Genomic DNA, 117812 nt, shown 5'->3' with positions numbered 1-117812 from the left:
AATATGTTTACTTAACAAAGCTCCATACCATCATTTAACTTAAAGAAACAAATCCAAGTTGGAGCTGTACACTAAAGTATATGTCTCAGCCCTTGAAGCATTATCTAAGTGCACTGAGTTTGATGAAAAGCACAAACAGCTTTTAATGGACATTAGTTTTTATGTTAAAAAAAAAACAAAAAAACCCTTAAGTGTACTCTGTGTTTGTTGCATATTTCTACCGTGTTACATTTATTATGTTGAAATAAAATTATATAATTATGATGGATGTTGTGTGTGTGGGTATAAAATTCATTAACATTAAAATTCAAAGATGGTCTAACTAAAAGAAAACACAATGACAACTTCTCTTCCAATTTTCAGATTATGTAATCATGTCCATATTCCTTTATTTTCTTTTAAAGTTGATAAGTTCCTATTCTTCTGATGAGTTAAGGGCGGAATAAATTCAAAAATTGATATAATAATTACATGAATGATTTTGTGCTATGAAACAGGTGCTGTCAAGAATTGAACATTTTAATATTCTTAAAAAAATAAGTGGTAAGATGGACAATATCTTGGAATATAGACCTTTTGTGATTTATTTGTATATGCTCTGTAGTTACATTGAGCTTCATAAATTAAAGGATTGATAAAAATGAAAGTTAAAATATGACTGAATAAGCATATTTTTCCCATAAACACACACACACACACACATTATCTCTATATAAATAAAATGAACTCATTTTTTCCCGTCGGATTTTGACATTAATAGGATTAAAAATCAAGATATTTCATACAAATATAATATGCACAAACGGCAGAACAATATCTGAGGTGTGTTATAGGCTTATTATTTCTCAAATTCCTCGATAATCTTAGATTTCTATACTTTTTCTGCTGAGAAGTCACGGCCAAAATCGGTTAAGATCAATGGAAGTGGTAAAATATTTTCTCTCTAATAAATTCCTCCTCCCCCTGCCACCACTTAACACCGTTTGGGGATCGTTCACAAGGAACAGTTGAGAAGAGAACACCGGTTTGGCTTCGTAGTTCTTTCATGTGAAGTTATTTAAAATCACTAAACTAAGTTGCAGTGCTCTGTGGCGTAGTGGTTAGCGTGCTGGACAATTCACATTATATTTTCACGTTCGCGCCGACCTACCGTAGTCGTTTTTTTTTGTTTTTTTTCCCTAAACAACTGGAATGGACTTTTCTTGGTGGCCGAACTGTTAACGTTGCAGATGTTTTTTTGTTTTTTTTTTTTCACACTTTATTTTCCTACTTTTACTCATGACTCCGGGTTTGATCCTTCCTACTTACCTACCATAACATTTTTTAAAACTCCCCCCCCCCCCCCCCGTCCCGGAAACAAACACTCGGGCAACGCCGGGTACCCCCGCTAGTATATATATATATAGTAACTTCCTTCAGTCTTGACAGTAACAGTGTCTGCATGTGGAATTTTTGTGGCAAGGGTTGCACAACCACCAACTACACCTCTCCTGAGTCAGTGTTGTTAAATACCAGTAGCAAGTGGAGGTTTAGGACAACTGAAAACAATGCCGAGATAAGCAGAGAGCACATACATCACCTAGAATACCCAAATGGCCACCCATCTGGTACTAGTCAGACTCAATGTTGCTTAACTTCGGTGATCTGACATTATATATATATATATATATATATATATATATATATATTATGTTATGTTAGTCTAGCGGCACTGATGAGTTGTGAAACAACGAAACAGGTCTGTATGTCGATGACTAAAATATATTTTATATATATATATATATATATAGACACACATACACACACACACACACACACTCAAACTCAAACTCTCAATGTCTGTGTTATCTCTTATAGAATGAAAGGTTACATAATCTACATAAAATCTACAAGTAAATTTTTACGTAAACTTTACCAAGGGAGACAAATTTCTAAGTGCACCCCTAAGAGGGTTATGAGGTCATAACCCCCTTAAAATTTCAAATATATCCTATTTTTATGAAATCATATGTATAAAGCTTTCTAAAAGAAAGGTCCCCATCTACCCTAAGAGAGATGAACATTTTTATTAAAACTTCAAATGTATTCTATTTTGAATATAAAATTCTATGGGAAAGACAATGACAGTAGCCCCAAATCTGTGCCCGATGGAGACAGAACTCCCTTTACAATTTTAAATATTTATATCATATTTCAATGAAATTTAGACCATGTGTATTAGACTTTAATTCAGTTTTCAAACATTCCAGCTTCTTCAGACTAGGGAGGGGGGGACACAATGTTATGAGCATAATAAGAAAAGTACATAGTAGTGATCCTCTTTCAATCACGAGCAACACCGTATCAGTCTGCTGGTAAAGTCATATATTGGGTTGAGGAATAAGTTCGTAGTGGTTTATTTATTTATTTATTTTTTTTAAGAACATTTTTCTTTTCAACAAAATGTATAATTTGAATAAATGAAATATGCATCAAGTGTGCTTGAAAGCCAAATCACAAAGCAATATTAGGAAAAAGAATAAATATTTTACTTGCTTGAAATTTATAATTTAAATATATTTCGGTCAAACTCCATCCTCAGTATGTTGTTTTCTTTTTCCTTCTTCTTTCTTGCCATGTTGTAAAGTTGGAGAATTTGATTGTGCTTTCAAGCGCACTTAATGCATATTTTATTTCTTCAAATTAAATCAATGCCTCTATAATGGAACTCACACCCTTGACATTAAAGCGTATAATATTCATTCGATAGATCTTTTCCTGCCATACAAAACTGTGCTAATCGTCTTTTAAACTAATTTAATTTTTTATTAGTTTTTAGGCTTAGAAATGAAATATCCAGGAGGCAACATTTTCAACACTTGCTCTTCTTCGCTTTTCATCAAGGCTAAAAAGCAACTGGATATTTGCAAAGTATACAGAGAAGGTGTCATAGACGAGTCTACAATAAAGAAATGGTTTGCAAAGTTCCAAAATGGCGATTTTGTGACATCGACAGCACACCTCGCAGTGGAAGACCTCTGAACTCGACGAAGAGTGTCTCAAAGCACTTTTGAAGGAGGATGGTCACCAAACAAGCAGTGAATTTGCCAAAAAAATGAACTGTGATCACAAAACGATTCTCAATCATCTTTATTTAATGAGATTTTCTGAAATAAAAAGTCTTTGATAAAAATACTACAAACAAATTCCTCAACCCAATAGTTACTTTTGACAGACCCTGCATATAATTTTTTTTTATATTAAGTAACCCAAAATTGGCTTCTAAAACAGACATGGTAAACCAATAATAGATTTTGGGGTGGATATGTTGTAAACAAGTCAAATCATACTGAAATCACAAATACAATCAACTTTTAAAATTGAAAGCATTTAAAATAAATAAATAAAATAAAAAAAGTAAATTAATAGACAAAATATAATACAAAATGTTTAATCAAATGTTTCCCTAGAAATTAATTGTAGAAGAAATTTTGGTGCAAGTCCACAATTCAACTTACAAAAACAAAAAAAAATATTAAAAAAAAAAAGAAAACTACAGAAAAATCCTTATAATGTATATACCCATCACAGAACAAAAATGTTGTATTCCAAAAATCACATAAATTGATCAAATTTTTTGATACATATAGGAAATCATTTTTAAATGATTTCAAGCGATTAATGTAAAATCGTTAACATTACAAGGTTGCAAGTTTGAATTATTGTGAAGTTATCTGCCCTTGTTTTTTCCTTTTTCAAGATAACAACACAAGGCAGTTCCTTTTTACCTCATAAGTTTGATCTTCTTACTTAAAAATAAAACTACTTGATCAGTTTATATGATTTTGGGAATATGACATCTTAGTTTTGTGATGGGTACGTACATGATAAATATTTTTTCTGTATTTTCTGGAGTTTTTCTTTTTTTTTTTTAATTAGGTTGAATTCTGGATAAGAACCAATATTTTAATATGTACACATATGTGTAATGAAAGTATTAAAAAGAGGCTTAGATGTGATGAACTCTGGACAGTATAGAGTGCAGAACAGGAGACTTTGATGATATAGCCACGTGAAAAGAAGAGTTCTTGGCTTAGTAGATGGAGAGCAATTGAGGTAGCAGGTTCAGTTTGTAGGAAAACATGAAAGTGATAAGGATGGACTTGAGAGAAAAAAAAAAAAAGGATGAAGGCCTGGCTAGAGATAAGTTGGTTTGGAAGTCATTATCTAAAGTGGTCCAACCACATGCCAGCATGTAAAATAGATGTTAAACCGATGAGCATGAAAAGTATTGTCAAACAGTAAAGACAAAATGATGAATGCAATGAACCTTTTTAAGTTGGAAAAAAAAAAGAAAAAAAAAAAATGTGAGTAGAAACAGAATACTTAACCAAATGTTTCCACGAAAATTTATTGTGGAACAAAGTTTAATAACATACACACATATATAAAAACTTGCATACAAAATTTTTTATCCATTCTTTTCTGGTAATAAAGATCTTGGACGACGAACAAGAAGTAGAAAAATGATCCGCTGTTTGGTTGTTTGCAAAATCAAGTCCTGCAAGTTTACAGCATCCACCAAAGTTGGTTTCCAAACAACGAGAAAAGCTTAAACCGTAATCAAATCGAGGCAATCTTCATCTTCTATGTCTAAATCCGCAGGTGTGTGCGCTGCATTCACAATTTCACCATCAAAGCGCAGCTTAAGGTTAATCGCGGGCACATTATGCTGTTTCGCCCACAAATTAATGATTCCTTGGAGACTTTCAAACTGAAAAATATGAACAAATAAGAAAATAAACAAAACTAATATTTTTTTTTTTACATCAATTAATTTTTTTTCCCCCTCCCAAAACCCATATTCACCGTAGACAAGAATATTGCCACTGAAATGCTAAGGGGCTACTGTAATCAGATTAATAAGGGGCATCCTAAGAGGGGGAGGGGTTAGGCAGCAAGATGTTTGTTCACATTACATTTAAATTTCTGCATGTTTATAGTCAGATGAGCAGGGAGAGAAAATTTTCAAGACAAATGATTTTGAAAGGTTTTAAAGTAGAAAGTTTTCCACCATTTGGAAATCTTTTGCTGCTGGTCAGATTTGTCAGAAATGTTTACATTGATCAGATACAAGTGCATGAAGTTTATTGAAGCACATTTCATTAAAGGCATGTAACACTGCAGTGATGGGACAGGAGCTGGAACTTGTTAGTGCGGGGCTCAGGGACTTGCAGAAGGTGGAGGGAGGGGGGGATGCTAAGAGTGCCCAAGCACCTGCTTTTTTTACTCCTGTTTTAAAAGTGCTCTTTTCAGAGGAATGTATTATAGGCCTTTGTGTCGTATCATTACTATATTTTTGCCGTTTTTTGAGCGTTTTTTCCTTGAGCACCTGAAAAAGTTCTCTGCACGTCACCGGCAGGGCCTATTAGGTTAGAGACTCTTTTTTTTAAATGCCTCTTCATATTATTTATTAATTGATGCAACTGTTAAAATGTAGTCAGGCTTATACAAATACAGCAACTGACAACAATATTATAACAGACTTAACTCCAAAATCTACAACTTCCCTACTACTTACACTTGCATATAGAGTTGCAGAGAAGGTTCAAGAGTTTTGGAAGGAGTCAAAGTAAGACTTGTAAAAATACTAAGAGTCTGAGTTGGATTTTTTTAATCTCCTAAGAATCAACAGATAACCTGAATATAAGAAGACTTAAAAAAAAAAAAAGTCAAAAAGTCTAGGCATCAGAATTTTTGAAATCCTACAAGTCAGATGTTATAACCTAATGATTTTTTTTTGTTGTTTAACTAGCAATACACATGTAAAAATTTAAATGGCTTAAAATATCTCAATAATGACATACATAGAAAGAGCTTGATGAGCTAAGAAATTTTAAAAATCCAATTAAAACTAAGGAAGTTATCACTATTTTTGTGCCTTGCATGTTTGGATATTTCCCCTCTTTAAGACTACATTCATTTCATCACATTTTTTTACACTACTTTTTCAGTAAAAAATGTTGTATCTTTGTTAAAACACAACATTAAGCAATGAAATTTGCCATGTAGAGTGGTAGCCCTCAATATATCTAAGGCTTTTGGCAGGGTATGACACGATGGTCTTCTAAGGAAAATTAGATCATATGGTATCACTGGAAGAATACATGAAATAATTAAATCCTTCTTAAATAAGAGAAAAATCCAGGTTGTCCTTGACAGTCATACATCTAAACAATATGATATAAATGCGGGAGTACCACAGGGGTCTCTCCTCGAACCGTTATTATTCTTAATACTCATAAATGACCTCCCTGATAAAATTGTTTCTGAGATGAGTATATTTGCTGATGACACCACATTCTATAACAGGCACGAGGGGAAAACAAATGAATACATATCTAAGGAAATGGCAGAAACACTAGAGGATGACCTCCAATCTGTAGTGGAATAGGGATAAAAATGGATGGTCACATTCAATGCTGCCAAGACTAAACTTGTTTCCTTCAATAATTACAAGAAATGACCAAGAACACATTGTCCAAAAGTACTTCCTTTAAACTCCTCAGCCTAACGTTAACAGGGAACATAAGTTGGAACAGATACATAAAGAGCATTGCCAAGGCTGCTGCAAAGAAGGTGAGCTCTTTCTACCGTGCTAGAAAACTACTTACGCCTGAAAGTATCCTGCACTTCTATAAGGCCACCATTCGCCCATGTATGGAGTACTGTTGTCACATTTGGGCTGGTGCATCTGCTACTTGTCTCTCAATTTTTGACAAGGTTCAAAAGAGAGTCGCCAACCTGATAGGTCCTGAACTGTCATCTAAGCATCAGCCTCTGTCCCATCGATGAAATGTTGCATCCTTCTGCCTGTCCTACAAGTATTTTAATGGTGAATGCTCTGAGGAACTACAAGCACTTGTACCCTCTCGACGTGAATATCCCCAACAAACCCGACAAGCAGCTAAATCCCACCCCTCCACAGTAGAGATCCCTAGTTGTAAGAAAGCATTCTACTACAATAGTTTATTCCCCAGAACTGCTAGGCTTTGGAACTCTCTTCCGGGATTCTGCTTTCCCAACTGTACTGATATGCAGAAGTTCAAGTGTAATGTGAACAGACATTTTGCTACTCATTTCCCTTCATAATATCCCTGCAACTTATGTCCCCAATAGTAGCCCCCTACTTCAAAGTGGCACTGTGCCTTGTTTGGGGTGAAAATTGAATAAAAAAAAAAATTTTTTTTAATATAAGTGTATTTTTGTGCAAGGAATCACAATATGCCTCTGAAAATCAAGAATTTAATAGTTTTTAAATAATCTACTGTAAATTCACATAAATATGCTGCAATTCCTTAAAAATGCCATGTATCCATTAAAAAAAAAAAAAAGTTAAAGAACTCAAAGTTGAATTTTAATGCATTTTATGCACAAGAAACTGAAATCTAAATCTAAGACTATTTAAAAATGAATATATTGCAATATTTCTTTGATATTGTAGAGTAACACTCTGTTACCCCACCATCTGACCATCTCTCTAAAATATGATTCTACCTTTTTAGGCAATTACGTGTGAACACCCTGAAAAACTTTAATGAAAGATAAACAAAAATCATTTTAGAATTTATTGTAAAATGATTTATTTTTGGGTCATTCTAGCATTTTAGAGCAGTTAACTATTTTTTCTATGGGAGATAAATCCTCTGTTTTTTTTTAATACGGTTATGTTTTAAGAGACTTTGTGCGATTCTGGGAGCATAGAAAAATGATAGGCGTTCTGAATCATTCACAATTATAAAAGTCTGAAATAGGTTGGATTTGAGCCATTGTAGAGCAACTATTCTAGGAGAAGGAAAACTAAAATAACGCCAGATATTCTCAATGTTTATCATATTTTTTTCTGATCATCTTTGATATTTTTTTTTTTTTCACCATTAGACTAAAGGAATGATGGGTGCTTGCTTACAGCATTTTTTTTAAAAATATGTCCTCTTAAGCAAAAACAATATACTTATATAATTGTCATCTCAAAAATAGAAACATATCCAAAAATTACGAAATTTGACCAAGTAGATAATTTTTTATATGTAAAAGTAATTTTTACAAAAAACTGTATATTACCCTGTTTTCTTTAGTCGGAACAGTGTCAAAAAGCAAAAAATTCAATTATCTCCCTTGTTTTTTGAAGTCTGCAATGTTAATGTTGGCCATCGATTCTTATGCTAATTTTTATGCATTTTTTTTTTATTAACACCAGATGTTCTACTTGGTCAGATTTCGTAATTTTGGAATATATTGCTATTTTCGATATGACAATAAAGTAATATTGTTTTTGTTTAAAAGGACATATTTCTTTTAAATTTAACGCTGTAGTCCAACCATAAACAAGCACTAAATGATGTGTCAGGAGAAATGCAGCAGTAATTGTGCAACTAGCGCTATTTTTTTAACAAACTGCCCAATCAGATTTAAAATAACTCTGATATAAATCATTTTAATAATAAACTGGATGAATTGAGAAATACTATTGAAAATGACATACTTTTAAAAAATAATTATTAGGTTTAACTACTTTACTACAGAGAATGGAGCTTAATCGAGACATTGTAAATAATTAAGGAAATAATTCTAAATATATCTTTATTCCAACTGATTTGACAAGATTTCAAAAATAAAATTAGATTTTTTTTTCTCTAATAAATTTTGGGAAAAAATTGCCTAATCAGGTTAAAAATAATTCTAATGTAAGATTAAACTGGATGAATTGAGAAATACTAATAAAAAAAACGAATTTACAAGGATATTTTTGGAGTCTATCTGATGAAATATTTAGAATGCGATTTAATAATTCATTTATTCTGTGAAATTGTTTTATTTTAAAGTTGGCATAAAATTATTGCATAAAAAAGAAAAATAATTCAAATAAGTCAATTTCATTATATTTGTTCCTCCTTCAATTATGTTTACTAAAACTGAAGACTATTTTTTTAAATATGAATTAAACAAAAAATTAAATATAAAAATAGACCAGGTAAAAAAAATGTAAATTCATCTAGAATTTATACATTCCTCCAGTTTTCTTTCAGATCTAGCCATTCTTGTCATTGTCATAAAAATAAGACAGATGGAGGTTTTGGTTTGCTATTCACCTTATTTATTTATTTTTTTTTTTTTTTTGTACATTTATTACAAAACAAACAATATTTATAATTTGAACTATTCTCGTCTGCCTCAGTTTTTTTTTTTTTATTGAATAAACATTTTTAAATAAATTTATTTAAGTTTTGGGATAAATAAATATACAAAAAATAAACAATTGAGCAAAGATAAATTTAGACAGAGAGAGACCTGTCTGTTGTGGTGAAGGATATTGTTGTTAGGATAAAATGAATTGACAAACACACATACACACACACACACATACACACACTTGAATGCCTACTAGACACTATCCCTGAGTCTAATGTCTCTCTGTACAGGGGTTTATCAGGACAACCTGGCATGAGGATACTTCACTCTACAAATAAAACCTGACCAAATATTAAAAATAACAGTATTTGAAGCCCAAATAAGATTCCCTTGGTATAGCTATCACATAATAGTTTATATGAGGAATGGTGCACCTTCTCCAAGTGATATTGCCTCAAGTAAGTGCACAAAACTTGATACTCCATTAGACAAGATGAATTCTTGTTCTGGAATCTGAGACCACAAGAAACATATATACAGTTAACTGGTCAATTGCGGAGAGAAAAATTAATCTTCTTAACTTCCTTACAAACTCAACGTATGAGAACAGTAATGAAATATTTGAATATCTTTGTATTTTATTGGTGATCAAGGCGAGATACACCCCCCCTTAATTTCTGAGAATTTTGATTGAAGTAAAATGAAACAAAAAAATATACAAGGTAATTTCTGAAAGCAATGCCTGAGGAGATTTCAAATTGCATTGCTATGATGACTGAACTTACCCATTCATGATCTGAAAGTTTCATCTCTCTGCTGTAGATATTGACGGTGTGAGACTCTCAGAAAGCAACCTCTGTCATGAACAATGCGTCAGAAGCAGAAATGCGTCACTGAATTCCTTCATACAGAAACAATTGAACCAATCAACATTCATTGGCACCTGTTGAACGTTTACAAAGCCGATGCAATTGATGGATTCAGTGATTTCTGAATGACAGCAGAGATGCAAGTTACAAAGCATACTCCGGACTTTTATGATAGAGACACCAAAAGAGGCTAGCAACAGTGCATTGAGAATAGTGGTGACTATGTAGAAAAAAAATTCTGGGGAACAAAAGGTCGCTCATTTAAATGGCACTACTCCTGTCCTTGTAGCTCTTCAACTTTTTTAGTTTGCGAGTTAAAAAATAGATCTTACTTTTGAACAGAGCCTTGTATAAATGAAAGTGTAAAAGATAGTATTAATCAAGACATCTATATAATATATAGAGCTTAATAAACACTGAAATAAAAGAGAGAAAACTTATGTATTCATATGAAAATAAAATGGTAAGATGATAAATTAAAATATAAAAAATAAATTTAATATAGATAATATAATAATATAAAAAATAAATTTAAATATAGATAATATAATAATATAAAAAATAAATTTAAATATAGATAATATAATATAAAAAATAAATTTAAATATAGATAACTAGCATGGGTGCCCGGCGTTGCCCGGGTGTTTGGAGGTGTATGCTGAGCAAAAAAAAGGGGGTAATTTTTTAAACTTTGACCCCTATTATGACCCCTGAAAATTTATTGTTTTGGGCTCAAATCAAGTTATTAAGTTAGATCCATGTCCACGGAAGCTATATCTAAAATTTAAAGTGTATAGACCCAAAATTGTCAGAGAAGTTTGGTAGAGTTCTCAAAGCTCAAATCGTTGAACTTTGACCCCTTAATCGCCAAATTTCTGGCTAAAAACCGATCACATAGATTTTTCCAAATCTCAGTACCCTGTATATCAAATTTCGAGTCTGTAGACTAAAAATTGACAGAGTTATTTCGTAGGGAAATGTACACAGACACACACACACACACACACTTTCACTTTTATAGATATATAGATTTAAAATTTGAGTCTGACAGAATGACAAAATTATATTGCAAACCGATATATTAAACAAACGAACTTCAAAGAGACAAATGAACACATAAGTAAAAACAATTTGTATTAGAAAACATTTATTATTCCACGTCTTTTTTTTACAGACCTGACGACTGAGGTTCGCTCTTAATAAAAATTGTTTTTTATAGTCTTAATTTTGACTTCCTTTTTCATAAAAAACTAAAAAAAAAATCAAGAAAGAAAAGAAATTTAATTTTATTTTTTCATTAATTTCTTTCTGTGCAAAGCAATTCTTTCAAACTTACTCTGTTTCCAAAATGTTTTTATTTTATTCCCCTCCCCCTTCATTCATTTTCCTCCGCATCCTGGCAAGATTACTGTACACATAGATTCGAAAAAATAGTCAAAAACAAATATATAAATAAATGTTATCAAAGGCAAGATAAGTTACTTTTCTACCTAACTGGATATCTTTTTTTTGTGTTTTTATTCAATGTAATATATTTATTCAGCTCGAAAAACATACAGTGTTTACCGATGTGTTGGAAAATTCAAGATGGCGTCTCACACCCTCTTTAACACCGTAAGTTTGGGAAAAGGTGTTATAAATAAAAAACTATACAAAATACTATTAAAAACCCGCCGAATATATGTCAACCTATGTCACGGTAACATATATTGAGCGAGTTTTTAACAGTATTTTAACAGGGCACATCGTAAAAACTGACCCATTAATTTTCCTGAAGTAAAAACTATATAGTTTTTAAACTTTTAAAACTGTACATTATAAAAAGAAAACTGTTCGAGTGATTTTTTTTTTTTTTTTACATGGGTGTCACCACTTATCAAGGCCCAGAGGCCACTCAAGGATAAGGGTTAATAGGTATACATTAGTCATTGTGATTTTAGCATAGTAAACAGTGGGAATTTTGTAACTTGGATTACTTGAAAAAGAAAACTGTTCGAATGATTGAAAACAAAATAACAATGTAAATATATTGATAAGAAAAAAACAAAAACAAACGAAGTTTCCGTTTCAGGAACCCGAGTTTAATTTTATGTCGTAATCATTCAACTCGTTAGCGGTTTTATTCAGCGATTAGGGATAACCATACGACATATCTAATTACCAAAGCGATTTTTTAAAAAAATTATTTTTTTTATTAAAACTAAACCTGTTTATGAACCAATTTTTTTAAAGCCAACACTTTAGTTATTTTGAGAGTGCACCCGAAAGGTTGATTAGGAAACTCCAAATTCTTTTATGACTCGGAAAAAAAAGGGGCTTTTTATCGGCTTAAATGATAAACTAATGTTAAATATTAGTATTTGCCATCGATTCTGAAATAAAATGAAATCCTGACATTGTGATCATTTTTGCAGGTGTTATGTGCCAAATATTGAAATAAGAATGTTTAAATTCAATTATTGTAATTTAAGTCTTTAATTTTAAAGTCGATTTTATTTATAAAATATCTTTTTAGAAATCAATCTCAAAAACAATCTGAACAATAAATCTCTTTTGTTATGGCTAAGTTTTTGTCAAGGGTAGAAATTATAATAGACAAGTATTCATCCATGATGACATTTTACCGATTTCCTGGTTTACAGGTATTCTTGCTAAATTTCTTCGAAAGAATTGACATAAACAATACTTCAACTAAATACGTATATTTCATGCAATAATGACTTTTATTTCTTCTGACTTTTCCTAAACTAAACATAAAACATCGGTTAGGGTTAGTTTAACATTCTGTAAAAGTACCTTCGGTTTTTTTTTTTGTACTTCTGCAGAGAAGGTAAAAAACCGATAAAAACTGGATATATTTTTCGTGTTTTTATTCAATTTAACATGTTTATTCAGCTCGAAAAGAATACAGTGTTTACCGATGTGTTGGAAAATTCAAGATGGCGTCTCACGCATTCTTTAACACCGTAAGTTTGGGAAAAGGTGTTATAAATAAAAAACTATACAAAATACTATTAAAAACCCGCCGAATATATGTCAACCTATGTCACGGTAACATATATTGAGCGAGTTTTTAACAGTATTTTAACCGGTTTTTTATTTATTACACCTTTTTCCAAACTTACCGTGTTAAAGAGAGAATCGGCCGCCATCTTGAATTTTCCAATACATCGGTAAACACTGTATGCTTTTCGAGCTGAATAAACATGTTAAATTGAATAAAAACACGAAAAATTTGCCTTTGATAACATTTATTTGTTATATATTTGTTTTTTGGCAACTTATTCGAATCTATGTGTACAGTAATACAAACCCGAAATGAATTTAAGACCACGAGTGAAATGAGAAAAAGAAGTCAGCGGGTTTGGTTGCCATAACAACGTGACGGTAGTGAACGTGTGTGTGTGTGCGCGTATTTCGTGTAGTTTAGTTTCGTATAATAGTTTCGTATTTTTTTAATTTGTAAATAACAAGTTATTAAAAAATTAAACCCTTCCAAGATGGACAATAAATAAAGCCATAATATTTTATGGTAAAAGTAAGAGCGTAGAAACGATTGTTTTTTAGGAGATGTGATTATTGGATTAACCAATCAGAAATCGTCTGTGGCACACACACATCTCTGTTTTTATAGATATATAGAAGATAGATATAGATATAGATAGATAGAAGATAGATTAAATGTTAAATAGATTTTGTAAATAGTACAGTGTAAATGATTAGAATATTTCCAATATGTAATAAGGTCGAGGTAATTAGTTAAAGAGATTTAATATAATGTGATATGCAAATGAGCATAAGTCATTTGATATGGGGGTGGTTTGTAGAATAGTATATAAAGAAATTAGGCAAAGATTCTTATGTCTCCTATAACAGAAACATCCTAAAATGGGTTCTAATGTTTCTCTACCAGGAGGGATCTACCCTCTTACCTCCTTTATATTTCGTTGATGATGGAGAGCTGTACACACAGACAGAAACACACGAACCCTATTACTTTATAAAAATATAGATATAAAAATAAATTTAAATATAGATAATATAAAAAATAAATTTAAATATAGATAATATAATAATATAACAAATAAATTTAAATATAGATAATATAATTATATAAAAATAAATTTAAATATAGATAATATAATTATATAAAAATAAATTTAAATATAGATAATATAATAATATAAAAATAAATTTAAATATAGATAATATAATAATATAAAAATAAATTTAAATATAGATAATATAATAATATAAAAATAAATTTAAATATAGATAATATAAAAAAATAAATTTAAATATAAATAATGTAAAAATATAAAAAATAAATTTAAATATAGATAATATAATAATATAAAAATAAATTTAAATTAAAAAAATACATCATAAAGGTTTACAAAAAGTATCTAAGTATATAAATTGTTGATCCAATTTAGTTAAAGGAAGTAACTTACAACTGGAAAAAAAGCTTCATACTACACATTGATTTAGGAAAAAAGCCTTGAAAGTTGAATATAAATTACACAATAGAATTATTAAAAATATATATATAGACATAAAAAAAAAATCAATAATGCTCTAATAGAATAATATATTTTTGAAAAAAATTGTATATCAGGTCTAAAGATAAACTTAATCAATTCAGAAAATATAAGAAGTTAAAAAATGAATTTATGGGAACATTTGAGGGAGTTTATTCGATGAAATATTAAAAAGAATTTGATCCATATTTTTTCATGCAAGTTTTTTGTTGACATGAAATGTGCAAAAAAGTCAGTTTTTAAATAGTTAAATATTATTTCTTCAAAATTCATAAATGCTTGCATGTCTAAGACATCTATAAAGAAACAGATCTCAGGAATGTAACGTTTGCGAATTGTAATATTAAAAAATTAGGAGTACAAAGAAAAGTGGGTGAATTAATTAAAGGATTAAAAAAATCTCAAGCATAATTAAGTTGGAATACTTAGGTTTGACTACTTTATTACAGAATATAGACTCAATTGTGACCTCTAAAATAATGGAATTTCTATCTTATAAAAAAATATCTCAAGATGCAGAATGTGCACCATCATTATTAACATCTATTACGACTGCTTAAGAATATCAACTCTTCTAAAGACTGTTTCCCACCTGACTACAACTTGGATGTCTTCAAGTCCAACATAAACAAATTCCTAACGAACCGCCCCCTTAAGTAAGACACTTTATCAAATCTCCAATACTAACGATTACTATGACACTATCCCATTGATTACTGTACATGCAATAACCCTTATCCCTGAGTGGCTTCCGGGCCTTGATAAGTGGTGACTACCTTGGAAAAAAAAAAAGAAGAAATCAAGTCATCACACAAAAAGTAAATAAATATTTTAATTAAATAAGGACTTCCTTTTTAATGCAAAAAAATAGGATTACCTAAATTAATGAATATTTTTCAAAAAATAAAGAAATAAGTGTATAATAATATTTCAATAGTTCATCTGTGAACATGGAACCGTAATTCTGATGAGGCCCATGATGTGTAACCTCTATCCACAACCAATAAAAAAAAAAATAAGAAAAAAAAGACGTTTATGTAGAAATGTTATGAAATACCTTTCCAATGCGCATGGTTTTCTTCAATTTTTGATTCGTACTGCTCTGAATGACTAAACTGATTACATTTGGTCCTGTTCTTTCTGAAAGGTTTTCTTCTTCCTGCTCCTCCTCTTCTTGCGTTATAAGGCAATCTGGAACGATATAAAAAAAAAAAAAGGATAAAAGTTTATTAGTTACGAGTAGAGGCAAACGGCATTGCCCAGGAATGAAGTTAATTGATGTTGAGAAGGATAATTATACTGTATTTCTATTTGTGAATTTACCTATGTTATTACCTTTAGGGAAGTTTTCATCAAGAATCTGATAAAATTCCTTCAGTAAGTTATTTAGGATGTGCATACTGTAAGACAGATTAAACCATACACAATTTTTACACCTGTTTTTCTTATTGTTCTTATTTCTGAGATATTGTGGAGATATTTTGTGCCAATTATAGTGTTTTCAGAATTTTTATGTCTAGGACTATTCATAGCTATATTGTATGATATAACATGTAATGGTATCCTTGTTCTAACTCTACCTTCCCTTGATTCATTAAATTCATACTTAAGATAATTAATTTCACTATTAAAATCTGATCTAGCCAATTTTTTCTTACTGTTAAACATTTGTTCATCATAAGATAATCTAGATATTCTTTTAGAAATGCCAGGAATAATAGCTTTCTTCACAGAGTTTGGGTGATTAGATTTATAGTCAATATAATGTTTGATTAGCAATAGATATAAACTAGACCATAAGGTCTGGTTTATATCTATTGCTAATTAAGCTAAGGATAATATCTAAAAAAAAAAATTCACTACTTTATGGTTAACATCAATGGTTATTTTTTTAGGCCAATATCTCTAGAGAAAGTATGTAACCATTGTTTAGTTTTTTCCTAAATTTCTATCACTAGATTTAGCAAAAAAAACAAAAAAAAACAGTGTCATCTCTATAAACTGTCCCTCTTATATCCGGTACCTTTCTATCAGTTTCCTTAAGAATGAAAAGACCCACAAGATAAGTTACCTGAACTGAGTTGGGAGCAACCATAGTAATATTAAAGTTAAGTTCCTGATTTTTTGCTTCTAAAATTTATTATATTTAATTAGAGTTCTTCTAGCTAATTTGTCTTTTAAAAATTTTTTTTCCAACAGTGTATGGTCATGCCTATTTTATTGAAATATAAATAATGATTGTTTCTGCATAACAAAACAGATCTATAAAATGTATGGAAATTTTGATATGCTGAAAGAATTGAATGGTAAGATTGAATAAAACCTAGGAACTTGGAACCTAACTATATTGTTCCTATTTACAATGCCTCCCCACAGGACAGAGTTAGACGCCAGGGTCGTTTTTTAACGTGGAGAAAAGGAACAAAAATTAAAATTGTCTCAGTCGTGAAGGATTTCTCCTCCACTGACAGAGAACAAGAAATTGAAGTGCAGCATCTGAAGAACAGATACTACACTTTGATCTTATCCCAAAGGCGAACGGGATGATTCCAATGTTTTTCCCTGATTCCGTACTAAATTCCCCATTTCGATACAATTACTGATTCTAATTCTTTATAAATCTCTAAATAATTAACTGTATAGATGTATTTTTTTCTGATTACCGTAGAAATACACATGTTAAATGTGTAGATATTTTCCTAAACGTAAAAATATACTTGTGGGGGAAGATCTATCGATTTTAGCTTCACTAGTGATTTGAAATCAATAAATATTTATTATTTTATCATCATTACCAGCAATGGAAGATTTTGCTTTAAACAAAATCAAATAAAAAAGACAAAAGAGTTACTTTAGCATCGGAAAATTGGTAAAAATATTTCCGATTCTGATACCTTCAAATATTCCAATTTTTCCAATTCCCAATTCCGATTAATCGTCTCAACACTAATATATATATATATATATATATATATATATATATATATATATATTTTATTCCTGTTTTATCTGCTTAGTTACACATGTTTCAGTTGTATCAACGACCCAGTAACTTCATCAGACTAACAGAAATGGTTATTATGATTGGAAAAACGACATAAGAAAAAAAGAAAAAAAGGAGGGTGGAGGGGAATTTCAATTCTGATTTGACAACATTTAAGTTTTAAGATTTAATAATTAAATAAACATTAATAAATTGAACTTCCTCTCCTCCCCCCACCCTTTTTTCTTCTTCTAATATCGTTTTTCCAATCATAATAACGATTTCTGTTAAAGTCTGATAAAGGTACTGGATCGTTGATACAATTCAGTAACCGAAACATGTGTAACTAAGCAAATATAACAATAATAAAAAAATATATATTTGCCCTGCAATAGTATTGAGCACTTTCTTCAGGTTTTTACTAATTACCATTTATATATATATATATATATATATATATATACACACACACACCCATATACCAAATGTTTTGGATGTGAATTTCTAGTCTTCTCAGGTAAGGTTCAAAATGTTTCATAGTAAAGTTTTCATGAGGCAGAAATTGGATCTCAGTCAAGCACCTACCATGAAAATAACAAAAAGACTAGCAACCTTTCTTCTGTGAGATAGACACTGTAGAGAAGAGAATATCTTCCACTAGATTTTGAAGACAATTTTGCACCCTGCCAAGGCAAGAAAAAAATTATCCAAGTGGCACCTCCCCGGATGTGGTAGCAGTATTCTATCTTAGGATGTATTTAACTCTTATACGGGTAAAGGATTGTATCAAGAGAAAGATACTTTCTGGAGTGATAGAATGATTCAACCATTTTTTCCAATAACCTTAGCAACTGATTTGATGCAAGTCTTTCATTTCAGGTCTGATCAGTCATAAAAGCTTATGAAAGTAGCGCTTTCTCAAGAGAGAGAGCCATTCATTTCAATTGGGCAAATTGAAGATCCAGACATTTTTTTTTCTTTACAAAGGAATCACCACTTATCAAGACTCAGAGGCCACTCGAGGATAATGGTTAAAGAGTGCACAGTGGTCAAAAGGACAATATCATAGTAATCGTTAGAAGTTCAAAAAAATTCACTACTTTATGGTTAACATCAATGGTTGAGAGAAGCTTGGTTTTTAGATGTATTAAAAGTAACCAACCACTTTTTTCCCCATTGCACTACATGTTCCAGATCAGAAGAGAAGGAATAAAAAAAATATTGATTATTAATGCTCTTCAAAGTGTTGCCAAAGGTAGTTGTGTTATAATAGTTATAAATACTAACATTTATTTTCCATTTAAGAGAGATGCTTGTGTGGTGATTAGGCCAAATGTGGACCAATTACCTTCCAGGGCACATGAATTTCATGTTCCCAGAAAGACTAATTTAGCCCTTTCAGGAATCGCAGACAGCAGCTAGAGAATTCCCTGGCATCAGGTAACCAAGACTTCTATGTATTTTCTCTCCTGCCAAGACAGCCAAGCAAAGCTATTGTCAGTGTTAATTTAGACTTGCATTTATAAGAAAATGCAGAGAAGTCTTCATGATGTGCCAAAGATTGCATATTCCAAAAATCATAATATTTGATCAAGTAGTTTGTTTTTTTTATATTTAAGAAAGTGAAATCTTATGACAAACTGAATGAAAAAAATGTTTTTTTTATATTTAAGAAAGTGAAATCTTATGACAAACTGAATGAAAACTATGTTTTAAATTTTGCTAAAATCCAAAGGCGACAATTTAATTCCACTACAGAGATTTTGTATTGAAAATAATAAAGTTTTTAATCACCAAAATTCCTAAAATTTGATTTTCTTGAGTAAAAATAAAAAACCTATTTGATCAATTTTTGTGATTTTTAGAATATGACATTTTTCATGCTGTGACAAGTAGATGCACCATAAAGGTTTTTCTTTATTTTTGTTTTCCTAAATAAGTGTAAGTCTAAATAATCACCCTATTCATCACTGGAAGAAATACAGCTTAAAGAAAATGGCAACCAACAAACTTTCTGAGTTAATTCCTTTCTCTTCAGTCGCATGTATATCCTGCACAGACAAGATAAGTTTACTGTTTAATGATGTTAGGCTTTGCAGAAAGAAGTTGCTATCAACTGATTCCCGTCATGGCTTAAGCAGCCTATCACATGGGTTTGGGCCATCAACGTCAGTGTGGGACGCACTTTGGAGCATTTGCAATGATTAACAATGGGTAACGTGGCCATACCAGCTGAAAATTGTGTGATATACTTTTTCAAGGAGAATTGTAGAGCAAGACCTAAAATTTTATAAAATCTGATGTGCTGCAAAAAGGACTGTCATTTTTGAAGTTTTGTCGTTGGTCATATTTTGCAGCCTTGCAAGAGTAATGTGTGTTGTGTGCTGCCACTCTCACATATGGGATCTCCGTATTTTGTAAAATTATTGACAGCTGCCTGAAGACTTTCCATGTAGCAGATATATGTCGTCTTATGGTTGTGTCAGTTTGTCCACTGAAATTGTGTTACATAGGTAAGGGAATTTATTGACTCTTTTCAAGACCTACAATAACTGTTCTTCCCATGGAAATTGATAATGCAAATGAAACTACCTTCATTTGCTATATGTAAGACCAACAGATTGGTGCACCTTTTGTGAAACCATTTATTGCATGCTCTGCATTTGATGGAGTTCAAGCCAGTTCCAAGCTTACAGATGCTGCATAGTATTTGCCTTAAGGAACAGATATCTTTTTAGCGTAAACAATCTATTTCGTATTTGCCATCAACCCTGAAGCTGCAATTTTCAATCTCCACCTGTTAAATGTTGTACTTGTTACACCGGTAATAATATCATCCATGTCTAACATCTCCTCTGAAGCACCATTTCTGCAGGCTTTTGTCAGTTTGTCAAGGATGAGCTGAACCAAGCATGGGCTAAGCACTGATCCCTGCTGCATTCCTACAGTAATTTTTAGGGGTTTAGAAAGCACACCAGCAAAGATCAATTTGCAGTCGAGAGGAAATTAAATTCACAGAACGCTCAGGGCAAGTTTATGCCTGAAGGCCCAGAAGATAACTTTTCTTAGCACTTTGTCAAAGGTCTTTTTCCGGATCAATGAAGACATGAAGAAGCTGCTTTTTACGTTGGAAAAATTTTTGTGCTTCTGCATTTACCAACCCGCGATTTCCACAAAGTTGGCTCTGGCTTGCTCAGCAGCTGATGGAAATAACCGAAAAAGGTCAGCCGAGCATAACAACATAACATAACAAACGCGCTGTCTGCTTTTAGCTAATATGACTATGAAGGCTACTTTTTCATAAATTGGAAGAAATAATTTTAATGCGCAGGTTAGGTTTAGCCTGTTTTCTATAACTTACATACTGCAATACATCTCCTTTGCCTTTGTAAAATGGAACAGTGATGCGATTAGTCCATTGCTTTGGCACTGTATTGTCATCTACTTTTTTAGAAAATTGACAGAAGTGATTTCATAACAATTTCTCTTCTGCATTTCAGCAAATTAGTTGTTACGCATGGAGCTTTGTTTTTTTATTATACCTCCATCATAGCTTCAACTTAATTTCAATGATCTAATGAGAATCAATATGTCAACATGATTATGCCAGATTTAAAAAAATATTAAAAACACATCTCCGTGAATATAAGTTACTGTCTTCATGGATGCGACCATCTTTTCAAAATCCAGATTAAAAAAGATGCATCTTTAACTGATTACTGATTTAGAAGCACTTTAACTTCTTTCTTTTTTTTTTTCCTCTCACTTACCTATGATATCGGCAACTTGTAATTTTATAGAAAGAGGTGTTTCATTTTGCTGAATAGTTCTCTCATTTAAAAGTAACATCAACCGATTATCAGGAACTTGTTTCTCCTTCGCTAAAAAGCTGAATAGATTACAAAACATGTCCGTCTGAAAATAAAAATTAAAATAAATTTAAAAAAAAAAGCGAAACAAAATATAAAGAAACTTAGAACTTTATTTAGGTAAAAATAATTTTTTTAAAAAGGTAACAAAGGGGCATAATACTTCACTTTAAGCAGAATTATGTCCCTTGCTATGCACAGTTCTCTGGCATTATTCACGATGAATACACTAGTTTAGTGGTTCGCAAATTGGGGGCTACATTTTGCTTGGCCTTTTGGTCAAGATCAAAAAAGTGTAGTATCTGTTCTTCAGATGCTGCACTTCATTTTCTTGTTCTCTTTCGGTGGAGGAGAAATCCTTCACGACTGAGACAATTTTTATTTTTGTACCTTTTCTCCACGTTAAAAAACGACCCTGGTGTCTAACTCTGTCCCGTGGGGAGGCATAGTAAATAGGTACATTTGTATTCAAGGGACCACGAGAGGTTATCGCCACTTGAAATTTTTAATGCCACATACACATGCAGTCAGATAGATGCGACATACACCAACAATCTCTATTTACCTGTTTGTGAGTGATCTTATATATCATTCTCATAAAACAATATTCTATGAAAAGTTTACAAAGTATATCATTCCAAAGGAAATCAATAAATAACAGAAACATTTACAACAGTAGATTTTATTGATAAATATTTTATATACATCTCATTTCTTTATAAAAAGTTATTGCACAGTATTTTAAAAATTTGGTGCAAATTTCAGAATTTTAGTAAGCAGTTTAATGGGAACAATAGTTATAACATAGTTGTCTGCTTTATTCCTTGAACCCACTCCCTCTATATCTATCTATCTATACTCCTATAAGTTTTTTTTTTGTGTGTGTATTGATATTCATATTAAAAACCCTTTTTTCTATTTATTTAATGTATTAATTTGCTTCCCCACCAAAGCAAATTAGGCACAAGGCCGTTTTTAATGTAGGGTAAAAACCAACTCTCCTAAAAGTAGGCAAAAAGGGGGCACTCTGATTACCAAAAATAATAATTGTCCCAGTATAGAGTTTCGCCTCCATTGACTGGTACAAATTATCTTAAGTGCAGCATCTGCAGAACAGATACTACACTTTGATCCTGGCCCGAAGGCCAAGATATTTATTTGCACCCCCACCGAGCAAATTAGGCACAAGGCTGATTTTTAATGTGAGGAGTGAAGGGGAAATGGGGACCAACTCCCCGGAGAGTAGGGGAGCTGGATAGTGACAATTGGTTTCCCCTATATTGACCCCACCCTCACATATGGTCTTTGCTTGCAGTATCTGCCGGAACAGATGGTATTTATTTGCTCCCCCACTGAGCAAATTAGGCACAAGGCCGTTTTTAATGTGAGGTAAAAACCAGCTCCCCTAAAAGTAGGCAAAAAGGGGGCACTCTGGTTACCACAAATAATAATTGTCCCAGTATAGAGGGTTTCCCCTCCATTGACTGGTACAAATTATCTTAAGTGCAGTATCTGCCGGAACAGATACTACACTTTGATCCCGACCCGAAGGCCGAGACCCGAAGGCCAAGAACAACAGAAAAAAGGCAAGCCTCTTTTAAAAAGAAAATACATCTTTGTTATATATGGTTTGGTGAATTGCATTCATCTGCAAAAGATCAAGCTAATTTGCATATTCTTTTAAACATTCATTTTAATTAATTCCCTATTAGGTGTTTTGGCTTTTTTTATGGGATGATCATCTTTAGTTAACTATTACGTGCAGGGCTGTGGAGATAGAGTTGGAGGTTTTAGCCGGAGTCGGAGTAAGAGTCAGATTTTTAAGAGTACTAAGAGTCAGAATTTTTTTTATCTGATTCCAATGAATTTACTTTTTTTACATGGTTTTCCTGTTTGTCACAATTCAGGAGTTTTTGTATGGTTCTGCTTCAATTTTGGAGATATATCATATTTTATACTCTACTGCAATGCATGAAGATATTTCGGTCCATCAAATCACTGCAAATCCTGTCTGGACAGCTGTTTTGATTGTGATGTCACACAGGATCAATGAAAATTCTGTCTTTGAGTGAGATCACTGTGGATTACACCAGATAACAATTGGATTGTGTAAAATGTTTTTGACTCCTAATGGGGGGGGGTATGTGATGAATGAATTCGCCAATCATTTTTATAACCACCTGCCGTGCTAAACAACCAATGAAAACCTTTCAAAATTATTATAAAAATTGTCGAATTTTGGATTCAATTAGTTCGCCGTTAACTACGCCACGGACTGCATTTGATTATTGGCCACTATCTTGGTTACTGCCAATTACTAATCTGAACTAAGCTGCCATCTTTGTTCAACATAATGTCTCAAAACTTAACAGGTTACGCTCCCAGCCATCGTCTTTTCTTTGACGTATCGGAATCTAAATGCAAATTGTGGCAGGAAAAATTTCTGGGGTATCTAGGGATTCGAAAACTACACAAAGTGATACAATCTACAGCAGATTGATTGATTGATTGATTGATTGGTTTTACGGCATATCAACCTATGTGGTCATTTAATGCCAGAGTCCTTTTTTTTTTTTTAAACTTTTTTTATTGGGAGGGGGGGAATGACTTTTTCAGCCTTTCCTCCCTTTTTTTATAAAATTGAACTAAGAAATTAAATGTTGTATTTATACATGGATGTGTATATTTGGGTGACTTTAAATTTCCTTAAATTTTCTTATATAAATTTACTTTCCTTAGGTATGCTAGAATATTTGCTGAGTTGACCTTTTCAAAAAGGTCTTCCATATTGCTTTCTGTATAATATAATTTTCTAGTTGGGGCAAGGTCATCACACCCAACTAGGATATGTTTTACTGTGAGTGTCTCCTGGCATGGGATGCACTCTGGCGCCGATTCTCCATTTAGTATATAAGAATGAGTAAAGTTGGTGTGCCCTATGCGCAGCCGAGTCAGTATCACATCTTCTCGGCGTGATCTCTTGATGTCCGGACATCGTTCCTTAAGTTCAGGTTTGATTGAGTATAATTTGTTGCCCTCTTGCTGACTCCACCGCAGTTGCCATTTTTCCTGTATGTATGCTTTTATCTGGGGTCTAAGATCAGTATGTGGAATCTTAAAATTGTCAGTTGGAAGGTGAGAAGATCTTTTTGCAGCTATATCTGCCCTGTCATTGCCTTTGATCCCCACATGGCTGGGGATCCAGACAAGAATAATGTTTTTAGTAGTTGAAAGATATTGATTTTTTCTATTAATTTTGTTGTTAGTGGATTTTCTTGTTTTTGATTTTGTATAGATAATAGGACTGATAGAGAATCTGTGAGAATGAAGTTTTTGGTGGTTTCCTCTGAAATTATGTTGAGTGCTAGATCAATAGCTATAGTCTCTGCAGTGAATATAGATGCTTCATTTTGAAGATTTCTCTTCATTGTGGTTTTATGGTACGTTGCTGCACATCCAGTGTGATTGTTGCTTTTAGACCCGTCTGTGTAGATAAAGGTGTAGTCTGAATATTGTAATTTTAAATGTTGAAGTTCGTCGTGGTATTCAATAGGGTTTGTGGTAGATTTGGACTTTTTGTTTAGGTTGAGTTTTATTTCAACTTGTTTCATGGTCCATGGGGGTGTTTTAGGCAGTATGAAGTTGTGAATGCTGGAGATTGGAATTTTCGATTCTTCAATGCTTTCCTTCATTCGGAGCCCGAACGTTTTGATAGTTTTTCTTCTCATGTTAAAGAGTTCTTCATATTTAGGATAGAAGGTACATTGGTATGCAGGGTTGTTTGGGCAAGACTTCAGTTTCAGTAAATATTGAAGGGCTAACTTTTCTCGCCTTAGATCTAGCGGGGGTTCGTGTGCTTCCGTGTATAGACTGTTCACGGGGGAAGTTCTGTATGCTCCTAGGGCCAATCTTAGGCCAGTATGGTGAATAGGGTCTAGGCTTTTTATATATGATGTTCGGGTTGATCCATATATGAAACAACCGTAGTCTAGCTTTGAGCGGACTAGTGCTCTGTAAAGTTTAAGGAGTCCCTGTCTGCACCCCAATCGGTATGTGCTACCACTCTCAAAAGATTTACAGCTTTGTTACATTTTTTTTTCAGATAGTTTATGTGTGGGATGAATGTTAACTTTTTGTCAAATAAAATCCCTAAGAATTTGTACTGGTCAGTAACGGGTATGGGCATTCCTTCCATGGTTAGGACAGGATCATTATGCATGTTCTTTAGTTTGCAGAAATGCATGCATTTCGTTTTTCTTTTGGAGAATCTAAATCCATTCTCTTCCATCCATCTCATTACTTTGTTTAAGCACAATTGAAGCTTCCTTTCTATTATAGATATATATCTAGATCTACAGCATATTAGGAAGTCATCCACATATAGGGAGCAATCTACCCCAGGGTTAAGGTTTTTTACAATGTTGTTAATTCGGATACTGAACAGGGTCACTGACAGTATACTCCCTTGAGGTACTCCATTCTCTTGTTCTTTCAAGTCCGAGAGAGCTGTGCCAACCTTTATTCTGAACCGTCTATTTTTTTAAAAATTTTCAATAAAAATTGGCATTCTGCCTTTTAGTCCAAGCGCCTTCAGATCCCTTGTAACACCGTACTTCCACACAGTATCATAGGCTTTTTCCATGTCAAAAAACACTGCTGTTAAATGTTCCTTCCTTGCAAACGCTTCTCTGATGAAGGTTTCAAGTCTGACTATGTGGTCTATTGAACTTCGGTTTTTCCTGAATCCTGTTTGAAATTCTGTAATAAGATTCTCTGTTTCCAGGAACCAGATTAGTCTTTTGTTTATAATCCTTTCCATGGTCTTACAAATGCAGCTTGTTAGAGCTATTGGCCTGAAATTCAATGGATCTGAGACGTTACTTGATTGGGATTGGATGTTTGAGTTTTCAGATTTGGGGATTGGTATTATTGTGGCCTCTTTCCAGGTCTCGGGTACGTTTCCACTGGACCATATAATATTGAAAATTTCAAGTAGGTATTTCATTGAGGTTTCTGGAAGTTTTTTGAGGATTTCATATGGAATTTCATCGGGCCCTGTAGCTGTGTCATGGGATTTGGTTAGCGATTCTTTTAATTCAGGCAAGGTAAGAGGTTGGTTGTATTTTTCAGTATTTTGTGATTTAAATAGAATTTTCTTTTTCTCTTCCTTTTCTCTAATCTTTTTGAATTTCTCTGTTTGTCTGTCACATGATGAAATTTTTGATAAATTATCTGCCAGGTTATTGGAAATGTCTTTTTGATCGGTGTATATTTTGTTGCCTTTAGAGATGTGGGATATTGGTGTACTACTACACTTTCCTTCTATTTTCCTCATCATGTTCCAAACTGTTTTTGCCTTGGTATTCACATTAATTTTGGATATATAATTTCTCCAGGTTGTTCTTTAGGATTCCTTTATGATTCGTCTGGCTTTTGCTCTGTTGTTTTTGAAGAAATCCAGATTTTCGCTTGTTGGATACTTTTCGAATTTTCTCAAGGCAGCTCGTCGAGCTTTGATGGCTTTTCTGCATTCTTTTGTGAACCAAGGTTTGTTGTGATTGTTGGTTTTGGTTGTTTTCGGTATGGTATTATTTGCTATGTTTGTGAGTGTTTTAATGAAGTAGTTCAAATGGTCATCTTCATCATTCTTTTCGATAATTAATTGGTTTTTGCACTGTTCCTGGAAGTCTTCCCAATCCGCTTTATGTAGGTTCCATTTGGGTGTTTTTTGTTCAGTGCTAGTACTTAGACTTTCCAGGATGATTGGGAAATGATCACTCCCACAGGTGTCATTGTGTACTTTCCAGTCATAGTCCATATATATGGAAGGATCACATAAGGTAAGGTCAATGGCGGTGAAAGTACCTGTTGCTGGGTACATATAGGTGTAGTTTTGATTATTAAGGAGGCATAGATTATTTTTATTTATTATGTTTTCTATTTCTTTTCCTTTTCTATTTGTTTCTTTACTTCCCCATATTACATTGTGACTGTTGAGATCTCCTAGTAGAAAAAAGGGTTTAGGGAGTTGTTTTATTAATTGAGTTATCTCAGTTTCGTTGATTGTATCTTTTGGAGGGATGTATATTGAGCAAAGTGTTATAGTTCTATGTAGAGTCACTGAACTGCAATTGCTTGCAAGTTTGTGTTTATATTTATTTGTCTTTGAGGGACTTCATTCTTCACAAGTATTGATGTGCCTCCAGAAGCTCTGTCCGTATCTTTATTTATGTAGTTGTAAGATGTGTAGTGTTTTATGTTGATGGTATTATTTTCTTTCAGAAAGGTCTCCTGTAGACAGACAAGTGCTGGGCTCATATTTGTTATTAATAATGTGAGTTCATTTTGGTTTGCTTTTATCCCTCTGATATTCCATTGTAATATTTTGTTCATCATTTGGAATTGTGTTCAACTTCCATCGTCTCCAATCCCTCAAATCTATTTTCTGTCGGAGTCCCTGTTCGAGATATAGATCGGGATCTTTCTTTTCCTGTTTTTGTTTGTTTTTGTTTTTTTGTCTGGGGGGATTTTTGATTCTTTTCTGGCTTGTGATGTGTTTGATGGTTGTTCGGTTGTTTTTGTAGAAATGGTTTGTGGTTTTGTTTCTTTTTGTGGTTCAGTAGTGTCTTTACTTAATATTATCCTTGGATTGGTTGCAGACATTGCACTATTCATTTTCCTCATTTCTTCTAATAGTTCTTTCATTTCCTTTATTAGTTTGCTTAGGACATCAATTTTCTTGTCAGTTGTATCCGTTACATGTATATGACCATTTTGATTGTTGATTGGATTAGTTTTTTTTGTTGCATCTGCATATGTTTTAGTTTCGATGATTTTCCTGGCCTCTGGGTAGGATATATTCTTTATATGTTTTAGTTTGGTCACTTCTTTTTCTCTTTTCCATATTTCGCAATATCTAGAGCCAGCGCCATGGTTTCCCAGGCAGTTGGCACACTTGAAATCTTTTCTGCAGTCAATGTGTGGGCCACTTTCTCCACATCTTCCACACACTGGTAATCGTGTGCACCGATCTTGATGGTGTCCAAACTTCTGGCACTTGAAGCATTGGAGGGGGTTTGGAATATAAATTTCTACATTTATTTTCATATATCTGACTTTCACTTCTTTGGGTATGGTGAGGGAATCGAAAGTTAGTATATATGTATTGGTATTGATTTTCTCACTGTTTTTTTTAATTTGAACTCTGCGAACATCTAACACATTCTGTTTCTGTAAGTTTGTCCGGATTTCCTCCAAGGGACAGAGTGCAAGTTCGTGGCTTTTCACTACTCCTTTGCAGGTATTTAGGGTTGGATGTCTGTAGCATTTGACTTTGATGTTTTCAAATAATTTTAGTTTCAATATTTCTTTAGTTTGTTCTTCGTTATGGGTTTCTATTAGTAGGCTGCCGTTAAATTGTTTTTTAATAGACTTTGGTTTTAGAGTTTTAAGATTTTTTTCAATTTTAAAAGGTGATAGTTTGCTCAAAGGAGTTTCCTCCATTGATTCTATTACTACGAATGTTGAGTTCCTTGGTTTTATCGTCTCTTCGTCAGAGCTACTGATGTCAGAGACATCAGAGTGGGTTCTCTTTGGGTGGTTGGGTGGTTTTTGGGAGGAATAAGCCATATATTTTGTTTTCTTTTTTCGTCATCTTTGTTCCCCACCCACCTCGGAGTCCTATTTGGGAAGAGCCTGGGGGAAAACCCATTCGCCCAGCCTCTACAGGGATACAATGATGATATAACCGACTTTGGTGGTATCATAATGATTATCTGTTCTCTCTTGATATTGCTATGGGATCTGTAGCAATCCTGAGGGGTTTACAGCCTCATCATCGATATTCACACCTAATCGATTGACCCTCAGCCACCGCTTTCCATCATATATTAGGGAGTAGGGTTATTTGTAATGTGTTGTATTAGTAGTGAGTTTTTGGAATGGGCAATATATGGTGGGGCTTGGCGTGACTGGCCGATTGGTCGGATCGGGCCTCTCCGACCGCCCGTCTAATCGAAGTAAGGGCCAAAGTAATGTGTTGCGGTGCCTAAACTTCTATGTATCCTGGTTTAGGTTCGCTCAATCACCAGGATCACGTCCTAAGACTTTACGGGTAGCAACCCACGGCTAACTGGTTGCCCCATTGAGGGATTTTTACCCTCTGCAGGGGGGCAGTCGGTTTGTTCTTATGCCCTACCGACAGGGCAAAAAAATAAATAAATAAATAGATAATTTAATAGAATATATTTGTTTTCTTTTTCTTTCTTCTTTTATTGTTTCTTTTCCTTTTTAAAATCTGTTTCTATTTAACCCATAGTTGGGACCCTAACAGGTACTACCACTCCGGGTCAGGGTGGACCTGGGAGCAATGGCAATTAAGAGGTGGCTCCACACTCCCCAAGCCCGTAAGCTGGACATCACCATCGGATGTAGCTTAAGGTCATATCCAGGACCGGGAGTAAGGTAGGAAAAAATAAAATAAAAAGGGGGGGGGAATAGGCTGTTGTTTTTGTTTTTGGTTTTGCAGAACATAATTAAGTTTTACAAAAAAGATCAGAAAACAAAAAAAAACGTCAATGTAGGTGCATTTCGTCTCAGGAAGCCACAGGGCAGCCTGATCTGGTAGCACCAGAATCTACAGCAGAGAATCCTAACGAACCCGCATTTCTCGAAAAAAACGCGACTGTTTTTGCAGAACTGATTCAATGCTTAGACGATAGAAGTCTGTCTCTGATTATAAGAGATGCATTGGACGATGGACGGAAAGCATTGAACATATTAAGAGAACATTATTTATCAAAAGGGAAACCGAAAATTATATCACTATATACAGAATTAACGTCTCTGAAACGTAACGAGGATGAAACGATTACCAGCTACGTTATAAGAGCAGAAACAACCGCCAATGCCTTAAAACTCTCTGGTGAAATAATAAGCAATAGCTTGCTGATATCAATGACCTTCAAGGGACTTCAAGCCGATTTTAAACCATTTACAACTGTTATAACTCAGAAAGACAAACCCATAAATTTCAGCGAATTTAAAGTGTCATTGCGCAGTTACAAAGAGACTAATCGTATGCTCGTGGACAATAATAACTCCAGCAATATTATGAAGTTCAAAAATGCTTCTCGAAAGCAGACACCACCAAATTACGCACCTCACCACAATGTGTTCCCCAAAAGTAATTTTCCAAAAAAAAAAAAAAAAAAGAATAAAATTATTTGCTATAATTGTGGACGACCCAACCACAAAAGTTTTCAATGTCGATATAAACACTCTAAAATAGACTCTGTAAAAAACATTGAGAAGTTTGAGGAAGAACATACATTTCTATTCACATGTAACTTTGACAATATAACAAACGGTAAAAATCTCCTTGTAAGCTGCAGTGCTACAGCGCACGTTATCACCAAGGAATCTGATTTTATCAATTTCGATTTAAACTTTGATCCACAAAGTCATTTTGTCAAACTTGCCGATGGTAGTCAAATAAATGATATAGTCTTCAAAAGAGGCGATGCTAAAATATCCCTAAAAAATAATAAAGGCGAAATCTGTAACTGTATTCTAAAAAATGCCCTGTTCATACCATTTAAGCAAGACATATTTTCCGTGCAAGCTGCAATTACACAAGACGCGAATATAAAATTTGCCCAAAACAAGTCAAAATTGATATACCCTAATGGAACTGTATTTGACATTAAAGAAAATGGCCGACTATATTATTTAAAAAGTATGGTTCCCTCAAAAACTGCCTGTTACGACTTAGAAACCTGGCATAAAATTCTAGGACACTGCAATAAAGCTGATATTAAAAAATTACCAAATGTAGTCGAAGGCATGAAAATAATACCTTCAGACGATTTCCCAAATTGTGATGTGTGTGTACAGGGGAAAATGATAAAAGATATAAGTCGAATGCCAGACAAAAAAGCTATGAAAATTCTCTCACTTGTACATTGTAATTAGCAGGTCCGATGGGGAGAAATAATCTAAGGTATGTTTTGAACTTTATTGATGATTTTTCCGGTTAAATTATAGTTTATTTTCTAAAAAACAAATCCGACACTATCCTCGCCATTAAGAAATATTTAGCTGATATTGCCCCGTACGGTTCAGTAAAATGTATTCACTCAGACAATGGGACTGAATTTACTAGTAAAGACTTTGAACTTCTATTAATTAACCGCCGTATTAAACACGAGAAGTCTGCGCCATATTCCCCTTTCCAAAATGGTACTGCTGAAAGGGCATGGTGAACCCTTTTTGAGATGACAAGATGCCTACTTATCGAATCGAAATTAGCGCATAGTTTATGGACATACGCTTTAATGGCAGCAGCATATATCAGAAATAGATTGTTTAATAAGAGACTAGGAAAAATGCCGTATGAAGCGTTTTGCGGTGTAAAACCTAAAATGAACAGAATGCATCTATTTGGTTCTGAATGTTTTGCATTTCTAGAAAATACCGGTAAACTAAATACTAAAAGCGAAAAAGGTATTTTCGTAGGTTACGATAAAAACAGTCCAACATATTTAATCTACTTTCCAACCCAAAATGCCATAAAAAGGGTTAGATATGTAAAATTCAATGATACATTAAATTTTAAAAATGGCGATCCAGTGGAGGAAAAAGTGAAGAAATATTACCTAGCATCTTAATCGATCACAATGAAAATATTAATAACGACGACAATTACAGTCGAACTTCTGACAAAAATATTAAGCAGACACGTCGATACCCAATAAGGGAGCGAAAAAGGCCAGACTTCTTACAAACTGAAAAGATACAAGATTACACCGTGGATTACTGTTACTCGTTGAACAGCGCACCGGAAAATTATAATGAGGCGATTAATTCAGAAAATCACCAAGAATGGAAACTATGATATCCAAATTGAAAGCTTTATCTGAAAATAACACATACGAAATAGTGGCAAAACCAACAGATAAAAATATCATTTCTTCACGCTGGGTTTTTTAAAAAAAAAAAATCACAGCTTCTGACAGTGAAAATTTTAAAGCAAGTTTTGTTGTAAAAGGTTTTTCACAAATTTCTGGAGTGGAATATTTTACAACATTTTCACCAACACAAATTTAACGACAATTAGAATTTTATTACAACTTGCTGCTCAATACAATTTAAAAATACATCAAATGGATGTAAAAAAAATGCTTATTTAAATGCTCCGATTGACTGTGAAATTTACATTTACCCTCCAGAGGGATTTAAAATGAAAAATAAAAATTGGGTGTGGAAATTAAATAAATCGTTATATGGACTAAAACAAAGTGCACATAATTGGAATTTAACACTCCATAATTATTTAGTAGAACAGGAATTCAAGCAATGTCCCGTAGACGTGTGCATGTATACCAAAAATGTAGGTAATAAATTGTTGATTTTGTTTTTTTGGGTTGACGATATATTACTCGCCTTAAACTGTGACAACACTTTAAAAGATGTTAAAAATGGATTAAATAAAAAATTTAAAATGGCCGATCTTGGACGACTGTCATGGTTCCTCGGTATAAAATTTACCTGTGAAAATGAAACTATAACTATGAACCAATCACGACACATTGAAAAAATTCTGTTCAAGTTCGGAATGCAAGATTGCAAGCCGCGTTCAACTCCCGTTGAAATGGACATAAATAAAAATATAGGAACCGAAACAAAATCCATAGATAATCGAATATATAGGGAAATGGTAGGCAGCCTCATCTACTTGATGACCGCAACTAGGCCTGACATATGTTACACTGTAACAAAGCTATCTCAAAACTTATCGAAACTGACAATTAAGGACTTTAATCATGCAAAACAAATCCTTCATTACCTAAAAGGAACCAAGGAACAATCTTTAATATTTAAAAAATCTACATATCCTCTAAATTTAGAAGGCTTTTCGGATTCAGATTGGGTTAACTCTGAGTATAGAAAAAGTATAATGGGGTATTGTTTTAGACTGTCAAAGACTGGACCTATGATCTCTTGGAAAACTAAAAAGCAACAAATTGTTGCTCTTTCTACTTGTGAAGCAGAATATGTGGCTCTTACTCATTCCGCGCAAGAGGCAATTTTTCTGAACACTCTTCTAAAATCTATTTTAAAACCAGATCTAAGTAAAAAACCTATAGTAATTCATTGTGATAATCAGAGCAGTATCTTATTAGCAAATAATTCTATGATTCATCAAAAGTCGAAGCATATTGATATCAGATATCATTTTATAAAGGATGAAATAAGAAAAAAATCTATTACTCTTATGTGACGTCTGAAAATAATATAAGCTGACATTTTCACTAAGCCTATAAAAAGAATAAAATTAAGACATTTTTTAACCAAACTTTTTGGAATCTAATTATGAATAAATCTCTTTTCAGAAACCCAAAAAGAGAAGCATGAACAGTCAAAATCACACCAAAAAAAAAAGAAATTTGTAAATTGGCACGACGTTAAACTGCGACCATTTCTACCTTACTAACCAAATTAACGAATTAATAACTAACATAATGTTTCCAGTTTTTGTTAAAAAAAAAAGTCACTTGTTAAAACCTTTTCTTTGTAAATTTCCTATTTGTCAAATAATTCCTTTTTGTATCTTTTTATTGGCAAATATTTGTTAAAAAAAAAAAAAAGAAAAAATGTATATTTGTGAATTTTTTTGCATATGTTTATATACATTGTAAAAGTATTCTATTTGTATGTTTATATATATTTGAAAAGTGTTTATTTTTATATGTATAAAAAAAATGGCTTTTTGCACACATTATACCAATATATTAATAATTCTTTTTGACCAATGAGAATAAAGATAAATTTCCCCAAAACCAGAAAAAAAAAAGAAACAATTATCTTATTGGTTTATTCTTATTTGTTCATTTATTTGTATATTTTTATTTATTTATTTATTTATTTTTCTTTCCTTTTCTCAAGTACAAACCAAAATTGAATCTGAAAGGATTTTTCCATTATATCAAAAAAAAAGGCGGGGGGGGTGACTCCTAATGGGGTTAGAGATTTAATTGCTGCCTACTACAGCAATATGTGGCACAAGGCTGAAAGGTGGGGATCCAGCAAGCTCCCCTAAAGGAGGGGCACTCCTGCAATTGTAAAAATTGCCTGAGTAACCCCGTCGACATTCCCCGGTTAGGGTGCCTCAGGCAGTAAGCGATAAACTTACTCCACCAGAAACCCCAGTGGCAAGGCCTGGGAGGGTGGACCTCCTAGGTATTACATAGGTGGTGTACCTCAGTCCGACAGGTGCTGGGCCGGTTTCCGGCCCCTCACCTGTCGGGCTGAATGTCAAGTAACGAATCCTTGACGAGTACTTCTACCCTGTCTCCCTGCAGCCGAAGCCACTAGGAGACCTTCCCCATCACGAGTAATGAGGGGATGTGACGAATGGATTCGCTAATCATTTTTATAACCACCGGCTGTGCTAAACAACCAATGAAAACCTTTCAAAATTATTATAAAAATTGTTGAATTTTGAATTCAATCAGTTCGCCGTTAACTACGCCACGGACTGCATTTGATTATTGGCCACCATCTTGGTTATTGCCAATTACTGATCTGAACTAAGCTGCCATCTTTGTTACTGCCAAACGCATTTGATTCTTGGCCGCCATCTTAGTTACTGCCAATTACTGATCTGAACTACGCCGCCATCTTTGTTCAACATAATGTCTCAAAACTTAACAGCTTGTAATCTGAAAGTATTCCAGTTTCTGAATCAAATGGAATTTGCCAATTGGATTAATTCAGGATTACAATCTTATCCGAAAAAAAAACGGGCTTAAAACAATAAGAAGCAACCCATGCTACTAAAGCAAATATATTGTATTCCCTTTTGAACTGATAAATTCATTGTAAATTTTTTTTATCCCTTTGTTATCTTATTCTATAAAGTTGGTTGAGTGTATATGTGAGTATATTTATCATACAAGTGATTGTAAAACGTAAAAAATAATATACATGAAAAGTATTTATAAAATGCTTGCTGAATAGGTCTGGGAGGTTGGTATATGGATCTGCAGAATAGATTTCCACAAAGGGGTCAAGGAATCCAGAGTAAGAGTCGGACTTTTACCATCCAACTCCGCAACTCTGAATATGTGCAATTATAATCATGCAGATATTCTACATGATTTATATTTGCGTAATATTTGTATAAAAAGATTATAGTAAACACAAGTCTCTTTCTATATATTTATGTATGTGTATATGTATTTGTTTAAAAAATTTTGTCTACCAAACTCCTCCGTCAGTTTTTGGTCTACAGACATGAAACTTCATATACAGGGTATTCGAACCCATGCAAAACTTTAGATTTGGGTTTTAGCTAGAGAAAATCGGTGCAAAAGTTTGAAAATTTAAAAAAAAAAAGGAATTTGCCAGGTGAAGGTCGAATGACGGCGTTACAAATATGCATGCATAACATAATAGTTATTGGTTCATGTTTTAATTTTTAGCCTTGCAGCAAACATGTCTTCATAGCTCAGACATTAACGTCAAAGGAAAATGTAACTCGTAAGCTAAACGTTTTAGTTTCGATTCTTGGTGGTGGTGCACAAGTAATTCTTTCTTTTTTTTTTTAACTTTTTAATCATTACTATATATTGGGTTCAATATAATATAATAATAAATACGAAATCTGCATTAATCAAAATATCATATTTAAGCATATTTTATGACCGGGCAATGCTGGACTGCCTGCTAATATATGTAGATATATAAATCCTATGTAATCTCTAATACAAAAGCATGTCTTGTGTTTGTTTTAATATTTATATGTATAAATACCTGTGTTTTTGTAGCAACAATAATATAGTATAAACGTCTTTCCTTAATGTCCAACCCTTTCAGGCGCAGAAACACAAATCTACGGAATGAGGATAACAACGTTGCTTCTGCAGTTGCTACTCCTTGGTGTATTCTCTACCAAACCCTACACCAAATGTGTATGTCTACAGTATTTGAACCGAGTCAAATTTGTTGTTCTGTCTTTTCTGATTTAGTTTCAATAATTTCGTTTCGACACGCGTTCTCCCAACACGCTGTCTTCCCACTCACCAGTGGTTTCTTTCCCTTCCTCTTTTATACCCGTTCAACAAACTCCCTCGCCTCTAATTTGCATATCTCACACATAAATTTGCATGACCGTCATACATATAAATGCAACGTCAGCATTTTGTCTTTTTTTTTTTCTTAGAGGAAAAAAACACAAAACTTGATCTATTCAGGTAAGTTACAGTTTTCCCCCACAGTATGCAACCACCAAATCTTGCAGCTCTGGATGTCAGGGAGAAAAAGACTTCATGCAAACCAGGCAAAAGCACAATCTGTTTGTGCTCTGTGCAGAAGTCCAATTTGTTCAGCAACAACAAAATATTCATCAGCATCCGACTTAAATACTGTTTCTAATCCAAATAAAATGGCAACTGTTCTGATATTATAAGACTGCCTCATTCCAAGAGGAAGGCAAACAGGCAGTTCTGGCCAGGTACTGCATCAAAAAAACTATTTGGACTAAAGATCAGGAGGTAGTTAGGAAGTCAGCTAAACTGGCTAGAAGAAACGGCTAGTTTCACAACGTCATTATCTCTTTAAACCTAACAACTTGCATTTTATATGATTACAGATGTTTTTTCCAACTTCAATTGTACCCCTCCAATTATCAACCACAACTTTATAAAATGCAGAAATGCAAGAGAATATTTTTTATACTGTTAAGAGAAATTAAAACGTGCAAAATTTATCAAAAATTGAATACTTATTGGTCCTTAGTCAATAAAATTTGATTTTAAAGCTTTGTATTTTTTATCAATTTTGTAAGATATAATGTTAATATTAATTTTAGTGGTAATGGGACAATTCCAATATTTTCCCACTTCTGAGATTTAAATTGCAATTCTTTTTAAATATTTAAATATTTAGCTATAGAGTTGTTGTTGTTGTTGTTGTTGTTATTTTTAAATTTTGGGATTACCTGAGAAACACATGTAATATGTACATACTTTTTTGAAAATGTAAAAATATGCTAAATTCAATATATATTTATAATTTTATCATTAGTACTTTTTTTTTTTTTTCTCATCAGTTTGTTCAAGATGGGGATGGAGCATCCTACCAAATGCCAAACATTCACCTGCTAACTCAGATATTCCAACAGAGAGATCTTTCTGACCATCCCTTTAGGGGCAATTGTTTGAATCTCTCTTGCACTTGGTTCACCTGGTATATTTTTCAGGTAGTTTTTTTTTTTTTAATTCTTTTTCATGAGTCCAGTTGCTCCTATAATAGAAATCTTCCAGTTTCTTTTCATGTCATACATTAGATCTTGGTATTTCGTTTCCCTCTCAGCTCTCTTTAACCCAGCATTATTGGGGACATTAACTTCTACTAAGGTTGCTTCTTTCTCTTTGTTTCATATCACTATGTCGGGTTTTATAGTTAGCAATTGAACATTTTGTGTTTAATAAAAACCGTTAAAAGATTCGTTTTCACATCAGAAAATAAGATACAGACATTTCCAATTCAAATTAATTGTTCCAACAGTAGTTTTTAGAAATAGAAAAATTTTTTGCAAATTCTCACAAATAAAACGTTCTTTTTTTTTTCTTCCTAGCATCATTTTTAGAGGAGATCAAAGAAATTAATCTCTGTTATCCCCTTTTTAAACCCTAAATCCGTTACTGGTACAAACATTTTTGTTCTAACTTCACTGTTCATATGTTGGTATTGCAGGACTTATGAATACCAGACTTACTAGTCAAATATAATAACTTGCTCCTATTTACTTGCCTCCCCACGAGGGCAGAGTTAGACACAAGGTCGGTTTTTAATATGGGGGAAATCCAGCTCCCCAAAAAAGGGCACTCTGGATAGGAACAGAAACAAAAATTGCCTCAGTTTAGAAGGATTTCTCCTCCAATGATCGAGGTCAGAAAAGGTGAAGTGTAGTATCAGAACAGATACTACACTGTGATCTTGGCCAAAAAGGCCCAGAATTAATGGTTATTTATATTATTTGTGTCCAACTTGGAAACCTATATGAAATTTAGAACTGAACCCTTAATTTAATCTGTGGAGATAGATTATTCTCGTTCCATCAACCATAGCTGGGTAGAAGTGCTAATTATTTATGTTATTCTTAGATATTATCGTCTGTAGTAAGAACTGAATGATAAACCTCCAGAAGACCATCACTTAGAACCAATTGTTAATCAATGCTTTTAACCATAATGTCATATTCTAATTAAATAAAAAGTTCAGTTCTAAATTCGTATATATGTCCCAGAGTTCAAGTGTCGCTTTTCAAACTTGGGAACCTATATGTAATTTCAAACTAAACTCTTCATTTCAGGTGCAACTTTTCAAACTTGGGAATCTCTATATGTAGAAAGTCAGAAGTTACATCAACCGAACCACTGAAAATAATTACCAAGATGAATATAGTAGCTCAAATAATACAAAATACCAATCCTCATCATAAATAAAATGATTTTGTATAAAAAATAAAATAAAACAAATTCAATGATTTTGTATAAAAAATAAAACAAAATAAAAAAAAAAATAGATAAAAAAAAACACTTACTGTATTCATTGGAAACCGCTTAATCTCTGAGCCAATTTTGACCATGACTACAATGTCTCTGTTGAAGTCATCAGATGGTGAATCAGAAATTTCTTGCACGTCATCTTCCTCAATAATAATACAACTGTCATCCAAACATTGGTCATCAGGAGAATCAGAATGTAAAACTTTATCTAATTTTCTGTGAAACAGAAAAGAGAGTTAAATGATAATTTTAATTTATCAGTCAAATTTATCATTGAAATATACACCAGAAAAAGAAAACAAAAATCAGAAAGGATTATTGATTATCCACCCCCAACAGAAAATGCCACTCGTGAAAATTGTGAATAAAACTCACAATCTTTTATGTGATGTAATCATATTTGGTGCAAATAAACTTATAAACGTCAATCTATACATGACTTGTCAACCAATTTTCATTCATGAATGTCTGAGCTCTAATCTGTGGTCCCTCTTTGCCAAACTTTCATGAAAAACACTCGTCTATCTGCAAAATTTCCTCCACTATTTACCTAGATTTCATGAACAAAGCTTCTTTCTTAGAACTGCACGCCTGTGGAATTTTGTTCCATTTTTCTGATTTCCAGCTGATTACAATATGGTAGTCTTCAAGTCCAATGTAAACAAGTTCTTGATGAGCTGTCCCCTTAAGTAATCCAATTCACCAAATTTTCACTACTAACAATTACTACAATATTGTCCCATTGACTACCGTACACTCACTTAATAAGTGGTGACTCATTTGTAAAAAAACATTTTTTAAATAGTTTTTGCGGGACTCTCATTCAATGATAAGCATAAATAGTTGGTTGTTTTACAGCTTATCAACCCTTTTCAGGTTATTTAATGTCGAATTCAGTCATTTTGGAAAAATGCTTTTGTGCTTCAGGTTGTTTATATTTTCAAATATTTATTCATGGTGTTTGGTTTGGTTGTTTAACAGCTTACTGACCCTTTTCAGGTTCAATCATTTTGGCAAAAGTTTTTATGCTTCGAGTTGTTTATAGTTTTAAATATTTATTCATGATGTTTGGTTTCGTTGCTTTCTAGAGGAAAATTGCTTGTTTTGAGTTTTGCAGAACATGGTTGAGTTTTGCAAAGGGAAAAGAAAAAAAAAACAATAACATCAATAGTACATTTTAGGTCAGACAGCGAGTATCTTCAGACAGCCTAATCTGGCAGCACGAAAACAAACCAACAGAACATGCAAAATTGCCAAGATTCCAACGCAATTCTCTCTTGACACTGTCTTAATTTGGGCTCTGACAGTGCTTTTTAATTTAGGAATAATCTGTTGATTGTTTTGGCAGTTATTCCAAACCAAAATTTTATTTTCATGATATTTAAAAACTTTGATTTTTATTTAGAAATACTAGCCTGGATGCGCGGTGTTGCCCAGGTGTTTGGAGGTGTGTGTTGAGCAAAAATAAAAAGTGGTAGTCGGCAAGCAGGCTCGAACCTTTACCACAAAGGAGGAAATAAACGTGAAAAAAAAAAGGCCCTGACGTCTTTGCCATTGCATCCATCGTCAAACCGGAAGTGGTGATAGTTAATCTAGTCAATCGAAAATACTGGCAAAAAAAGCGACCCCTCCTTGTAGAAAACTGCCCAGTTGAGGGTAAAGGAATGAATGTTTTTGGCAAATTTTTCGATATTTGTGTCCGAAGGGTCGAGCTTCAAAATGCTACCGTTCTCATTAAAATCTGTCGCCTCTGTCAAAAGTTTTAGGCAGACATACAAACATACATACATAGATTTAAACAGACAGGTGAGATTTACATTATAGCTCACGTTTCTAAATTTTGGAGATGAGAATTGATAATTGGAATTATTTGGCTTATTCGAACTATCATTCTCATTTTGAGTGTTATTCGTATGTTTTGGCCTTGTGGAACTATGGCATAACGGATAAAGTACAAAGTAAAATTCAGTTATAATTGACATTCTTCTGGAGGTTGAAGGCTCAATCCTCTGTGCAATTGCAACGATTTATTTAAGATTTCTACCTGGTCATGGCTGACAGAACAAGAGCATGAAACCCCCATGGATTAAATAAAGGGTTCCATTTAAACTTCTGTGAAGATGACAGAAAGATTCCAGATACAACTGAAGAAGGTCAGAGGTTACATCGGCCATTGTGTTGTGCAACTAACACTAAGATAAGAATAGTAGTTCAAATAATCCAAATAATGAAATATAAATTAAAAATAAAAAACAGAATAAGTTACGAATAAACTTACTTATCAGTCAACAGTGTCTGCGTACATCCAAAATTATGAAAATACAGAGTAGAATTTGAGAAAAAAATAAAAATCAGTTTTTTTCTACCTCCTGTTTAATTGCATACAGAAACAATGCCATTATGATGCATTAAGCCAGCATGCTGTAGAAGATTATCTGCCTTTTCCTAATATAAAGATGCTATGTGATCTTGAGGTTCAACGTTTGCCGACTCCAAATAGTAAATCAATAAGCACTTCTCTATAACCCCCACCCCCAAAAAAAAAACAAAAAAAGAAAGAAAAATCTCTATGATGCATGTACCTATCATGGAAAGAATATATTGTACACCAAAAATCACATAGTTTTATTTTTATAAAGAAAATTATTTGTAAACGAATTTGGAGTTTTTACCATGCCCATACCCTCCCCAAATTAAGAATTTTCTTTTTTTAAATCTCACAAGTTTGGATTATTTGGAATTATCTCCCTTGTTCCTTCAGGCTGTTTTCAAGATGGTGTCGTGAGATCATTGCTTATAGTTTAATCATAAAAAATTTAATTTCTTGTTTATAAATTTTCTTTATCAATTTACATGATTTTTGGTGCATGATATTTTGTTTGTGTGACAGGTATGTACTTCATATAGATTTTTCTTTATTTTATTTTTTTTTTTTTCTGTTATAGATGGGAGGAACTTTGGACCAGCACTAGTTAATTTTATTTATTATTAAATCTTGACTAAACATTTTTCCATAATTTTTCATGTACAGGGACTGATAAGTATATTTATAAGTTTTATTGTTATTTTATTTTTAACTGTAATATTTCACTTGTGCATCAAATCTGAATAAGAACCACAGGTGTAACTAAATTATAAGAGTGAAATTCAGAAAATGAAAAAAATTGATAAAAAAAAACAATGCTATCTATATACAGGTTGGAATGATAAAATTGTTGCCCTAGAAAAGACAACATGATTCCATTTCCATTTGATGAAAACCTGTTTTCTTTTTTTTTTGTTGCAGACCATCTACTAGTTGGCCAGTTGTGTACAAATCCCAAGAGCAATAGGAGCTTTCTATCATGTTTGAAAGTGACACAATGTTCAACGAGTGAGATCGTAGATGCACTGCTGTACAACTCATGCTCTCTACCGATCCAAGCTATGATAACAGGACCATTGCCAGCACCCTCAAAATGCATCACTGGATTGTCACGGATAACAGAGACATGCCCAGGGTGATGAAAACAAAATTTCCGGACACGGTTATAGTCTTTGGTGAGGTTTCAAGTGAAGGCCACATCATGCCACATCACATCAAGTCGGCTTGAAAGTCAGCACCAAAGTGTACTTGGATGTGCTGAAGAGTGTGGTGATACCCTGGTGCAGTCAGGTGGCCGCTGGCAGACTGTGAGTGCAGCAGCAGGACTCAACGCTGGCTCACAAGTTCAAAGAGACCCAGGTTTCGCTTCAGAAGGAGTGCTACGACTTTGTATCCTTCTCTCACTGGACTCAGCTTTTTCATTTATATAGATACCAATATGGACCAGAATCCAACTTAAAATTATATCTTTATTCACTATTAGAGTGTTTATCCTGTTTAGTAGTTTTGTAGCAGGTGGAGGGAGGGGGAGCTGTCATTTTTTTTTGTTTGTTTGTTTAGTGATATAAGTAGTGATAAAGAGTTTGTAAGAATGAAATATTTTTGGTATCCATCAGACGCTGATATTCAGTGCCAAGTCGATGGCAGATGCTTTTGCGCTGCACACAGAAATCCCATCTGTGAGGCTTTTCTTTATAATGCAACAAACAGATACAAACACACATTATTATAATATTTTTACTGACAATAGCAACCATGTAGGCAAAACACGTGATCCACAACCCTGTGCATAGAAAAAAAGTAATAAACCCCTGAATCTACAATGTGTAAAGTTGTTTCACTTTTCTGGTTTTAATATGTAGACTGCTACATGCAACTGACATGTATTTGACAATTATCCTGGAACATGCTATGACCAACAGCTAGCATAAGATCAGGGGGGGGGATTACAACTAGTAGAACCATTACAAGAGAAAGAAAAGGAGAAGTGAACAGACATGCTGTGTCTAGAATTACCACTACAGACTACACTTTAATGAGACACACACAACTATGTTTATGATTGATATTTGTAACATCCCAACAACTAGATGACATATCCCCTTCAGTGGTTAAAATAGCAAAAAGGTTTTTACGTCGTTGATAATGCTATACAAACATAGTGACCACTTTTTTCTGTTATTGCAGTCAAATACAGAGTACATGGTTAAAATCCACAATGTTTTCGGGTGTAATGAAAACTGCAAGTTTGGGAGGACAGAATGATTGTCGGATTTGAGTTCAAAAGATTAACCTTAACAGATGGAAATAACGAAACCATATGATTTTTGTAGAAAGGCAATTCTTTCTCTTTCTGGTTAGACACTCAAGTTAAACAAATGCAAAAAAGATGTCATCTCCACTAAAAAAAAAAAAAAAAAAATAGTGGAAATAGGGAGTGAGCAAACAGTGTTAATTAGATCGAGCATGGTCAAAGCAATCTGGCCATCTTTCTCGGATGCAGTAGCTGATATTTTAAAAGAATATATTTCTGATTTTTTTGTAATTGTCCATTCTGTTTCAAGTAGTATATTTTTTATTAAACTAACACTCTGCATTGAAATTGTGATTATGTGATGTCAGAAAAGGGCTGGGTTATCAACCAGTGTATATAAATTTTTATATACAACACAAAAATTGTAGCGCATATAATAAGCGTACATATTAATTAAAATAAAAACATGTTTGTAACCAAAATGCACTGAAATTTCAAAAGTCGATGACTATCAGAGCATCCATATAAAAAGATGCCATCAGCATTAAAAAATGAAAACAGTGGGACAGGGAACAAACACTTTAAAATGGAGCATAGCCCAAGTGCTCTCTCTCTATCTCTCTCTGATACAGTAGCTGATATTTTAAAAATATATCTTTTTGGTTTCTTGTAACTGTCCACTCTGAAGTAATAAATGTTCCATTAAACTAACCCTCTGCATCCGAGTGAAATTGTTGTGACTATGTAGATGAACTGGGTCATTACCCATGAAGATTTTATATTCGTCTGTCGGAAACTAAAACTACACTTTTTACAACTTTTTGTAATGGAATGGCTCCCAGTCAAGGCATGAAGCCACCTGATCTAAGCTAAAAAATACTACTTCAAGGTCAAAACTTGCATAGGGCAAGTGTTAGATGGAATAAATTCTGACAGCCAAATAAGCAATTCTTTTTGTCAGAAACATCAGTCCTGGAATGTTAAGAGTAGAGGGCAAAATATGAGAAGCAGGAGTTATTCGGCTGACGAAAGTAAAACTAAGATCCGTTTTCTAATTAATAATTGAAATTGTACTTCCGTTACCAATGTCGATTTGCTGTCTGTCGGAAGCCGGAATTATACTTTTACTTCTATTAATGTACTATTGTATAATCTTTCAGTACTATTAATAAAAGAAGGATTGATGGTAGTGTATCATCTGTTTTGTGGTAATGTTACCCCCTCCCACACTCTCGGGAGATATAACCTCCTATTTGGGGAAGGGGTAACATAGTATTATGTGGTAATGACACAATCTTTTCTGGAATTATCTCTTTCTTTTTGGGAAGTATAAATTTTTATACACACTATAGAGAGCAACATTCTAACACACATAATAAGTATACATGTTAATTAAAATAAAAACAACTTGTTTGTAACTAAAATGTACTTGGAAAGTCAATGACTGTCAAAATGTCCATGTAAAGAATTGGATATTCAAAAAATAATATGGAGCATTTTTCATGGTGGGATGTATACGAGTAAACAGATGTGCATCAAATAATTTTATCAAGCAAGATTTTAAATGCATTTGATGAGAAAAACTTACTGTATACTTGACTGGATCTTGTTCAAATTCTTTGTTATCTTTGAGAAAGAACGAGTTCGCATCGGTTTTGTTCTTACAGGGGAAGGGGGTGTGGGAGGGGCTGGAGATTGGCTGCGAGGAGGTAAAACTTCCTGAGATCCTGGAAAACTACAGAAAAGAAAACAAAAAGTAAGAAAACAAAATTTAATCTATATATCTATAAAAGTGAGAATGTGTGTGTGTGTGAAGACAATTCTTGACCTATATACTCAACGAATTTTTGATTTACAGACTTGAAATTTGGTATATAGGGTATTCAGACATGTGGAAAATATTTACTCAGTTTTCATCCGGAAAAAGGGCTGTTAAGGGGTCAAAACTAAAAAATTGGTAGTAGGCCCCATTGGATTTCTATCTGTTTGTCAACAGATTGCTTATTTTAAGAATAAGTAGGTTTGAAAACACTTTTTAAAAGATCATGTCAAGCTGGTCTAATGGTTATCATACTTGACTCACTGTCTTTAGGTTTTGGTTTCAATCTCAGTTTGAGTATTTTTTATTTTACTTACAAGAAGTGAACTGTTTAGAAAAAATATAACACTTGCATGCACATGTCTCAGTTTCTGTTTTAATTAAAATATAATACACTAGCATTTCAGCCCGGCGTTGCCCGGGTGTTTGGAGGTGTATGTTGAGCAAAAAAAAAAACGGTCAAATTTTTTAACTTTGACCCCTATTATGGCCCCTTAAAATTTATTGTTTTGGACTCAAATCAAGTTATTAAGTTAGATCCATGTCCAACAAGGAACCTATATCTAAAATTTCAAGTGTTTAGACCCAAAAGTGGCGGAGGAGTTTGGTAGAGTTCTTAAAGGTCAAATCGTTGAACTTTGACCTTTTAACAGCCAAATTTCTGGCCGAAAAGCGATCATAAAGATTTTCCCAAATCTCAGTACCCTGTATATCTAATTTCGAGTCTGTAGACTTAAAATTGACAGAGTTATTGCGTAGGGAAATGTACACACACAGATACACACAAACACGTTCACTTTTATAGATATATAGATTAAACAAAAATATATACGTATGCATAATATATGTGGAAACAATTTTGTGTTTACTGTAAACTTTTTATGCAAATATTATGCAAGTATAAATCATATAGAATATCTGCATGAATATAATTACACATAATAGTTAACTAAAGATGATCATCCCATAAGAAAACCGAAAAAACTAATAGGGAATTAATTAAAATGGATGTTTAAAAGAATATGCAAATTAGCTAGATCTTTTGCTAGTGAATGCAATTCCACAACCCATATATAAGAAAATTCTATTTTCTTTTTAAATAAATAGAAAAGAGGGTTTTTAATATGAATATCAATACACACAAAAGGAAAACGAATTTATAGAAGTATAGATATGCATATTTCACAACTGGGCAACGCAGGTGGCCTGCTAGTATATATATAAAAATAATCCTTATTCTGAGATTTTATATTTTAAACAAACAATATTTATTGCTCAAAATTTAATAAAAAAACAGAAAATAGAGAAACTTAGTCACATTTTTGAAAACATTATTTCACAAGTTTAATTTGAAAATTTAGAAAACCAAATAATGTTACGCAAATTTTTAAAAAAATTTTTCTGAGATTTTTGTTGTTAAAGCAACTTTATTGATGGATGAAGATTTTAGTATTTTTTTTGCTTTCATTTTGTTGGATCCTTGTCGAGAGAGAAAGGTACACATCCAATGTTTGATGACAGTTGTAAAATTCGAATCGATGTGGGTTGGGTGATTAGCACAAATTTTGAATAGAAAAACATGGTTACATCTTTGAAAACATTATTTCACAAGTTTAATTTGAAAATTTAGCAAAATTAAAATAAAGAAACACACTAAGTATCCTCCTATGAATGAGTTGTTTTAACAATGAAAGTCTCAGGAAAAAAAATTATTTTAATCGTTTAATAAAAAAAACATTAACATTATTCGATTTTCTAAATTTTCAAATAAAACAGAAAATATTGTTTCTTTAAAATCTGCACAAACATCCGTTTTCCAACTCGTAGAGCAAATTTTCCTTAATTTTACTTTTCAACTGTTGATAAATTCTGTTTTTTTTTTATTTTCATAGTGGTTTGTGAAAATTGCCACAAAATATGCTATAATTGCTAGAAAATTTTAAAAAAATTTTATTACATTTAAAGAAATAGCAAATAACCATAACAAAAATATATCAATCCTCATAGTTCTCACTCTACAATTTATATTAAAGCCATTCAACACGTGCTACCATGTAAAATGGATGTTAAACAGAATGTGCTAATGACTATTTGCCTTTCTATCCTGTTGTTAAAAATATAAAGGAAAATTAAATGTTACCTACTGTAACAATATATATATATATATATATATATATACACACACGGCACTGTAACGTCGACAATGGTTTTCATTAGATCATCAAAGTTAAGCAACGTTCAGTCTGGTCAGTATCAGATGGGTGACCAATTTAGGAATACCAGGTGCTGTATGTAGGAGATTGTTGACACCCCCTTACAAAAGTCACAAAACCTAACATCGTCATCTCCCTTAACAGGGATATACACGAGACTGTGGACCGGATATAAATTTTATACTTCTATGAAACTATGGAAGCCAGTTAAATTTGCCTCAGGTTAGTGCTGCTTTGTGTGGATACTGTAACAATGGAGAAAAATACCAGCTTTGAAGCGTGTGAACTGTTTTGCATGTTGAGCACTCGATTCTTGGTCTAAGAAAGACCTTGTCTTTACAGTCAATTTATTTGCATATGAAGAGAACAACTACCTTAAGAAGGACGAATAAAGAAAGACAGGCAGTTGAATTTTTGGCAGCTGAAAGAGGACATTGGAGCTGAAATTTGTTAGTGGTCATTGTGATTTCGTTGATGAAGAGGAGTTACATTTATTTTCTTACATGATAATGAGCAACTTCTCTGAAACATAAATAATCAAAACATTTCTTACAGGACAGCAAAACAACTATCCCAAGAGCAGCAACACAAACGGCATTAAGCTCAAAAGCTGATCAACAAATATGAATGGGACAAATAATGAATTAAGACAATTAATGAATTAAGACAAATTATGAATTAAGACAAATAGTGAATTAAGACAAATAATGAATTAAGACAAATAGTGAATTAAAACAAATAGTGAATTAAAACAAATAATGAATAAAGACAAATAGTGAATTAAGACAAATAGTGAATTAAGACAAATAGTGAATTAAAACAAATAATGAATTAAGACAAATAGTGAATTAAAACAAATAATGAATTAAGACAAATAGTGAATTAAGACAAATAGTGAATTAAGACAAATAATGAATTAAGACAAATAATGAATTAAGACAAATAATGAATTAAGACAAATAATGAATTAAGACAAATAATGAATTAAGACAAATTATGAATCAAGACAAGTAGTGAATTAAGACAAATAGTGAATTAAAATAAATAATGAATTAAGACAAATAATGAATTAAGACAAATAGTGAATTAAGACAAATAGTGAATTAAGACAAATAGTGAATTAAGACAAATAGTGAATTAAAACAAATAATGAACTAAGACAAATAGTGAATTAAGACAAATAGTGAATTAAGACAAATAGTGAATTAAGACAAATAGTGAATTAAGACAAATAGTGAATTAAGACAAATAGTGAATTAAGACAAATAGTGAATTAAGACAAATAGTGAATTAAGACAAATAGTGAATTAAAACAAATAGTGAATTTAGACAAATAGTGAATTTAGACAAATAGTGAATTAAGACAAATAGTGAATTAAGACAAATAGTGAATTAAGACAAATTATGAATTAAGACAAATTATGAATTAAGACAAATTATGAATTAAGACAAATTATGAATTAAGACAAATTATGAATCAAGACAAGTAGTGAATTAAGACAAATAGTGAATTAAAACAAATAATGAATTAAGACAAATAATGAATTAAGACAAATAGTGAATTAAAACAAATAGTGAATTTAGACAAATAGTGAATTTAGACAAATAGTGAATTAAAACAAATAGTGAATTAAGACAAATAGTGAATTAAGACAAATAGTGAATTAAGACAAATTATGAATTAAGACAAATTATGAATTAAGACAAATTATGAATCAAGACAAGTAATGAATTAAGACAAATAGTGAATTAAGACAAATAGTGAACTAAGACAAATAATGAATTAAGAAAAATAATGAATTAAGACAAATAGTGAACTAATACAAATAATGAATTAAGACATACCGATAATGATTTCTTTACATAACCAGTCACTACTCCAGATGCCTGTGTACCATTGATTGAAAAACAAATTATTTGGATAGTCCAACATGGCTCACTTTACTGTCCTAAATGTTTAGAATAGCAAGTCTTCTCTTTTCCACTGCATGAAAGAATTTTTATTTATAGTTAGATATTTTATAGATGGCATTCATCTGCACTGGAGGAGAGCAACTTATTTAAGAAGGACGAATTCAGAAAGACAGTCAGTTAGATTTTTCACAGTTAAAGTCTGTTGGCATTCATTGTCATATTCTTGAAGTTAAGTTTTGCTAATTTGCTTACAGGATTACACTTCCATTCCCATTTAATGGTCTTTTGTTTTTTGAAAAACTAGGCAACATTTTTCTCAGTGGAAAAAAAAAAAAAAATCAACTTTTCTTGCCATTTTTTTTTTTTTAAATGTTATTTGCAAGAACAAGAAAATGACTATGTTGTATACAAGTGTTAGAAGAATACTCATCCTGGGACAGGTAAAATTAATTCACTGTATGTTGGGAAATTTACCTACAAATGAACTCGTGCATACCTAATAAATACGGCTACCAACTTGGAGCAAGTGGGAGTGGCCATAAAATGAATGACTATGAAAGTCAAAGCAAGTACGCAATCAGTTTATCCATGTACTACATTTTACCACAAATATGCACATACAACAATGGCCACCACTTATAACATAAGGAAATATATCGCTAATATCCAGAAACCTCTTTGTTTGTGGAAGATTTAAATGTGATATTTGTTTTCAGCATATCCGGAAATCTATAAAAAGTTGTCATTTTAAAGGTGATTGTTAAAGTGGAAAGTAAGTAAAACAATTTACCAATTCAACCTGATATCAACATTTGTGTTATTTTTCGTTAACCATCAACTATAACCCTGAACAGAACAATTTTACATGACTTTTGTTTTCTTACAAAGATTAAAATCAAGATATAATGATACTAAACCTTATGGCTAGAATCTTTATTCTAATTTTGATCAAAATCCATTACATGATTTTGATTCTTAAAGTCTCAAATTTAAGTCTTAAAGTTTAGGAAACTTAAGAAAATTTGAAATTCAGGGAATCGTGCTTAATTGGTGTCTAATGACTATCAGGTTAAATAACTTATTTTTTGTAAATTTCAATTTGGCATTTTTAATATTATGGGTTCATTATATTATTATATAAGCTAACTAGCAGAGTTACTCAGTATTGCCCAGGAAAAAGTGTAACATGACTTCTATTTCTAACCCTTCTCCCTCCCCACCTCTTCTTCACCCATTCCATTTTCCTCTCTGGACATACACACAACTCGATGTAAGGAAAATATGTTACTGAAAAAAGATCACAGTTACTTCCCTTGGGTTAGTGACTGGAAAGCAGACTATATGATAACATTAAAAGATGTGTGTATGCTTTGATAACATGCAATGATATAAATGGCTATTTGATCCTCCAAAATAATTAATCTTTTTAAACTTTAGGTATACATCCAGAGTTATGCTGATTAAAAGCTATCAATTTTATGATTGTTTTTGTGTATTTTTCAAGTTTTAGTTGAACATACAGACATTTGCCCTATATTTAAATAGATCCATCCATCTATAGCCCTTGAGCCCCTGGAGGGGCAGAGGCCATCTACAACTTTTGTAAATGTTTTTGTAGCGAGGAGTTCTTTTTACAGGGTGAGGGTGTTGGCCCCACGCCCAACCTTCCAAGAAGGTACATACAGCGCCTAGCCTTCCCAAATGGTCACCCATCTGGTACTGGCCAGGCTCAATGTTGCTTAACTTTGGTGATCTGGCAAGAACTGGTGTGTCAACATGATTGTGCCGTATGTATTTAAATAGATAATAATAAGTTATTTTCATTGTACTGTATTATTCTCTCTTTCTCTATATATATAATTTTTATTTTCTTTATGTAATTATAGTCATATCTTGCAATGATGTGCAAGCAGTTTTGTTCATTATTGATCTCATCACGCAAGAAAAAATTTTGAAAATGAAAAAGAATTGAAAAACTTTTACTAATTTTAGAGGAGGAAATATTTTGCCATGTCTAACATGAAGCATGGTTTAAAATCTTTATATATATATATATATATATATATATATATATATATATGTATGTATGTACATACAAAGGTTCTACACTATAAATCGTTTCAGCCTTAAGTTGAGGAGATACTTTTAATGTTGAAAGAAAAAATTTTGAATGGCTTATACATAAGTTGATCTATATTTTTGGCTTGATCAAATTAATAAAACAATCTTTTAGAAATTCTACATTATTTACTCTGAAAATTTACAGGATATTTTATTTGCAATGTTTAAAGTAATTTTTCAAGCTCAAAATTTGGCTTAACAAGATTAAATTTTTATCGCGATAGTTGAATGTGGGAGAAACAAAGTATATTTACGAATGCATATTTTATTTGATTTGTGAGACATTAAACCTCCTCAGAGTGGGGGAGGTAATGTAAAACTTTGATCCAAGCCCAAACTCAAGTTAGTTTAACATCGATTGCCGCAATTTCAATATATTATCAAGATAGACTTACCCACAATCATTGTCTAAACAGATTAGATCATCTTCTGTCACCTGTTCAGATATCCGCACCTCTTTTTCATTAGCTGTGAATTCAAAATGAAAAATGTCAGATTGCTGATGGAGAAACATAACATAAATAACAGCAAATTGCTAGAAGAAATAGAACACAAATATGAATGAAGAACAACTAAGGTTACAAACAGATTTACAACACACACTTTTTTTTGTGTACCAGAACAGTTAAAATTAATTCAACCAACATAACCGTTTTGCACTACTTTTATGTTCACTTACGAAATCAAGATATAATGATACTAAACTTTACATCTACAATCATTACTCCAATTTTGATCAAAATCATTTTGATTCTAGAAAATGTCTTAAATTTACGCTAAATTAAAGAATTTATTTTTTATTCATTTATTTATTGCAGACTATTATTCTCATCTTTCAGTCATTGTTTCACAACGTTTCGGCCAACTATTCTTCCGGCCTTCATCAGGTTCTTAACCGTGACGGCATAGGAACTCCAAATCTCCTAACTGCATTCTCAGCAATTGCTGCTTTCCATAGTTGTTTTTCGTTTCACCATGTTTTGGCCAAGTAAGCCTCTGGCCCGTTTTGGGTAGGATTGAAACTACTATCTTCAGACAATGCTTTCCTGGAACCGTAGAGATTCAACGTCTCTATCCACTGCGCCACGAGCCCCCGAACTGAAACGTTGTGAAACAACTAAAAGAAGAGGATCACCCCTCCCCCCAAACATAGCCTTGAGCCCCAAAGGGGCATAGGCCATCTACAACTTTGTAGATGCTTTTGTAGCAATTAAGTTCTCTTTACAGGGTAAAGGTGCTGGCCCCATGCCCAACCTTCCCAGAAGGTACATACAGCGCCTAGCTTTCCCAAATGGTCACTCATCTGGTACTGGCCAGGCTCAATGTTGCTTAACTTCAGTGATCTGGTGAGAACCGGTGTGTCAACGTGATTGTGCCGTACAAGAGGATAATAGGATAATAAATGAATAAATAATGCTCATCTCAATAAAAACATTCCAATTAATTAAATAATATATGACATTTTTTGTGCATTTCAGTTTGAGTTTTTAACATTACAGGTTCATATTATTATACAAATAAACTCGCAGAGTTATCCAGCTTTGTCTATAAAAAAAGAAAAAGAAAAAAGTCTAACATTAAAAATGTTAATAAAATTTAAAATTCAGGAAATCATCTTTAATTGGTGTCTAATGACTAGGACAACAGCATATTCTTTTCATTATTTTGACTCAATTATGTATCCATTGTTATCTTATATGCTTTTATAGTCATGTGGTTCTCAGTTGATTAACTGTGTCTGTATCAGATATATACTCGAGTCAAAACAATGATAAGAATATTCTGTTGTCATAGCCTTACTAATGACTATGGATCAAATTTAATGCAATTCTGAAATATTTAGATTTTCTGATGAGAGGTTTTGTCCATATCATGCTCCTAAAAACTCTTTAAAATAAACTAAAATTTAAAGAATATTTATTAACTGAAGTCTAACACCTATTATTAAAATTTCACAAAAATTTGAGCTATCTGAATTTTAACAAATAGTTCCCACCACCTTTTTAGTCCATTGCATAAACTAATACCAAAGCCAACATTACAATCACTTAAGTCTAGTAACTGTGTGCCAAAATTCATCACAATCAGTTAATTAGTTTAGGACTGAATCCTATACATACAGATATATAAACATATATGCATACCTAACTTTAGATGAATGGGGATAGTATGAAAGATTATATATACCAGTGATTCATAATTAAGGGTTGAGTGACAATTTCTTGTTGAAGCTACTCCTCTAAAAGAGAAGGTAATGCTTGGGAGAATGGTTTAATGACCATAGAACAGATACTACACTACACCCTCTCCCTGAATTGAGCACTGAAAAATAGTATAATTAATAGAAGTAATACTATAGTTTCAGCTTCAGATGAACAGATACGAAATCTCTATTAATAATAAATGTGTAATATATTGAATGTATGTTAGCTAGTTTGGTTCTTCTTTGTTATAATAGTAAAATCTGATAGTCAGAAAAATTGAGTTTTCATCAAAAACAATGACTTATTATGGTCGGTTTCAACTAAAGCAATGTTATTTATTCAATTGTCATGTCGCGATTAGTTGAATATTACTGGAATATTATATAAAACAAGTATTTCCATGATACAACCAAAAAACGATTTCGCCAGGTTTGTTGTAATGTGGGATATAAACAGAGGGGAAATAACTCATTTCTCTAAATTCGGCCCAAATTTTGAAGTTTTTAAAAATTAATTCCCTTCCTTGCTATTCAGTTTTTATGTAAATAAAAACTTGAAAATATCTTCAAAAACTATTTTCTTTAATAACTAATTTTCTACCATATCTTTTTTCGTAATTTTAGGATATTTTCATTACTGTGATATAACAAGTAGATACCATTGATTTTACTTGAAATTTTGTATTTCGATTTTCGATCTAATAACGAAGAAAAACTGCTACCTTTAAATAATGTTTCTGTTTGTTTTAGCCATAGGGTGACCTAGGTAATTCCACTAAAGGGGAATTACACTTCCATACAGTTGAAGAAAAACTTGTTTCAATCTAACTATAAGCTTTCTACTTGATAGAGTAGCCTCCCTTCCTTTTTTCTGCTAGAATATTTAGCTCTAGATGAGCAAGTGGACACTGATATTTGATTATAGAATTAGATTTGTCATGAGGACCTTTCCCTGCCCTCTTATCAGATTTGTATTTTGGGGTAACCGACACGGTTTTTGTTTTGTTTTTTAGAATAGAGCCAAAATTACATGAAGAGGGAGCCATATAACAAAAAAAAAAAACAAGATGGATGCCATCAAAGTTATGCAGAGTGTTGAGATGGGCTACAAAAATGGCAGCGTCCGTCTTCAATGTAAAGAGAGAGACTCTGAAAGACCAGGTCTGGGAGAGGTAAGCCATAGATTTGCCATTACATCTTGATAAAAATTTGATTTTAAAGTAAAACAAAACATGGAATAAAATACACCAGTTTTGGCAAATAGCAAACAGAATCCTGAACAGAAGCGTGTGCTCCAACCCAACTATTATCAATGGACCTGAGGTAATCTCGTCAGCATCAGACAAAGCCAAACTCTTTGTCAAGAACTTTGCAGCTAATTCTACCCTTTGCGACCAAGACCGCCAACCCCCAATATTTCCTCCTGTATCAGAAAACACGCTATGTGATATACGTATATCTGTACGTGATGTTGCCAAGCTAATCAAAAACCTTGATTCCAGTAAAGCAACTGGCCCTGATGGTATTCCAATTATAGTACTCAAAAAACTTCAACCTGAACTAGCGCCCATACTTACAAAACTGTTTAAACGTTGTCTTAAGGAGAATAGTTTCCCATCTCCCTGGAAAATCTCATCAGTATGCCCTGTATTTAAGAATTCAGGTGATCGCTCATCCCCCTCTCAGTACAGGCCAATAAGTCTCCTGTGCGTCATGAGTAAGTTGCTAGAATCTGTGTTAAATACAGAAGTAATCAAACATCTCAACAAAAATAACCTTCTTAGTGACACTCAATATGGTTTCCGTTCTGCTAGATCTACAGCAGATGTCCTTACAGTTATATCGCATAGGATTAGCAAATCTCTCGACGGTGGCAATCTTTCTAGGGCAATTGCTCTTGACATATCTAAAGCCTTTGATAGGGTATGGCATAAAGGTTTACTTCATAAGATCGCTAGCTATGGTATAGCTGGAAAAGTCTTCTCAATTATTAAATCATTTCTTTCTGATAGGTTCATAAGAGTAGTAGTTGAGGGGCAAAAATCAGAAGCTCACAGTATTAATGCCAGTGTCCCTCAGGGATCCATCCTGGGCCCAACTCTTTTCCTGATCTACATAAATGATCTTCCAAATCATATCCTTACATCATTTGTAGACATTTATGCTGACGACACTACCATTTATGGTACTACATCTAAGACAGTAAACGACCAAGTTCTCTCCAATTCTCTCTCCTCTGATCTTGAGCACGTAGTACAATGGGGAAAGGAGTGGCTGGTTACTTTTAATGCATCTAAAACCAAGCTTCTCTCTTTACATCATCAACATTCTAATCCACATTTGTCATCAATTGAAATGAATGGCTCTCGTCTTCAGGAGGCCTCAAGTTTTGACAGGCTTCTGGGCTTGACCATTACTCCTGATCTTAAATGGAACACGTATATCAAATCTGTTGCCAAGGCCGCTGGAAAAATGGTGGGATCTTTCTATCGATCCAGTAGATATCTCACTGCTGATGCTATTCTCTATCTATATAAGAGCCAGGTACGTCCAAGGATGGAATACTGTTGCCACATCTGGGCAGGAGCTGCTAGAAAGGACTTGTCCTGCCTTGATAGAGTTCAAAATAGACTTCGTAGCCTCGTAGGAGATGTCCTTTTCTCCTCCTTGCAACCTCTATCTCACAGAAGAGATGTTGCGAGTTTGTCTCTGATGTATAGTTATTTTCATGGAAGGTGTTCAACTGAGCTTCAATCTATGGTCCCCCCTCGCCAAACTTTCACAAGAAACACTCGTCTAGCTGTAAACACTATCAATAATTTCCCCCACTCTTTATCTGTGCCTAAACCTAAACGTAGATTCCATGAACAAAGCTTCTTTCTTAGAACTGCACGCCTGTGGAATTGTCTTCCGTTTTCCTGCTTTCCGGCTGACTACAATATGGTTGTGTTCAAGTCTAAAGTAAATAAGTTCTTGATGAGCCGTTCCATATAAGTTATTAAATTTACCAAATTTTCATTACTAATGATTACTATATTGACCAATTTCTACTGTACACTCTTTAACCCTTATCCTTGAGTGGCCTCTGGGCCTTGATAATGTGGTGATGCCTTTGTAAAAAAAAAAAAAAAAAAAAAAAAAAAAAAGATATTACAGTTCTAAATCGTTGAGGTGAAGTATGAATGTTTGTATGATTTACATTAATTAAACAATTGTCCTCATCTTAAGTGTTATCTGCACGTTTTGGTCGATGTAACCTTTGACCTTCATCAGGTGTAAAAGTCACCAGGTTTTGCATGTTATCGATTGTTTTTTAACTAGATGTAATTTTTCAAAAATTTTTGATATTTTATCATTATGACTGATAAGAGATAAAAATGGGGTGGACGAGGGCAAGAAAAAGAGAGAAAAAGGGAGAAAGGGAAGGAAGGGGAAAAAAAAAAAAAAATCGAAGTTGGTTATATATTATGGTTCAAGTAAGTAAGAGAAATACCGAAGGCAAGAAAAAGAGAGAAAAAGGGAGAAAGGGAAGGAAAGGGAACAAAAAAAAAAAATCGAAGTTGGTTATATATTATGGTTCAAGTAAGTAAGAGAAATACCGAAGGAGAATGATGCCATCAACAGGCCAGACAGGGTTTACAGTATGGATGAGATAGGGTTCCCACTGGATGGTAATCTGGCAAAAGAGCATTGGGTACTTATGCAGAATACAAACTGTGCTGTTTTAGAGAGGATTTTTATGCAGTTTTTTGTTTGTGTTATATTTTGCTGCGTGAAAGTACAAAATAGTTAAAAAGCTCCCTCCTCTCTATGTTAAGAATGGGTTTCTAAATAATAGCATTATTATTCCAGCACAGTCTGTGTTCTACATAAGTACCAAAATAGACCAGCTTTTACACGTCACTGGTATATTTGGAAGCGACTCCATCATCGTTAATGACTATGCAAGCATTGATAGACAGATATTCCCTTCCTATGTCATCTACACATGCAAAAAACCTTTAAGTCGTTTGCATACAAAATGGACCAGAAAAGCTGGATGAACAGCATCTGTTTTTTGGATTGGTTTGAAAAACTGTTCATTCCATCGACTCTCAAAAAAAGACCAGGGATAAATATGTCCTTTTGGTTGTTGCTCATTATGGGGTGCCTCAAATCTATTTGATTCAAAATATCACATGTAAAAGAAAAAAGAGAAAAATTGAAAAGAAAAATGCCAAACCTCCTGCTGCTATTTTCTCGCAATATTTTGAGAAATCATATTTCGACAAATTAATTTCTTCAAAAGATTTTTTTGCAACTGTTGTGTAGACGTTGGCTTCGCTGTAATCGGATGATAAGATCTGCGCGGGGTCAATGACCCTGCTTGTAGTTTTACGTTTCCGTTTTACAATGGGTTCATCTTCACAATCGCTCGAATCACTACTGTTGGAAATCTTCGTACAAGGCTCTGAGGAATGACTTTCTAACTGGAAAGAGAAAATTAAATAAATAAAATATTAAAGACACACATGCACACATATATCTATTATTTCTATAAAAGTGAAATTGTCTGTGTATGTGTGTGTGTGTGTGCGTGTGTGTGTGTATTTCTCTACCAAACTACTCTGTCAATTTTCAGCCTAGAGACTCCAGATTTGACATAACGGGTATTGAGATTTGGAAAAATCTTTTTAATCAGTTTTCGGCCAGAAATTTGGCTGTCAAGGGATAAAAGTTCAACGATTTGACCTTTGAAAACTCTACCAAACTCCTCTGCCAATTTTGGGTTTAAACACTTGAAATTTTAGATGTAGGTTACTTGGACATGGATCAAACTTCTTAATTTGATTTGAACTCAAAACAATAAATGTTAAGGGGTCAAGATTGGAGTCAAAGTTTTTTCAAAATTGACCTCTGTGGTCTCTACCAAATTACTCAGCCACAACAAAGCTTTATTTCAACTACTTATTAAGCAAGTCAAGATAGAGCAGTCGTTTGAGTGTTAAACTGAAGAACTAAAGATCCCTTGTTCTTTCTGGAGTATGAGCATCCAATACTTTCCTTTTTTATTTTTTATTAATCTCATATTTATTGCCTTAAAGCATGCAATAAAATATGTATTTTCTTCATTCGATTTACAACAATTACTTTAATATGAAATCTAGCAATATGCAATTTGGTTTATTCGGGCACAAATCCATCACGAGTGTCATTTTTACGTTTGGGTCAGTAACTTCGAATTTGGACAGAATTTCAAGCAGAATCCTTTATTTACATCACTGATGATTGAAGGTTTGATTTTCAGTGTAGGTGACCGAAAAATACAATTGCGAATTTCTTAGGACGTCTATCCAGTCATGGCTGACGGAACAAGAGCATACTATCCCCATGTAAATAAAAGGGGTTCCTTTGAAATTCCGTCCAGATTTCTGAGTTCGACAAAAACATTCCAGAGTTTAACAAGATACACCTGAAGAAGGTTGGAGGTTACACTGACCAAAATGTTGTGATTAACCCACAAAAAGGCCGCTTTTTTTTTTCTTTTTTTTTCAAATTTGTTGTTTGATTTTTGCAGATTTCTTAAATACATGTGAATTTAAAAAAAAAACGTTTGTCTAAAACATTATATTCGTTTAATTGGAAAGAGCATAAAATTTCACATTGACCCTGAAAATATCGTAAAAATTGAACTAATAGAAGAATTTTGATAGATTTTTAAAGTTTAAAAATTGAAAAATATTTAACTTGTAAAATTCAATTGATTTCATTACGTAAAAAAATGGCTGCATGAAGGCACACTGGCACTTTGTAAACACTGTTTTCAAAAAAATAAAAAATAATATTTCTATTATTTTTTAAACAATTTTAGTAGTTTATTTTGGAAGTATATTCCATTAAAAAAATAAACAACCCACTTTAAAAAGAGAAATTACGAGTGTTTTATATTTTATTCGCAGTTTTCTGTTAGGGGTGTCAAAAATTCCCCCAAAATTCTGATACACCTAGTAATGCACCCAAGTCATATGGATTAGAATGTTTATACCTTCAAGTATCACATAAAATTTGTTATATATTTAGAATTGCACTTATTAAAAAAAAACACAGAAAAATCTTTATGATGTACATACTCATCAAAGAACGAAGATGTCATATTCTAAAAATCATGTGGGCTTGGCTAGTAACTTTTCTATTTGGCTAGTAAATGAAAAATATTTAGTTGTCAAAAGTCAACTAAAGATAAATTTGTCCATAGAGCCTTGTAATATATTTCAATTGATATTTTTTAATAAACACCATTTAATTTTATGTTTTTTACAAAACAGAACATACCTTCTCATACTCCTACCACTAATCTAGAGTCCAGGTGACAACAAATTAATATCTGAGAAAACAAATTGATATTTATTTGCAAAAACGTACTTTGATAATCTCACAATTTATATTTGCACAATGGAAAATTTACTGTCATCATTGCAAGAAACAGACCAAATAAGTCAATAAAATTTGGCACCCATTTTAGGAGCTAAGCAATTCAATATATTCAAAAATGGGTAAATGACGAGATCATATGACTAAACAGAATGTGATAAAAAAATTGTGTATAGGAGATAAAATGGTTTTATGATTTTTTAATATTATTACATAAGGAACCAGTTAGTTAAAATCTATTTAACATTACACATGTTATTTGAAAATAAAAACACATTTGAAATATGTAAATATGCTAGAATAATTGAAACTTTTACAAACTAGAGTTTAAGTGGAACCGGAAGTAGAGTTTTCTTACTCATGCAGCTATGTCTTTTTTTGTATCACTCAAAACAAAAAAAAAAAAAAAAGCTATCAAGCCAACCTATATATAATGTGTCCAGATATCTTAGAATTTAACCAGGGACATAGGCTACTCTTGAGAAGAACGGCGAGCTTGGCAAGGTATAGCAAATTTATTTATTTATATTCCTGATCATTACAAATATCCAACATGTGATTTTAAAATCTGTTTTTATTTGAGGTAGGTAGGTGAATTTCTTAGCTCTGAGCACATAAACTATGCAAATTTAACTCCCTCTCAAAGCTGTTTTTCTCTTAGGCCACGTGCCACCATGAGAGAGGGACCTATCTCCAAAATTTTTCAAAATAGTAGTTATGAACTTATACTTACTTTTTTTTTTTTCTTTTGTAAAAGAGAGTAGAAAAAGCATTGTGGATGCATTTTTGGCAGCCCATAAATTTTCTGGGGTGATTTTGTCAGATTGCCATGGACATGGAATATGCACCCACATTAAAGAAACCTTCTCCTGTGGCAGAAACATCTCTAAAGAAAACCCCAAACATACCTACATATGCAATGTAGCACTTACTCACAGCACAGCATTTATGTATACCCTCTACCGTTCCCACAATGATTGAGTAGCTATTTCTGAGAGTATCACTAACCAAATTGATCATAATCTATCTGCTCATCCCTCAGTCAACATTCACGTCTGTTGAGATTTCAATGTTCACGAAGTTGAAGGTCTAAACAGATGACGAAGGGAGATTTTGCCATGATTTTTCCTTTGCTTATGACATAATACAAATTGTTAATAAATTCATTTGGATACCCAGTGCTGATGGGCAATTTGCAAGTCTTCTAGGTCTTCTAACAACATTGTGCTCATCATCAGTTCTGTCTCTGCTAGAATCTTCTGATCACTCGGTTGTCTCAATAAAGATAAAAACAAAGTATAACAAAACCCTGAATATTCCTCTCCATCGAACAGTGTACAGATACTCGATAACTGACTGGGGTAGTTTTCAAATGTTCGTATCAGAATTACCTCTAGGCTCTCTGTTTAAAAAGAATGCATCTGCTGTAGCATCTGACTTAACTGATTGGTTAACCATCAGCATAGACAGCTACATACCCTCCAAGAAATTCCAACAGAAACTAACTAAACTGCCAACCTTAGTACAACCTCGAATGTGCCGCCGCCATTGTACACAGAAACCACTACTTCAATTGTTTTAAACCTAATAGATGCTTTGAAACTAATATCACCATTAGAACTGCCAGCAATCACTGCAAATAGCTTATAGAAAATGCGAGAAGGTCATATGCTCATTCCATCAAGTCCAAAGTAGAAGAACAGAGGCTTGGTTCCTATAAGTTATGATGAATAACAAACAAGGTCCTAAACAGATGTGTTTCCTTTATTCTAACCATCATCAACGGGTCTGGGGTGATTTCGTCAGCATCTGACAAAGCCAAATTCTTTGCCATGAACTTTGCAATAAACTCAACCCTATGCGATCAGGACCACCTACCTCCCGAATTTTCTCCCAACACTGAAAATAATCTGACTGACATCCGCATATATGTTTGTGATGTTTCCACACCTATCAAGAATCTTGCTGCCAGCAAAGCAACTGGTCCTGACAATATTCCTCTTATAGTACTCAAAAAGCTGCAACTAGAACTAGCACCCATTCTTGCAAAGCTGTTTAAAAATAGTGGAGATCAGGCTTTTGCATCTCCGTACAAACGATTAGTCTTCTGTGCATTATGAGGAAGTTGCTTGAATCCGTGTTAAATAGAGAAATTGTCAACTACCTCAGCAAAAAGAACCTACTTGGTGACAAGCAATATGGTTTCTGTCCTGTAAGATCTACTGCTGATGTACTGACAGTACTTTCACATAGGATCATTGAATCTATTGACAGGGGTTTAATCTCAAGAATAATATCTGGAAATGTCTTCTCAACTATCGAATCTTTTCTCTCCGATAGGTTTTTACAAGTAGATTGTATCAATCACTGCTTACTTTTATAAACATTTAACACCTATGGTCTCCATGAATCGGCTATAAAATGGATAGATCTTTTCTTGGCGATTGTATGTACAAGGTTCAGATAAACGGCAATTTTTCATCTGAGATACATTTTTGCAATGGTGTTCTTCAAGGCCCCATGTTAGATCTTATAATCGTTCTACTTTATATCAACAACATGCTGAACGTAATTAGTCGAGGACACTAAATTAGTAGCTCGTAGAAGCAAAATTGATGATCTCAAGTCTAGCCTTCAAAACGTCTGGGAATGGTTCACTAAATGAGACTTATACCTCAATGCTGATGCATGCAGCCATATCGCAGTGAATTCTCTGACTCGGCTTTGTCCTTCAAGCCATCTAAGCATTACATTCAGGCTGCTGTAATGTTATGACCCTTTAGGCCGTGATCATAGCGTAGTATCTGTTAACTGTGGCAAGCGGGGTCATGGGTCAAAACATTATTATTATTGTTATTGTATTCTTATTAATTGATTTGAGTGACGGATGGTCGCTGGATCAGTTATTATGATTAGAAGAATAAACAATTAAATTGGGGAAGAAATGATTGACGTGTGAATTGCAAAAGGATGTGAAAATAGAAAATATATGTAAACATTATTTTGGGGTTTTGAATAAACAAATAACTAGTTGTGGACATTAGGTTGGTCTGAGACATGTAATTAGGTGACATAAGAGAACACGTGATGTAATTAGTTTTGGAGAGATTCAGAGAGTTGAGGATTGACCACCAAAGCGGACAGAGGTGGACAGACAGCTAGGGAGCGAGCTGTAAGAATAGAAATGTAGACAAACTGCAGATCCTGTGAAAACCAATTAAGACAACTGTAATAAATTTATATTACAACAATATAAAGAGTTGTTTTAATGTTTTCCCAAATAAGAACAGATGTCTCAATTGGATGATGCTGATCGTTTCATGTTCATCACGGAGCAGCGGGAAGATACAGAAGAACTCTTCAAAAAAAAAGGTATGAAGCATATCTTATATTCTTCTTACATATGAACTGTAAAAATATCCCATGTGATAAGTCTCATACAACATGATTCAGTTTATACGGCAATATCATGTCTTCCTAGCTAAACAACATACATACGATTTATACGTTTATTATCTGTCTGTTAAAAGAACAATATCTTACATCCACTAGATAACACATGGCACGTTTTAATATATCATCTCCTCCAATATAAACCAATATACAACACTGCAAACAAAGCAAAGAGCATTATTTTCTATTCAACTTTCTTTCGTCAAATTCACTCCTGAAATAATTCTCCCACTTTATGTCTACCTCATCAAACAACTGTTAGAGTATAGCATCCAGGCCTCTGTTCCATATCTGGAGAGAGTTCGAAGATTGGCTACTCAACTGGTGCAGGGCTTGTGGAATCAAGAAGCTTAATCTTTTCTCCCTTGTTGTTAGCTGAGCCTAAAATCTTTTTAATGGTCATTACGATAGAGCCCAGGTTCTGTTATTCACTCCTGCACCAGAAAAAGGTCTGCATGGACACGACAAGAAACTGTTTCATTAATGATTTCAATTAAACTAGATGAGAGCTACTTTCTCAATCAGCATCCCTAGACTTTGGAATAGACTTCTAAGAATAATAACTGCACTAACAATGCAACAATTCAAGATGAATTTGGACAAGTGCTGGGCTACTATATCCTCTCCTATGTAAATTTATACCACCTTTTCCCTATATAAAAACTGAAGCATGCTTATTTTATTTTTTGCCAAATTAATTGTATTGAATTTATATATTTAAATCAAATAGCTTTTTCGGAGATTATATATATAATTATTTACTATAATAATTAAATACCTACAGACACAAGTGTTTCATCCTTTCGGGTATTATCAGTGCAGGGTATCACGATTAATGCCAGTCGGGCGATTCAAACCCTGGCAACAGAAGTCATGTCTGGTTTCATTAGCAAGGACCAGAACCATTCGGCTACCGACAACCACAAGAGATACAGTTGAAATTAAACATTTATTCTTTTTAAATGCTTTTAACATCAGTTATATATATATATATATATATATATATATATATATATATATATATTAGTGATGGGACGATTCCAATATTTTTGCCCAATTATGATACAATTACCAATTCTGTACTAAATTCCCAATTCCGATACAATTACCGATTCCGATACTTTATAAATCTCTAAATATTTAACTATAAAGTTGTTATCTTGTCAGGATTACAGTAAAAGCATGTGTTAAATGTGCATATATTTTCTCGAAACGTAAAAAAAACACTTGTGGCATAATTTATAGCTTTTTGCTTTACTGGTAGGTTAAAATTAATATTTATTATTTTATTATTACTACCAGCAGTGGAACATTTTGTTTCAAACAAAATCAAATAAAATAAAAGATAAGTAAAGGAATCGTTTTTGGCATAGGAAAATTGGTTCACATTTTTCCGATTCCAATACCACCAAAATTTCAGATTTTTCCGATTCCAATTAATCGTCCTGTATATATATATATATATAAGTGTTGAGACGATTCCTAAAGGTTTTTCCGATTCTGATTCCAGGAAAATGTTGATTAATGATTCCAATACCAAGTACGATTCCGATTCCCGTGGAATTGTTTTGAAATATACCATTATATAATCAGAAGTTTTTGTGTGTCGCAAAAAAATTGGTACAGCGAAAAAGTGGAAATACAATTAAGGGAATTTCGAAAACGATTTGATTTTTTTTCGTAAAATTTCTTTCATTGAAGATAAGTCAAACCAAATATTTTAGCCATGAAAATTAAACATACACCATGAAATTAATAACAATCAATTTCAGGAGTTATTTTATATATCAAAAAATATAAAGAAAAAGTAAGTCATGATTAATTCAACAAAAATACAATAACATCAAATTTCAAAGGGAATAACATGTTTTGTTTATCTTTTGATATTCATTTTTTTTGTTTTATTTTCTCTTTATCTTCGATAACTCTTTAAAATTTAACATTTTTTTTTTTTTGTGGCTTCGATCGATAACTGATTTTTATCCCACTTTCTAGAATATTCTTATTTCTAAATGAAATTTTAAAAAAACTAAATCTTTGATTAAATTTTTAGTCTTTTATATTCAATCGTCTCAAATTATTCCTATTTATTTGACTTTTTCAAAAAATATTTTTAAAAATATTTTTTAAATCTAAATAAATTCGTTTGGTAAATGTTACCTTACACTACAACAGAACCCTAACCATTTGAATTTGTTTTTTAAGGGTATTTGAGGTCGCTGACAACAAATCTGATAATCAAACCTGCCGCAAATTTACCGTTTGCACGGTATGAGCCCCTAGACCTTGGGACTATTTTGTGTCATTTCACCACTTTCGGTATTGTTTTTCTTACATGATACATTCGTATGCGAACGGGCATAGTGGAGTGGAGTAGGAATCTTTCTAATAAGAAAGTTTTAAAAAAATGTGGTTCATTTTGTTTTTTGCTTTTGTCTTATGTAGCTTGTAATGCTTTTTTAATTCATCAATAAATAGTTTTCACAAGCAGTTTGCAAAAACATAAGCACCAAACACATTTTTATATTTTTCATTCTTTTTTGGGGGGTGGGTTTTCCATTAACAGGTGCTTCTGCAGTTTAATTTACCATTTTTCCGTAAGTAGCATGCCAACATTTACCATTTCACAAAAATTCTGTTTACATTGGGGAAGGAGGCGGTGGTGGTGCTGGGGCGCGCGTAAAATGAATGCCGATGCTCAAAATGTATAAATATTTTGACCCCTGCCTTTACTTAAAAATTCACCAAATATCAGGAAATTAACCAATTTTAATGAAATTTTCAGTATTTATCAAATAATGATTGCCGAATATAATGAACTAATTATTTTTTATTTAAATCTTAGCGAAAATGTATTATTTTGTTTAAACAAAAATATCTTTACTAAAGTTATGGTTTTCAGTAGTAAATAAAAAACACAAGAATTTATTTTTGCTTTTTTTATGTAAATAAAGGATCGTAATTTCTAACAATAAAAAAAATAAAATAATTTTTACAGGAACATTACGAGAAAAGCCCCTAAAGTCCGTATTAATGAAATCGATATAACTCAAAGAAAAATTAATTTCTCGAACTACTAATATTATCATTAAATTAAGCATTATTTATTTAATACTTTCACACAAAAAAATCATAAACATCATTTCTACTTTTTTTTACGCTTACATTTTAACGTAATCTTTACATGTAAAATTCTAATATTTCCATTGCATGCATGAATGTATAACACTGGTCAACAGCAAATTTGGTGTCTCAGTTTTGTAAGCTGATTTTAGACAATTATGATGTGCTGAATCCAAAAATAACACTCTTTTTGCTGGGTCAGGTCGACATTTTAAGCTATCGTTAATTTTCTATTTTTTAACTTTTAAATACCCAAGAAAGGTACAACAGAAGTATTAACCATTTACCGTTTAAAGTTCTATTACCTGAACAAATTAAACATTTTTTAGCACTAGCAATACAAAGAAGAAAGCATTTGAATAAACATTTTTGATTAAATTTTAATTAGGGAGTCTAATTTTTGCGATTATTATGCGATATTTAAAGATAAGATAAGACTTTATTTGGCCCATACGGGAATTCAATGGTAAAACTTGTTATTAAAACACACCAACATATGAAAGCAGACGAGAAGGTAAGTCTTACGTATTGGTTCTGTGTGTTTCAGAGTCAAATTATTTTATTACTGTGCGATTAAAACTGTTCGCAGGACATAGATATAATTGTGCCAAATTTTTTTGATACAGACTTTAAATTTCATGGAGACAACGTACACAAATTTAATTTTTAATTTTTTTCAGGTATACAATGGCGACTCAAAGAATGTGTGTAAATAAGCCAGATGTTTTTTGCTATGTTTGTGGTGAATACACACTTGCACCAAATCGCAATACTGTCACCACCTTTATCAAGCGCGTTTACTATGCATATTTTGGCATGAAGCTCGGCGATCAAGATAAGAGTTGGGCACCTCACATGGTTTGCAAAAGATGCACAGAGCATCTCCGTCAATGGAGCAAAGGCACGCGAAAGTCCATGAACTTTGGCATTCCCATGATTTGGCGAGAGCCTTCAAATCATGCAACCGATTGCTACTTTTGTGCTATTAATGTCATGGGGATTAACAGAAAAAAATCGCACAACACTGAAGTATCCCAATCTGCCGTCAGCTATGCGCCCTACTCCTCATAATGAAGAAAGAAATTCCCGTACCTGTATTTGAAGATACAAGTATTAAAGAAAGCAGCAGTAGCCAGGATGAAACTCAAAGCATTACCACTACCGATGATCATCATGATGCATCCTTTCCCGATGACAATGATGAGCAGCCAAAATTGTTTTCCCAAAACGAACTAAACGATCTTGTTCGCGATTTAAATTTGCCAAAAGACTCTGCCAAACTTCTTACATCTTGTTTAAAGGACAAGAACATGCTAAATGGTAAAGTTAAGGTAAGTTTCTTCCATACCAGGCACCAGGAATTTTTAAGATATTTTGCTCAAGAAAAAGAATTAGTCTATTGCAATGACATAGAGCTACTGAAACATCTCAGCGTACCTGAATACAAATCAGAGGACTGGCAACTTTTTATCGACAGCAGCAAAAGGTCTTTGAAATGTGTGTTGTTACACAATGGAAATCAATTTGCATCTGTGCCATTGGCACATTCGACAACATTAAAAGAACAGCATGAAGCAATTAAGTACGCCCTAGAAAAAATTTCTTATGACCAACATAAATGGCTGATTTGCGCTGACTTAAAAATAGTCAACAGTCTGGATTTACCAAATATCCATGCTTTTTATGCCTCTGGGATAGTAGGGATCATACTCAACATTACATGAAAAAAGAATGGCCAGTACGTGAAGAGCTTGCAATTTGTAGAGCAAAAAATCTGATAAACAAGCCTCTAGTTGACAGGGAACGTATTTTATTTCCTCCACTGCACATAAAGCTTAGTTTGATGAAGCAATTCACAAAAGCTCTGGATAAAGATGGACGGTGTTTTCAGTTTCTGTGTAAAACTTTCCCCAATTTGTCAACTGAAAAATTAAAAGCTGGTATTTTTGATGGTCCTCAAATTAGGCAGCTGATCAAAAACTCTCCCGCGTTTGAGGAGACCATGAATCTTGTTGAGCAACAAGCGTGGAATTGCTTTGTTCAGGTCGTGATGAATTTCCTAGGCAACACAAAAGCAGAGAACTATAAAGGTCTAGTAGCAAACATGTTAGTGGCCTTTAGGAACCTTGGCTGCAATATGAGCATAAAAATGCACTACCTGTACTCGCACATGGACTGCTTTCCTGAAAATCTTGACTCTTTAAGCGATGAGCATGGAGAGCGCTTTCACCAGGACTTGAGAGAAATGGAATCACGCTACCAGGGAAGGTGGGACATGGTGATGATGGCGGGCTACTATTGGAATTTAAAAAGAGATGTGCAAGCACCAAAACATTCGCGACAATCAAAATAACGAAAATTTAGACTGTAATAATGCAAACATTAAGTTTTCATTTTTAGTTACATGTACTGTACATGAAGTGTACATGATTCTTTGTTAGAATACAGCAATTTTATCATAAAAACTGACATTTTGCCATTGAAACATCATTAGTAAATCTTGAAAACATTGTTTTAAAAAATATAAGTCGCATAATGTTAAATTCAAATTTACAAAAGAATTTGACCTCCGAGAGCAAAATGGATGTTATTTCTAGATTTAGTATGGCAAAAATATAGTAAATCAGTTAAAAAATATCAGACACCTTTTAAAAAGTTTCTTTTTGTTGACCAGTGTAATCATCAACATAAAATAATGTTCATATAATCTTGGAAAATAAAATTAAAAAAATTATATTGAAAACAGGAATATAGAAAAATAATTTAATTAAAAAATGGTAAAAATAATATGAACGTTCCATGTCGGTAAGTACGAATGCACAGACTTGAAAAGAAAACCAGTCTGTTTTGCCCACCCTCCTCCTGTCTTTAACTACCCGCCTGTTTGTGTTTATCAACTGTAAATTTTATGTAAACATTCTGATAAATTTGAACCTAAGTTTGTACTTTTTTAGTGTATAATTTTTTCAATAATAAATTGTTTTCTTAACCAATTCTGTATTAATATTAATAAATAATGGTGCTAACTTTTTTTTTCAATGGAATTTAATTAACTTTTATGCATTTTTATGCTAAGAGGTTAAAGTTGAAAGAGTTGACCATTGCAGACTCTACCAAACTCCTCTGCCAAATTTGAGTCTAAACACTTGAAATTTTAGATTAGGTATCCCAAACTAGCCTAGTTTAGGATGCGAAAACTGGTAAATAAAGTTAAATTTCCCTTAACTTCAACTTGCGATATTTCATTTTGGGGGGGGGGGGTTATTTTGATAAAGTTTTGATTTAAATAAAATTTAATCTTTTTGCTTTATAGATATATAATTCTTTTTCTTGTGTCTTTAATAGTTTTTTTTTCCAGGTTACTTCAAGTTATATCACTAATTTTGGTGAATGCGCCTTTATTTTTTACACAAAAAAATGTTGGTATTTTTCAAATTTGGTGCGCGCAATATTGTGAGTCTCTAGGTATAAAAAAAAATAGTACCATTTTAAAGAAAAAAAGGTCACTTATCAATATGGTGAGCTTAAAAAAGGGTTTAAAGTTAAAAAAAAAATTCCTGGAAAACTTCAGTGAAAGAAATATGAAAGAAATTCCATTGAAAAAATTCCGAAAATTACACTGTTTTGTAGAGAAAAATCTCCTCTTTAATAATCTGTTGGTGTTATATTACTACGTTCATAAATCAAGGAGCGCCACTAATAAAAGTGAGTGTACCTACACATCGAGATTTACAACTTAATCCCAAATGATCTAAGTAAGAAGTATCAGAGAAAATCAACTGTCAGCGCAAACGAGCCACAGCGTAAACAAACAACTTGTTTCACTATGGATTTGTTTTTGTTTATTTAAAAGTTATAGAAAGTTATTGTTTAAAATAATATTCTTAGTGCGACGATAAGTACGTCAATAAAAGAAATGAAAATTTACAATTTAAAAAATGTCAGTTGTTTATTTTCTATATCTTCTTTCAAACTTTCATATGTTCTTTGCTTTATCATCTTTCGATTGGATAAACTTCAGCATTGTTAAATTATTTTTTACAAATTAAACTGGGTATATTTTAAACCAAAAAAACATTTTTAGTTAAATAAAAAAAAAAAAAAAAATTAACAAAATATAGCCAAGTTTTAAGTTACATGCAACAAGTCATGTGTAAATAAAAATTAATTTCACGTGAAAATGTGCATTTTTTTTTTTGTTTATGTTCTATCGGGCGTTTTTGATAAATTATTTTTTGATTACACTGTACATTACTTAAAAAATAATAACTGAAAATATAATTAAGTTATGTGCACGTGGCGCATAAATGAAAAAATTAATTTCATTGTAAAAATCATTTTTTTTTTTTTTGTTTATTTGATAATTCCCAAGACGGTACTTCTACAGTTTATCGCCGAATATGGAGACACCTTTTTTTTTTTTTTTGCGCACCTGTCGTTAAAATCCGAGAGAGAAATCAGTATTTTAAACCGTGACCGAAGTTAGAAATAAATAACAAAAAAATTAAACTAGATATTAATTACTTCCGGAAAGAATTCTGAAAAAAAGTAAATAAAGAAAGTGAAAGAACATATATCCGTAATTATTTCATTGAAAATGTTTCGATTTAATTAATGAAAACGGGAATGTTTTTCATGAAACGTATATATATTTTTATTATTAAAAACAGAAAATGAAAATGACATTCATAATTGTCTAAACTGGGCGACCGCCATTTGAAAACCCAAAACATTTACTGTATAAAAAATTTATCAAAATATAATTGTAAAAACATTTATTGAAAAGTTTGCTTAAGAAAATATAATTTTAATAAAACAATTTTGTAATGAAAGCAACATTGGATTTTTATAAAATAGTTTGTTTGTTTTTTTCCGAACAAATAATTTTAATGAGACATTTTTTTTTTAATTAAAGCAACTTTACAAGGTCAACAACAAATTTAAATGAAACTGAAAAATCATTATCTAGTTTAATTTTTTTGTTATTTATTTCATGCTTCGGCCATAGTTTAAAATACTGATTTCTCCCTCAGATTTTAACGACAGGTGCACAAAAAAAAAAATGGCGTCTCCATTTTCGGCAACAAACTGTAGAAGTACCCCTAAGACCTATATGTTCTATCAGGTGTTTTTAATAAACTTGAACTGACATATCTCAAGGTTGTGTTAGGTGTCAAAATCAACACCAGTGGAAATAAAGTTCAACTGGAAGCTGCTCTCTCTGACTACTTGAGACGAAATCCAGTTAATTCATTCCCACCTCCAAAGCAACAAAAATGTCCCTTAGTGAATCTGCTGAACATTCAGATAACTCCAGCAGTTGTGATGAAGAACCATCGCAGGATATCTTCAGTTATGAACATCAAGGACAATGGGTTGCTGTCAACTATGACACCAACTTTTACATTGGCCAAGTCATTGAGGTTATATCTGTATCCAGCGCTGTGATAAAATTTTTATTGCAAACCAAAGGTAGGAAAGATTTTTTTCGATGGCCTTTGTCAGATGACATTGCACAGGTAGAGTCAGCATTTGTTTTATAGATGGGGTTTTGAGCTAATGCCAGTTTCAAGTGATGGTAGGATTTGGAGTGTTTTCGATATATCTACCATAGCAGAAGCTTATGAAAGAATTCTATGACCTTCACCTTCACCGAGGTGCACGACTTATATGACCTTCACCTTCACCGAGGTGCGTGACTTGACACAAAAAAAACAACTTCTTAATCAACTGCTAACGCATGCGTCACTGTAACGTCCAATGACAACAACAACAACTTTCTCACTCGACTTGCCTTTTATACCACTCTCTCAATCCCTCCTCTTGCGCATGCGCCCGGGGATTCCTGACAACCTTGAGACTTCCGCTTATAAAAACCCAAGTTTTGTTGTCGCGCATGTCTACACAAGGCACAAACACGTAGGCATTTGTTTTGTTGGTAAGTACTACACTCTGCCCTGATCTGATGATCACAGAATGCACTCCAGGGGTGGCCTCTTAGTTCGTTGGCTTCTGCGAAGGGTGGTATTTACAATCTCGGATTCAGGTTCTGGTTCTGGGTGTGGTTCTGGTTCTGGTTCTGCCTGATCAGACAAACTACAACTACACTCTCTTGCTCGGTGACCTCACTTATCAGCAGCTCATCATCTGATGATTCATCGCTCTCTGTAGTTGTGGGTTGTACTTCACTAGCTGGGCGAAGATCGCGCACATGGCTGACCGCTCCAGATATTCGTCCTCGCTTGAACTTGGTGGTGCACCGGTTTCCAGGGGGTCTTACCCAAACTGGATCCCCTACCTTGTATTTGTCATGACTCTCCTCATCGATTGGCTGGACAGTGTCAATGCCCTTTATCCTAACACGGTATGCACCCCCTTTACTTCACAGAGGTTGCAGGTCAGCTCAACCCTTTCGACCCAGTCGACAACAGAAGTGGATCCGTCGAATTCGGGTATCAGTTTTAAATCAAACTTTGCCCCAGCCATCGTTGTCCAGGAAAAGAGACGAAACGAAATCGCCGAAATAGCTTATGACCTTCACCTTCACCGAGGTGCACGACTTATGACCTTCACCTTCACCGAGGTGCGCGACTTGACACAAAAAAAACAACTTCTTAATCAACTGCTAACGCACGCGTCACTGTAACGTCCAATGACAACAACAACCTTCTCACTCGACCTGCCTTTTATACCACTCTCTCAATCCCTCCTCTTGCGCATGCGCCCGGAGATTCCTGACAACCTCGAGACTTCCACTTATAAAAACCCAAGTTTTGTTGTCGCGCATGCCTACACAAGACACAAACACGTGGGCGTTTGTTTTGTTGATAAGTACTACAAATTCTGAGAGAAAATCTATAAGGAAAGGAATTGTAGTAAGACCTCTGCCTATAAAATATTTTACTTGTTTACTTGTCTTTTAAGTTGAAAGTTTTTCAATGCTTGAAAAAAATGACTTGTGACTTTTTGTATAACAAATTTCTAAATCTTATTGTTGTCGGTTCTATTTTTGGTGAGTTTAAATTCCCCAAAGTAAAAATATTTCTGTGGCAAAAAGTTTTGTTATTAGAAACAAGACAAACACTTTTTTGAGTTCCTCACCCAAAAATTAGTAAAGTTGCAAAGTTTCAAGCTTCTACCGCCAATGGTTACATTTTTACAGCAATTTCAATAACATACTTTTGACTCATTTTTTTTAACACTTTTTTTACCTTTTTACCAAATTGTCTTTCCGGCTGCTTTTACATGGTCCACAATTGAGTGGTTTTATCAACTTATAATTAAAAGAAAAAATTATCTTGATCTCTAATGAGTTATGAATCATACTAAGAAGATTCAATACATTAGCTATTGAAATGAAATTGATATGAACAGTCAAAGTTGCATTTCCGTGGTCATATTTGCACCCCCCACCCCCACCCCCCGTTGATAGTGGGATTTTGCCTAGTGTTTAGGTTGGTTTCATCTAATAATTATTGCTTTCATTAGTATTAATTTTCATTTACCACAAGATGACATCACACTTATAAGGATTTTTCACTTGTTAGTAGCTTACATTTTTAGTTATATACTACGAAATTTGGCTTCTGGACCATGATAGCAAATTTTCAACTTTCCGACAAACTTTGAACGATTATAACTTGATGGTTAATTGAGCTACCAAAATAAATTTGGTACTTTTGTTTATGGTTTACAAAAATCTATATGACCATATTAATTTTTTTTTAGATATAATGAAAAAACATTTTGGTTTGGGATATCTATTTAGATGTAGGTTACCTGAACATAAGTCAAACATTTTAATATATTGTGAGAAATTTCTTTCTCACACATCTCAATTTCCTTCCTGCAGAAGCAAATGAATTCCACAAACAAAAGCCATACCTTTCAAACTCAAAATTTATTCACAAGTAACAGCAATGAAAGTTCTTTGGTTCTGGTACAGTACTTTGCAAAATGGTGGCCCGACTTGCCCCCATGCGCATGGAGCCTTTAGTTCGAATTCCTATTGTCGGAATGTTAGTTCGTTGTTCCTTTGGAAGGATCCATGAATATTCATGGTAAACTCAGGGGGAATGATGGCACCTATAATTAGGCATAATGTGAGCCCCTTGGGACTCAAGATGAAATGAGATAAGATCCAATGTTTGGAAAATAAACATGCAGAACAGTTCTTGAATGTCATCCTCAATTAGGATAAATACGGCAATATAAGTTGTCTCTGCTTGTAGAGATGTGTCCTTCGTTCACCTACTGTTTGGTGTCCATGAAGAAATTGTCTTGGCTCCCTCGAGAGAGAACCGCTGTGTTGAGTTTATCCCGATGCCGAATTTCTGTTAGACTGCAAAATAAAAGCACGATACAAAAAAGGGCACCAAGCAACTTACTTGACTCATTCAAAATTAACCAATCATGGACCGGCTACTAGAACTGTGTGGCCGGCCTAAAAGAAAGATGGCGGTTGTATGTGGAATTTCTCACAATATATATATATATATATATATGCACATAAAGTTATGAACAGTACATAGGGCCCAAGCAAAGCCAAGCTGAACTGCTAGTGTATAACAAATAAATGTTACCAAAGGCAAGATAAGTTACTTTTCTATCTAACTAGATAAGTTTTAGTGTTTTTATTAAATATAAAATATTTATTCGGTTCGAAAAACGAGTAATGTTGAACGCTGCCGGAGAATAAGAAAAGATGACTGCAATGTTTTTGAAGAAGACTCTATAATCACTTCAAAATCTATCTATATATCTATAAAAGTGAATGTGTGTGTGTGTATATTTCTCTACGCAATAACTGTCAATTTTCAGTCTACAGACTCGAAATTTGATAAACAGGGTATTGAGATTTGGGAAAATCTTTGTAATCACTTTTCGGTCAGAAATTTGGCTATTAAGGGGTCAAAATGCAACGATTTGACCTTTAAGAACTACCAAACTCCTCCGCCAATTTTGGGTCTAAACACTTGAAATTTTAAATATAGGTTGCATGGACATGGATCTAACTTAATAACTTGATTTGAGCCCTAAACAATGAATGTTAAGGGGTCATAATAGGGGTTAAAGTTAAAAAAATTGACCGCTTTTTTTTTTTTCTTTTGCTCAACATACACCTCCAAACCCCGGGCAACGCCGGGGTGAAATGCTAGTATATATATAAAAATGAAAGTGTCTGTGTACATTTTCCAATGCAATAACTGTTAATTTTCAATCTACAGACACGAAATTTGATATACAGGGTACTGAGATTTGGGAAAATCTTTGTAATCTGTTTTCGGCCAGAAATTTGGCTGTTAAGGGGTCACAGTTCAACGAGTTGACCTTTGAGAACTCTACCAAACTCCTCCACCAATTTTGGGTCTAAACACTTGAAATTTTAGATATAGGTTCCTTGGACATGGATCTAACTTAATAACTTGATTTGAGCCCAAAACAATAAATGTTAAGGGGTCATAATAGGGGTCAAAGTTAACAAAAAATTTACCTCTGCGGTCTCTACCAAATTATTGAGACAATTTCTGGTCTAAACATTTGAAATTTTACATAAAGGGTATTCAGAGATAGGGCAAGCTTTTTAATTGGTTTGGGTCGAAAATTTTTAGTTCCCAATATGTAAATGTATGTATGTATGTTTGCATATCTACCTAAAACTTTCGACAGAGGCGACGGTTTTTACCAAGATCAGTATTGTTTTGAAGTTGACCTTTCAGACCACAAATATCGAAAAATTGCCTAAAAACATTAATATCTTCACCTTCAACTAGGCAGTTTTCTACAGGGAGGGGGGGGTCGCTTTTTCGCCGATATTTTTGAAAGTCATGCTCCCCTTTCGATTGTCTAGCCTTAATGTAAACATAAGTCACTTCCGGTTTGGTGGTAGTCGTAACAGCAAAGACGTCAAGGTTTTCCCCGTTCTTTTCCTCCTTCGTGGTACGGGTTCGAACCTACCTTCCTACTACCACTGTTCAACAGACACATCCAAACACCCGGGCAACGCCGGACTGAAATACTAGTAAGAAATAAAACAAAATAGGGATTTATTGGGTGAGTTTCAAACTCACCCAATAAATCTTACCGTGACATTTATTGTGTGGGTTGGGTTACCTATTTGATCAAATTACGTATTTTGGAATATGACATCTTCATTCTATCATACAGACTTTTCCATATTTTTCTTTAATTTTAAGATACTCATGCACTTATTGATCCGTGCTGAAATAATAACGTTATTATTTTTTTTAAAAAGCCATTCTTAATATGGAGAGGGGAGCGTGTTTTGTACCTATTCTGTACTTTAACATTACAATTGAATAAAATAAAAAAAAACATATCATAAAACTTTAATTAAAGTTCGAAATACGATTTTAAAAAATAGCCCGGATCAGTAAGTGCCAGCATTAGCACCTACATCCTATGTTAGAACAAGAAAAAAAAAAAAACAATGGTTAACATTAGTCGGGCATCTGAGGAGTCTCGATAATCACTCAAAAATCGAAAAATAAGCAAAATACTGGTAAAAAACATCACCACACATGCGAAAATGTAATGTTATTAACGCAAATAGCTCACAAATGTGTAGGTAAACTAATTTTCTATGTGTTCTTTAAAATAATTTATGTCCGTAATAGTAATGATTACCTAATAATTTAGTAAAATAAAAGCAAAAAAAAAAAAAAATAGTATAATTAAAAAAATTAAGGTACTAGTGCATGAGCTGGCCTGGGCGTGGCTTATCACTCGCTCGGATTTCTCCGTAAAATGACGTCACATGCTGCCATCTGACGGAGAAAATGGACGAAGGGTGGGGTGCGTACAGAGCATTTTCTTTAATTACTATAAAATTAATATAGTGGTAAAATTATTTAAAAAAAAAAAGAAAACAGAAGCCAAATTTGAAGCCAAATTAAAAAAAAAGAAGGCCAAACCATTTCAAAAAAGGTCAAATTCACGAAATTAGCCATTAAAAGAATAATAAATGGTAACAATAACATTATGAATAAAAGTTACTTTCCAACTTATCTGCATCATTCGTTGGTATTTTTAAGTAGTTTTAAGTGCTTTTTATTCCATATCGAATGTTAGAGCGGTTTCCGCTAACTTTGCCAAATTTTAAAATGCCGTAAAACATACCCTGTTTTTTTTTTTTTTTTTTTTTTTTTTTTTTTTAATAATTACTACTTTTTTAAATAGAAAAATGAATGATGCAGGTAAGTTGCAAAGTAATTTTTATTGTCAAATAATAACAGAAAAACTTACCGTAATTATTTTTCACATGCATGGGAGTCAAATAGAAGAAAACTTGTAATGTTTCCAAGGAAAAAAGCTAAACAAAAAAAAAAAAAAAATGGACGACTCTAGCAGCAGCAGAAGCGCCAAATACAAGTTTCCAGTGCTTGAAAAATGAATTGACGAATAACACCGACCACTCTAATTTGTTTTTTTGTTTTTTTTTTTTAAAGGTAATTGAGGTCGCTGACAACGAATCTGATAGTCAAACTTGGTGCAAATTTACCGTTTGCATGGTATTTACCCCTGAACCCACGAACTACTTTTGACCATTTTGCAGCTTCCGTTTATGCTACGCGCATACAGGGGGGGGGGGATGTGGTGTTGGGGCGCGCGCGCGCGCCCCAACACCACATCCCCCCCCCCCTGTATGCGCGTAGCATAAACGGAAGCTGCAAAATGGTCAAAAGTAGTTCGTGGGTTCAGGGGTAAATACCATGCAAACGGTAAATTTGCACCAAGTTTGACTATCAGATTCGTTGTCAGCGACCTCAATTACCTTTAAAAAAAAAAAACAAAAAAACAAATTAGAGTGGTCGGTGTTATTCGTCAATTCATTTTTCAAGCACTGGAAACTTGTATTTGGCGCTTCTGCTGCTGCTAGAGTCGTCCATTTTTTTTTTTTTTTTGTTTAGCTTTTTTCCTTGGAAACATTACAAGTTTTCTTCTATTTGACTCCCATGCATGTGAAAAATAATTACGGTAAGTTTTTCTGTTATTATTTGACAATAAAAATTACTTTGCAACTTACCTGCATCATTCATTTTTCTATTTAAAAAAGTAGTAATTATTAAAAAAAAAAAAAAAAAAAAAAAAAAAAAAAACAGGGTATGTTTTACGGCATTTTAAAATTTGGCAAAGTTAGCGGAAACCGCTCTAACATTCGATATGGAATAAAAAGCACTTAAAACTACTTAAAAATACCAACGAATGATGCAGATAAGTTGGAAAGTAACTTTTATTCATAATGTTATTGTTACCATTTATTATTCTTTTAATGGCTAATTTCGTGAATTTGACCTTTTTTGAAATGGTTTGGCCTTCTTTTTTTTTAATTTGGCTTCAAATTTGGCTTCTGTTTTCTTTTTTTTTTAAATAATTTTACCACTATATTAATTTTATAGTAATTAAAGAAAATGCTAGAATTAATTTTTCAAGTAGTTTCATGTCGAAATGTTCTGGAAACTTGTATTTGGCGCTGCTAGCCCCCCCCCTCCCCCTGTCGGCCATTTATTTTTTTGCGTTTTCTCTCTCTGTACGCACCCCACCCCCACCCTTCGTCCATTTTCTCCGTCAGATGGCAGCATGTGACGTCATTTTACGGAGAAATCCGAGCGAGTGATAAGCCACGCCCAGGCCAGCTCATGCACTAGTACCAAAATTAAAAAATGAAAGTAAAAGGACTTCCGACCTAGTCAGTATATACAAATAATAATGCGTAAGTCGCGTAGGGATAAAAAGGACAACATATCGACACATTAGTGTTCGCGCGAACACTTGTTTATTATTTCTGTACTAGTGCACTTATTGATACGTGCTGAAATAATAATGTTATTATTTAAAAAGCCATTCTTAACATGGGGAGGGTGTTTTGTACCTATTCTATACTTTAACCTTACAATTGAATAAAAAAAAAACATAAAACTTTCATTAAACTTGGATATACGATTTAAAAAATAGCGCGGATAAGTGCACTAGTACCATTATTTCTATAGACATGAAAATTACAATTTTTTTAATTCCCGATTTTAAACTATTTTCAAAATCCAGATTTAAAAAAAAAAAAATACATACCATATTCAAATCGCTTAATACTTTCAAAACTTTTCGTTTCTCGGAGGCTTTTTTCTGTCGTTTAGAAGATCCATTTCTTTTGGTGTCCATTGTTCGTCAATGATGAATGCTAAGGGTAAAATAACAAATGGAGAAATATTCTTCTAAATATTAAAATTCAAAAATTGCTTAGAAAACCCGACCCCGCATGTCAAAAACTGTCACCGTTTAAAGCGGCCATATTGGAAAACAGTGCAAAGAAGACAAAGAAACGGAAGAAATTCTTTAAGAATTTCCATCTCACTATCTTTAATCACATTTAATTTAAACCTCAATTTTGGGGAGTCATTTCATAAAATATATTAATACATCATCCTCTTGTTAAAATTCAGACATTCAAGCTGTTAGCTATAATATTGATGGGTTCACAAAACAAGTGTAGTTTTTTTACCTGGTTTCATATTAAAATCAATTTTTTTGCGTGTGTAAAGATATGTCATTATAGTCTTGCTTGCTTACGGGAATAGAGTTAGACCGTGGCCTTCGTTATAAAGACGGTCTTGGTTAGACACAAGATTGATTTTAAATGTGGAGAAACTCCAGTTCCTCAAAATAAGCATTGGGAGTAAAATTAAAACTGCCTCAGTCTATTAGGATTTCTCCTTAGAAAAATATTTACAAATAAAAATAAAATTTATCAAATTATCGAGTTGTGTCGTATGTTTTAATCTAGAAGAGTTGTGCAACTAATTCAGTATGGCAAACAAGGGAGATAATCCTTGATTTAAAATTAATAAAGTAAAGGTCTGCCACTTTTAAACCAAAGTATTTCAAAGCATAACTGTGGCTTATTTTTTGTTAAAAATAACATCTAGCCTAGCACATCTACTGGATCATTTTTCAGAATTTTCGGAATTTTATACGAATTTCATCATGACACGTAAGTATGTAATAATGTTTTCACCTGAAATGCGTTGGATTAAAAGATCAGCAATGTAAACTAAATAAGAATGCATTCCATTTATTCCCCAAACGTTTATTGTCTGTTTACAATGAACAAAATTTGAAAAAGATTTAAATACAATAGATAGAAATTCATTAATCATGGTACTCTTCTATCTACCCCCTCTCCAACTGTCAGGAAGTACATGCTCAAAGACTGATATGAAGAGATTTCTGCAAATATGAGGTACGAAACATGGAAGACAATAACGAAAAATGGGAAATATTGTAGATATTCATAATGATGGTTGCAGTATTGTCATAGAATACATGGTAAATATGTGATAGGGATGCTGAGTTAGAAGTCATGTAAAATTTGAACCGTTATGATGTAGCCTTCACGCCACTTTGGCACATGCTTGGCTTGATCGTCTCAACGCGTTTAACATACATGGGGAGGACGTAGTTACCTTTCAAATCGAGGATTTGGCTTGTGGAATCCTACTCGATGGCACAGTGGCACACTGATATCAAAACTCAAGGTCTCGTTGCTCATTGTTTGTTCTTGGTCATTTGGATTAGTCCCAATGACTGGTGACCTACTCAGTAGCGTTTGTAATACTTTCGTTGCTGAGGTTCCATAAATTTTGGTGCTGTTATGGTCAAGTCATTTGAAGTAATTGTTGACTTCAGGATGGAACTCACATGCTGCACACTAAGGTCACTGTCAATCATCAGCTTTGAAGGAGGGAGTTGCACTAGAACATATTTCCATAGGAACTTTATGTTCCAGAGTGTTATTCTTCTTGATCCGTCAATGCTTATCACATGTTCGTCAAAACGGCACACTTCAATTACCACCCCAGTTTTATCCCATTTGTGTGGATAAGGTTCGATTTGATTTTGAATTTGCACATTGTCACCAACAATAAGTGGTGGAAGCCTTTTCGTATGCTCGGATAGTCATTCAGCGCATCTCATGTGTCGGTTTTGTAGAACCTCTTCACATGCTTTCTGCATGCTGCACCATGTGTCATGTGATTTATAATTTCTTGGGATGACAGGTATAAAATCACGAGTGGGATGGCCAAAGATACACATGGCTTAGTATCTCTATCTGGCGTATTTCAGTACTGTAGCTTTCACAAAGACGGTGTCCATGTCACCAGTTCCAGAGGGACCTGTGTTACCCATAGGCAGGCGTTTAACAGCCTTTAAACTAATTTCTGCTCTGTAGTTACTATGTGGAAATGCTACTGAGGATAGCCTGTGATGAATACCCCAATCTGCTAAAAACTGTTGCATGATAGTTGCAGTGAACTCTGTTTCTCCGTCAGAAGCCAGTTCAGTAGGTATACCATATGTTACAAAAGTGCATCTGAAACAGGAAATGAATCCTTGGGCTCCATCAGATGATTTTTTGACTACTGGCCAGTTAAAATAGCGGTCCACGATAACGAGGTATCGGTGCCCTTGATATGTGAAGAAATCTGTGCAAAGGCACTGGAAGGGATTATCCAGACTCGTTAAAGAGATCAGTGGAGTGCTAGTATTAGATGCTAAATTACAGTTACATTTCAAATTTGTCCATGTTTGTATAACAGCAAGCATATCGCTGGTTGCTGGCCATGGCAGTGTATACTCTGTCCCATGTGATTGATTTAAGTTCAGTGCATTAAGTGATGTGGCAGTGACAACAGTCCTGCACTCCCTGATTTCAGTCTCAGTGATGGATGCTGTATGTCTGAAGGCCATTGATGTCATTAGCTAGGTTGAGTATAGGAGAGCATCACAGTTCATCACAGATCAGTGTTAGGTCATCAGGTAATATGAGCTTGGTTGATTTGCTTGTCGGGTGATGTGATAGGCTGTCAGTGGCATAATGCTTTACCCCAGAAACATGAACCATGGTAAATCTGTAGCATAGAGTTTTCTCTTTGAGGTTCCATACAAGTATGTGTTTGAGAAGTCTTCAAGTTTCCTGTTGAGGAAAACTCTCAGCAAAGGTTTGTAGTCAACTTTAATTATGAGATTGGAGCAGCCTAGTGTGGTGTAGTCGCTAGAATGCTGGTCGATTTTTCGTCAGCCAGAAACAACTCGTAATGCAAAATTCGTTTGTTATAAAAATATAAAAATATTACTTTATTATTTTTTTCATGTGCATCCATCAAACTAGAAATGGAGAGGGTGATTAGGAGGGGAGGATTGAACAGCAAGCTCGTCCAATGTTGCTTTTTTTCTCATGCTGCGTGTCTGCTTTCCAACTAGTCTTGCCTTCCCTTCTGGGATATATGTATATATCTCGGCAGCTGTGAGGGTCAATTACATGATGTATTCACCTTCAGTAACATCAGTTTCGACAGCTTTACTCTCAATCATTCAGTGCATTTTGGGTACCGACTGTCATGCGTGTGTGTGTGTGTGTGTGTGTGTGCACAGTTTCAACACGCAACATTAAAACAAAATATCTAATCTTACTTGGGGTGTCAGCAATAGCAAGAGCCTCATCTTCTATTAGTGCATATCGTGACTTGCTACATTGATGAACTCGCTACCAACCAGTGTAACTTTCTAACTGGAGTGACACTAAAATGGTTCACTTTTTGCGCAGTCACAATGTTTCTGTAATAGGCAAAATCCAACACTAGACATTGATCGTTAGTAGCCAAGCACGTTGGTTTATCTGGATCAAAGATTCAGACACCGTGTTCGATTTCAGCAAGGTTGTAATGCTTTCAACTCCTGAAAGAGAGACTTTAGATCCTCAGCCACTTGAATTGGGTTCCAAGTTTGAGCTCTTGGAATAATAACATGCGATCTGCCATGTTGAAAGCATATGCAACTTGACTTATGAGGCGAAAACATGAGCAGATATCTGTGATCTTATTTGGTGTTGGCAAATCTAAAATGACCAATAAGTATTTCCTGCGTGGACGGATCAGTTTTGCAAATAAATTTAACATATAATGATCATCTACTTCCAAACAAGATAACATTTTAAGACCATGTAATCATTTTTTTCTTAAATCTTAATTTCTTCAGAATCAATTGGGTCCTGTTTTACTTTAGGTTGTTAAATTATCAAAAGACATAACTTACCTCATGTAATTTTAGAATGTCAAAACCGATTTCATTTGAAATATGAATTTCTGAAAATTACCTATATTGTAGCCTCGACACCTTCACGTCGAGACAACTCAAACAGAATATTGGCGCTGCCCCAACTGTAAAACCCAGTTGCATGCGCGCGCAGATGTGTAAACATTGTTTCAGCTGCGCACACATTTCCCTTTCTATACCCACACAAATCCTGTGGACTTATAAATGAAACTCTACTTTTTCACGCAGACGTCTTGGGAAGCATCTTACGTCACAAAGACATTGTTCTTTTCATCCAATCGGATTACAAAGAAAACAAATTTAAAAAAATGTTTTTTTCTGACGGTTTTCGTGGAGCCAGTTTGGATCTATAAAAAGGGCATTTTGCGCCCAAACGAATCAGTCGACCTGAAGTTAGCATGCTGTAAACATCATCATTCGACTCCGTCCATGTGGACGTTAAACGCGCGTACACTCGACAATTAAATCTCCTCGTGGAGATGGACTTTTTTTTTATCTTAATGCATTTTTACCCTTTTCTATCTCTTTGCTAAAGTAAGCAATGGACTTTTATATTGTTATTTCTTCCTAAAAAAAAAGACTGGTTATTTCTAACCGAGAACTTTTATTTTTCTCCTTCATTTCATTTCATTACCTCAGTCGCAGAACTGTCTTCTTCACTACATAAAAAACATTTAATTACCTCAGTCACAGAAAGAGACCGTTAACAAAGAAAACTATCCTGTCTGTTCTGTTCATTTATTTACAATTTAAAAAAATATAAATTTTGTATTTAATTTATTCATTCGCCTCAGTCATCTTTGTTTGATTGTCACCACCATTTTACATTTTATTTTTCTTATTTTGAGTTTGTGGGACTAACAACGGCACCCGTAGGCTCACAACAGGCAACAGAAAATTAGTCAGTTTGGGAAAAGTACAAAAATTAAGCAACTATCAAATAAATATTGATTGAAAATAGATTTTAGGACAGTTCTTGGGGGTTATGTAGTTTTAAATAGGAGCTAAGTCCCTATCACTACAAAAAAAAAATTAAATAAATATTTTTAAATATTTACTGCTGTTTTAGACTAAATAAAATCATTTTTCTGAGTATTTGTTCTAAGAACAGTTCTTATATTATCCTTTCCAATTATTGTACTAATAAAAAAAAATGTAGAAAATTAAAATTAAATCCATCAAAAAGCATTTCAGTTTCTTCATAAAAAAGTCAACCCTTTTAATATTTTGTTAACAGTTGAAAAGAAAACCAATTACTTTGTGCCTGCTTGAAAATTCAAAAATAATTTGGAAGTGCTGACTATAATATCACACAGGATCAGTGAATGTGGGCTTCATTCGTTTCTAGATAAATACTTCCCGACATATCAAAGGCCTTTGAAAGGTTTACTTCACATGATTTCTAGATGTGGAATATCTGGAAATGTCCTCTCAGCCATTGTCCTTTCTCTCTGATAGTTTCATAAAAGTGGCTGTTGATGGGCAGAAGTCTGAAGCTCATAGTATTAACACTGATGTACTTTAGAGAACCATTCTGGGTACAACTTTTTCTCTGATCTTTATCAATGATTTCCCAAATCACATTCTAAAAGTCATTCATCAACATTTATGCATATGACACAATCATCTATGGCAACATTCCAAAGAGCATTAATGATCAAGATCTTTCTGATTCTCTGTCATCCGACCTAGAGCACATCATTCGATGAGAAAAGAGTGGTTAAGTACTTTTGATACTAAAATCTAAAATCAAGCTTCTTTCTTTTAATGCTCTGATCCTCATTTTGCCCCAGTTGAAATGAATGGCTCTCACCTTGAGGAATCTCTCTGCTTTTTATGTCTTCTGAGGTTGGCCTTCACTCTAGATCTAAAATGGAAGACTTACATCAAATCTGTTGCCAAGGTTGCTGGAAAAATGGTTGGATCATTCTATCACTCCAAAAACTATCTCACTCCTGACATAATCTTCCACCTGTATACGAGTCAAATACGTCCTAAGATGGAGTACTGTTGCCACATCTGGAGAGGTGCAATTCAGAGCTTGATAGAGTACAAAACTGGCTTTGAAATTTAGTGAGCAATGTTGTTTTCCCACTTTATAGCCTCTTTCTTACAGAAGAGACGTTGCTAGTCTTTCTCTACTCTGTTATTATTTTCATGGCAGGTGCTCGATTTAGCTTCAACATATATTCCCCTCCTTGTAAAACATTACAGCAAAAGTCTATCTTGCTACACCCACTGTCAATAATTTGGCTGCCCAGGCATTTTTTGTAAGCCAGAGTACTCTTTCTCTAGAGTGCTGGCTTTTCAAAATCCAACTTCCGACCTTGTGTCACATCTTCGCGCCGTGAGAGGGAGATAAATACCGGTTTGTGATTGCTTCTTTAATAGAAAGTTTCTTCTCACCATTTTATTTTGTATAGTTGAGAAAAATTAAGTTGTCTCCCTTGACTTGTCATATTACGTTAAAACACTTTCTTTTAGAACAACTGTATCGTTTAATTGACTAGGGCTTTGACAAGAGAATATTCTTTTTTATTATTTTGACTCTCGAGTATATATCAGTTAATATCTTATATATTTTTAGATAGAGTGATGTGGTTCTCAATTGATTAACTGTGTCTAAAGGGCGATTGGAAATGCAAAACCAGGCGATTGTGTAGTGTGTAGTTAAAAATAAAAAATAAAATAAAAGTGATGAAAAACAAACAAAAAGACAACAAATAGTTGGTTTTTGGGGGGGGTTTTTTGTTTTTTTGCTTGGGAGTCATCACTTATCAAGGCCCGGACGCCACTCGAAGATAAGAGTTATTGAGTGTACAGTAGTCAATGGGATAATATCGTAGTAATCGTTAGTAATGAAAATTTGGTAAATTCGATTACTTAAAGCGCCGGTTCATCAAGAATGTGTTTACATTGAACTTGAAGGCAACCAAATTGTAGTCATCTGGGAAACAGGCAAACGGAAGAGATTTCTACAGGCGTGCAGAAGGAATTCACTTTTTTATTTATGTGTATAATTTTCACATGTTTTCAAGTGTTTACTTATTGTAAGATTTATTATTTATGCATTTATCAATGTTGCTTTTACTTAGCCGAAGCAGCAAACTTTTCAAGACAGATGATAATATTGCTGGGACTTGGTCACAAATTAAAAAAAAAAAAAAAAAAAAGAAACAGAAAAAGAAAAGCTAGTTAGGAATCTTAATTAGCATGATCCCCAGACCTGTGGAACAAATTCGATTTTAATTTTTAGCTAGCAAAAAAGTTGCTAAGGGGTCAAAATTACAAAAAATTGGAACTCAACAAGCATAAATCAACTTAAAGTGTTCTTCTATGCATGCCCAAATATACATTTATATCTTTAACAACATTATTTTTTGAAGCTTCTATATACGTATGGATTTAGCTCAGACAGTAACGACTACGGCTAAAGAGCTACATGTTTTGGCTTCATTCTAGCTGATGGCAGCCACTATTATATATTGGGTACAATATAATAATCAATAGAGAACTGGCTCTATGATAATAAATACGAAATTTGCATAAATTAAAATATGATATTTAAGCGTATTTTAAAACAGCCAATGTCGGGCAGCATGCTAATATAGAATATTGAATGCGTTTTTAGGAAGAATAGTTATCCAGAGATTTGCAGTCGTAATTTAAGCAGGTCTGACTAGTAATAGAGAAAGCTGAATTAAGCACTGACTTTTACTGAAATATAAAAATTAAAAAAGGTGTTGTTACTTGGCAGACTATTTTTCAATCAATTAAAAAGATCAAGTTCTGACTTTTGCATACTTTTTGAATACCCTTATTACATTTGCAACTTTTCACTTTGCTAAAAGGGTTTGTTTAGGATTAGGTTAGGGTTAGTTTAGAGTTGGAGTAAACAAACAAAAAACAATTCAGTTCATATTGTGAAGAAGTACTAACACAACATTACTGAATATGTTTAATACAAAATAAAATCAACAATTTCTTTGTTAAATAACTTCTTTGCAAAAAAATAAAAAAAGAAGCCTAATAATACATCCAGTTTATTTGATTAGCTGAGCAAAAAATGGACTTTGGGTTTAATTTTTGGCAACACCGTAACTCTCACTTCCCTGATTTTGTCCTTTAATCCTCACATTCCATGAGCGATACTTCTGTCAAAGGGGGAAGTATTGCTGTTTTCTGAATTAAAATCCATTTAATACTCATTGTTTGCTAGTATTTGACTTAAAAGTAGTATTTGTTTAGCTCCTTACATCTGATGGCTCCATACTTTGTCCGAAAAAAAAATGAGAGGAAGTGATAAGGATTGCCCTGAAAGAAAGAAGTATAAAGAAAAGACCTGGACAGAGATAGGTTACTTTTGTGGGGACTCAGCTATGCACAAGATATGAACTCTCCCGAAAGGTATAAATATACTAAGAGATACCACCTTCAATGATATGTGTGTATTTAATAGTATTTTATAGTATGCCATATGGGCATTAAATACCACAATTCTTGATTTCTATATATTCTGTCTTGTAAATACAAATGCCTTTATCTAAACCATATCTGCATCTGAGTCTTTCCAAGTGACTCTTTCAGGCTACAACAGTTACTTTAGAAATACAATTTCTTAAAGCCATCTAACAGATACCAGCATGTAAATTAATTATGGTAAATGCCTACTAAACACTCTCATCGAGTGTCTAAGGTCTCTCTGTATAGAGGTTTGTCAGAACAACCTGGCATGGGGATAGTTTTCCGTAGAAGTAAACCCTAGCTAAATATATAAAATCACTAAGCATCTGCAGCACAAATAAGATCTCTTCGATATAGTTAACCAAAACTGGCTTTTATGAGAAATTGTACACCTTCTCCAAGTGATATAATTTCAAGTAACAGCACGAAGATGGATACTTCACCAGACTAGAGGAATTTTTGTCTTAGAATCCAGTAAGACAAAGAGACTACAAGAAAGGTGTACTATAACATATTGAAATGGTCAATTGAGGAGAGTAAAATTATGTTCTTAACTTCTTTACTAACTCAGTGTTTGAGAGGTAAAGGAGAACTTTGATGAAATATTCGAATATTTATGTGTCTGATATAGGGATCAAGTGTTAACCCCAGAAAGTGGCCCCTTGATTTGTAAGAACTTTGAGTGAAGAAAAATGAGACAAAAAAGGAGCAAGAAATATATCGACAATGTATAGAACTAGAGTGAGAGGTCAAACAACAAGAGAGGGTGAAAGTGATAAAAATTTAATAAGAGATGGATCATTTGGTGAGTTAATTGCAAATTACAGCTAATTAAAACAAGCTGCACATGCGTGGTCCTCCTCTGGTGCTGCATGTGAGATGATGCCGCAAAAAGTAGTGAAGAAATGATGAATGTGAGAAGTGTGAAGAGCCAACGTTGCCTTCACATTTTTGCCAAGTTTCAGAAAAATCTAATGAATGGGGCAAAAGTTATGGGGTAAAAAGAATAATTTTTTTGCAATTTTGGAGCATTTGTGACCCCTTTTGAGCTTCTGGAAATGCCAAATCCCAGTGAAAATGGACAAATGGTGCAGTTTCATGCCTTAAGACATGTATATTTGATTTCAGCACCATGGAAAATTACTATATAGGTATACATATCAAGTTTTTGAGTAATATGTAAAAAGAGCTCCAAAAAGGTATTTTTTTAGTCCTAAAAGTCCCAGAAGAATGCAAACCAGAATTTTACCAGGGTCAACCATACTGAATTTATATTAAGAACAATGGCCTCCACATTTTCGCCAAGTTTCAGGAAAATCTAATGGATGGATCAAACTCTATGAGGCAAAAAGTGTAATTTTTGGCCATTTTGGGGCATTTTTACCTCTTTTGAGCCTCTGGGGACGCTGAATCCCAGTGTAAATGGATAACGGTGAGTTTCAGGCCTTAACACATGTATATTTGAGTTGACCACTGTGAAAAACCACTATATAGTCAGATATATCAAGTATTTGTTGAGAAATATGAAAAAAGAGCCACAAAAAGAGGCGTTTTTAGCACTGAAAGTCCCTGGGGACGCGAACCAGAATTTTGCCAGGGTCACCCATACTGAATTTATATTAAGAACAATGGGCTCCACAGTTTCGCCAAGTTTCAGAAAAATCTAATGGGTGGATCAAAAGTTATGGAGCAAAACATGTCAGTTTTAGCCATTTTGGGGCATTTTTTTACATCTTTTGAGCTCTTGATGACGCAACAGGAATTTTTGCAAAAATCATATTTTACTGTGCACATCTATTTAATGAAATACAATTAGTGGCAAAATTTCAGAAAAAATTAATGGACGGTTATCTGGCAATCATACGGAATAATGGACGCACAGACGCCACTAAAAACATAGGTCCCTCTTGAATAAATCGGAGGGACCTATACACAATCTTATAAGACATTGAATTTTGAAGGTGGTTATAATGCAGTTTATTAGAAAAAACTTGAATACAGGACGAGGTACACAGATCAAATTACGATATTGAAGCATTCAATAATTTTCAATTAAATATTTACCAATGTAATGTTTCAAATGAAGATGGTATGAATGGTGTCATGTTCTTTAAATTTTCGAATTTCCTTTTCAGAATAAAAAAAAAAATCACCACTCAAAACCACATAATATTCATGGTCCAAATACGATCTCCTCATTATGGTTAAGCCACATTGGCTTTTATGAGGAATCGTGGATACTCCACCAGACAAGAAAGGAGAGAGTAAAATTATGTTCTTAACATCTTTACTAACTCATTGTTTCAGGTGTAAAGGAGAACTTTAATGGAATATTCCAAAATCTATGTATTTCATATAGAGAACTAGCCCCAGGAAGGGAGCCCCTTGATTTCTAAGAACTTCAACTGAAATAAAATAATTTTCTTCCTTTACTAATAAAAGATAACTTAATACCCCAATTCATATTAAATTTCCGTATGGTTCTTGGTAATACACAAAGACACTGTTGTCATCCAGAATGGCCTCTATAAAAACCAGGGATCACGCAATAAGCTCATTATAAAATGATAAATTTAATTGCAACTATGGAATTATAGTATTTTAACATCTTTTTCCCCATTTTTGTTTTTGAAAAAAAGCAATTTGTTTCAAATTTAGACATTTTTTTTTTTTACAAAAAAAAAAGATCAAAAATTAGTTTAATGTAAAATAGTATTTATTATATTTTTAACAAATGAAAAAAATGTTGTACTTTTACATATTTTTCCGATAAAGTGTGCTCGATCAAAGAAACTTTATAACACTTAAAATTTGAGGCACACCACCAAATGTCCAGTTATAAAACATAAATATTTTATGTATATTATTTATGTGGTATTTTCCTATCTATATTCGTTCTGGGCAAGGGACCACTAACATTGGTATATAAGGTTATTGGGGAATTCTCAATACTCTCCAGCCCTTTCTAGTAAAAACTAAGTTGAACAACCAAGCAGCAGTATCTAGCACTTTGATTGGAATCCTTAGGTTTACCTACTTTACTATAAAAAGAATAAGGAGAAAGGTTAATTGAGATCTTCAAAAAATCAACGAGATTTTTTAATATAGAACCCACTATTTTGTAAATATCTTTCATATATTTAGTTTATTGGCAAGAAAGATTCCAAAAACTAAATCTCTTAGAGCTAATATTTGCAAAGACTTTAAGACAACCAATAACATTTTTGTAACAAAAAGGCTCATCAAATGAAACAAAAACAAGGCTCTTCCATAAAAAAAACTCTAATATATTTATTTAAGTGACCTGCACTGTTGGGTATAGGTTGTCAGAAGTTTATACAGTGAAGAAAAGGAATTAAAGTAATAAAGTTTGCTGCTGCAAATCTTCTTGGAGTTAATACATCTGTAGTGAAGATAGTTTTGCTCAGTTGTCCAGTAGACAGAGGCAGGATAAAAGACTTATTTCATCATTAGTGCAAGGAAGATCTCTGGGGCTGTATTTAATATTCAAAGAGGTCTGGAAATAGTGTTGTAATGTTCTGGAGACTGATTGGTTCTCATACGATCAAATCACCTTACAGGGGCTGCTCTCTGCAAGAAGGAAGAAATAAATAGTTTAATCTCACCTGACAGATCCATGAGTAGATCGATCTGTAATGTTAACTTTACCCAAATCCAACATGTCAGGTCAGGGAATTTGCTGAAAGCACTACATTTGTTCATCAAATTTTAGTTATAAATATCCAAAAGTTTTATCGCCATTTAATAAACAGATTTGAATACAACATGCAAATTTGTGAATAATTATGCCACATTTCACTCTTGGCACTGCTTTGATTTTGGTTGTGATAGCCCTCTTCAGTCCAGAAATAGATTGTTTTGATAGACATTATTTTTAGATAACCGTACAGATAAAAATATAGGGTGTTATTCAAGAATACACTTCTTACTGATGAGACAATCATTAAAGTGCTCCTTCATATAATTAAATGGTGATAAAATAAAGACTGTTAGACAGTCATGGCTGAAATGGTGGACAAGTCAAGCATAGACAATCAGTCTGACAGAAACCAGGCCATTTTGATGGCGTTTTTGCTGTCAGATTGATACAAAGTGTTTTATGTAACCTTAGGAGGTCCACCTTCCCAGGCCTTGCCTCTCGGCTTTCAGGAGGAGCAAGTTTATTGCTTGTTGTCTTAGATGCCCTTGTCGGGGAATACCAATGGGGCTACTCAGACTTATTTTTGTAGGATCAGAGTGCTCCTCCTTTTGGGGCGTTGGCCCTTTTTCTCACCTTCTAACCTTATGTCATATCCTCTCGTGGTGGGAGAGTGGTAAATACTAGACTGAAATTTATTTGTAACAAAATTGAATTAAAGAAAGGATTGTGAATTTTATTAACAAGTTCATATACAGCCGAGGGATGTGAGCTCAGTATGGCCACAAGGGTGAAGGACAGCATAGGTATAATTTTGTAAGCTGTTGCTTCTGTATCTGCACTGCGAGTTATCCCCTTCTACATTTGGAGTAAACTGTATAGCAGTTACCTCAGGAATATAATGTTATATGGCAATGGATGCTGGGCCGTTGCCCAACCTATTCTTATACATCTGCAGCATAATAACAGATGGTATTTATTTGCTCCCCCACCGAGCAAATTAGGCACAAGGCCGATTTTTAATGTGAGGAGTGAAGGGAGGGGGAAGGGAAAAAGGGGACCAGCTCCCGAGAGGTGGGAAATGGGAGCTGGTTAATGGTCAAGCATGTGGGGTTGCCCCCACATCTGGTCTTTGCTAGTCATAGCTAGTCATAGCTTGCAGCATCTGCCGGAACAGATGGTATTTATTTGCTCCCCCACCGAGCAAATTAGGCACAAGGCCAATTTTTAATGTGAGGAGTGAAGGGAGGGGGAAGGGAAAAAGGGGACCAGCTCCCGAGAGGTGGGAAATGGGAGCTGGTTAAAGGTCAGGCATGTGGGGTTGCCCCCACATCTGGTCTTTGCTAGTCATAGCTAGTCCTAGCTAGTCATAGCTTGCAGTATCTGCCAGAACAGATGGTATTTATTTGCTCCCCCACCGAGCAAATTAGGCACAAGGCCGATTTTTAATGTGAGGAGTGAAGGGAGGGGGAAGGGAAAAAGGGGACCAGCTCCCGAGAGGTGGGAAATGGGAGCTGGTTAATGGTCAGGAATGTGGGGTTGCCCCCACATCTGGTCTTTGCTAGTCATAGCTTGCAGCATCTGCCGGAACAGATGGTGTTTATTTGCTCCCCCACTGAGCAAATTAGGCACAAGGCCGTTTTTAATGTGAGGTAAAAACCAGCTCCCCTAAAAGGGGTCACTCTGGTTACCAAAAATAATAATTGTCCCAGTATAGAGGGTTTCCCCTCCATTGACTGGTATAAACCATCTTAAGTGCAGCATCTGCCGGAACAGATGGTATTTATTTGCTCCCCCACCGAGAAAATTAGGCACAAGGCCAATTTTTAATGTGAGGAGTGAAGGGAGGGGGAAGGGAAAAAGGGGACCAGCTCCCGAGAGGTGGGAAATGGGAGCTGGTTAAAGGTCAGGCATGTGGGGTTGCCCCCACATCTGGTCTTTGCTAGTCATAGCTAGTCATAGCTAGTCATAGCCTGCAGTATCTGCCGGAACAGATGGTATTTATTTGCTCCCCCACTGAGCAAATTAGGCACAAGGCCGTTTTTAATGTGAGGTAAAAACCAGCTCCCCAAAAAGGGGGCACTCTGGTTACCAAAAATAATAATTGTCCCAGTATAGAGGGTTTCCCCTCCATTGACTGGTACAAATTATCTTAAGTGCAGCATCTGCCGGAACAGATGGTATTTATTTGCTCCCCCACCGAGCAAATTAGGCACAAGGCCGATTTTTAATGTGAGGAGTGAAGGGAGGGGGAAGGGAAAAAGGGGACCAGCTCCCGAGAGGTGGGAAATGGGAGCTGGTTAAAGGTCAGGCATGTGGGGTTACCCCCACATCTGGTCTTTGCTAGTCATAGCTAGTCATAGCTTGCAGCATCTGCCGGAACAGATGGTATTTATTTGCTCCCCCACTGAGCAAATTAGGCACAAGGCCGTTTTTAATGTGAGGTAAAAACCAGCTCCCCTAAAAGGGGTCACTCTGGTTACCAAAAATAATAATTGTCCCAGTATAGAGGGTTTCCCCTCCATTGACTGGTACAAATTATCTTAAGTGTAGTATCTGCCGGAACAGATACTACACTTTGATCTTGTTTATATATTTTATTGAGAAAGAAAAAATTGAACATAAAGAACGTACAAAAAATTCAATTCAACAAAATTAGGCACAAGGCCCTACAAGAAATTGGGAGGGGGAGGGTACAGGGTCTTTTTGACTATGTAACAGATGAGACTTTGAAGTCTTACTCTTGACTGGCAACATTTACCAAAATACCTCAATCACTCTGTGGATCCTAATCTAACTAATAACCCCAGCGTTCAATGTAAAATTTAACTATGTACAATTTGTATATTCATTTCTGTATGTTGTGTGTGCATTTTTTTTTTTTTTTTTTTGTGTGTGTGTGTATGTGTGAGAAAATAAAGTTCGATTTCATTAGAAAGAGTTCTTGAATTAATTGGCATAAAATGATCGTGGAGTGGGAAAAAACTAATGAAAATGTTCATTTCAAAAATAAGGAAAAAACTACTAATGTGTTGTTAGTAAGACCCCCCTGTACTATTCTATGTGGCTAGATCCCCCGCTGTTTTCCGGGGAACCGAAAACAAGCAGAGCATCCCTAATGGGGGTTGGGGAAGTCGCCTTAATGGAGGTGGGAGAAAATAAAGCAACGGATGGAGGGGGTAGGAAGGTGACCGCTGAGTAGGGGGATGACCGGGGGCATCAGAAAATAAAGATGAGGAGCAGGGGGGTTGGGCAGACTCAGAGGTTCTCTAATACCAAAAAATAAAATCAGGAACAGGATCTCATTTGTACCACCAGTCAAGAGTTACTTTACTGAACTTATAATGCTAACCTAGGCGGGATGGGTTCCGTAGGACCCAGCACCGCCCATGCCATGCCTAAGGAGGGAACACGTATTGAAACTTGGCTCCTCGACGGATGCACAAACTAGTGCTGTGCACCCACCTCTTGTCAAATTCCACTCTAGGCAACCTCTTCCAATCGCATCTGATCTTTACTTTAAGCAAATGTTTAAAGTAAACGATCAGATCCCGATCAGGAACAGATGTCCCTTCGTGGACCAACTTGAGGCGCGTGATCCAAATGGTCATGCGCGCTACTGCTAGGATCGCCAGGAAAACCAAACTTTCCTCCCTGGGGAACGGCGGCTCCATGTTGTACACAAAAGTTCCTACGTCGAGATCGAGCAGACACTCGGCATCGATGCGAGCTGTTACCCCCTCGACGTACCTTAATAGGGGCTGTATCCGGCTGCAACTAAAAAACGCGTGCTCGATTGTTTCGGGCTCGCGTTCGTCACAGCACGGACAGAAGCGGCTCGTATGTTCTTTATACCGGAAAAGTACGTCGAAGAGGGGCAGCGCATTTCGGACCAGTCGCCAAGTCAGGGAGAATTCCGAGTTATTCAGAATCTCCCGTCCCGGCACCCAACGCCATTGAGAACGGACAACCTCCATCGACCATCCCATCCGCCTACAAAGTGGATCCTTCGCGGTCCCCTCCACTAAATCCCGATACAGTTTCTTCCTTGGCTGATCGAGGACATTGGTCCCCGGCAAAGCTCTAAGAGCGGTTCGGCATTCGGAGAAGAACTTGGACTCCCCCTTCGGTCTACGACGACCTTCTACCGAAGGGTTGGGTTTGAGGTTGGGAAACGAGTTCTCAACCACAGGGACCCAAGGAGCGTCTCCTTCAAGCGAAAGACCCAGGAAAGCCAATCTCTCGGCGTTTCTATGACACAAGAGACTGGGCTGACCCAGGCCTCCCTCGCTCGGATTTTGAACACAGACCTCTCTGCAGACATAATGCTTACCCTCGTTCCACAAAAGTGAATCGAGGCGCCCTTGTAAGCGGGTTAGTCGTTCTGCAGGGAGAGGAAGTTCAGACAAACGGTAAAGGATGAGCGGAAAGACGTATGTAGCACACGCCTCCGCCCGACCCTTCAAGGACAATTTCCTTCCAATCCAAGTCTTTACTGACGATTTGACCTTAGACTGTACTTCCGACCAATTCTTTTCCAGCTGAAGTCCCGGTCCAAACCAGACACCGAGAATGCGGACCGGTCCATCGGTCCAGCTGAAAATACCTGGAAGCGAGTTTACCCCGGTCCAGGCCCCCAACCGCAGGCCAACAGACTTGCTACGGTTGAAGATGGCCCCTGTTACTTCTTCGTATCGAGCGAGCGCCTCGACCACCGCTTGAACGTCCGTGAGGCAAGACACGAACACGGTGACGTCATCGGCGAACGCGGAAACCCTGGCTCATGTGCCTCCAGGGAGAGCTATTCCGCGCAGGACTGGTGTAGCCGCCTCGTCCCTTAACTTGCGAAGGAGGGGTTCCAACGCCAGGACATACAACAGAGGCGACAGCGGACAACCCTGTCGCACCGACCGAGAGACAGCGAATGACTCCGACAGCTTACCGTTGATCTGCACCGCTACCGTCGGCCTGTCATACAGAACAAAGATCCACTTGCGGAAGTCTGGATTAAATCCGGCGGCCTCTAGCACAGATCCTAGGAACCGATGGTCGACCCTATCGAATGCCTTGGACTGATCCAAACTGATCAGCGCGGCTTCGGCGTCGTCTTCTGTCCCCTCTATGATCGAGCGTATCAAGTGCAAATTGTCTTGAATCGATCTCCCCTTCACAGCATAAGTCTGGTCCGGTTCGATCAAGTCAGTGATGACAACCTGCAAGCGATTCGCAAGAATCTTTGCCAAAATCTTTAACTCTGTGTTTAGCAGAGTTAAGGGCCTAAAATCATCAAAGTTTTCCCTCCCACCATGCCGTTGACCTTTCCTCAGCAATGTGATCACACCCTTGGTCACCTGTCCAGGGATGGAACCCTGGGCAAACCAATGGTTGAACATATCCTTCAGAATAGGGACCAACATGGGCGACAGCCTCAAGTAAAACTCGTAGGGTAAACCATCAAGCCCCGGGGATTTGTTATAGCCGACCTGCTTCAACGCAGTAATGACCTCATGTTCAGTAATAAGACCATCACAGCTAGCTGCCCGAGCCGCCGTGAGGCGGGGCGAGTCAGCCAAATAGCTGCCAAACTCATCAACCCTGAGTCCGGGTAGTTGGGTGAAGCGCACCGATAGATGCTCCCGAAACCCCTCGCAGATCTCCCGAGTCGATACTAAGGGGTGTCCTTCCAGGTTATGTACTTTACGAATGTACCCATCCGAACCGCGCCTTAAAGCAGCCTTACGCTCAACAGCGTCAACATTCACAGCCTCGTTAGAAACTTTGTTTAACCTAGCCCTAACTACTTGACCTTCATACCGCTCGCTAGCCAAGCGGTTGAGATCTTGTTTAGCTAGTGCTAACTCTAGGGGGTCCCCCCCCTCCACCGCCCGGGTCAGCTTATCCTCTAAACGCTTCTTTGCCTTAGCCTTATCTATCGCGAGGCGTTGGCTATACTGGACAGAGAAGCGCCTAATTTTGGCCTTGAGACTAACCCACCACTTACTCCCTGTAACCGCCCCCACTAAAGCCCGCTGAATTAGCTCAGTGACCTTCAACCGGTAGTCCTCCAGCTCCAACAAGGTGCTGTTGAACTTCCAGTATCCGGCCAGTTTAGGCCTAGCGCTTAAGCTCAAACGGGCCATAACAAGTTTATGGTCCGAGTGTCCCAGCAAGTGGAACGTGGGGCAAGATAGGAAGTCTACATCGCCTCTTCTAACTAACATCCGATCCAAGTAAGTGCTTGGATGGGAAGGCACTACAGGATGCCACGTCCACATCTCCCGCCCCGGATGATCCAGACGAAATCTGTCGACGAGATCGCACGAGGCCATCAGGTCAGACAGACTGCTGTCACACCACGCCGACCCGCTAGTCCCCCCGACCTTATCTATTTTGGGATCAAGGATTGCATTCCAATCCCCCATTAAAACTAACCGTTCCGGATCCACTAAGAAGCCCTCCAACCGTCGAAAAAAGGTTGCCCTCTCTACAGCAGCATTGGGAGCATAAACAGCAACAATCCGAAAAACACTACAATTAACAGCAACATCAACAACAAGCGCCCGCCCGTCCTCGCCTGCGTGAACAACATTCACCGACGCTGACAGGGTGCGACTCACTAGCAAGGAGATTCCACGACTATAGGTATTGCCATATGCTGAGTAGACATCGTAATCGTTTACCAGCACCTGACAATCCCCGTCACAAACAAAGTGGGTCTCCTGGATAGCGGCAATATCTACCTTGAGGGACACCAAGTCTCTCACAACGCGCGAGGCCTTGCTTCGACACCTGATGCCCCTCACATTCAATGTAGCCAAGTTCAAAGACATGATCACTTACCTCAAGCACTGTCACAGACGGGTCTGAAATCCTGGGCAGTGAGGACATGGCAGGCCTGGCCAAGGCTGCCGGTAAGTAAATCCGATGAAGGTGATCCATCCTTGGCCACGCCCCCCACGTCCAGGGGGAAGGTTAGTTTGAGTGCCCTGTATAGCGATGGGTGTACATACATGGGGATTCTACCCTCACATTTAAAGAAAATGTTGGTCAGTGAAGGATGGTCCCTATCCACCAGCTGCTGGCCTGGGATCGCATTCTTCGCTGCCTTAATCATTGCCCACATTCCTCCAGTCCTAGCGTCCTTGTCGACCCTAACGAAAGTGGTCAACAAGGGAGCGTCCTTGAATTTAGTGGGGTCTGTTACTAGGTCTCCACCGACTTTTTCAAAGTTTTTAAGTTTATTGTACCGGACCTTCTGTTGTCCTTTAAGGTCCGGAGCCGGTTGGAGAGGGTCTGTTTCACAAATCCTGCATCCTGGCAGGAAGGGGAGCTTTTTGGTCCGTTCAGTGCGGACTTTGGGAGTGGGGGAGGGGATCTCTTTTGGTTGATGGGGAGGCTGAGCGCTTGGGGAGGGGGTAGCCTGCTCGTTTTCTTCTTTTTGGCTCCTGTCACGGGATGAGGGTCGGGAAGAGTTTCTTGGGGCCTTTATAGGAGAGGGGGAAGGTTGTTCGGGTTGCTGGGGTGTTGGGATCACAGGGGGCTCATCCTGTGTTGTTGTTGCGAGGGAGTCCTTCTCAGTCTCAGTGGGGGTAGGAGGTTTGCGCGTGTCTTGCGGCTTTTCCTCCTCCTGGCCCTCCTGATCTCTGTTGCGCTCAGGGCCATAGAGACTGTTGTTGTCTCTTCCTCTGCCTCTGACGCGGCCTCCTCCTCAGATTCTGGTAGTTTCCTCTTGTTTGAGGAGGAGGGTGTCTGTGTGTCCATTTTCTCTGTCTCGCTCTTCGGTTGTTCTTGGTCTTGGGTGACTGTCTGCAAGGATGGCTGTTTGTTGATCTTGCCTTTCTTTACGACCGTCACCCAGCCTGTCGGTGCCTCTGGAGGATTTGCGGCCGGCGCGGGAGCAGCGGCTTGATTTGTTGTCACGCTTGTTCCCGCCGCTTTTGTGGGCTTCTTCCCTCCATTCCTCTTTGGACAGTCCTTCGCCATATGCCCTTGTTGTGTGCACAGCCAGCAATGAGGCCTCCTCCCTTCCACTATAAGGGAGAGTGTCCACTCTCCGAACTTGAGTGTGGCTGGGATGGCGTAGAATCCAGCCTTGTCCAGGACCATCTGTACTTTGTAGTCCCCGGTCATGATGTTTCTTAATCCGCGGACCGGGGTGACTTCCTCTACGTCTCCATACTGGCTTAGGATAGCCCCCAGTTGTTTGGCCTCCATATAGCAGGGGACGTTTAGAGCAGAAACATTTGCTCTCCTCTTGTTCATATAGATGGGTTGGAGCTTTATGTTCCTGCTCTGATGGCAGGTCCTGGACAGCCTGACTGCGTCTTCGGAGGTGGGGAGCAGAACATCCCACTGTGCGTAACTCCTTCTACAGATGTAGTTGGCGGGAATGTTCTGCTCCAGCAACACGTTCATCATGGTGTCCTTGTTGACGCCCGTCAGACCCCTTGTCTTGGTGTCTGAAGTTATCAGCGAGAGCACTCTTTTCTCCAGAACTTCCACTTGACCCGGGAGGGGTTGGATGTTGTTCCCCTGGGTATACTCCTTGTAAGTGGAGTCGAAGAGTGCTCTGTAGTCTTCGGGCGCCAACTTCCCTTGCTGCTCTTTGGGGCCCCATGCCGGTCCTCCATCCTGGTGGGTGTCAGCTGGACTCGGGTTGGGGGGCGTAGCTGGTGTTGTGGGGCTCTCCATTGTCATGGGCATTTTTGGTTTCGGAACGGGGCCGTTACCAGGCAAAGTAGGCCATTGTGTCTTTGGCGTTGTTTCGTCCTGGCTTGGTTTGCTCTCCGGGCCGCTCCCTTTTCTTATTTTCTTCCTTTGCTGGGTGGCTGTCCCCTTGGGGGATGGAGGTGTCTCCCCTTCTGGTGCCGTGTTCCCAGCTGGAGCCTTGGTGGGTACTGTCAAGGGTGTCTCTCCTTCCAACTTGCTTTTGTTACCACTGGCCGGAGAGTCACCCCTTTTCCGTATTTGGTCCTCTTGGGGAGTGTTGGGGGGCCAATCACTGTCTTCCCCGCCGAATAGTGAGCAGATGGAGGCTATTACGTCTTCATCCAGCGCCTCGGTTTGGTCCGCGGTGCTGTTTTCCTCCTTTTCTGTTGGGGAGTCGCCCTTTGGGGGAGCGGGGGATGGGTTCCCCGGTCTTCCTCCCTTGGTTCTGCCGTCCTGGGGTGCAGCTGGTTGGCTGGGTTCTGCACTTTCCCCAGCTAGTGAGTTAACGGCAGCTTTTTCCGCTGGGTTGCCCTCGTGGGGAGCGGTTGCAGGTGCTTTTCGGGGGGTCGCCGCGGGCTGCGGCCCTACCCTCCCGCTTTCTTCCAAGGTCGCCGCGCGCCGGGGCCCTACCTTGTTTCCTGGCGCCGTCTCGCCGGGAGATGCATCAGCTCCCTCACATAGGGAGTCGTTCGCAGTTGAGATGCTGCGCATTTGGGGTGACGTACCCCTCCTGCCTGGCATCGTGGCGGTTGCACTGGCCGCTGGCGCGGACCAAAGTGTAGTGGAGGAAAAGAAAACCCAGGGGAATGGAGGGGGAGGAGGGGGAGGAGCGGACTTTGAAGAAATTAGAGTTTTTGACTTCCCCTCACGGGGATGTCGGGTTAGCAGCTCAGATCCCCCCGCGAGGGGGGAGAGCAGAGAAGAAAGACGCAGTGGGTGCTAGCGGGTCAGAGTGCCGCGTCGCAATTAAGAGAGAGAGGGGATAGGCATCCCTGCCCACAGAGGGGAGCAGAAACGAAGCACCCGCCCTACCCCACGTCACCCTACCCACTAACTTACCCCAACGGAAGCGAGAAAGAGAACCCTGTCTGCTCGATCCACTGGGAGAGCAGCGAAGATAGACAAAGTTTGGGCCTGGCAGGTCAGAGTGCTGCTCAGGCAATTAAGTGTGGAGAAATTAGACCATCCCTTGTCTCTAGAGGGAAGAGACCGGAACGAAGAAAAAACGCATGCAAAAAAAAACAACAAAAGCAGGTCTCAACTACCAGCTAGTGGTGCTGGTCCCGAGATTCCAGTCTCCCAAAAAAGGGGATCGGTTTCCGGGTCCAAGCTCCCACAAATGTGGAGTCGGTCCTTTAGGTCCTGACTCCCCAAAGGAGGGGGTCGGTCCTTGCTAACCAAGGTTAGTATGAAAACACCTTAACCTAGCCCGAAAGCCCGGTGGCGGAAAGTTTAGTAACTGAGAGAACAGATACTACACTTTGATCTTGTTTATATATTTTATTGAGAAAGAAAAATTGAACATAAAAAACGTACAAAAAATTCAATTCAACAAAATTAGGCACAGGGCCCTACAAGAAGTTGGGAGGGGGAGGGTACAGGGTCTTTTTGACTATGTAACAGATGAGACTTTGAAGTCTTACTCTTGACTGGCAACATTTACCAAAATACCTCAATCACTCTGTGGATCCTAATCTAACTAATAACCCCAGCGTTCAATGTAAAATTTAACTATGTACAATTTGTATATTCATTTCTGTATGTTGTGTGTGCATTTTTTTTTTTTTTTTTTTTTTTTTTTGTGTGTGTGTATGTGTGAGAAAATAAAGTTCGATTTCATTAGAAAGAGTTCTTGAATTAATTGGCATAAAATGTTCGTGGAGTGGGAAAAAACTAATGAAAATGTTCATTTCAAAAATAAGGAAAAAAACTACTAATGTGTTGTTAGTGAGACCCCCCTGTACTATTCTATGTGGCTAGATCCCCCACTGTTTTCCGGGGAACCGAAAACAAGCAGAGCATCCCTAATGGGGTTTGGGGAAGTGGCCTTAATGGAGGTGGGAGAAAATAAAGCAACGGATGGAGGGGGTAGGAAGGTGACCTCTGAGTAGGGGGATGACCGGGGGCATCAGAAAATAAAGATGAGGAGCAGGGGGGTTGGGCAGACTCAGAGGTTCTCTAATACCAAAAAATAAAATCAGGAACAGGATCTCATTTGTACCACCAGTCAAGAGTTACTTTACTGAACTTATAATGCTAACCTAGGCGGGATGGGTTCCGTAGGACCCAGCACCGCCCATGCCATGCCTAAGGAGGGAACACGTATTGAAACTTGGCTCCTCGACGGATGCACAAACTAGTGCTGTGCACCCACCTCTTGTCAAATTCCACTCTAGGCAACCTCTTCCAATCGCATCTGATCTTTACTTTAAGCAAATGCTTAAAGTAAACGATCAGATCCCGATCAGGAACAGATGTCCCTTCGTGGACCAACTTGAGGCGCGCGATCCAAATGGTCATGCGCGCTACTGCTAGGATCGCCAGGAAAACCAAACTTTCCTCCCTGGGGAACGGCGGCTCCATGTTGTACACAAAAGTTCCTACGTCGAGATCGAGCAGACACTCGGCATCGATGCGAGCTGTTACCCCCTCGACGTACCTTAATAGGGGCTGTATCCGGCTGCAACTAAAAAACGCGTGCTCGATTGTTTCGGGCTCGCGTTCGTCACAGCACGGACAGAAGCGGCTGGTATGTTCTTTATACCGGAAAAGTACGTCGAAGAGGGGCAGCGCATTTCGGACCAGTCGCCAAGTCAGGGAGAATTCCGAGTTATTCAGAATCTCCCGTCCCGGCGCCCAACGCCATTGAGAACGGACAACCTCCATCGACCATCCCATCCGCCTACAAAGTGGATCCTTCGCGGTCCCCTCCACTAAATCCCGATACAGTTTCTTCCTTGGCTGATCGAGGACATTGGTCCCCGGCAAAGCTCTAAGAGCGGTTCGGCATTCGGAGAAGAACTTGGACTCCCCCTTCGGTCTACGACGACCTTCTACCGAAGGGTTGGGTTTGAGGTTGGGAAACGAGTTCTCAACCACAGGGACCCAAGGAGCGTCTCCTACAAGCGAACGACCCAGGAAAGCCAATCTCTCGGCGTTTCTATGACACAAGAGACTGGGCTGACCCAGGCCTCCCTCGCTCGGATTTTGAACACAGACCTCTCTGCAGACATAGTGCTTACCCTCGTTCCACAAAAGTGAATCGAGGCGCCCTTGTAAGCGGGTTAGTCGTTCTGCAGGGAGAGGAAGTACAGACAAACGGTAAAGGATGAGCGGAAAGACGTATGTAGCACACGCCTCCGCCCGACCCTTCAAGGACAATTTCCTTCCAATCCAAGTCTTTACTGACGATTTGACCTTAGACTGTACTTCCGACCAATTCTTTTCCAGCTGAAGTCCCGGTCCAAACCAGACACCGAGAATGCGGACCGGTCCATCGGTCCAGCTGAAAATACCTGGAAGCGAGTTTACCCCGGTCCAGGCCCCCAACCGCAGGCCAACAGACTTGCTACGGTTGAAGATGGCCCCTGTTACTTCTTCGTATCGAGCAAGCGCCTCGACCACCGCTTGAACGTCCGTGAGGCAAGACACGAACACGGTGACGTCATCGGCGAACGCGGAAACCCTGGCTCGTGTGCCTCCAGGGAGAGCTATTCCGCGCAGGACTGGTGTAGCCGCCTCGTCCCTTAACTTGCGAAGGAGGGGTTCCAACGCCAGGACATACAACAGAGGCGACAGCGGACAACCCTATCGCACCGACCGAGAGACAGCGAATGACTCCGACAGCTTACCGTTGATCTGCACCGCTACCGTCGGCCTGTCATACAGAACAAAGATCCACTTGCGGAAGTCTGGATTAAATCCGGCGGCCTCTAGCACAGATCCTAGGAACCGATGGTCGACCCTATCGAATGCCTTGGACTGATCCAAACTGATCAGCGCGGCTTTGGCGTCGTCTTCTGTCCCCTCTATGATCGAGCGTATCAAGTGCAAATTGTCTTGAATCGATCTCCCCTTCACAGCATAAGTCTGGTCCGGTTCGATCAAGTCAGTGATGACAACCTGCAAGCGATTCGCAAGAATCTTTGCCAAAATCTTTAACTCTGTGTTTAGCAGAGTTAAGGGCCTAAAATCATCAAAGTTTTCCCTCCCACCATGCCGTTGACCTTTCCTCAGCAATGTGATCACACCCTTGGTCACCTGTCCAGGGATGGAACCCTGGGCAAACCAATGGTTGAACATATCCTTCAGAATAGGGACCAACATGGGCGACAGCCTCAAGTAAAACTCGTAGGGTAAACCATCAAGCCCCGGGGATTTGTTATAGCCGACCTGCTTCAACGCAGTAATGACCTCATGTTCAGTAATAAGACCATCACAGCTAGCTGCCCGAGCCGCCGTGAGGCGGGGCGAGTCAGCCAAATAGCTGCCAAACTCATCAACCCTGAGTCCGGGTAGTTGGGTGAAGCGCACCGATAGATGCTCCCGAAACCCCTCGCAGATCTCCCGAGTCGATACTAAGGGGTGTCCTTCCAGGTTATGTACTTTACGAATGTACCCATCCGAACCGCGCCTTAAAGCAGCCTTACGCTCAACAGCGTCAACATTCACAGCCTCGTTAGAAACTTTGTTTAACCTAGCCCTAACTACTTGACCTTCATACCGCTCGCTAGCCAAGCGGTTGAGATCTTGTTTAGCTAGTGCTAACTCTAGGGGGTCCCCCCCCTCCACCGCCCGGGTCAGCTTATCCTCTAAACGCTTCTTTGCCTTAGCCTTATCTATCGCGAGGCGTTGGCTATACTGGACAGAGAAGCGCCTAATTTTGGCCTTGAGACTAACCCACCACTTACTCCCTGTAACCGCCCCCACTAAAGCCCGCTGAATTAGCTCAGTGACCTTCAACCGGTAGTCCTCCAGCTTCAACAAGGTGCTGTTGAACTTCCAGTATCCGGCCAGTTTAGGCCTAGCGCTTAAGCTCAAACGGGCCATAACAAGTTTATGGTCCGAGTGTCCTACACTTTGATCTTGGCCCTAAGGCCAAGTGTATGGTGCAGCATAATAACAGATCCATGGTTAAATAGATCTGTTATTGTGAACTCTGATCACACCGAACACATCAGGTCAGAAGATTTGCTGAAAATATTACACTTGTCCAGCATAAAGGTTATCATTAAGATGAATCGGTTACATTGGTATGGTCATGTGGAGTGTTCATCCTCCTGAATAAACCACTATAGAGGCATGGATGCCTGTAATTGCAGGAAGTTCGGCTGACCAAGGAAAACTTGGAAGTAAGTGATTAGAGAAACTGCATTGAGAATTTTTTTTTTTTTTTTTTTGCCATGTTTGTATTTTTATTTGGTAGCAAAAGTATTTTAATGAATGACATAAACATTTTTAGATTTACCTATGTAGAAAGGTTTGTGTCACAAGAAGGTTGGCCTACCAAAAGAAAATTTTGAAATGAGTTATTAGGCAAGAAAGCACAGAGTGGAATCTAGAGACAGAAGGCCTGCTGAACTGTGAGAAATGGAGAAAAGGTTTAATCTTAGTTTTTATTGCCTGTAGTAAGGATTGAACCTTAAACCTCCAGAAGACTGTAACTCAGAATTTATTTTTTACCAATACCTTAACCATTAGATCATGGGTTAATCTAAATAATTCTAATTATTTTATGCCATTACTCAAATTTACTTACAGATGTTCAGTTCAAAATACCGTCCACAGGTTCCCAACTTGGGAACCTGTTAATGCAGAGGAGTCATACCATTCCAAGGTTTTCTATGGTGTTCTCAAACTGGTTTTCATACACCCAGCACTATGTGATGCATAAAATAACCCATTTTGCAATTACAGTTTGCAACATCTTCTCCATAGTGAATGACCGTTCGTGTGAGGCGAAGAGTTGCACCCTTCAAGAGCTAGTCCCGTTAATATGTATCGGCATAAACAGAACACGGCAAATCAGAAAGAGTAAACATCGATAAATAATCCCGTTATTCACATGGGCAGTAGTAGTTCCTCTGACGTTAAGCAAAAATGTGGTAACAAGTCAAAGAAGAGAGTGATTTGTGCAATGATCATATTCAGTGTACTTTCGTAGTACACGGCAGCCCATGTTCTGACCTTGATAATTAGTCCGACAGAAATTGGGCCATTTTGATGGTCTTTTTGCTGTCAGACTGATACAAAATGTTTTCTGTAGCCCTAAGAGGTCCATCTTCCCAGACCTCGCCTCCCGGCTTTCAGGAGGAGCAAGTTTATTGTTTGTTGTCTGAGGCGCCTTTATCGAGAAATGTTGACAAGGCTGCTCAAACTTATTTTTGCAGGGCCAAAGTGCACCTCTTCTTGGAGTGCTGGCGCATTTTCATACCTTCCAGCCTTGCGTAACATCCTCTCGCGGTGGGAGAGTTGTAAATACTGATAATATTCTTGACAACAGACAAGCACAATGCCCTGTTTAACTGAAAAATATTGCGAGATGGTGTCTCAACAAAATCCTCGTCCCTTTGGAGGTGTTAGTATTAAAAAGAGCATCCAGCCATAAAATTTTTGCTTCAAACAAACTCTGGCTGTTCTAAGTAAGTTTGCAAGACATTTGATGAGCAAATGTCTGAGCAGTCACCAAAAGGCAGACCTGTACAAACTATGCAAACCTGTCTACAACTTGATAATAAGAAAAAAATAGCTTAATTCATATAATTCTCTCATTGCATATATTACTTTGCTCTTGACACAAAATATCAAGACTATTTTATGTGTATCATACTTACATGTGTTGACTGTGGAAGAAAACTGGAAAAAATAGTAAGAAAACTTGTGCTTTAGGGGTTTTTATAGCAGGCACAATATTTTGATACTGAATATTTCCTGTGCTATGATTGGTCGAAAGAAGCTGCTGATTTAAGCTTTTGTCCAATATAAAGTTGATGTATAATAACAACATTCACTGCTGCTTTGAACAAACTCATCCGAAATGACTCTAGACAATGTCTATATTTTTAAGAAATAAAGAATATAATTGCTTCCAAAAATTTAATTCTGCGTGTATTCATTACGTTTTAATTGTCAGACTATGCTGCAATGCAATTATTGGCATCGTTTACCAAAGTCTGAAAGAATGAATACTCAGTTGTCTTTTGTGTTTTTCTTGGTTTGTTCAGAAAGGAAATCCTGTACTAAAATTAGTCTATTTAACTCTTCTAGAAAGACAAACAGTGTAATTTTAATTGATGCTTTTGGCTGTGACTGTTAAATTCAACTGAACTATCCAATGGCGATCGTTAATGGCTATTATTTTTGTTAAATTAGCCGACATTAATTGAAATACATTAAATTATTCCAATAGAAAAAAGCTTGTATGTAAAATTACATGAAATGAAGAAAGTAATTGAACTATTTTACAGAATGTAATACAAGAAGTGGTTCTTGTCCAGAATTCTCTCTATATTAAAAAACAAAAATAAAATAAAATCTGTATGACATACGTATCCATGACGAAATGTAAATATCATATTCTAAAAATTAATTTTATTTTTAAATAAGAAAATTAAATTTTATGATAACCAAAGAGCGAATATTGTGTCTGCCATTTTGAAAATAATTAAAAAAAAAAACAAATGGAAAGATATCTCCAGATAATTTAAACTTGCAATATTTATGTTGTATTGCCTACGAATACCCATTAATTGGTTAAAAATTATTTTCTTTATAAAAATAAAACTACTTAATCAATTTATGTGATTTTTGCAATATGACATTTTCGTTTTTTTTTTTTTTTCACTGGTATATACGTCATACAAATTTTTCTTTATTTTTGTTTTTAGGGGCATTCGGAACAAGAACCACAAATTCTTTTATGGTCATAATTAAGAAGATCGTTCTGGAGAATAGAAAGAAAAGGGGGAGAAGAATGAGGAAAAGAATGAAGAAAAGAATAAAGAAAAGCAAGATGAACAAAGAAGAAAAATGAAGAAAATGCATGAGGAAAAATTAAGAAAAGGGCGAAGAAAAAGTATGGAGAAAAATGAAAAAAGGAACAAAGAAATGGTATGAAAGCAGAAGTATGAAGAATAAAAATGAAGAAAAGAATAAAGAAAATGAAGAAGATTGAATGAAGAATAAAATGAAGAAAAAGAACAAAAAGAAGAGAAAGAAACAAAGAAACTGTGTAAAGAAAAAAAATGATCTTTTGTGCTCCAGAATTCATTTTTCTACATAGCCACCACCATTCTCAGTGCACTTTTGGCAGGAATTCAAAAACGTATCTTTGCTTCTGACACAAGTCCATGGTAGAGGTTGCTTTCTTAGAGTCTCACACTGTCAATATCAGTCACAGAGAGATGAAACTTTCACGTCATGAATGCATAAATTCAGTCATAGCAATGCAATTGTCATCCTCTCTGATTCATTCGGGCAAAATAAAAAAATAGGAGGCATTACTTTTGGAAAGCCTCTCATATGTAATTAAACTGTGGAACTAAAAGAACAATGTGTATTTGTGGACATTTATTACAATAGACAACAATCCGAAAAAGTGGTAAAAAAACAAATTTATAATAAATAAATATTACCAAAGACAAGATAAGTTACTCTTCTACCCACCTGGATAAGGTTTTTGTTTTAATTTATTTTAAAGCGTTTTTTTTTTTTTTTTTTTTTTTAAGTTTAAAACACAAGTGTTGCTGAGTTGCTAAGTTAAAACTCGAATATGGAACAAAATACTGATATCCAATAACTGTTGCTGTGACACTTATTGGGAGACTTTCTATCTATATTTTATTTCATTTTTAAGTTTGGAGTCTACCTGTTGAATAGGGGGGGGTTCATATTAGAAGATAGAATATATGAGAGGAGAGTTCATACCTTTCTTTATATAGGCCAGCGTCTTCTTCGGTGTTGATCACAACTGTTGGGTGTGAGATGAAATGTACATGTACGACAGTTTACAACATACAATGAAACATACTGTCGAGTATCTCACACTACAACCGTTTATATTTTATATATATTTTTATTCCAGTTGTCTCAGGTTTCCACAGGAGTCGGCCTTATGTGTCTACATCTTCTTTTGTCTTTCAGCCTCTGCTTCTAGGATGAGCTGGAGAAAGCTCTCTCATGTCTCAATGGTTTGCTGAAAATTCCTAGACTCTCTAAAACTTCTTGTTTTCTCCTTTCCTGTGACGTAGCTGATTAAAGGACACGTCTCCTTAACGTGATCTCTGGTCACTTATCTAAATGTAGTGTGATCAATGTCACTTATCAATTATTGTTTTGGATTTCTAAATTCTTATGTTTATAGCTAACTACAGCTAAGTCTATAAACTTAACTATTTACATAATTAACCTTCAGCTAAAGTTATTTTAACCAAACAATATTTCTCTTCTTAGCCTAACAAGGTCACTGGTGTTATCCGGAATCAGTGTTTCCCAGGAAGCTCTATACAACATACCCATACTCATTTCAATATATTTGTTATATGTTTCTTTACAACTTTTTCGGTTCATTGTCTATAGTAAAAAAAAAGATGCCTGTATTTTGTTGTAAATATATATCTATCCCATTATATTATGGTGGGAAGAAAGTTCTTGAAGAATTTTTATTTTTAATTTTAAATGATGTATTTTCGAATGAGTTTTTGTTATAATACCTTTACTTTATATATCATTTTAAAGAGAGTTTTTCGCTTTTAAATTGCAATCATTTTAAAACAATTATGTCTTCTTTTCAGAATGTTGAATACAAAATGGAAAAAAGCCCAATTCGCACAGTTTTCTTATTTCAGTCCAAGCTAGGCTGAAAAGCTGCTGAAGCAGCTTGCAATATCAATGAAGTGTCTGGCCCAAGAATCACTATTGAACGCACAGCAAAATGGTGGTTTAAGAAATTTTGTGGCAGCAACAAGAATCTTAAAGACGATGAGCATAGTGGTTGGCTACTGAATGTTGACAAAGAGCCTTAGTCAAAGCCAATCCATGCACAACTGCTCGAGATAACATATTTTATTTTAAAATTTAAACAACGCGTATATATCAGAGAACATAACTGTAATTATTTCACAACAACGTGCGACCACATGTTTTCTACGAGACAATAAAAAAATATCACCGCTATCACAGATTTTTACTACTAAATTCTTTTCATCTTAACATCATGGCACGAAAAAGAAAAAAAATATTCTGAGGAAGAGGTATCACATCGAAATATCGGTTTTAAACAAATAAATGTTTGTTTATTTTACAAAATCTTAGTGTTGTATTTTGGCATAACATACGTATTTCATTTTAATTATATTGAAAGTTTCAATTAAACAACTTCTCATTCTTTTATTGGAGCACAGGGTGGAGCAGGTGCCAGTGTGATTGCAAGAATTTGGAATGGATGGAATAACTTCAAGAAACTTTTGTCATTACTAACCAGCAGAGCATTACCATTCTCGATCATCAAAAATCTATCAGGCATGTGCACGCAGTGCGATGATGTATGGAAATGAAACCTGGCCAGTGACAGTTGAGGACATGCGTTCATCAAGAGATGATATGAGAATGATAAGATGCAAGTGTGTTGTATAATAGGGATGGAGTCTTTTTAAGATGACAGGGTACATATATACGATGGTGATGAGGGAGAGAAGACATCAGACATTCATACAGTTCTGTGGTGTTTCTTCTTAACACATATATTAGGGAGGGGAGGGTGATCAGTTCTTTTAACACAGGAGGGAACAGTCATTACTTATGATGGAGAGAGGGACACATTACTTGGATGGGTTATACAAAGTCCTTAATAACGATGATTTCACATTACCTTCAATTTGATAGAATGACGGCACGAAGACGGCAGTTACAAAAATATGAGATGTTCTTTTATTCCATTTGACAGGTCGAAATGATGATGACATCCAGGAATTCAAAGTCGTTTCTACATGATTAAAGGTTTTCCCTTCGCTTCTAAAGGGACCCTCTGACTGCCTTTGCTGACTGCTCTCTTTGCCCGCCTTCCTTCTTCTTTGACTGAACTAGCTCCTATATTGAGAATTCATTTCTGCCATGACGTCATACGTGTGTCTGTCAACGTGATCGACTCACGTGGCCTAAACATGCGTGGTTCGGCACATTTCCAAACCATTTCTGCAGACAAAGAATTCTCACTCCTATTTTTTTTCCTAACCTATTTTTCAACATATTTAAATTGCATTGTTCATTATTTTCTAGCTGACCTTATTTTAATTAAGTTTTCATAAAAAGAATTGAACAATCAAAATTCCTTTTACAACAACATATCTAAACTATTTATGTGAAACTGAACAATGCTAAATTCCATTTCTGAACCTTGCTTACAAAGTTCAAATCTCAAATCTCATTTTCACTTATCTAATGTTTTTCTTACTTACAAGAAAAGGGGAACATTCCTTGTAACAAGCGTTTGTCTTAAAGACAAGGCTTAGATTTGATGAACTCAGAAAAAAATTAAATTTGGATAATATAAGATGTGTGCAGAACAGGAGACATTGTTGGTAGGGTCACATTGAAAGAATGGGTGCTAGTTCTTGAGTTAGTAGATGTAGAACAGTTGAGGTAGCAAGGTCAGTCAGCAGAGTAAAGCTAAGAAAAACATGGGAGAAAGTAATAATAATGGATTGAAAAATGAATAGAAAATCAGATAATCCTCACCATCTGAAATGACTATGGGAAGAAATCTTCACTCTAAATAAAAAGTCAACGAAAGGCATTGGAGGGGGGGGCGGTCTTCAGAAATGATAATAGCGTTTGTGTATATCCGCCAAAGGCTTTTCAGATCGGGGTTCTGCTGTCAGTAGATTCCGCAAGAAGTTTTCGCATACTTCCCAGATTGTAATATCTTGCATTTGCAAACAGAATCCTTTCTTTCCTTTTTTCTGATGGAGTTAAAAAAAATTCCCACTGTGCCGTCATCTTGAGTGTTTGTTTGTCTTTTTCATATAATAAAACGAAACTATTCGAATGCAAACGACAGCTCGGCGGCTTGGTGGCCACATGTGTGGCGACTCCTATGATTCTTAAGTTAACTACCAACTCATTGAATTCACTATTCTCTGTGGCCTAATGGTTAGCAAGGAAGACTGATTACCCTAAGTTTTTGAGTTCGATCCCACCTCTCTCGCTATCTTTTTAAAATTTTTTTTTTCATCCTTGTGCCAACATCCTCTTCCCGGGCAAAAGTTAAGTTATACAGGATGACCAAAAAAAAAGCAAAAGCTAAATGGAGGCCATCTAGAGCATATGCTGTAGAACGGAGAAAAAAAGGCCAAAGAGCCTAGTGTTTTGATGTGATGTATTGAATATAATAAACTAGTTATGACCAAAGTTTCATTTCATTTGGACAAAACACTAACAAACGGGGCCTAATTAGAGTTGGGGCCCGTTTTTTGGGGGGGGTCACCCTGTATATTTTTTATTTACTCTGAAAAGTTTACAACAAAACAGTAATTTGACGTTTCTGAATTTTTGAGATGAGGATTGGTTATTCGTATTTTTATTCGTTAGACTACTGTTCTCATCTCAGGACCTCTATCCAGTCATGCCTGATGGAATAAGAGCACGCTACCCCGTGAAGTAAATAAAAGGTTCCGCTCAAAATTCCGTCCAAATTCCCGAGTTCGACAGAAACATTCCTGAGTTTGACAAGATACACCTGAAGAAGGTCAGAGGTTACATCGACCAAAATATTGTGAAAATCACACTCAAGATGAGAACAGTAGTCCAATTAATAATAATACGAAAACAGTAATAAACAAAAAATTAGGCACAAGGCCACTCCTATTATTTTTTATTTTAACCACGTGGAAGCCATTCTTTACATCATTTCATCTGAAATGAATGATTGAATAACAATCTATATATCTATAAAAGTGAAAATGTCTGTCTGTGTACATTTCCCTACAAAATAACTCTATCAATTTTCGGTCCACAGACTCGAGATTTAACATAAGGGGTATTGAGATTTGGGAAAATCTTTTTAATCCGTTTTTAGCCAGAAATTTGGCTGTTAAGGGGTCAAAGTTCAATGATTTGACCTTTGAGAACTCTACTAAACTTCTCCACCAATTTTGGGCCTAAACATTTGAAATTTTACTTGGACATGGATCTAACTAAATTTTACTTGGACATGGATCTAACTAAATTTGATTTGAGCCCAAAACAATAAATGTTAAGGGGTCATAATTGAGGTCAAAGTTGAAAAAAAATTACCTCTGCAGTCTCTACCAAATTACTCAGACAATTTTTGGTCTAAACATTTGAAATTTTACATAAAGTGTATTCAGACATAAGGCGAGCTTCTTTATCGATTTTTTGCTGAAAATTTGGCTTACAAGGGGTCAAAGTTCAAAAGATTTTACCTTTGCAGTCTCTTGCAAACTATTAAGCCAATTTTGGGGTCTAAACATTTGAAATTTTACATAAAGGGTATTCAGACAGGCAGCAAGCTTTTTAATCAGTTTTTAGGCGAAAAATTGGCTGGCAAGAGGTCAAAGTTTACAGAGTTGACATTTGCAGACTCTACCAAACTCCTCCACCAATTTTGAGTATAAACACTTGAAATTTTAGATGTAGGTTACTTGGGCATTGATCAAACATTTTAATTTAATTTGAGCCCAAAACAATTAATGTTAAGGAGTCAAAATTGGGGTCAAAGTTTAAAAAAAAATTTGCTGTCTGCGGCCTCTACCAACTTTTCTCTATGATAAGAAGACTATTAGATAGAAAGGCGTAACCGTACATATTCACAGTTTTTAATATATACATATGCACATAAAGTTATGAGAAGTATATAGGGCCTAAGCAAAGCCAGGAAGAACTGCTAGTATATGAATATTTTAGTGATATACCTAGAGAAATAGCAAGTACAAACACTGGCGAAGCATATTTTTTGTTAGTTTTCAGTCAAGTATAACAGACTAATGTAAAAATGATCATAGTTTTCATTTAAAAAAAAATAAATAAATATTTCTGATCGTCACCATAAAATATGTGAAACGCACTACCGCTCCCTGACCGGTAGCAACTGTCTGTCATTTTGCAATTACCATTTATGGAAGAATATAAGGCGTAGCATTAGATAATGTATTGCTACTAACAGATGAATCAGGTCACATTGCTACCGACAAATTGAGACGCATGTATTAGGCGCGTCCTGCTGACCCAGAATTTGTTACATGAAGCAGAAAATGTGCTTGCGTTAAAAGAACACCCATATCTCTCCACAGATTTTAATAAAAAAATTGACACAGACGCCCAGTTTGTTTGTTTGGTTGGTTGGTTAGTTGGTTGGTTGGTTGTGGCACATCAACCCGTTTTGGGTTATTTAATCCTTTCATAGATACTACTGTTTCACAACAACAAATAGAAAAGTTATCATAAATTATAATCAATTTTCATTGGACTAATTATATAATCGTTTTTTTTTGTGGAAGTCAGGGTCGTTGAGGAATGCGTTTTGACTCTATTATCATATTGTTCCTATTTACTTGCCTCCCTACGAGGGTAGAGTTAGACACCAAGGTTAGTTTTTAATGTGGAGGGAAGGAACATAAATAAAAATTCTCTCAGTCGTGAAGGATTTCTTCTCCACTAACCAATAACAAAAAAATTGAACTGTAGTATCAGAACAGATACTACACTTTGATCCTAGCCAAAAAAGCCAAGATGGTATTTATTTGCTCCCCCACTGAGCAAATTAGGCACAAGGCCGTTTTTAATGTGAGGTAAAAACCAGCTCCCCTAAAAGTAGGCAAAAAGGGGGCACTCTGGTTACCAAAAATAATAATTGTCCCAGTATAGAGGGTTTCCCCTCCATTGACTGGTACAAATTATCTTAAGTGCAGCATCTGCCGGAACAGATACTACACTTTGCTCTTGGCCAAAAAGCCAAGATCTAATGTTTAAGTTATCATTGATTTTATCGTAAGTAATCTCCATTATTAATCGTTATTGGCTTTTTCGGAAGCCATCTCAACTTTAGGGCATGTGGTTCAAGAACAAGTTAGATCAAGTATGTAGAATTTATTGTAAAAGTAATCTCTCAAAGAATTAATGGAAAATTCAGTCATTTTTGTAAAAGTTTGTTTGCATAAATATATATACATATATATTTGTGTTGAGACAATTAATCAGAATCAGAATCGGGAATAAAAAAAATCAGACCATTTGGAGGCGTCGGAACTGGAAAATTCTGTGCCTATTTTCCAATACCAAAACGATTCTTTTTTGACTTTTTTATTTGATTTTGTTTAAAGCAAAATCATTCCATTGCTGATAATAATGATGAAATAAATAATAAATATTATTGATTAATAATGATGAAATGAATAATAAATATTTATTGATTTTAAACTACCTGTAAAACTAAAATTGATAGATCATCCCCCTGCAAGTGTATCTTTACATTTACGAAAATATCTGCGTATTTAATATGTGTTTTTACAGTAATCAGAGAAAAACTAACAACTCTATACTTAAATATTTAGAGATTTATGAAGAATCGGAATCAGGAATTTAGAACAGAATCGGTAATTATATGAGAATCAGAGAAAATATTGAAATCGTCCCATCACTAATGTGTGTGTGTGTGTGTGTGTGTGTGTGTGCGTGCATGCGTGCATGTGTGTAATGGTTGTATAGAGTGGTTTCTTAGATGTAAATCCAATGAAACCTGCGTGATTATTAAAGTAATCTATGGGTCTAGCACGCTTGTAACTGGGGTGTTGATATATACCTACAAGTAGTATTATCATAAAGCAGCGTTACATAAGGAAACCAACCACATAATTGATCCCAAACGATAATCAAGTACTAACTAAAGGGCTTATGGGAACGGAATGCTCTACTAATATACGCTATTATTATGTACCTGTTTGCATGTATATGATCTGAAAAACCTATCTCTATAACGAAACATATAAACTTATAAAATATATTTATATTCTAGCATTGAGGAAAAGATAAACGACCCAAAAGAAAGAATGACAACCATCGAAATTAAGATATATATATATATATATATATATATATATATATATATATATATATATATATATATATATATATATAGATATGAAAACCTCTGCCTGTGTAATTACTTCAAACACAGCGGTAGAGTAAAAAATATAACTCCCAGTATACCACCTTTGTTTAAATCATATAAATAAGCCTGTATATTTGTTCATTGACTGTTAATTTGACCATATGGATATATATTTTATAAATAAATAATTTAAAAACGAGAAACAAATGAACAGATAAAAAAAGCAAGGAATAAAATAGTTTGATAATGAAGTTGCCACCAGAAAAGAAAAACAACCATAAAAACATAAGATAGGGAAGTAACAGCGATGACGGTATAATATTACTTCAGATCAAAGTGAAAACTTAGGTCAATAAACAACCATGAAGTTAAAATAATACCAATACCTCACCGCTGTGCTGTGACAGCTTGACCACATGGGAACATACTTTCCCCTCTTTTTCTTGATCTCCCCACATATAAGCAGTAGTGGACAACATTATAAACAGTAGAACATACAATATGAACATTAAATGGAAAGTGTTCAATGAATACAAAAAAAGGAAAAGAAAAAATATTTTGAAGAAGAGGTATTACATCGAAATATTGATGTTAAACAAATAAATGTTTGTTTAATTTATTTTATTATGGACTATTATCCTCATCTTTTTTAATTTAGTTGTTTTCGGCCAACTATTCGAATAGTTGGCCGAAACGAAGTGAAACAACAACTAAAAAAACAAACAAAAAAAAGATGAGGATAATAGTTCGCAATGAAATAAATTAATAATACTCATCTCAATAATGAATTCCAATTAATTAATATAAATTTTTGTTTATTTTACAAAATCTTTAGTTCATATTTTG

The 117812-nt window shown here is 35.3% G+C and overlaps 1 protein-coding gene, 1 long non-coding RNA gene and 1 pseudogene across 2 annotated transcripts; all 3 read right to left on the bottom strand.

The window, feature by feature from the left end:
* Positions 1-4371: 4371 nt before the first annotated feature.
* Positions 4372-80678, bottom strand: LOC145294074 (NFATC2-interacting protein-like). Its single transcript, XM_080141107.1, has 9 exons — positions 80402-80678; positions 79972-80080; positions 58118-58364; positions 52088-52160; positions 45214-45360; positions 39042-39222; positions 21335-21479; positions 15639-15772; positions 4372-4753 (listed from the first exon to the last, which is right to left on the bottom strand). The coding sequence occupies exons 2-9, from the start codon at positions 80059-80061 to the stop codon at positions 4592-4594; spliced, it is 1179 nt and encodes a 392-aa protein (XP_079997233.1). The 5' UTR covers positions 80062-80080; positions 80402-80678; the 3' UTR covers positions 4372-4591.
* An 11064-nt stretch (positions 80679-91742) lies between these two features.
* Positions 91743-110671, bottom strand: LOC145294075 (uncharacterized). The gene is made up of 2 exons (XR_013869817.1): positions 109769-110671; positions 91743-92067 (listed from the first exon to the last, which is right to left on the bottom strand). It is a non-coding gene; the product is annotated as an uncharacterized LOC145294075 (long non-coding RNA).
* A 4769-nt stretch (positions 110672-115440) lies between these two features.
* On the bottom strand, positions 115441-115595 carry LOC145243354 (U2 spliceosomal RNA; annotated as a pseudogene).
* Positions 115596-117812: the final 2217 nt, after the last annotated feature.

Source organism: Euprymna scolopes, chromosome 2, assembly GCF_053919585.1.
Source record: "Euprymna scolopes isolate OS-2025 chromosome 2, ASM5391958v1, whole genome shotgun sequence".
In the NCBI taxonomy this organism is placed as follows: Eukaryota; Metazoa; Mollusca; class Cephalopoda; order Sepiida; family Sepiolidae; genus Euprymna; species Euprymna scolopes.
This window is presented reverse-complemented; position numbering and strand designations above follow the sequence as displayed.

Bases quoted from the DNA above. Each gene is read 5' to 3' on its own strand.
- LOC145294074 (XM_080141107.1), bottom strand. From the start codon at position 80,061: ATGGACACCAAAAGAAATGGATCTTCTAAACGACAGAAAAAAGCCTCC. The intron at 39,223-45,213 runs GTAAGTTTTTCT...TCTGTTTCACAG, and splicing joins AAGATCCAGTCAAGTATACA to AAAATTAGATAAAGTTTTAC. The intron at 4,754-15,638 runs GTATTTCATAAC...CATATTTTTCAG, and splicing joins AAACCATGCGCATTGGAAAG to TTTGAAAGTCTCCAAGGAAT.